General features: G+C 42.8%; 4 protein-coding genes across 4 annotated transcripts; 2 read left to right on the plus strand and 2 right to left on the minus strand.

The window, feature by feature from the left end:
• The first annotated feature begins 9,703 nt into the window (after window positions 1-9,703).
• On the plus strand, window positions 9,704-20,724 carry PRR22 (proline rich 22). Its single transcript, XM_085637010.1, has 5 exons — window positions 9,704-9,782; window positions 10,131-11,318; window positions 12,761-12,810; window positions 17,095-17,144; window positions 20,520-20,724. The coding sequence occupies exons 1-5, from the start codon at window positions 9,704-9,706 to the stop codon at window positions 20,722-20,724; spliced, it is 1,572 nt and encodes a 523-aa protein (XP_085493136.1).
• Window positions 20,725-27,670: 6,946 nt separating this feature from the next.
• Window positions 27,671-44,667, minus strand: LOC146772533 (la-related protein 6-like). The gene is made up of 4 exons (XM_085638093.1): window positions 44,597-44,667; window positions 34,608-34,797; window positions 33,289-33,499; window positions 27,671-29,728 (listed from the first exon to the last, which is right to left on the minus strand). Exons 2-4 carry the CDS (start codon window positions 34,787-34,789, stop codon window positions 28,661-28,663), a joined length of 1,461 nt encoding a protein of 486 aa, XP_085494219.1. The 5' UTR covers window positions 34,790-34,797; window positions 44,597-44,667; the 3' UTR covers window positions 27,671-28,660.
• A 10,727-nt stretch (window positions 44,668-55,394) lies between these two features.
• LONP1 (lon peptidase 1, mitochondrial) lies at window positions 55,395-94,090 on the plus strand. Its single transcript, XM_085640003.1, has 18 exons — window positions 55,395-55,845; window positions 62,876-62,964; window positions 63,900-64,019; window positions 64,661-64,895; window positions 65,410-65,471; window positions 65,959-66,088; window positions 73,737-73,820; window positions 75,262-75,482; window positions 76,628-76,766; window positions 78,393-78,571; window positions 79,337-79,424; window positions 83,307-83,429; window positions 85,219-85,335; window positions 87,738-87,878; window positions 88,665-88,830; window positions 90,320-90,528; window positions 90,801-90,965; window positions 93,660-94,090. Exons 1-18 carry the CDS (start codon window positions 55,474-55,476, stop codon window positions 93,822-93,824), a joined length of 2,805 nt encoding a protein of 934 aa, XP_085496129.1. The 5' UTR covers window positions 55,395-55,473; the 3' UTR covers window positions 93,825-94,090.
• An 18,697-nt stretch (window positions 94,091-112,787) lies between these two features.
• RPL36 (ribosomal protein L36) lies at window positions 112,788-119,199 on the minus strand. Its single transcript, XM_085637498.1, has 4 exons — window positions 119,065-119,199; window positions 116,177-116,271; window positions 114,895-115,029; window positions 112,788-112,917 (listed from the first exon to the last, which is right to left on the minus strand). Exons 2-4 carry the CDS (start codon window positions 116,267-116,269, stop codon window positions 112,828-112,830), a joined length of 318 nt encoding a protein of 105 aa, XP_085493624.1. The 5' UTR covers window positions 116,270-116,271; window positions 119,065-119,199; the 3' UTR covers window positions 112,788-112,827.
• Window positions 119,200-144,179: the final 24,980 nt, after the last annotated feature.

Consider the following 144,179-nt stretch of genomic DNA (forward strand, 5'->3'; position numbering starts at 1 on the left):
ACATCCATCGTGTCTACATATTGATAAAGAAGTTTAGTAAATACATTTAATGACAAATCACTATTTGATTTGTCATGATAATACCTGCTTTTATCCATTTGTTCCAAATCTGTAGTAGTAGTTCTTTCAGTAACCGCATTCATTCTTTCACTAATATTTGTGTTATCTTGATTATTAGTCACCATTAATACAGGTATCACGACTGTTAGTAATAACCACATCAACATTAGTACTATAATACTACATACACAACATTTAACACATCTCCGTTTTAAGCTAGATTTCGGATGTTCAGTCACTTTTACTTCCACCATTTTAGTATCTAAAATGTATTTCTAAAATGTATTCTCTCTCTAAAAAAAAAAAAGTAAAAAGGTAAAATCTTTGTGTGATCCCACACTTCAAAGGTTTTCAGCTTTTAATCAGTTCCTCTTCCTTTTCGATCTTTTCTTATTTTTGCTTCATAATTTCTCAATAAATTCCCTTTCATCAGCTCCTTCAACAATGCGCCTTTCTGATTCTCCATTTAGATCAAGATTTCCAAAACCTCAAGGATAATACAAGTCCACTCTGGAGCCTTATATTTTCTACTTGGTACTCTTCCTCTTCGTGACAACTTCAATGATCTTCTTCTTGATTGTTCTTGTTCTACCTGACTTGACACTTCTTTTATTTACCTGTGCTAATTCATTTCCTGTTATTCTTCTCAGAATGTATCTCAGTCTTTTCACTCCACTCGGCCAGTGATCACCCTTTCTGACCCTCTTTGACTGTACTGCTTTTTCACCCTCTTTACCTATTTCAAGTGCCCTTTTATTTTCTCTTCCTCTTGGTTGGTCTTTTTCTGAATTTCCTACTTTTTCTTCTTCTGTTTTTTTTTTCTTGGCTCTCTGGTCCTCTCTTTTCTTCTTCTGCCTGAGTTTGATCTAAATTTTCTGCAATTGATTCTTTCCCTTTTTCTAAATGAGCTGGATCTGAATTTTCTGCAATGGGTTCTTTTTCCTCTTCTTCTTCTTCTAACTGAATTCTTCTTCTAACTTTATTCTTCTTCTAAGGCTCATCAATACAAGGGGCAAAGCATCAGGCCATTTCAGTGAAGTGGATGCACACACTTTCCCTAACCTGGATTTTATTGTGCCATTTAGCTGCTCAACCACTCCAGAAGCTCCTGGTCGATAGGCACAATGTAATTTCTGCTCAGTTTTGAAAGCTGTACAAATTAATTTGATTATCTCATTATTAAAATAAGGTCCTCTATCTGATTCCAAAGTGACTGGAAATCCAAATCGTGGAATGAGCTCTCTCAACAGTAGTTGGTAACTGTGAGACTGTCATTCCTTCTCGTAGGATATGCTTCCACCCATCGAGAAAACAGAGACACAATGACAAGGACATACTCCAAACCATTGCAACTCAATGAAGTCTAGTTGCAATCTGGTGAATGGTCCCTCTGCCTTTCCAATTTTCCCCCAACTGACCACTGTCTTTCTCCCTGGGTTTTGTAGTTGGCAGGTTAAACATCTTTGGCAGAGACTCTCTGCAACAACCCTAAACTTGGGATTAAACCAGGTCTGTCTGAAATGTGTAACCATGGCATCCCTCCAAATGTGTGTGGTTCCATGATATACCCTAGCCATTTGTGACAACAAGCTATCTGGCATTATTGTTCTACCATCTGGACACACCCATACTTCATCGTCCGCTCTTCTTGTGCAACCTGTTTTGATCCAGTGTGCCTTCTCTTTTGTGTCTGCCTCATCCTGTAACTGTCTAACTTCATCCCATGTTTCAATAGCAGAGAAAAATATTAGTTGGAAATTAGTAACTTCTTTTTCTATCCATCTGTTCAAAGACATTGTATTTCTAGCACAAAATTGTGCTACTTGGTCTGTGTACCGATTACCCAGTGTCACAAACCCATTTCCTGACTTCTGTGCGGCACATTTGACCACTGCAATTTCTTTTGGCAACTGCAATGCTTCCAATAGTTCTTTAACATCTTTGCCATTCCTTATGGGAGACCCCAAAGAAGTCAGAAATCCTCTCTGTATCCACAATTGGCCAAAGTCATGCACAACCCCGAAACCATATTGACTGTCCGTAAATATGGTTACTCTCAATTTCTTCCCAATTTTGCAGGCTTTAGTTAAAGCGAACAATCCAGCTATTTGTGCAGACTTGACTCCTCTTAGACAGGAAGCTTCTATGATGCCCGACACAGTACATACAGCATATCCAGACATCAATTCTCCATTCTCCCTTCTCAAACATGACCCATCAACAAACAGTACAAAGTCTGACTCTTCCAGTGGAACATCAAGGAGGTCAGGCCTTGGCTTTGTACACATGTCTGTCACATCCAAACAATCATGATCAACTTCCTCTTTTACTTCTTCACAATAGGAATCGGGCAACAAGGTTGCTGGATTCATCATGGTGCATCTTGTCACACTTACATTTTCAGCACCCAAAATTACTCTTTCATATTTAGTCAGCCGACTAGGGGTCAAATGTTGAGTACGAGTCCTTGTTAAAAGGATCTCAACTGAATGTGGTACATACACCTTTACAGGATGTCCAATCACAATTGAGTCACTCTGTTGCAGAGTTACACAAGTAGCAGCTACTGCTTTTAACCCCTTCCATGCCCATGACGGAACGGTTCCGTCATGAGCATCGGTTGCGCTGTGCTCATGACGGAACCGTTCCGTCATGGCCCCGCCCGCGCTCGAACCCTTCAGCACCGCGGGGGAATTCCCGCCGCGCTGAAGGGGTTAAGCAGCCAGGTAATGCCGCAGCCACTGGATCCAGAGTGGCAGAAAAATATGCTACTGGACGTCGAGACAATCCATATTTCTGTGTTAACACTGGAAGTACACAACCTTCCCTTTCACAACAGAACAAAGCAAACTCTTTTGTATAGTCTGGCATTCCCACTGCTGGTACTTGGCACAAACAACTTCTCAGTTTTACCAATGCTTCTTCACTTTCATCATCCCACTCAATTGGATCCATCACCTCTTTACGTGTCAACCTGATTAATGGTTTTGCAAGCAGTGAAAATCCACTTATCCATTAACGACAGTATCCAGCCACTCCCAAAAACATTCGCACTTCCTTTTTAGTTTTGGGCAAGCTCATTTGTCGGATCACTTTTATTCTTTCTGGTGTCACCTTTCTGACTCCCCGCTCTATCTTATATCCTAGATATTAAACTGCTTGTTTGCAAAACTGTAATTTTTCTGGCTACACCTTGTGTCCTCCCTCTGCCAAATGGTTCAGTAAAGCTATTGTGTCAGTGACTCAGGCTTCTCGTGTTTTTGATGCCACCAATAGGTCCTCAATGTACTGAACCAAGACTGAATTTCCGGGCATAACCAAATTTTCTAAACATTTTTTCAAAATCTGATTGAAAATCGAAGGGCTCTCTGTGTACCCCTGAGGAACTCGGCACCATGCCAAAACACGGTCTCCGAACTGGAAAGCAAAAAGATATTGGCTATCCGGATGCAATGGAATCGAAAAGAATGCTTGGCACAAATCAATCCCAGTATACCAATGGGCATCCCATGGTATCTGATAAAGAATCATTGCAGGGCTTGGTACTACAGGACAACAGTGTACTGCTAATGTATTAATTTTCCTCAAGTCTTGCACTATTCTATATTTTCCACAAGGCTTTTTAAGTCCCAGGATTGGCAAATTACAAGGACTGCTCAATATTTCTTTTAGGATACCTTGTTCAATCATTTGATCAATTACTGGGGCAACTCCTGCTTTTACTTCAGGACTCATTCTGTATTGTGGTGGGTTTGGATATATCGCACCTTCTTTTACCATAATTTTAACTGGGTCAATCTTTGCCATAAGACCAATTTCTTTTCCGGAAAAATCCCACACATCTGACCTCACTGTGGTTCTTAATTCATCAGGCAAATCACTCTCAGTAAGAAGTGAATACATTTCATCCACTTCTGTTCCCCGTTTCGCTAGCCTCACCTTGTAAGCACGTCTTCAGTAGGAGTTTGGAAGGCCACACCATCAGGTGTACAAAAGATGGTGCAGTTCATCTTTCACAATAAGTCCCTACCTAATAGATTTACTGGACTCGAGTCGCATACCACAAACTGATGCATGTCTCTAAAATTTCCAATATTCACTTCTATTGGTTTTGTGAATGGGGTCCTAATCTGTTTATTTGAGAATCCTACAACTTGGATAGTTCCTCCTGAGAGGGGTAGGTTTGGAATTTCTGCTGTTCTCACAGTAGAATGGGTAGTGCCAGTACCCTCTAGGAAAGTGATATCATTTCCTTCAACCTTTCCATCAACAAAAGGACCTGACTGATCTAGCGCCAAGGATGCGCCAAGCACGTACTCTTCCTCCCCCCTCAGGCACCATCATTGTGACATCCCAGAATCACTCGCATCACTTTGCATCCAATATTGTTGAACGGTCTGTGTATTCTTACCACTTTCTCCATGGAATGCGGTCTTCACACTGTACCGCTGCACCCAAGCGTTCACACTGTTGGGCAAAGGGGCTTGTGGACCCTGCAACTGAGGAGTAGCTACCTGTTGCTGTTGTTGCTGGTTCACAACCATCTCATTCTGCATCTGCGGATTTAAAATTTGATTTATCCCTTTACTCTGTTGAATATTTCTACACTCATTCTTCCAATGTACAAGCTTTCCGCATCCGTGACAAGGATATTTCTTTTTCGCTTCAACTCTATTCATTCGAACTCTTCCTTTACTTCCATGCAATACTCAACTATTCTGATTCTGCACATTCGTCTGGTTGTCATTTTGAGAACCAGAAACTGCCTCTTGGTGTTCGGCCAACTTCACTTGTGCTCACATCATTTTCTCTTGTAACTTTTTAGGTTTTGCATCAATGTCATCACTACAGTACTTTGTGTACTTTGGAATGCCATTGATCGGCTTGCTTTGCCAACAAAGCATACACTGTTGAATCATCTGACTAATTTCTCATCTTAGCCCATATACAAACCTATATACAAAATGTCCCATATCTTTATCACCAATGTTCTCAAATCCACTATACTGCTTAAACACCTGTAGCAACCTTTCATAGTATGTATGTACTGACTCTTTATGTTCTTGAGTTGTTCTGTCTATCTTAACCCAATCTGTTTCTTTAGGGGTAATCTTTCCTTTTAGAAAGGTAATCACTTGATTATATTTCTTCATTACGTCCTTTGAAGGTGCACCTGTTTTCGCGTCTCTAGGATACTCTTCAGTTGGCCAATCAACTGTAATTTTCCATTCTGTCCATAAATCCGTGGGTATCACTATATCAAACAAGCCATCCAAATCCTTCAACAAAACCTTTGAAACCTTAACAAACCTCTCTACCTGCTTGTACCATTCAATTGGTTTCTCTCTCAATCGAGGGAAGTCATTTGTAAAGGATAAAATATCCTGTCTACTCCATGGAACATGAACATATCCACCACCAGGGACTTCTTTCATCGAACACATCCTTTCCACCTTTTCTACCTCCCTCAACGGAAATGTAGATACTTCCTTTGTAGCTGCTTCCTCTCTTTTCTTTGTTCATCTACTTCTCCATCAATCTACATCTCCCCATTTCTTCAAAATGTGCATTAATTCCTTTATTTGCAATCTCCTTCCTGACGCATTCAAGCTTTCCAAGTCCTTTTCAGTAAATTCTGATCTATAGGGTTTTTGTAATATTTTTGACTTTTCTATATCTATTCCAAATTTTAAAGCTACTTCTGCTATCTCCTCATAAAGATTATTTGTCCTCCCAAGTTATACTTTTGCACAGAAACAACAACTCTTCATCTCCATATGAACCTAATCTGTCAAGACTTATCATACCAATGATAATTTCTTCTAAATCCACCCTCAACTTGCTTACATCTCTAGCTTTTGGTGGCGGTTTCTGTTTTTCTAATCCTTTTGCCTATTCCTCCAGATCTTCAGGAGAAAATCCAGTAGAGTTTCCTGCCACTGGAGTGACAGTTGATACTTTCCTCCTTGCATCTTGGGGTGAAAATCTCTTTGGGGTTTCTGTCCCAGTCTCAATATTTGGGAGATCTAATAATGAAACATTCAAATCACTCTCACAAGTTTGATTTTCTAGCATGACGATCTCCTTTGTAGCACTATTCTGTGTGACTACCTCATTTTGCGATTTCGGTGAACCTCCTTTTGCACCATACAATGGAATAACAGGACCAATAGTTACTGGTACTGTTAGTGCTTCGGCATGTAAACCTAACTGATTTATTTTCTGAATTATCTCTTCTTTGGTTTTATTCAATGCATCCATTTCCTTTTCTTGTGATGCTCGGATAGCTGTTGGATCATATAGAACTTGTGGAACCAATGGAGTTCCCATCATGGGGTCACTCTGAGTTGTATCTCTCGCACTTTCTTGATAAGGCAGGGGTCTTTTTACTAGAATATCTTCTGACAACTCATCATCAGAGTCATCACACCCTATTCCCGTCATACCCATGTGTTTCGTTTTTTCCTTACTTTTACTCCCTTCTTTGTCTTCAGCCATCAATACTGGATACAAACCCTCCGATACCACAGCCCTTCTCCATCTTTACATCTGATCTACCAGAGTGTCAAATGGGTATCTGTGTATAAATCCACTATTGATTCTTCTACCTCCTCTGTACTTCTCCCGTTCATATGCCTCAGTTTCCCAGTCTTCCAAAGCCTCATACTGTGTTAACCTAGGTTTCGGTTCTAATGAATTCATCCTGTTTCTCACATTCTGAAGAATCCTCCCATTAAATGTACCATGTTCTGGGAAAGCTAGAACACCATCACCTCTTGTATACACCACCCAATTCTCCAACCATACACATGTATGATATCCACTTTCCATCATCATAAAGGAAGCAGGTGTGTTAGGAGGTGGCATAAGAACTCCCTCCCTAGTCACTACTTTTTGTCCTTTTTAAAGAAATTCTTAATCTTATTAATCAGTTTCATTCTTCAGATTCTTGTAACCTAACTAAAAATCCCCAAATTCTTCCGTATTTTCACAGACCCTGTTCATGAACACTCAACCTATACCTTTTCCTATACCAGCGCGACTCACACCAACTGTCCAATCAGGGCTCACTACATATTCCTCTCTTCAATCAATACCAGCACACTACCTGCTTACTGACTAATCAGAGCTTACAACACACCCACTCGTCTGACCAATGCCAGCGCGGCTCTTGGGATGTCAGTATTACTCCTTCTACTGATCATTCCTTTACAATCTGCAGTTTTCTTGCACCCACTGCTTCAACCACTACCAGCGCGTCACTCAGTGACATCAGTATGGCTCCTACTACTGACCCTCCCGTAACAAGGTAATACAACAATGTCTTTTCTAACTTTTCTTTATTAAATTCTTGTTAGTAACAACATAAAAACAGTGCTACTCGGTCTGCTCCACTAAACCAAAGATAGTTTCTTCACTCGCTTCAAAGAGAAAATTCCTTCTTGTCACTACGAGTAAAAACCCACTGTTTACCCTTCACTTAAGCTTGGGGAGGGCCTGTTACTCCTCTAGGGATACTCCTCCTTTGGGTAAAGCCAAAGTTTCACAGGCGGGCCCTCTGCTATCACTCACACTCTACTCTTATACAATATAGTCCCTAATATAATACTGTCAGCCCTGCGTAGCTTCTCAGTACTATGACAACAGACGAGTAACCTTCTGCAGTGTGATTTCCTTACCACACTCTTCTAAATTCTGTTCCAGGGAATCCCAGATATCTCTGTACCTGTGCTTCCAGACAACATAAAACGCGACACTAACTCTTAGTGTTAAACATATAGTCAATAATCAAAATTAATAATTAATAATCAATAATCACCAAACTAATCAATAATAACCATTGCTCTGCTACCAGAAAAACTGATCCAGCAGAAGGCCAGGGATTAACACTTCACAGTCAACAAAAAATTCAAATGGACCCATATACACATTCAAGTTTCCTGGCTGTTCCACCGAGGGTCAAGTTTTATTTTCACTTTGATCTTGATTAATCAATATCTAACTAATCTTCACAGATCAACACTTCCTTTGGTCAATGGACCACTAGTCAAACAGTTGATGGTGATATTAACAATTAACTAACTAACTTACAGATCTTCATGAAATAACCACAGACTCTGTGTAAGATTCATTGAATTTTATCTAAATCTCAGTCAAAAGTGAACGCTCATTTGTACAGATTGACAGTGCAAACTCCATCAACTTTCATGGGAGAGAACAATTAATTTATCAAATACATTCAATTCACAGACTCATTCAACAATTCAATGCATTAGGAGTGGATAGATGAAGAGACAAAAGGCATAATAAATCCTTCATTTGCAAAAGATATCCAAATTCAAAGGCAGAATAATAATTACCTAATAGTGAAGCAGGAAAAACAACCCCCTGGCCAAAGGACTGGTGGAGGTCTCCCGATTAAGAATCAGGAGACAAAGACAATAGGACAGGATCAGGACAGGGTAATACTTACTAAACTTCTCTACACCCCCGATGCACCGGAACGCATCCCTCTCTTACGCTCTCTCCCTCCTCGATATTCTTCCGGAATCTTCAATCTAATCGAGCTGTCTTTCAGGAATGAATCTTCCCAGTCTGTTCTCTTCTTTTTCAGCAGCAGCTCTCGCCCACTCCTTTCTCAGCAAAAAGCAGCCCTCTCCAGCAGCGCGCACTTAATCCTTTGGTCACCCTAATTATATTCTTCATTTCTGCATGTCCCACCCTTAAAAGTTGCAAAAATCAGTGGATCTTGGACTGTGATTGGGCAGGGGAGTTGTCATCACCTCATGCTGTCATGCTCAATTCCTTAACTAATTCTTTTGTTTAACAAACCCTTCCCCTTTAGCTCATTTATTATTCTGCCTTCTTATTTTCTCAAGCGTCTGGTGTATCAATTTAAACAATTTTTCAATAGGATTCTACAGTCGATGAACGTGTTCACACAGCGACTTGTCCTTGGCTTTTGGCAGCCTGTCAATGATACGGTCAGCGGGTCACCTCTTTATCACACTGCGCATGTCCTAGCTGGCATCCATCTTCACCGCCATCTTTTTCATTGGCTGATCACATTAGGCCCAAACGTACACTATTAATAAAGGAATCATAAACAGATGTTAATTTCTCAAATGTTTGATTGTCACTGTTCACCACCCACTTCTACTCTATCCCATGTTAAATTATCTTTCCTTAAGCAAAAGCATTAGCAGCAATATATAAAGTTCAGGCAAGCATATGCCAGGCCCGCGGTGCCTCAAGACCCAAGGTTAGTGACTCTTGCGCATGCATGAGAGCTTTCCCTTTCAAATGGGTTAGTCACGTGGTTATCTATGTAGTGCTAGTTTGCACATGCGCAAAATCGTTTTTTCGGTTTTAAACGGAATTCGGTTGCGTTGCAAATTATTCTTTGTTATTTAAGCATTCTTAAAGCTATTTTCCCCATATGTGAATGTTTTTCCACTTCTTTTCTATTTCTAGTAGTACTTGTTAATGAGAAATTAATCCGAGCAAGTTGCATTTTCTTGAATCCTTGCTCCATCAGCACCACCAAGCATATTGCAGCCTCAGGACCGCCACGCCAGTGCCGGGGATCGTGGATCCCTGGTGGGTGCAGCGGTACCCTCACTTTCCAACCACCGCACTGGTAATGCGGCAGTCAGCCCATTGCTGCAGCGGTTCACGACGACCAGCGCACCCCACAGTGGATTTGGCGGACCAGGCCCTAAGTAAATTAGTTTTTATACAAAAAGGAAATTTGTTTTGCCTTGTTTGTTGCAGTCAAAGATCACTTGCATAATCTAGCTTTGCATTTAAAGCCAGTTTTAGGCTGCCAACTTCATAGTAACAGGTTAAATAGTGAAGCCACATCATTTATCATTTGTGTGGGGAGGAGGCATGGTAAGGTACAGGAAGGAGAGAACAAAAAGCAAAGGAGTAAGGCACAGAGTGGAATGGATGACAGGATATCAACAAATTGTAGAGCGCAATAGTAGAGAAATTAAAGATTGGCTGGTAGTGAAGACCAACCACAACATAACTACATTGTCAATACTAATGTACATTTTCTTTTTTAGGTCTTCAAATGGCTCCATGCGGGTGTTTTTTTGATCCAAGAATATATCATATAGAATGGATTACAAACGAGTTCCCTCATGCACCGGTTTACAAACTTCTGGAAGCACCAAGACTGCAAAATGCACTGAATACCAACCCGCCAGAAAACCAGCGACTGGTCAAGGATCCAGTTCAATCTTTTAAATATAGACATAACCAACAACTCCCAAAAAGTAACCAGTCCAGTTTATCCCTCTACAATCGGGAAGATCCTATTCATTTGACGAGGCAAGACAATGCGACGGAGCAACAGAGAGAAACGCCACAAGCTAAAATTCAGAACCCCCAAAAACAAGGATCAACACATCGGAAGGAAGTCAAATTACCTCCGCTGGTTATCACAGTCCCTGGTCTAAAGCAGGATGGAAATAGTCTCCCAACTAGTGCCTACACATGCCTGAAAGAAAGGTTTTCACCTGAGGACCAGCTCCGACTGTCCGGGCATGACAAGTGTCAACAAGAGTTTCAGATGTATGACAACTATCTTGACAAGGAAACGGAGTCTCCCGATTATAGCCTATTGGACTCGCTCGTTCTAGATCCTGCGGTCATGAACATATGCATTGGGAATGGGATGTCCCCCATCAGTGGTCCTTATGAGTCACATAATGGTACACAACTAAGTGATGCTCAGCCCAGTATCAAGCATCATCTAGCCGAAAGAAAAGCACTAAACGTGCCAGCCTCTCGCAGTTTGCCAGAGGAAGTTCTGCTCGAAGACGCGATGAAGATGTTCGATTGCATCCCAGGAAATGTAGACGTGAATTCGCTCACTGGGGAGTCCAGGGTTGAGAGAACACGATGCCGAGGTCATAAACCCCACGTAGAAGAAGTTGACGTATCTATTGCGGGTAGCATATCGCCATGTAAGGACTCCTTGAGTGATATCAGTTCACTTAATCTGCCAGATGAATTACTTTCTCCAGATTATAGCGTCCCAGAGATTTCTGACACAGTGGGCAGCATGGATTATTTTTATAACCTCAAAGAACTAGATGAGGACATTCAATCAGAGGATGAAATGGACCCTGATCTTGTAGAAAATCAATTAACTAAACAAAACCTTCCGTTTGTTAAGAAGATGAAAGTTAGTATAGTTAAGACCTCAGCTCAGCCTTGCAGTGGCCTGAAGCCAACCGTATCCCCAAGTAGGTGTCATACAGGACTTCAGGACTGTCCAGAAGAAATGGAGGGCTAAAAATAAAATAGGTTACAGTAAAGAAAGACAGGGTTTATAGATGTTTTTGTAGAAAAAAGCAAAATAATCATTGGTATGAGTAGATATTTTTGTTGCGGCACGCTGGAATTATTTGTCGGAAGCATACTTTGGAAATAGTTTTATGAATTCCGTTATGCTTCACTGTATTGCTTCTTGCATCAATAAAGGCATTTCTCTAAAATACCTGGTGGCCTTTAAAATATTAATAGTTATCAATGTGTGCATTTACAATCACAAATAAAATGGATTTTATTTTGTCATGAGAACAATTCATTTGATTTTATTCATAACACATAGAAAACAGCTCATAAAATCAATAATAGATCAGTATCTTTTCACTGGCCAGTAATTAAAATGATAGCAATGAAATAGAATGGAAACATAAGGAGGAAAATAAGAATGTAATATAAAGTGACAAAAAGATCCCTCTTTTGAAGAAATTAAAATACAATTAATCTTGGGTTTACATCATGTATTAAAACCAAATTCAGTTTAAACTTAATCAATCCAGGAAACCTTTCACATCTTAGAGATGAAGCCCTGGCTAGATGGCCCAGACCAAAATCTTCTACCCGAAAAAAGCCACACATTTTCCCATGAAACTCAAAAAACTCCCCCAACAAATGTAAGGTTTGACTCTTGGGCATACATTAATTGTCTCATTACACCTGTAAACCCCTGCCTTGTTAAAGCGGGTTACTCTAAATAATGAGTGCCAAAAGTGTCAATGTGTCCTTGCCTAACCTACGAGGCAGAAAATGATCTTCCCACTCGTGGAATTCCGCGGAGTTACATAAAATCTCCATCATCCTCCACTAACGGGCAGAAAATATGCACATTGCGCTGTTTGTGTTGCAATTTAACACCGGTAGCACGCTTATCGCTGAGAAATCAGCGCGAACGGCACCATGCAGTGTGCAGGAGCCTGCGATCTGATTTTGTTGCTGTTCAAGTAGAAAATCTACTTGAGATGCAGCAAATGTACTCAAGAAGCAGCAAATTTACTCGAAACAGCAAATCTACTCGAGCAGCAGTAAATCTACTCGAGAAGGAGCAAATCTACTCGAGCAGCAGCAAATGTACTCGAGAAGCAGACCTCTGACCGCCCACGAGCATCAGCGCTAGAAAATCACGCTAGGGGATTCAAAATCTTTCTGGCGCTCGATGAGAGAAAAAAATTCTGTCATGCAGCAATTTGCGAAATTGGACTGAAACTCCGCAAAACAACACTAATGTGGAGTCACCAATGCTGCGGGCGAAATGAAACATCCCGACCACCCCTACCACTGACTTTCCAGGCATGTCTGATTCACCAAAATCAGACAAAAAGAATCTTGATCTTATGAATTGCTTTCTGATTGTGTCTGACAGTGGATCATGTAAATTTAACAGATGACCACCACAGCTTAGAATTCCAGAAGGTAAGTCGAAAACATTCTCCTTTGCAAATTAAAGCTGGCCACCTTCACAAGGTCCTTAAGTTCAATTAAACTGCATCCTGCAGACTCTTATAACATCACAGAGTATGCCAACATCCTGAACACTTCCATTCCAATAGATGTTGGTTAAAGAAAGAGGCCAGACACCGGGCCATCCTCAGGGCCCCACTTTACCAGCGTGAGTCGGGGTGTCCACCTGGCACCTCTGGTTAACAGGAAGCATTTAGCTTTCTGTTTATTGCTTTCTTTACTCTGACAAGAGACTGCTAGTCTTCTGAATATAAATACTACTGTGGAGAGGTGGGATGATGGGGCTGTGGGGTAAGGCACAAGACGGCTAGGAAGAAAGGAAAAGAAGGATAGGTGAAAGGAGGGATTTGAAAATGGATGAAGAGGTGGATAGATGGAGGCAGGGATGGATGGAGAGTACATGTTTGATGGAAGGAGAGAAGGATGGATGATACATAAAGAGAATGAATGGAGAGAAGGATGAATGATGAAGAGGCTGGGAGTGGAAGGATTTAATGATGGATGGCTGGATGGATGGATGGATGGATGAGTGAGTGGGTGGGTGGATGGATGGATGGATGGATGGATGGGTGAGTAGGTGGATGGATGAGTGGGTGGATGGGTGGGATAGCAGAGTGAGTGGGTGGGTGGCTGGAAAGTTGTGTTCATGGATGAGAAAGATTGAAAAAAATAGACGGATAGCAAGAACAATGAATGGATGACAGAAAAAAGGATAGAAAGAATTATGGTTAAAAAAAAGAAAGAATAAGACAGAAATAAAGCTCAAGAGAAAGTGGGAAGAAAAAAAAGACTGAATGAAGGATGGAGGGCAGGTCGGACAATTGAGAATTCCCTCAACAGGGTGGGGCTCTCCCCTGAAAGCCTGTAGAGTATGCTGACCCCACTCATTTATTGTCATTTTGAATTTGGTTTAGGTTGGGGTATTATATTTTTCTGGTTACTCAGGGTGTTCGACTAAGTTGGAGCTCAAATCCTACCAAAAACATTTCTTCAAACCCTCACCCTCTCCTCATCGAATGTTAAATCAAGCCTTGGCAACGCTAGCCCCCAAAGCCAAACCATTGCTAATAATATAACATTTGACAACTGTATAAAAATGGCAAGATTTATGAAGCCCAATGATGATCCATATGAAGGCCGGATCCATGCCAAATTTTCAGAATATCAATGTAGGGCAATTATGTATATCATAGAAATGAAATTTCCCTCCATAACATTTTGGAGCAGTTTTACTTATAACACACTAACTCTTCCTATATAGACAGGGTTACTCGAATTAGGCGATTGTGCATCCATGGGTTTTTTCCGCATAAATATACATTTGCCACACAATCCATCATCTGCTGCACAATCTGCAGGTTTTAACAACAATAAATGGATTCTGGCTCAAACGGTTCAAAAGTTACTAAAACCTAGAGACACATATTGCAGCACAGTGGAAGGGCCTTTGTAAAGCTTGACTGATCACCATTCTGTTGCTTATTGCTGTATTTTTGTGTTAAACTGGTGCTGAGGTGCAACCAATGCCCAGAAAGTTTAAGTGCAAAAATGACACTATAATGAATACTATCACAAAATGTGCCGCATTCAGATGCATAATTTGCTTTTTCTTGCTACATAATCTACTCAACCTTGCTGCATAATTTGGCCCTTCCCTGCCACATAATTCCAGTGGCCCAGATAATAGGATTTTCAGAATAACCACAAACCTGGCTATGTAAATGATTCCCACTTTAATTAATATATGTAAATTGAAAGGCCATCCCATATATTTTTATAAATACCCCCCAGGCCCTGGGACTTCAGGATCATCCTATATTGGTTATTTACCATACAACAGGATGACTGGCTCTCACTTATAAGAACCCACAGAAGGGGCACGTTCAGTGCTTAATTTGAGCCGGAGGTTTCCGGTACTGGCAGTTAATTGCCTGAACCTGCACTTATGACAGCTGCCACATGGTGGCGCGGTTTGTGTCATTTTAACAGAAACTGAAAACTGTTGTATGTTAAGTCAATATACATTAAAAACAACTAATACCTGCCACCCAAGCCATTCTTAAAGCTTGGTCGGCCTCGAACAGTCTTAATTATCACACTTCAGTGTGATGGTTAGTAGTTGTGTTAGTACAGTGGCTATGTGTGGTGCAAACTTCGGTGGCCTCCTGACGAGGGCCCCGGCACTTTTTTTTACAAATTAAGCACTGGCATTTGTTTTGAGTGTTTTTTTATGTAAATGATTCCCACTTTAATATATATATATAACTTGTGCTATCCTAAACGCCAATCAATGGCCCAGTTTTCCTAGACCAATGCTGAACACACCCTGCTCGCTTGGAGCTGGTGTTCACCGATCATGAGCATCAGGACTCATTTTAAAGGGCCAAGATGACATAAGTTGGTACCACGTGAATGGTGCATTTGGCCACTAATATGGTTTGCACTTTACCTGTGAGCAAACAAGCACTTGCTGCTGGTACAAATAATGTGAGTGGTGAGCTAACTACACTTGCCCTCCACGGGCTTCCCTAAGGGGCCACAAACCCAAAGATGTCAGAGAGATCAGTCCAGCATGGTCACTCTCCTTCCTTGGTCTCAAGGTTGGATGGGCTTTGTACTACTACAGCACATCCGTACGTCCATCATCACAGCATCTTTGTCAACCATACTACAGGCACACTAAGGCCTACCCTTTGGAGAGCCGGGATTTCAGGGGGTTCAATATGATTTGCTGTGGATCTTAAGGGAAATAGCATCAGCCCTCTGAGTGGAGGGCCAATCCAGGGCGTAGCAGCCATTGGTGCATCTGGTACAGTGGCACCAGGGACCATAACTCCGAGGGGCCCATTGAACCCAGATAATTGCTATATTTTATAAACCTTACACGGGTGCAAAGATCATTCCCTTGCTTGCACCAGAGCCCATTACATCCTTGCTACGCTACTGGTTGAAACTCTAATTCTGGCGGCTGCTGGTCACCCTGCCTTACTTCTCATCAGGCCGCGTCCTCACTGCATCAATCATAATTTCCAAATCTCCTATTCCAAGCATGCAGATTCCTCCCTCTCAAACTATCCGAGCTTGAGAGCTCTGTTGGTGCCAGGGTGAGGTTTCCCTGCCCACGGCCCTCCCAGTGGGCTCTGTTATCTCCTCACCGCCCTCGGTGCCACAATGGCTCTGACAGAGCATGCGGCGGCGGCAGGCCTCCCCTCCGGCCCAATCCATATTCGGTCAAGGTGAGGCGATATGGTCACTGTGGGCCGCCTCAGCTTTCCTGCGCTTAGTTCCCCATCTTGGATCTGCTTGGGTGATGGTGGACAACTCGTTCTCGATAGTGAAGGTGCCTCCGACACCCCTGGAGCAGCACAGTTTAGACTCCACTCTCACACGTCACAGAAATGCAATTTATGTACTCGCATTTAATAACATTCACTGTGTGCCTTAACGTTATTAATGTGTGTGATAACATTTAAACGTGTTAATGAAATATATTCACTGTAGTGACTAAAGATATATACACACGTGTGCACTAATGTGCAGTTGAAAGATGCTTGCATGTATTCTCTATTCACGTTTTACACTTACACTTCAAGTCGTATTTGCATATGTAAACATGTATTCTTTTACTCCTGTTTTAAATGTATTCCTAAAGATGCACGTGCACATGCATAACAATATATTCGAAGTGCATCCCATATGCTTAACTGAAGTTAGCGTAACAGGCCTTCGTTGAAATGTATTTTGATTTGCCAGCATGTTCTCTTTGCAGGTTTATTATCATGATTTTCATTAGTTAGAGGAAGGCTTATGGTCTGTATTAGACTGCTGAAAGGGAGGCCTGGAGAGAAAACGTGGTAGTGAATGTGGAGAAACAATGGTCAAAAGAGGCCTTCTGTTCATCATGTACCGGGATGGCAAGATGTTCAAGGATGAGAACCGCAGTCTCAGTTCAATGCGCTGAGGCACTGAAGGGATGTTGCAGATGCATACAAGTAGGGACTTGATTGGCTCCTGGTGGTGTGAAAGGAGATAAGGATGTTTCTGAATCTCCCATTACTTTTAAATTGGTATTCACCCAGCTAGTGTCACCTGAGATTCCTTAGACTTCAAGGGTTATAGACCTCTCTGCTTGGCCTATTCTTGCAAGTGTGAAGCTTTATGCTAATCACTTATGTTCTTTTTCCAAGACTTCTAGTGAAATTTCATCATGGGACAACTTCTATGCTCCATAATTAGAGACCCTTGATGGATGAACCTATATTTGATCTATATTTAGAAAAGAGAAGGTAAGTCTCTCTATGGAACACGTTTGCTTTAATCTGTATCTATACATTTGTGGTTATCGCAATTCGATACGTCATTCTATTGTGCTTTAACCTACTGAGATATTTCAGCTTACCTATTGTATTGCTACATTTATTGAACTTACTTTTGTCTTGCATAGATACTGGATTGATTGGAAATCCCAAATAAAACCCTTTAACTATATTCAGCGATTCCTGTTCCTTATTGTGGAGTCACATTGGCTTCACAAGTTAGAATGTACTGTTGAGGTCTCCTCCCTTTCAATGCTTCATGTCAGCGAACAAAGGTCCATTCGACCAATGAGGAAAAATCTTTGCCGACTTGACTAAAAGACTACGTTGCAAGGCCCAGTGCTCTTTCACACCCCCATAGCTAGACTCTTAGAAGTGCCGGACTCTCCTCGGACTCATTCTGCTCTGTCTGAACCATGCTCGCACCCAAAAGCAAGAAGAGCTAAGGGAGGGGTTCCAGGAAGCATATTCCAGGGGTAGCTGAAAAAAGTTAGACGGGCAGCTGCATCTTGAAAGGCATACCAACACATGAGTGGCATAAGAGGATGTGAGAGAGTGGTAGGTCTGGGGGAATTAGGTATCCACAGGAAACTGGAGGTATTTTAGATGGACTAAATTGGGAGAACTACACGGATGGATATATATATATATATATATATATATATATATATCTCAGACATTTTTCAATCCAATGATAGTTCATGTCCAAGACCCATGGCAGCCCCTGTAGCCATATAGCAACTGTGACACTTGTTCAGTCTTGGCTTTTTTAGCCTACAGTATTGTATACATGGAGTGTTAGAAGACAAAGTTCACAAGGGAAAAACAGACTACATATCCCAGCATGAAAAGCGACTGACAAATCCGTAAAAAACGAGAAGTCTTTTGGATTTTCACCCTTAATACCTTTCACAAAGGATTAAACAGTGAATTACCCTGGGAAAACGCCATTCTCTTCAACAGATTCTAACCCTTTATAGCCATTTGGCCTCTCCTATTTGTTCATATTCTAGCTCATTGTTTTGCTTTTCATGTTTCATATATGGGGCATGCTTTGTAGGCTTCACACTTGCCTTTTATCTATATTTTAGATTTCATTTTCTGTATTGTCCGTATTTTTGGGCTAATTTGCTTCTTTTTCTACTATACATAGATGATATTCATCTTGGTTTCATCTCCTTAGTATTTTTGCATTATCTTATCAGTCCCTCTCTCTTTTATTACATTATCCCACAGAGCTTTCTGTCCGCTCTCTAGCCTGCTCGCCGTTTGGAGCCTGCCCCCCTGGCATGATGTTATTTCACGTACTTTTCTACACTGCTTCATTCCATAGAGCTCTTTGTCCGTTCTCCAGTTTGCCAGCTGTTTGGAGCCCGCCTCCGTGACATCATTACGCTCCATGTATTTCCTGAATTGAGGCCCCGGGTCTATCATTGTCAGTCTTCCATGCTTACTAGTTTTATATTTTTTGTTCTCTTCCGCGACACATTTTTGTCCGCTCTCTAGCTGCTCAGAGCCCATCCTTTTGACATCATGTGACCTCACGTAACCCCTTAAATCAGGTGTTCAAATCTGTTTGTTCACCCTTGCCTGTGGTCCACATCCGCCGATACAGCTGATCCGTATTCTCTTTCAAGTAAGTCAGCTCTCGATCTGTTGTACATGCTACATCTCTATTTATTCTTATTTGTTTTTACCGCTGTGTATGTTATATCCAGTCCCTCTCTTTCTTCTTTTTTCTTTTGTACATTTTCTAGTGGTTAACGCTCTATGACCAAGATATGCCTTGACTTGCTTTTGAAGCCGTGAGCTTTGCCTTGCTTCGGTTGGGTTGCATTCGAAATATTCCCTACTGCTTGAATTCTTACTTCATCATACATATCCTTTGGAATTGCATTGTAGGTATTTTATGGCATTTTTTCTTTGGCTGCGCTAGGCGCTAATTCAATGTTATCACTCCTTTTTCCATTTTCTCATTAAGTTTCTCTGGTTCTTTATCTTCCTGGTAACTCGCAGGACGCATTGTGAATTTTATTGCCTGTATTGGACCACTTGGCATTCTTTCCTGTACTTCTCTGACTACCACGGCTCATTATACATGTAAGCAGCGATTTCATTTATTTTATTTTGTTCACCCGTTAGGACCTTTGTCTTATTATCATGCCATATTACTACGTGTTACTTCTTATCTTTGTATTTCCCGTATCACATTATTTCATTCTTGTTTCTGTTCGGGTTGTTCTTATCTATACAGGAAGTACTTCTTATGCTTGTATGACCTGTTTGGACCTTACTCATCTATTTATCGCATTGAAGAATTACTAAGTCAGTATTATTAATATTCTTCTTTCTTTTTTCTTTTCCTTTTTTCCCCTTCTTTTCATTGTTAAGCTATTAAGTATATCATTAATCACTCGCTTCTTTATTCGCTACACACTACCACAATTCTTTCACTGTTTCTCCATTCCACACTCACCGATTGTTATTTTTACTTGGGTTATCATAACACCTTCTCTTTCTTTCTCTTTTCTCTCTTCACTCTACTTATACCTACACATATCGTTTGGGTTTTTGTCTTTCCTCAAGCCTGGGTCTTTTATTAAAGGTTGGTTTGACAGCACTTTTCTGTTATTAGTCAAATAATAGGTGAAGGAGCACAGTGTTTTTTAAGAAAAAAATCATTGTTATAAAAACAAATCTCCTGTGTTATATTGTTTTGTTTTACATGATATTTTTGCACATTTATAGGACCAAAGATATTGTGGCTCTCCTGATGAAGACGCTTTGCAAGCGTCGAAACGCGCGTTGAGAACATCTCGGCCTCAGCCACTTCTGTCTGTCTATATTTGTATCCTGTGATTTTCTGTATTGTATGGTTGATTCAGCTCATTATTTGACATGTATTGTCTATATTGTTTGACATCTCTTGAACTGTATCCCTAAATATTGAATTGTCCATTATCAACTTATTATCATTATTGTGCAATTTATACATAATAAATTTCGTATTTGGTTTTATTAATATCATGTACATTGTGTTTCCTTCTACAATATTGGTGTTTTCTTATTGTACAATTGAGTTGCTTAAATTTAGACTGCCTAGGCGTTTGAATTCATAATACCAACACATGAGTGGCATAAGAGGATGTGAGAGAGTGGTAGGTCTGGGGGAATTAGGTATCCACAGGAAACTGGAGGTATTTTAGATGGACTAAATTGGGAGAACTACACGGATGGATATATCTCAGACATTTTTCAATCCAATGATAGTTCATGTCCAAGACCCATGGCAGCCCCTGTAGCCATATAGCAACTGTGACACTTGTTCAGTCTTGGCTTTTTTAGCCTACAGTATTGTATACATGGAGTGTTAGAAGACAAAGTTCACAAGGGAAAAACAGACTACATATCCCAGCATGAAAAGCGACTGACTGAAGGCATCATGCATGACATGGTGTTAACTGCCAGCTATGCTTTAATAGTTACTGTTACCACAACTGCCTGGCCGGGATGGACCATGGTGACAAGTAATGAGATAATATTGGAATAAAAAAATTTGACTCCCAATCAATATTCCTGCCATCTTATAGAATATTCCCTTTTCATTGTACTCCTGAAGACAGAGCCTCTATGCTATGCCACTACATAAAATGCATTCACCTTTCCATTGCAAAAAATGTCAAATTCATTCTGTTGAGACAGAATGACGTTATTACCCCTCCTTAGTACATTGAAAATGTTCCCACGACGTCCAAATAAGGAGACAGTGCCTTTATCAAAGACAAAGTATTCTCCAGCCAATATAATAATCAAGAAGTGTAAATTACAGTTAATTTCGCCTACACATTAGATTAATCTCTAAATGTTGCGCGACTCAAGCTTGAATAACACTTCAACTGTTTGTACGGCCTCTTCTTCCAGATGTTATGTGTGTTTGTATAGCACACAACTCACCCAAGAGGGTATCCAGGCGCTGAAGTAGGAGCAAGGTCTTTCGTTTCTTGCACAATGCGAGGTAGCGAGGTAGGCTAAGGCACGCTCACCAGATCTAGTTCTGCATATGCAGGGTGTGCGTGCGAGTAAGAGTCAGTCTGAGTGGAGTCATCCAGTAGGTTTGTGGAGGTTTATGCCATTGTTGAGGTACATGCACCCAGTGTTGTATAAGGCTTCATGTGTGTGCTTGAGTTTGAAGAGTTCCTGTTTGTGGATTGGGAGACAGTGGAGCTCTTTGCGGTGCGCAGTGATCTGGTTGAGGCGCGCAGTGATCTGGTTGAGGCGCGCAGTGATCTGGTTGAGGCGCGCAGTGATCTGGTTGAGGCGCGCAGTGATCTGGTTGAGGCGCGCAGTGATCTGGTTGTTGTGTTTTGCATGCTCTGGAGTCTTCTGGTCCATTGGGCGTTGATTCTGGGATAGCGTAGGTTACCACAGTCTAACTTGCTGCTGATGAGGGGTGGGGTGACTTCCGCGCATGCTGGTGGGAAGAACGGATGATTCTCTGGAGTGTGTGTTACTGCTCGTCTCTGGTCTCGCTGGAAGGCTGCAGGCCTCAAGGCTGTCTATAATGTATGTTGCAAGAGAGTTCTGAACTTCCTGGATTGTGTGTTGCTGCAGCCCTTATAAGCCTGGAATGTGTACCGTTTTAGACCTCTGGGCTATCTGGAGTATGCCATGCTGCAGGCCTCCGGGGAGTCCTGAATTTATATTGTTACAAGCCGCAGGGCAATCTGGAATTTGTCGTTAGACTGAGCGGTCTGGGAAGTGAATTGCTCCAGTTTTCTACGAATGCGAGGTATCGCATGCGACATGCATCACTTCAGAATTTAGGAATGTGGCTGACACGCAGCAGCTACGACCATTGGTGTGACAGGTGCAGTGGCACCATGGCTCATTGAACCTTGATATGCAATGGACCTGCTTGGTGTATCCGACCCACACTCCATCGTGGCTGGCCTGAAAATATGCTGAAGCCCCTAGTCTGCCATTCTCAGACTCTTTAGCATTTTTCACCATTTCCACTTAAATGTTTAAAATTGACATCTCCGACTCTCATTATATTTTTAATATTATGGTGTAATTTTGTTTAAAGTTTATTCGGTTTGGGATTTTACTACTAGTTTGGTACAGCATAAATACTTTACACATTGCCCTAAGTTAAGCCTGTCTGCTCTATGCTGTAACTACCAGAGGATTCAGCTCTGGTTAATTTAGTGACTTTGGGGTTCACCCCGACAGGTTGTCATCATTATTCCTTCAGAAGGGAGACCGCATATCCCGAATAGTCCCCTTTTTTAAAGTAATTATTTCGCACTCGTTTCGGTCTGAATTGATTTGGTTTCCTAACGCTATTAGATGTTTTATGGCTAACAGATTAATACCATTAATATTTGCACACATCAGCTGTTGTAAAGCACCCTGACCCTTTCTGGGCCTTCTTAGCACTATATATACGGTGGGAAGCATCAGTATTCGACTTTCTTCAGGATGCAACATGCTTCTGCTAAATGCAATATCAGACCACTTTACCTCATCAGCTGGTTTGTGGGTATACAGGTCTTTTCTTGGTTCCTTTAAAAAATGGGGTGTGTTCAAGTTTGCACCCTACATTTCTGAAATTCAGATTTTTTTGGGGTGGGGGGGAAATTGGGACTTTCCCAGATATTCCACAAAATGTTGTTCTCCCATTTTTATTGCAAATCCCCTGATTTAATTGCTCAGACAGCAAAAAAGTTGTGAGAAGATTTGCTTCTTCTTATACATAAAACATGTTTTGTAAACTTCCCCCAGGAAGAATCAAGATGTTAAGATATTGAGTTCATGTCCCTCAAAACACTTCCCAAAAACCAGAGCGTTTCCATAAAAGTACCCGCCATATGTGTGCAGCCTAGTCCATCCTCTGGAGAGCAGTCAATGTTCAAAACAAGGTAGACTCCCAATCACTGTTAGTTGAATTAGTGGTTATTCCCTATTCATCACTGTATCATCTTTGAGTCTTTCCATGCTAACCCTATGGTTGTGCCAGCGATCCGCAATGCTATATAGATAAAATGTAGATGTGTTGCATACAACACATTATGGACCATGTGTCTGACTTTTGGCGCAATCACTCTAGCTACAAAGGATGCTTCTGAGGAGCTAAAAATATGTTCTGTTTTTAGCAAAACCTATCTTAAAATAATGTTCACCACACAAGGTAAAAAAAAAAAGAATTTAAAAAAAAGGGAGCAGACCGTTCTCGCAACCTTCCTCCAAGCCATCAAGTTTCGGTGTTGAGCTGCTATATCTTCAGGAGCATCCTTCAGGACTTGTTCTAGTAGGCACGTTTGACCCTTACCTCGTTGAAGGACACACCGATGAAAAGCAGCCCCAGTGTGGGATCAATTCAATAATGTTGGACTAGGGGATAATGGAGGGAAGATCACTTAAAAAAAGCAGGGGGGGGCAAAAACTTTATGGCACAACAGTCATCCACATCTAGTGTACTTCTATGGTCTCCCAAAATTAGAACCAGTCTACTGTTGGAAGAAAACAGTCAGTGCTGGCATATAGGGAGATCCGGACAGATCTCCGATCCAGGAGGTATTATTGAGCCAGATCAAACATCGAAGCAGAGCTACTGCAACTTCTACTGTGTACCGGTGCTCTACCGAGATAAGCGGCAGCGCCTTTAGGGGTAAGCGAGCACTGTCCTATTTGTCTCTACGGCCGAGCTTGAGGCACATAGACGGCACTCAGCAGCTCCCGCTGTTCTGCAGGGCTGGGATCACAGCTAGAACTTACTCCTTGATGCAAAACTCAGACCCATCAGAGCTAGACCAAAAGCAAAAATGACATGCAGCTTCACAAGTTCTGAAAGGAAACTAAAATATGGAAGCCATTTTGCCACTCTGAAGCTCTGTGTGTTAGACGTTATTACACCACGTGAGAGGTATCGGTATGTGAAATCCCACTAATACTCTTATATTTGGTTACATGTTTATAATCACCCACATAAAATAATTTTAACCAACCCAAAATAAGATTGAGGCCTGGCAGGCTACCTGCAGCTCATTGATGGAAATACAGCGTGCGTCACAGAAGTAAAACATTTGGACTGTACCTCATGACCGGCAGGCAACAAAAACATCTCTGCAACAGAAGTGTTAACCCACTGAGCTAAAATAGCAGTGAGGAAGAGACTGAGTCAGGGTAGAGGTAGGCAGAGAGAGGTTTAAAGAGAGAACAATAGTAAAGGGATAGGTCAAAAGAGAGAGAATGTTCACTTTCACTTGCAAGGTGGGACCCCGGGCACTTGCCCACTTTGTCCATGTCTAAAACATCTCTGAGCAAGTGTGTTAAAGTAAGTTAACTGCTACTCCTTTACCCTGAAACTTGCTGGATAAACAGATCCCAGCAGCAGGTGTCTGAACCCCATTGCTTCATGAGGGGGGCCCCCACCTACCTTTCAACTGGCCCCACCCTTCATGGCATCATTTTGGACATCTTGGTTCAGAAGCAGACTGCTTGAGCCCACCATTGCCACTGCTTAAAGATGGTGATGACCAGATGGGACGCAAGCGACATCCTGAATGACACTCTGGCAGACTAAGCATGTTCGGGTGACCTGTATAAGCATGTGGTTCGAAAGGTCAACTCCAGGTTAGTAGAATCAACCAATAAAAGCAAGTTATCACGAGGTAGGGGATTAGCCCCAAAGTGAAGAGGACTCATTTGGTCTGAACAAGTTAACACCAAAGGACAATGATCAACTAACGGCACTCTTACGAGCGAATGATTCAGCCCTACTCAAGGGTTGCGGTGGCCATATTTGCATACAAACCCCACCCATAAGGGAATTACTGAAGAAGGGGTGTGGTCATTTATCCCCTCATCTTCTTTTTTACCCCTCGGTGATGATATAGTCATCTACTATAATGCTTGTTTTCCGAAACCACTCTACAATGTATGAAGGCGACAATGTTTCTAATGTTTTGATTGCCTGAGTGCCAGTTATACTAGAATTGAAACGAATGGCAATTTTGTTTCAGACTACTTGACACTTACTGCTTTGTTAGTACAACTTGGTTTCTATAAAATTAAAAAAATGCTTCAAAAAATAAATAAAAATAAAGGAGCTTTGGTTTGAAGAGGGACCAAGGAAGTGGGATGCAAACTTGAAATTTGCAGGAAAGAAAATGTACCAATGATTCACAGATCCGGCATACTTTGATGTTAAAGGTTAAATCATCGTCAAGATTAAGGGTATTGACCGTACTGTTGGAGACGCCTTAAGGGTGGTAGGGTTCAAGTCATCTTGTGCCAAAAATATATCGACTGAAAGCAAACTAATATACTCAGTTATTAAAGGCACTGCCTTACGCCCCAGTCATCAGCAATTTCAGAACACTTCTGTCGGGGTCTGACCAGTTTAAGAAAAGACCCCCAATCTTATGCTAATTTTTTACCCACAAGGTTCAGGGTTTTCTAGGCAAAAATAGCCAAGCGTCTGACTGCACACTGGCTCTGCAGAGCCAAGCAGACATTTTCCACCATGAAAGGAAAACCCTAGGGGTCCCCCACCAACGAGAAGATGGTCTTCACTCACAGTTCTATCTTCAATAGGAGTACGTGGCATCTTTAACTCATTTCTATCATATTTTAGAGGAATCTTGTTTGTGAATTTCTAAACCCCAGGTAAGCGGCACCTTTGTTGTGGTTATTAAGGTGGGTGGCTGCAATATGGATTCCACTACACACATGCACTTAAACCAGGAATTTCCAACACCTCTTCATCGCTGCATGTTGCGTCCCTCTCGGTCAAGTCATGGTTTTCAGTTGCAACGCAGGCACCCTCACACTGTAGCAATGGTCATCCCATTTCAATGGATGGCAAGTTTATTTTAAATCCTGAATGTGAAATCAAACAAGTTTCTCTGACTTGTCAAATGCAGTGTTAATTTGCATTGGGAACCATGGTTATTGGCAGTGGGACAATTGGGCGGCCGTGTAAGAGTCCTATGAGTTTGTGAATCGCAATTCGATGCACAAATGCTTTGCAGCTATTTCTGCAGTCGCAAAGCATGGCATGGCATGATTAAAGTCTCCCATGGGCTGATGGTAACTATTTGCAAACTCCAAGCCGCTTGTAAAAGATGCATACAATGGAACGTTCCGGCGCTGATCCTACAGACAAATGCAAAACTCCTTGCGGCCATGCAGGAAACTTCTAATCCTAGGGTTGCTACTGGCTAAACGTAGAATTGTGATCGGTGGCTATCCCCAAGGGCCCGAAAGGGGAAGACTGGCTGAATGGATAACTGCTGAGGGCTGTCATATGAAATTAACACGCAGGGATGAGAAGCTAGTACATATGCACTAATCTCATTGCAAGATGGTATGGATACTGTTAACTGCACCCACTATGTGACCTGAGCTGGGGAAGGTGGGGGGGGGGGGTAGGAAAGAGGATTGATTTCCACAATGTCTTCATGAGATACGATCATGTATTTGGCTCTAGATCATTGAATGTTGTATTGCTCATTGAACTTCTAATATAAATTATACTTTACACAAAAAAATACAACAAAAAACACTCCTTGAGGCCACATTCTCAATGTGTCAGTGTATCACCGTGAACCTTTAAGGAGAAGGAGTTCATAATTTAGTAATCCAGTTCGTCTCAACATAAGTAATCTAGTGGACTGCTGATTTTAGTAAAATAATCCCTTTTACCGCACAGTCACTTTCTTTCTGCTTTTTTTTTTTGTAAAATCGTTTTATTGAACGGTTTTACAAAATAATCACAAGTGACGTTATATTTCTCACATATATCAAGTATAAAGACAACAAAAAAAGATGATTGCAGCTCCCATCAGGGACCAAATAGATGAATAGTGTTCCTAATAAACTGTGACACAGCATTTTCACGGAACAGCAGTTTCACGTTAATTACATCAATCCACTCTGGCATCCACAGTCAGCCAGAGGCTCACACAAGCCTCCCCTGTATTCATTCGAACCTCCCCACATTTTGTTCTATTTATTCGGGCAGCCCCTCCCCACACATACGGCTTTCTTTGCCAGTATGCACCAGTCCATGTCTTTCTTCCAATCCTCCAAACTTGGACTCACATCCATCCTCCACATGCGGGCTATATTTCGCTTAGCAACCATTAGTCCAAAGGTGACCCAAATCCGTTTCAGAAGGGTAAGATCTGATTCCTCCCACACATTAAGTAGGCATAGTTTAGCAGACAATGTCAGATCACCTACTACCACCTCGCAAAGACAATCACTTGTGCAGTCACTTTCAAGCATTCCTCGCCTCTCCCAGAGAGGATGTGGTAACACAGCCTCTTCTGTGCACGAGGACCCTCTGGATCTTTTCAGCCTCATGCACAGATGTAAGAAAATGAAACTAGCCTCTTGCAATTCATGCTTTTGGGTGAAATGAAAGAAATCCACATTAAAATGTGTCTGTACGAATATACCTTCAACAAACAAGTCACCATCAACATAAATCATTCACAAACGTTTATTTCAAACAGTTAATTTGTTTCCAACCTACATTTTATGATAAATTTCACACTAACTGCACAGAGTACCTTCTGAACCCAATACTCGGATATCAGTAGGGGTATTAGAAAGGGTCTTGGAAGAGGATCCATTAATGTTATCTGCTGAACTAACACCAAGATGGCACCATGGAGTATCAGATTTGGTCTTAAAAAGATCCACTAAGGGATTAGCAGGATTTTTATCTTATCAAGTGTATAAAGACGAATATACAAACAATTGCATCACAGGACATAGAACCTGATAGACACAGATTAATGTTACATTTGATACCCGACATATGTATTGGATTAGTTAAAGTCAAATCCCTACTCATCTACTACTACTTAACCAGATGATTTCCTTTATAAGTGCTTCAGTGAAATTAGCACCGCAATTTAACAGTCACAATTTCTATCAATTGCAAAATTCTAACAATTCCAGTGTGAGTGGACGAACACAGCCGAAAAAAAGTACTGTGTCAAACAGTGTCCATTTATATACAGATTGATTCTTTACTTAAAATGAACCTACGAAGAAGTGCGTATTGCTAGTCCAAACAAGCGTCTTTCAGGGCATGGGATCTGTGCTTTAATAAGGTCTGAACGTCCTCTTTGATGAATGGCACCCGACAGAAGAGATCTGGCTGTCATCTGTATGGATCCTCAAACAAACAGAAAGCATGCCTGAGCCTTTGCAACTATAGATCCCCCATGCCTGCAATCACCAGGTTTAAGAAGGCAAGTTAAACAGGAGCACCCATACACTCTTCTCAAGCTTAGAATCCATTACAAGCAAGCCAAAAACCCAACGTAAGCCTGGATCGGACCATGAGAAAAGTTGCTACAATCTTGCATGGCTCTCCGTTGGGTCATACACGGACATCTTACAAACTGTTCCTTGGATAATCTTGATCGGTATTTAAGTGCTATTGGGTGATTACAGAATATAAAAATTCAGTGTCGTAGCACTAATTTGCCTCTTCCAATACTGTTGTGGAAACCCTTGGAGCCATCTGGTCCATGCGGTAGACGAATTACTCCAGAGGGAAGAAAGGATGAAGCACCTCCTGAAGGTTTGAAGGGCATTTGCTTATTTTCCATGAGCTTGCTATACGCAGCGGCTTTTCGTTGTTTAACCCACGGGCTTCCAGAACTTATCCCACTATCGGAGGAGTAGTCTGTGAACTTTTGCATTTCAGGGCTTGTGCCATGGGTGGAACATCCTTTGTTTACTTGCTCCACAGCCAAGGGAGAAGGGTAGTGGGAATGGGCAAAGAACTTGCGGGTCAAGAGGGGACTTGAACGGGGGCTGCTGAATGAAACTGGTTTAAATATGGCTGGACTGCAAACAATACCATTAGTGAAGGCCGAAGCGGATAAGCATCTACTCGTGAAAACAGGAGAAGCCGGTGCACTGTCTGACTCCGAAGAACTGTAGAGTGAAAGATCTTCGACAGCATGCTGCAGTTGGTCGGCAACTCTGGTCTGCTTCTTTGTAGGTTTCTTATCCACAAACCCAGCATCTTCAAGTTCTTCCTTTTCCTCCCCATTTTTCTTTCGGGCACCTCTTTCGTTGAGAAGCACAACTTTGATACTGGCGCCATTGGTTGAACATTGATTTCGACTTAGTTCTTCGTGAGCTTTTATGGCACTTTCAAGGCTTTCATATTCAATCAGAGCACAGCTCTTGATGTTCAGCTCTGGGAACTTCGATAAATATTTTTTCACGTAAGAAGGAACCTCTTTACCGGGTTTCAAGACACGTATAGAAACAATGATACCATAAGGAGAGAATATCTTAGTGACTATTTCTATGGTAGTGTTGTGAACAAGACTGTTCGGAGCATGATCTTGCAGAACAAAATCCCAGGCTAGGAGAAGCTTGGTTGGAGCTACCCCGAGAAGAGACTCCGGAACTGGAGACTTTCTTCTGACTTTTGTCCCCTCTTCATTAACCTCCAAATTGTCTGAAAAGTTGAGGGCAAACAGAGTTGTCCTCCAGTCGCGAGTCAGGTATTTGACCTAAAAAAGGAAAACAGATCAGTTCAGCACTCAATTCATCATCATCAGATATAAGGCAAATACAGAGTCAAGAACTGATTTTAAAAGCAATTAAACATAGAAATGGTGCAAACCCAGTACACAGAACACTGTATTGTAGTTAAAAACATGAGGAATGCAATAAGGAGCAAGGTTGGACTGGCTGCACCGGGCACCGTGCATTTCCCCAGGAGGCTGGAAGGGTATGCACCTGGTTTTGTTACTGGGAGCTGGTTTTTCAGCAGTGCTACAATATCCACCTCCACTAACAAAATCAGCAGGCCAGCATAATCCACTCAGCACTCACTTTGGTTTCCATCATCCCGGTCTTTTAAAATGTTAGTTTTAAAAGCACCCGCTGCAGAGTCCCTTGTATATTCAGCAGTTTTCAGCAACAATAAAAGTGTCACGATATTTCTAGTGATTAATGTTCCTGCTGGAGAGAGATCAGAGTTTGGTCTACTGGCAGCTTTGCCTCATCTAAGGTAGGGCAGAGGGTTAATATGCCTGCTGATAAGAACTTTTACTATGCAGATCACAGAACAATATTTTATGTGGATTGCTCAGTGAGTTAATGCTTTATCACAGATACTTTTGTTGCTTGTAGTTCATACGTTACAACCCTAATGTAGCACAGTAAGCTTGAACGTCCAAAGAGCTGCATGTAAACTGCATGCTAAAGGTTAGAATGTTAGGTTTTCCCCAGTCTCTCATTATCCTAATGTTGTCAAAAAGGGTTTGTTTGGGTAGAAATCAATTCTTATTAGTGAAGCCAACCCTAAACACGGAGTTACATTTTGAATACTGAATATGTGCTTCTCCAGACCAAGCGCTCTTAAAGGCCTACACCTCGTAGTCCCTTTGGTCTTATGTAACATTTTTTATACACTGATTGACACACATTATTCCTTGTCTCTAGGAGTGTGATGTAAAGTTCTGACACCCTACACTGGCATGAGAGGTGCTAAATGAAATGCATGTGAGACAGGGGGCTATGGAGAGAGGAGGGGCACTGTTGGAGGGTGATGGTGAGGGAATCATAGAAAGGCCCCAACAAAGATGGTCGTATCCTGGTGCACTGTAAAGTCACCATTTACTATGCCTTAAAAGCCAATACTATTGACTATATAATGAAAAATTTGTTGTAGAATGCACCATTTTTTCCCCAAAGTTTCTTGGTAGGGGGGGGGGGGGGGGGGGGAACTCCTCTAAACCCCTCTTGTTGTGATTAGGCTCGCTGTGCAACATACTCGGGTTAGTCGGACACTGCCAGGGTTGCTTTGGGTCACCAGTGCGGATCGATAAGGAGAGCGTATTCCAAAGAATCACAGGGACAACACAAAATGTTTAATAACTCTTCCCTATTGGAACATAAAGAACCAGCCTCCAGTTTACAGACCAAGAGTTTGACACAAAACATCTACCTACATGCCAATACCTCAGATTGAACTCAAATGGAAAACTTATCAAGTAAGCAGATTCATGCGAATCCCTACCAGGTTAACTAGATCAACACCCGGTACAAACCCAAAACCCAGTCATAGGCAGCAACAAAGACTTCTTAACAAGTGCAAACTTCAAAACGACAAACACCGCTAGAGTCAGTTGAGAACAATCACTCACTTCCCCTTTTATACAGTAACATACTATAGTAACTTCTGAGCACCTTTGATTGGGTCTGGCTGATATAATAGTTATAAGCCCTCTCTCTATGCCACTCCCAGACAGATATGTGCCACGATCATGAATTGCCTCAAAGATCACAAATGATCCAATTGTTAGTGGAACTTTGGTCAAACTAGCCGGAGTACCGAAAAGCCCTAAAATATGTACCAGTTCAGTACCTCAAGGATAAGCACTATGAACTTCTTCTCAGACTGGCCCTCCTCAAGGAGAATGAAGTCCATCCAGCCCTTCGTCACCTCGGCTACTTTTATGCTTGTATACATTTCAAACAGGCAATAAATATCTTTAATGATCTCATTATGTGACCCTTTGTAACCACAAAGGCCCAGCTATTCCTAGAGAAAGAAACATGCCGACCAATCCTGCACGTACAGCAGAAAACTGCATCACTCGCCCACCTTCATTCGTATATAGCCCCAGAGAAGATACTTTAAGTTTACCTTGCTGATGCCCTTGCTTCCAATATTTATCTAAGCAAATTAACATCATGCACTTTTCACTTTTAGCTGCCCAACCTCTAAATCACTGGGAAAATCGTGTAAGAATTCAATGTCAAAATAGAATTAACTTGTGCCCTCCTTATCGGAACGGATCGATACATCTAGTGCCCTCAATATGCCTCTCTAGATGCCTTCAAATCCTCCCACCGGTCTTCGAACCAATAGGTAAATATGATTTTTCAAAACAAGCACAAAAATCAATCATAAGCTTGTCGCAATATCCCACACCAATAGGAACAGGAATCAATCCTGTTGATTGGGAGTTTGTGATGGATAATATAATCATTATTCTTTGTACTGGAAGCTAGTATCTTAACCACCAAACAACTTAATCAAGTTTTTGATACCATTTTCATTTTACTAAAACAATTCCCTTGATTTTTATGTAAAGCGTGAGCAGCTCATGTGCTGCTCTACGAGGTATGCTGTTTTAAGGTTGGGACATGAAGCTCCGCCCACATTTCTCATTTGCTTGTGTCATTGTCCACTGTAAACTGTGGCTGTTCATTCGTCAATAGGCTTAGCAGTCCCTCCTTAGTACGGCCTGGTCTCATTTTGTAACCTTCCATGGAGACACCCCGTTACGTGTGTTGTTACTCGGTAGGCTTTAATTACAGCCTCCGAACACTGTTTTCTAAAATAGCTTTGTCCTGTCTGCTTCTGCAGGCGGAACATACTCTCTAATGTTTTTTTTAATTTAAATTTGTATAGCACGTGCGCCGCACACATTTGCAATACAATAGGTCTCGCATCTGCAGAGTTTAAGCTATTGGCATTGTAAATGACATTGCCTTTTATGTATCTGTTTTATAAACAACACAAATTAAAGGCAGTCATTTACATAGCCAATAGCTCAAACTCTCGTAAATGCAAGACCTCTTGCATTGCAAATGCTTGATTTGGTTTAACTCCAGTTACAACTTTACTGTGAATAAATAGATCAGCATAGAACGCTATACTTGGACGGCGGCCATGAAAAGTACATTCAAATAAATTGAAATACCGAGGAGACAGACACCAAACACAACAAGATCTTTAAGAATCGGAAAACTACTAGTCAACTAAAAACTAGAAGTAAATCAAAGATTAGAATCAAAGGAATCGTGTTATTTTCCTACTGATATACAGCAATAATGTCCACTGCTGGTAGAACTGCTTCCCTCAACCCGACACAGGCACCAACCTTTGAACCACTGTCTATGAATGAGAGTCTCCCAAACAATCATTAACGCTTGACAGATGTATACATAACCTCAACTCCCCTTTCATGTTCTTCGTCATTTTTTGTGGCCGCCTGACATGTTCACTAACCCACACATACTTTTTTTTTTTAAGATATCCATTATCATTACTTACCTTCTTAAAGGAAGTTAAAAGCTTGATGCTGACAAATCCCATTTTGTTTTTCTGTACGTGCTTCAGAAGGAAGGCATCTCTTGCTAAATTTTCATCAGAAAGGTAGAACTCCACTTGGGAAACCAACTTTTTAATCAGATTTGAGTCAGGTAACCCACAGTCAATCTCCAGGGAGTCCTCGTCAAAGGTTTCGCTGAGGTCACAAAAACTCCTATAGAATGATAAACAAGAATTAACTGGACTGCGGGGTCAAGGAGGGCTTATAAGGACGGTTTAGATAGGCATTGATCGCCAAATTTATTCCCAGTTGGTATTAAACATTGATCCAAGCATTTCAGTAAAGCAGGTGTATTCTCAGCATGTTGTCCCAGGTAAGAGGGGTCTATTTACAAATTGCTAAGACTCGCAGTAACTAAGGAATCTTTCCGCCACGGTCCATGAGGCCCAATACCACTGCAACACATCTCATTTTGGTTCCCTTTTGTAATTCCAGGGTGAAAATAGATCAAACTGAATCCTTAGATAAATTTACATGGTTAAGGATTAGTTCAAGTATTTCCAACCCTTCTTTGGTTGCCACAATGACTTAACATTGATTTGTAAACAATAAAATATGCCAAGTACTGCATGTTTTTTTACACTATTTAAAGATTCTAAAATTAGACCTAGCGATAGATTTTACTTAATGCACTTCCCCCTGTAATCTAAATTATGGACCAAAATAAATATTTAAATGTACCTTTGTTGAAGGACAATGCGAGAAGGAAAAACAGGTTACTGTGAAGGGCTAGACAGAGTAGGATGAAAAATAGAGAGGAAACAGATGATGAGGGGGGCAAGTGTATGACCGATGAATGAGTGCATTGGGTAAAGAGTGGGGGTGAGACTGGTATAGAAGAGCCAACCTCACATTAAGGGTAGAAAAGAGTAAGAAAAGAAGATCCGATCCTTCTGAAGAAAGGAGGAGCAAGGTGAGAAAGAGGAGGTATCCAGTTATGAATGGACCGATAGATTGAGAAGAGGCGTAGAAAGATGAACATATGGACATGTTCAGGACGGTGGCCAGGCCTTGCCTTGAAAAATGCCAAGTCAGGGTGACATAGGAGAGAGTATATTATAAATAAAGGGTAAAGTAGAGAAGCGGATAAGACAAAATGGAAATAAAGAATGGGCAGTGTAAAAAGGAGCAAAGAAGTTTGTTACAATTGTTAGTTCTAGACTGAATCACAGTAGAAACTTACAGATTGGCATCTTCTGAAAATTATGGCGACATGTTGGGTTCATTTTACAGCAATAGATACAAGTAAAGCATGACCTACCCCTCAAAACTGCTGCCATGGCTGTCCTGTGCCAGATGGAATGAAGGCGGGTTCCTTTCTCCAAAATGGTGGCCCTGATGGGTGTCTGTTCCGTAGTAGAGTCTCGTCTGAACTTGAACTGGAGTGCTGCGCACACTCTTGTGGGAGCCCAGCCTTAGAGGCAAGGACTCCACTGAGGACATGATGGCCCCTGACGACAAGAAGGGAAGGTTACATTTAAAAAAAGAACCTTGTTCAAGTGACGAAGCGCTGTATGGTCGGTAATAGAGAAAACTGCAATGAAAAGACTGTAAAATGTGTGTGAACACAAAAAACGTATGGAACTTTGGCACAATGTGAAGAGTTTCAGAAGATTGGGTAGGAGAGCCTGGGCGAGTCGGAGTGGGTGGAGGTGCACAACCAGAGGAGCCAGGGCGGGTTGGGCCCTACAGCCAGAGGAGCCTTGGAGGGGTGGGGTGGGGTGGGTGCACAGCCAGAGGTGGCGGGGTGGGTTGGGCCCCACAGCCAGAGGAGCCTGGTTGTGGTGGGTTGGGCCCCACAGCCAGAGTAGGAAGGCCCACACCACAAGGTGCCTAGGCAGGGAGGGTCCTGGGGGGGGGGGGGGGGGTCAACAGTGCAACGAGTCTCGGTAGGGTGCGTAAGTGGGCCACAGCACAGGAAGACTAGGCAGAAAGGGTCTTGGGTGGGACCCACAGCGCAAAAAGGCCGGGCGGAGTGTATGGCAGGGGTCTACAGGACAAGGAGCCCACAGATTGGTGCCTTGGCCGGAGTGGTCCAGGGCCGCCCCAGCCAGAGGACCCTGGGCGTGGTGGGCTCCTAGCAAGAGGACCCTGGGCGGGATTGGTCATGTGGTGGATACATATCCAGAGGAGCCTTGGCAGAATGGTAGTAGTACATCTTTATTGCTTGATTATCAAAAATCATTGCAAGTAAAACGTTTTAAACTAATACAAAAGAAAACAACACTGTTCCAAATTCATTTAACAATGGATACCAATTACAAATAGATGTAATAATCTCTCTATCCATCTTAAATCTAAAACCTGCAACCAGTCCGACTGATGGAGTATCTACAAAATAAAATCACATTACACGGACAGGGCTGTACAATCCATAAGGTGTAGAAAAACTGTAAAAGAACAACTGACTTTTTAACACTCACAGTTGGGACTAATTGCCAGAACAGCAAAATTAACACCCATTATTAAAAAATGCCCAGTTCATTGATCCTATACCAAATAAATTCCATTGTGCAAATAGGCAAAAGAAAAGTCCAGTTTCAGGAAATCGCTTAAAGCAGAAAACCACAGCAGCATAAACACTAATTCATCTACAATATCCTCATTGTGCAAATAAGCTATAGACATGCATCAAAGCTTTCAAAATAACTTAAGCTATAAAATACTTTTGAACGCCACCTGTGTAAAAAAAAAAAAAAAAAAAAAAAAAAAAACAGCAAGATACAGGTTAAGCAAGCTGAGGTATATACTAAAGACCAATTGTCTAAGGCTAACTCATTTCAAAAGATTTATACAGAATGAAATCCATTGTATAAACAAACTATGATATCCATACTGTGCAGCTAACATAGAAAAAAAAAAAAAACAGGGTTTTCACAATCGCATTTGAATCGGATTGCCATAGCGGCAACATTGACACTGTATCATACAGAAAGTACCTTGCAAACGCCCTTGTTGATACTTAATTCTTTAAGGCGCCCCCTAGACTGCCAACCCCAACTGTTTTTCCGCAATGGCCAAAAACGTTATAAATTGGCAAAGCAGGGGAATCGAGTGGCTGGATAGGCATAAGATCAAAGCCCGACAAGCCGATCTTACCCCGGCTTTAAGAAACAAGGGTTTTAAAAAAAATGCTTAGTATGTTGAGCAGTATAGGACACGCACACACTATGTGCAATAAAGTTTCATGTGACCATCCACACAATCTACCATTAGTGCTTGGCCATTGCTATAATGGGTCAGGTGGGGGCTCAGAGCCGTCTGGGTGTGGGGGGCCCACAGCTAGAGGAGTGATGAGAAGGATCTGTGGTTTTGGGGGGGGGGGGGGGGGTGCCCAGAGCACAAGGAGTTTGGGCAGGGGGGGTCTGGTGGCCCAGAGTCTAGGAACATAGGCGGTGAGGGTCTGAGGGCCACAGAGCAGGACGGTGGGCCGACATCACAGAGGGCGGTTGGGGAGGGGGATCCACAGCGAGAAAAGCAAGACTGGAGAGGGTGGAGTCAGGAGGGGGGGGGGGGGTCTACAGCATAAGAAACTTGGGCAGGAGGGGTCAGCAGCGTGATGAGCTGAAGCAGGGGGTCCCACAACGCGAGTAACCTGGGCAGGGTCAGAGGGCGGGCTATGGCACAAGGATTTTGGGCACGATATAGGGGACAGACAGTGGCCGAAGTGCATAAAAAAAAAAAAAAGCATGGGAACTGTGATCCTAAGCACAATGGGGGCAGATCAGGGAGCGCAGCGTCAGGTTTGAACACATAACTAAAAAGAACAAAATATTTATTAACTATATTGTAAGACTTTCACCTAAAGGGACCAGTGTATAATATATTATGTTTTTTGGTTTTTTTTAAGTTTAAAACATTATTGCTTTTGTGATTGTATTTGGTCTCCTCTGTGTTTTCAAATGTCTTATTCACTGTACTGTAAGTTCATGTCGATACAAGTTAATAAAAAGAAGTAAAAAAAAATTAAAAAGTTTTAAAATACATGCACCTTCAATGTAAAACAAAAAGCAAGTTAAACTAATCTTCGCAGTGCTGGAGACCCCCCTCCTTTATTTTGAATTAACTCAAGAGCATCATTGACCAAACAGGAATGGTTGGTCTTTGACAAGAAGTATGGGAACCGTTTTAATAAAATTAAAAAAGCTTGGGAACTTTGTTCCCAATAGTTCCTGCTCACTTCAGCCTCTATGCACAGCACAAGAAACCTGGTCAGGGTGGCCGGAGGGCCCACAGGGGCCTCCAACCTTTTCTGTACTGAGAGTTACTTATGTTCAATGAAACACATGGAGAGCTACTTACATTATTATTATGGTCAGTATCTGGGAATGGGAGCTACAGGTGCTGAAATCTGGGTTTGCACGCGAGGTAATATGCAAAAGCGATTTCTCAATTGTGTTGTCGGGTACTGGAACATGCTTAAATGCCACTGCTTGACAGTCTCTCGTAAAAGGGTGTAAGCAAGCACTTTGGGTTGCTTTTTGGGGGGTGGGGGTGGGGGGGGGGGGGAATGCACGTGTTTGGCACCTCATGAAAGTTGAAGTGTGGTCTCTAGAAAGACTGTTGTATCAGGACACGAAGCCACATGCCTTTACAGTACAATTTAAAAAGGTGTTTCTGTTTACAGGTTTATATCCACAGACTGCGTGCTGTGCAAAAGTCTCCCTGCTATGTTTTCAAAACCCTGCATAAAAAAAAATAAAAAAAATAGCCTGGACGTAAACTTTTTTTTTTTCCTATGCCCCTTCTACATGAGAAAGTATAATCTATATATATAGCCATTTAAAGTCAGATCTACATTCACACCAATTAATCCAAGAGATTTGATTGATGTTTTCAATGAACACCTAATTGGGGAGATCAAGAAACTACATCGTAAGGTGCAGAATGAGAAGAATAAATACAACAAAAAATCCATGGAGTACCATAAACTCACGTAAAGACTCAAACGATTTCTCCATAGTCATCAGAAACGCAGACAAGGGGGGCAATATGGTCACCTGGAAGAAGACTGAATATCTAAAAGAAGCCCCGTCACAGCTCAACAATACTGAACGTTATACAAGGGTAAACGGAGCAGATCTAAAAAGAATACATAAACTTTACTATACAAAACTATCGTCCTGGAAAACTAAAAGTTTAATAACTAAAGATGAATACAATTTCTTGAAAAATGACTTTCCTATCACACCATCAATGTATTTTATTCCTAAAATACATAAGGACAAGAATAAACCACCTGGTAGGCCAATTATATCGGCTCGGAGAAGTTTGTTGGAGCATACCTCACAATATGTGGATTTTTATTTACTAAGCCATGTGCAAGGTCTAGCCTCATATGTAAGGGACACAAGTGACTTTCTATACAAACTAAAAGATGTGGAATGGCAGGAGGACTACATGATGATGGCACTGGATGTCACATCACTCTATACGAGTATCAAACACAATGATGGTCTAGAAGCCCTGAGATATTATTTAAGATCTGACATATCAGAATTAACAGAGCACAGCAATATGCTAATAGATATGGTTGAATTCTGCCTGACTAATAATGTTTATGTTTAACAACTTGCATTTTCAGCAAACAATGGGAGTAGCTATGGGAGCCAGCTTCTCCCCCAGCTATGCCTGTCTGCATATGGGTAGGTGGGAGGAGCTGGTTCTAGCTAAAGAATTCAAGGAAATTATGAAAAACAACATTATTATCTGGTTACGCTTCATTGACGACCTTATTATATGGAGGGGTACGGAACAGGAGGCACATAATTTCTTAAACCAGATCAACATTAACAACTTGAATTTACATTTTACAGGCACTATCAATAACATATCCGTAAACGTTCTTGATACCAGCATCTATATAGACAAAAAGAAAATTCAGACTAAATTATATCGCAAAAAGACAGCGGGAAACTCCACACTACATAGCTCAAGTGCCCATCCCCGACATCTGATTAACAGTATCCCCTACGGGGAAATGTTTAGACTCAGGAGAATAAACAGTAATGAGAGTACCCTCAAACAAGCACAAGACCAAGCAAAGAATAGATTCCTGGCTAGGGGTTATTCACGCAAGACAATAGAAGGAGCCATTGATAAATCCATGAACAAGGATAGATCTGATTTAATTAAACCCAAACCAAAAGACCAACCGTCATCATCAGTAAATCATATTGATGACAATACTAAAAATGAATTCAGGATTAGCATTGACTACAACAAACATAAAGAATTGTGCAACATCATTAAGAGCAACTGGCCTCTAATACTAAGCGACTCAATTTTAGGCCAGTCACTACCTAGAAAGGTATCCATTACATACAAAAGAGCTACATCAATGAGGGATAAACTAGTATCAACTACTCCTGAGGTTATTGAAACTTGCGGGTGGCTAAAAACACATAATGGATTCTTTAACCTGTTCGACGCTTGTGACGGAGCGGTTCCGTCACGTGCGTCGGTTGCGCTGTGCGCATGACGGAACCGCTCCGTCATGGCCCCGCCCGCGCACGGAATCTTCAGCGCGGCGCGGAAGTCCGCGCCGCGCTGAAGGGGTTAAGTGCAAAACTTGCAAGTTGGGGGTAAACAAAAAGTCATACATAACACCTTTTAATAAGGAGGAAATCAAAATAAAAAAATTCCTCACTTGCAAGACAGAATATGTTCTAATATGTCCTTGTGAGCTACAATACGTTGGTAGCACCAAACTTCAAGCTCACAAACGGATTTTACAGCACATTAGAGCTATCAACCACCATGACAATACATATCCTGTAGCGAGACATTTTCGTGAGCATCATAATTCCAACAGTCAGGTCTTAAAATTCTTTCTAAATGACTCAGTACCTCCAAGTAGACGCGGAGGTAACAGGGAAGCAAAGCTGAGAAGATTGGAAACACAATATATATTGGAATTAGACACTAAGACCCTAGGTGGCCTGAATGCTACGGAAGATTTCTACACTTGCATTTAATATATTGTTTACACTAACTGACATGGCTCTTGATATCAGCAATATATTTTAAGAATTTTTTAAATATCTGAAGTTCTAGCAAACAAACTTTTAATGAGTAGATATATCTCTTTTATGTATGTATATATATATATATATATATATATATATATATATATATATCTCAAGGCATTTGTTTTGCACAACATATTTGAGATGTATGCTCCTCTCAAAAAAAACCCTTTGGAATAACTTTTGAACAATACAAACCTTTTACCTCAATTTACCAATATTAATTGTGACATATACCGATGAATGAAAAATCATGGGAATTACAGAGACCGATAAAGTCATTGGTATCTTGCAGTAACTTTAGTCAGGTACACGTTAAGAATAATGTCTCAACAATTACAACATATACATCGACTTAAGAAAACTATAAAAGCATTAGTTTTATTTATTATTTTTTTACTTTAACTCCAGCACTTGCATTTTTGCACGGAATTAGCACATTTTGCACAATAAATGTATTAGACATACATTCCCAAGTCCCTAATATCAGCCCATATCATGCTCACAGGGGCAAGGATGAACAATACAATATGAATTAATACTGTTCTGTTTTTTATCGCATTCAAGCGAACAACTGAAACTTTATTTATAATGAATAATTAATAAAATAATTTCTACTTCAGGGCAATGTGGGACAAGAAAATTAAAATTTGCACTATGACAACATGAATTACAATATAATCGCAGGTTCACGAAAGACAATAGACAAAATAAGGGTGAAAAGAATTGTTATTTTATACTTAAGATTCATTGACATTGAATCTAAGTACTTTGCACTTATGTATAACCCAAGCACTATGCCAAATTTTGGCTACCATACATACTTTACCTGCATACTGAGGGTAAGATGAAAGATATTTAGAACAAATTGCATTTATGCATGTATTCATTGGTGCACAACATTGTCATAGAAGCAAAGAATGTTTTAACCTCTAGGTCTGCTTCACAATCCGCATTTATGCGAGAAATCAGTTTAACGTGAACAAAAAAGATACTATACATCTACTACGAATATATCGAAATGCGAGTAGAATTGACAATGAAATTTTGCATTTACGCATTTTATTCCTGCGCAAGAAATTGTTATCTAAAAAATTGTATAAACACTTTTTTACTGGGAATGTTTTTACTATGTCTATGATCACGTGCAATGAATGAACCCATCACTAAGCACTATATCACTTTAAAAATGCATTGGCTGTAAAAAAACGACACCATGAGATCAAGACTCGAAGGAGTTGAAACGCGTTATGGCGGCATCAATGAAATAAAGAAATTGGCATCAAGTTTGTGGTCCGTGACCGTGTGTAGCAAACAAGGCAGAGACGCTGCGGATTCGTATGTATATATATATATATATATATATACACACACACACATTTTTTTCCCCCTCTACCAAATAAACGAATATCCCGGCTAAAGTGGCTCGTCTCTGCACGAACATGGTTTTTCATCGGAATATAAAAACCATATCCCTGCAACCTAACAATAGCTATTCATGTTATCAAGTTTCTCACATACTCCCCTCTAATGATCACAGCTACGTCATTAACCTCTTGAGTGCCCATGACGAGCTGGTCTCGTCATGGGCCGCGGTTACGCTGTGCCCATGACGAGACCAGCTCGTCATAAACCCCGCCCGCTAATGAAACGCCCGGCACAGGGCGGGGAAAGGGGCGGGCACTCAAGGGGTTAATGTACAACAAAGAAGCTAGAGTAAACGCATGGAGTATTTTCTTTGATAGAACAAGATTAATTCCAATACCAAGGGATTGACTGCTAACATTAGGCTCCCAAGTAGCGTGCTGCTTGCCGTAAAGTGCTGCAATGCCTCGTCAGGGGTAGTAAGTGATATATAAAATGCCATTTCAATACAGTACAGCACAGAAATCTGGGTCTGGAACAGGCTGATATGGTCAGAGTCTAAGCTGCCTGGTGGTGCAGATATGGCCCCTCAGTGCAAGTAGGGGAGCAGAGCTTAACTTGAGCCGGTGGTTTCCGGTGCCTAGCACCGGCAATTAACTGTCAACACTGCCAGTTATCATAGCTGCCACATGGTGGTGCTGTTTGTGTGATTTAGAGAGAAGTAGAACAGTTGTTTTATTAATTCAATGCACATTAAAAACAACCAATACCGGCCGCCCAAGCCATTCTTCCAGCATTGGGGGCCTTGAACAGTCTGAATTGTCACACTTGTAGCAGCGTGATGATTAGAAGTTGTGTAGTAGGTACTGTGATGACAGCACTGACAGGGGCAATGGACGGTGCAAGCTGCAGTGGCCCCCTGACGAGGGCCCTGGCACTTATTTCTTTACAAATTAAGCACTGGTAGGGAGGGGCCCACAAGGAGAGGAGCAGAGCAGGGCCACAAATTGAAAAGCCTTGGCAGGAGGGGCTGGCACCGGCAGACTGCGCAGGCAACCTGGGCAGAAGAGTGCCAAAGTGCGCAGACAACGCAGTGCCCAGTCAATGCCACATAGGCCAACAGCCTGAGGAGCCTAGCGGGTGAGGAGCCTTCTGAGGGGGTTGTGGGGGGGGGGGGGGCTAGTTTGGCAACAGCACAATGAGTCTGGGGGCTGGAGGGGGGCTGCATGGGCAGAAAGCACAGGAAAGATAGAGCAGCACATGGGCTGACAACTTGATGGATGCTTTCGCGTAGAAACAGATGGTGTGACGCATTATGGGCACCGACCCACCCAGGGAGTGAAGCTTACAGAATTTGGAAATACTGAGTGGAGTGTGGCACAGGTACAGACCCTCTTAGCCTTTGGAGACTTTGTCCCCAATGACTGTAGTCTCAGAAAAGGGAGAGATTTATTGCACCCCATATATTCCGACAATGCATGGATTACAACTGGTCATGTGTGATAGGCTGCACCTAGCTGCAATGTCCGACATCAATATGTTTATAACAGATTTTTGTGTTACCACAACCCGCATTTTACATTATTTAACAGACTTTTCTTCCACCAGCAAGTCTCTGTATATTTTACATGCGCCACCTGGTCCTATTTTTACTTAGCATTGACATTCAGAAAGCTGTTAAAATAGTAAACATTTATTTACATTAACTTAAGGCAAAGAAGGTGTCCCGACCCACTCACCTTTAGAAAAACCTCTATTTTAAAGACATTATGCAACAAACGTAAAAATATGGTAAAAGCTCTTAAGAATTTAAAAAAAGTTTATTTCATTAACTTACTGAAATGTGTGCACCTTAGTACACCAGGTTGTACAACTGCGCTGAAAGGCATGTTGATAAAGTAATACTTCTCAAACATGAATTTGGATACATTCATCCCTTCCCCACCCTGTCAACAATGCCATTGGTGAACTCAGTTGTCATGTCAAGCCACTCTCTAGCCTTGCTTACTAATATACATGTTAATAAACCAAACACGAGGTTTGTACAACGCGCATTCCGAGCTCATATTTCAAGGTGCAATTATATATCATAATACAGGAAGTCGAGGCGAAATAGAACAGTTGCCTAGGATCACACAGTTTGGTCAAGTAGGGAAGCCGGGACTGTCGTCTACACCCAGACCATGCTTTTTGGCCCATTGCTAAGTGTTTGCGATTACCTCTCAATAGTTTCTTTCAAGAGGAGGTCGCACATAGCGCTGGCTCGGATTTTAAATTTACCCGGGACTTTCAGCGTGTGAGGAAAAACAAACGAAAATGTTTATACACCAAGCATGAAAAACACTACTGCAAATACAGTTGTCTGCACTGCCCCAACATATCAGTTTTTTTCCAAAACGAAATTCCGAAAGAAATAAAACGCCTTCAGTAACACGTACGAATAACGCTTCATAGAAAAAAGTTTTTGAGCCATTTTTTGTATCAGTGTTTGAACGATGCCGGGCGAGGGAGTTTGAACTGAAATGGAGGCCTTGGGAGTTTTTCAGCGTCAACAAGACCCCTCACCGGTGCTAAATCAACAAGCATTGCCCTTAGGGGCCTGCTCCGTGCATACTATATGAAAATATGTTCTGTTATTACAAATTAAAATGTACTCTTTCCTACAGTAAAGCACGGGACACCTTGGTGAAAAAACTTTCATTAATAAATAAGTGAGACTTTTATATGCAATATGTTAAAGAACACTTTCCTATTGGACGGCTTCCAATGTCAGGTGATGTTGGCTACAACTGTTTACAGATTTAAAAACATGAGCTTTTTAAGTAGACGATAAAAGTTGCCACAGACTGTCACTTACTCAGTAAAGTTACATCCCCGGCTGCCCTTCAAACCTTGACACACTGACCGGAAATACACGTTTGAAGCAGAAACATTCCCTTTCTATTAAGAGTTCACCTTATTTGCATAATTGATTGAGGACAGCTGCAGCAGGCGCGCTCCCAGGCTCTGGGCATGGAGGGGTCCACGGAAAAGCAATGTTCCTGCAGGCCTCAAACATTACAAGTATCTTTAAGTTGACCGCTGCCTCTTGCGTCAAGGGGGACTTGGAGCCAGGGCTGGGTTTTCAGACAAAGTATTAAGCACCATTGGCGCATATGTACAGTGAGAAAGGCCAAACTACAATTCCCGGCATGCATTACATTGTTTGTGGGGGAAAAAAACATGTCGGACTGAAAGCCCTTTTGACAGCTATGCTGACAACTATTTTGACGCGACCTATAAGCAGAGGTTAAAGGTGATTCCTGATTAGACAAAATGAAAAGAGCCTTTGTAGCTGCCTACAGTCAGCAGAGCTTCCACTTTGCTCGGTCCCTGTGTGTGAAGTTGGGCCAGTCCATTTTTTTCAATGCATTCTGGGACTTGTGGTCCTGGTTTCACAGTAGTATATTAAACAGGTCGACTTAATAAATGGACTAGGAGAACTTCGCATGGTCCTGTAAAGCGAGACAGCTCTCGGTATATTTTCAGTTTAAACCAAAATGAAAATGCAAAGTGTTTTAGCACCTGCACTCTTGAATATACAAATCTTACACTTCCCACGGGCACACGTGCTGTCTTGAACTATGTATGCTGTGACTTGTAGGCCCGTACTTAAAACCAGAAGAGAGAAACTACAAGTCCCAGAAAGCTTCTGGCTGGTGAATGAAAGACCTGGACTGGCTGAAAAACCATTTTTAACATGGATCTAGTTGAAAGCCACGTTGGACTGCTTTCTGGGAATACTCGGGAACCCTGTGTCAGCCGTTCCAGCTCTGACAGGACAGAGCGATGTCATCTCTCATCTGGTGTTTTATTCAGACCGCAAGTTGGCCGTGTGATTTGTGAGATCTTCATCCAGCCCTTGTGTCTTAACTCGTGTTTTTGCATGTGTATATACATACATGGGTAAACGTTTCAGTGAAACACGATGAATGGAGGAATTAAAATATTGGTGAATGGGTGAGTGAAATGATGTATGGGAGGGTGAAAGGATGGATGGGCGGATAGATGGATGGATGAACAGATGGATGGTTGGATGGATGAATAGTTGGATGGATGGACTGACAGATGGATAGACAAACAGATGGACGGATGGATGGATGGATGGATGGATGGATGAATGGATAGATAGATGGACAGACAGACGGACGGATGGACGGGTGGAGGGATGGACGGATAGACAGACAGACGGCTGAATGGATAGATGGACTGACAGACGGACGGAGGGATGCATGGTGGATTAATAAATGTGCATATGAAGAAAGTGTGGTTGACTGATGGAACCATAGAACCCAGACCATCAAGCCTTATGTACAGTAGTCCATGAAATACTTTGTATTAAATTCTTGACAGGCGTAACATAGATACCCTCTAATAGTAGTTGTGTGGCGGACCAGGAGTGTCGACTGGAGATCATGGCCGCCACTGAGATTGATTGATGTAGGTCATTTCATTCTCTTTACTTTAAATCAAGACCTTTTTTAACGTATAGGTTTGCATTTATTTGTTTTATTTTATTTTAAAAGTTTTATATAGCGCTAGCTTGACCCGTAGGTATCAGAGCGCTTTACATACATACTGTGAAGAAAAACAGACGGAAATTGCATTACATAGTAGGCAGTAAGGAAGCAAAACCAGGGATAAAAAAAAATACAGCATGGAAGATAAGGTGGTTAACACAGTCAGGTAGCCAACTATCCTTGGATGTCAAGAGAGAGGAGTAAACTCGGATATCAAAGTCTAGGTTAGTTGACGTTGGTCAGGAAAGTATTTGTTAAGGAGATGGATTGTCAGGTCCCTTTTGAAAGAGGAGAAGGAGGGGTTGCATCTGAGGACTATAGGGAGAGCATTCCACATCCTGGGAGCGTTGCCAGAGAACGATCGGTATTGTGTGGTTTTCTTTTTCAGTTTCGGATGAATAAGAAGGAGTGAGTTGGAGCTTCTCGGCGATCTGGATTCACCTGCTCTTACCAGTTTGTTGTTCAGGTAGTTAGGGGCCGGAGAGTGAAGGGTTTTGTGTGTGATGCAGGCCAGTTTGTAAATACACCTCCCTTCCATGGGAAGCCAGTTGAGGGAGTTGAGAGCTGGAGTAATGTGATCAAATCTTTTTACTCCAGATACGAGTCGAGCGGCCATGTTCAACACTGCCTTTAGAGGGGCTAGGTGAGCTTTTGGAATCCCTGTTAGGATGGCGTTCCCGTAGTCGATTTTAGAGAGAACTAGGGATTGGACTACTGTCTTGAGGTCATCATGGGGAAGAAAAGGTTTCAATTTCTTGAGGTGTTTTAGAGAGAAAAGAGCACTTTTTGCAGAGTTTTTGATGTGGGCTTCCAAAGATAAGTTCTTGTCAAGGGTGATGCCTAGAGACTTAACTGAGTCGGATAGGACGATGGGGCAGTTTAGGGCGACCAGATTCTTGAGCCACTCTTGGATTGGACGATGGTTGCTTTTTGGAGAGAATAGGATTAGTTCTGTTTTATCTGGATTGAGTTTTAAGTGGTTAGCGTTGAACCAAGTTTGGATCTCCGTTAGAGTAGCATTGAGGTGTTGGATGTCGCTGGGAGACTTGATTTTGAAATAGATTTGGGTGTCATCAGCGTAAATGTGGTAATTCATTCCAGCTTTTTTCAAGATGATTGTGAGAGGCTCCATGAAAAGATTGAAGAGGGCCGGGGAGAGGATCGAGCCTTGCGGGACCCCAAGTGTGACTTTTGTTGGCTTCGAGAGACAGAAGTTGATTTTAATTTGTTGCGAGCGGTGTTGAAGGAAGGAGGTGAACCATTTTAGTACTGTGCCATTGATGCCGGAGTGCTTCGACATAGTCTCCAGAAGCGCTGGATGATTTACTGTGTCGAATGCTGCAGATAGGTCAATAAGGATGAGTAGGCAGGCATCACCTTCATCTAAAGCCTTGTGAATATCGTCCGAGACGTTGAGCATAGCTGTTTCCGTGCTACAGCCTTTCTTGAATCCTGATTGAAATGTGTCGAGGAGGTTGAACTCATCAATGTGTTTGTTGAGTTGGTGGAGAACGCATTTCTCCAATGCTTTTGCAAGGAATGGGAGGTAGAGATAGGTCTGAGGTTGTTGAAATCATTAGGGTCGGCCCCTGGTTTTTTGAGAATGGGTGTGATTTGACCAAGTTGAAGGGAGTATGGGACACAGCCTGAGGTGAGAGAGGCGTTGATGATTTTAGTCCAGAAAGGGGAAATGGTGTGGTTAAGTTCTTTCATGAGTGTGGATGGGATGGGGTCCATAGTGTGGGAGGAAGGTTTTAGGTTCGAAATTATACTAAAAACCTCATTATCCGACACTAGCTCAAAGTCGGACCAATGTGCATTGTTTTTTAGCTGGAGGCAGACCTGATTGTCCTTGGTAAGGACTCTTTCTGAATGATCAGGGGTGGTTAGAGAGGGACAGGTTAAGAGGGAAGGAGGGTTAGAGGTTTGGATGAAGGATTGATCAATTTTCGAGACTTAGTTCCAAATGTACTACCACCTGCTGAAGTACCCTTTAACTGCTGTTAGAGAGGGCAGAGGAGCAAAGGGAGTACCCTAACAATCCACTGTCTTGCAGTGGCACCCAAGACACTGCCACAACAGTGGTACACTACTACACACACCATAGCTGACCCTGAACTGGGAGAAAAGGTCTCACACCTGATGTGCTGTAGGATCCTGTCCCATAGATAACCATGTAAAGAAATAGGGCTCTCTCTGGTGTATATGAGGAAGTGGTTTGAAATTTGGTTACAGCCATATCCTGCAAGGAAGACTCATTGACGATCCATTCTCTATAAGGTCAGCATACATAAAAAACATAACGTGTATTTGTAAAGCACACGTTCACCCAGAAGGGTATCTTGGCGCTGAATAATAGATGTGTGTTATTACCCAACGGTACTCATTTTATTGACCTCAGATGGTTGAAAAGCTGAGTGGACCTGCTGGGATTTGAAATTGTGACCATGAGGTTGAACACAGGCCCCTGAAGTGGATGCATTAGTCCACTGCGACACCTGACCCTGCTTACCTGTAGCCAGCCTTTCCTATGCATGTGTCCCTAGACATGCCATATATTAAGGATGGGGCTAGGACAAGATGACTTGCACTGAAAGCCAGGAGCCTAGCTATCAATGGCGCAGTGGCACCAAAGGCCAGAGGACCGAGGAGCGCACTGAAGCATAAGTATTGCTGTAATTCAATACCCAAACTACAGTCAGGGCTGCATTACCACCAGGCGTGGGCGTAAAATGCGTAATTCACTCTTGCATAATTATACAAAAATACAGCAAGATTATGAGGAATTATGTAAGGAGCGTAACCCAGCCTTTAGCGCTATTTTCTTCGCGCAAAATGTACCCTTCATGCAAAATGGTTCCAAGGACGCATTTAGCGCTAAGGAAAGACACAAAATACAACAGAACACAAACAGCAGCAGATGCTCACACTTGGTAACTTTGTTGTTCCTGTGCTCCTGCAGTAGGATTTTTATGCCAAATTACGCATAATTACACAAATGGACATAATCGCATAATTTTCAGTAATTTTGCATCAAAAGAGTAACACGGAATTACTAAATTTACTCTTGCGCAGTTAACATTTCTTCCAGGCCTAATTATAATGTCTTGCACGAGGGCTAGTGATGCCTACGCTAACCAACTGGGGAGAGCTGAGAAGTGGAGGTGCACTGTGCGAGGCTTCTACCCTGCATTTCAATCCTGGCTTTTACAGCCTAATTACAAATGAATAACATTGTATTGATCATACAAACAATGATCTTTGTATTAAAAAATGATGTTTGCTGACTATCCAATGATAGTGTCTATTGAGATGATTTAGAGTTATGTTTTTGTGCTCAATTTTGTGTGTGGTGGCAACAAAAATGTGGAGATATATGTGCAAACAGATTTTGCTCCTTCTTTTAATATGTTAATTAATTCACTGTTTATGTGTTTTTGGAAATAGTCAAGAAAGGATGCCGCAATTCCTGGCCAGGCGCAGGAAAACAAATAGACCAGCAGAGTCATGGAGACTGGCTCAGTGGTGACTGGTAGCCCCTAGCAGCCAATTGGTCCCTGTAACACTTGTACCAAGCCAATAAGAGGCCAGGAAGATGGGGCCTCTGTATCTGGCACTGCCTCAAGTACATGTTGTTCACCATCAGTGGTCTAAGCTGAAACTTTCGGCCAGGAATCAAGTCAATGAAGGAGCCATTTGGAGGCCACCAATGTACTGCATAGTGGATGACAGCCAGCAGGGCAGGGACCCAGTTAGAGGTGATGGAAGACATGAGAGGCCCCTTGTGACAGGACAGTGCCCAAGATGGCAGAAGAGCTACAGAAAGAAATTAAGATGAAATGAAAGACTGCATTGAGAGCGCCTTTGAAATCTGATTGCCAACTGCCAGGTGCGAGTTTAAAGTATTCAAGTGTTTTGATCTGCATGGAAATAATGTACCACTGGTTACTTTGATAGGAACACAGGGGTTATATGCGACATTACCATGCTGATTTAGCATATCGGTTTGGTAGGCTTCATTTTCTTACCAGGCAGGCAAAATAACACGAGCATATCCGCCATTTTGTGCTTGTTGACCAAGTATTTGTCTTAAATGTTCATACTTTCAAGGACTACGGATCACTTGGAGAGAGGAATGCATTTACTGTCTGTAAAGCTGAAACACATTTCTGTGCAGTGCTACAGTGTCGTTAAAATTAATACAAGTAAACCAACTCCTAGGCCATAAGTGTGTGTGAGTGGGGGTGAGGGAGGAGAGGGCCACTCACACTCTTGGGCACCATTGTTACTGCACATGCTGCACTAATGAGACCTCTGCCACTGACTTGTTGGTACGTTATACCATGCTTAACTGAACTCTAGGATTGGAGTTTGCCGTCAACCAGATTTATTTTTAGGTCTCGCCTGACCCAGTGCATGCGCTGGTCTGGCAAGACTTATTGAGAGGGCTCCAAAAAGTGCTACCAGGCCAGCCTAGAGCTACAGTGCATGTGCGCAGGCGCGCGCGCCTCACTTTCGCGGCCGCACGGCTGCTTTGATGTTTGATCGCGATGACGATCACTTTCAGTTTCTTCACGGCCACTTGGCATAGCCAATAGGTCTCGCTTTTGGGACCTTATAAGTATTTAGTTATGCAACTGTTGCATGGCTAAACACTTATAAGGTCCCAAAGGCGAGACCTATTGGCTATGCCAATGCTTGTTTATAAAGCTGCTGAGATGTTGTGCTTTTTAAAGCATTTACTAACTGCACAATGTGTATGAAATCAGTTCAATAATTACCTGTGCACAGCGGTCGAAGATTTGGGTTGGGGACTAAAACTAAGTGTTGCAAGGTAACACCAGGTGCCTTTAATATGTTTGCCGACTTCCATCTCAATACGAAGTTTGGTTTCAAGCCCGACTGGCTAAGATGAAGCAGATCATTTATTTCAAGATACTGAGAGAGCTGCTGATTTACAAATGTTTCCAGTACTCTCGAAAGGGCTGGCAGTAAGGATATTGGCCTATAGTTTGATTGTTCACTAGGGTCCGCCAAGGGTTGTTCTTTAACAGGGGCAGAATTTTTGCTTGCTTCCACGAGACCCGGACTATTGCTGTAGACACCGATGTTAACCAATGGGTTAATGGTGATTGCCCACAATGCTAGCGGTTTCGGAGGACAAGGATCAGATGGAGAATTTCCTCACAATGGTGCCTGACCCTAAAATGGAGTTCTCTGAAAGACGAAGAGGCACTGTTTTTTCCCCATTGACAACAAGCGCTGCAACGCTGGCATGTTAACACCTATATTACCACAGCGCATGCTTCAACTGGGAAGAGATTTAGAGTTTGCTAAATTTCGTTTCCTGGCAACAACTCTGCGCTGCTCTTTTCGAGATGAAGCCTGACCTTTAAATGGCGGCGGCGAACTCGAAAGGGGGAGCCAGGATCTGAATACAGTGTGGATGTGAAGGAAAGCCTGTGCATGTGTGATACCGCTGCTATCGTGGCCTATGTTTGATTTAGATACAATTTTTTTATGTATATTCATGTAAAAAAGACACTTTTTATGTTTCACTGTACACATACATAAGAACTGAAGAAGCCCTTCTTAAATTCAAATTATGTGGAAATTGATTTTAAAAAGTACTAATCAATTTGTCTAGAGGAGCGAGTTGTTTTCCTCATAGTACTTGTTGTTAGGGTTTTCTTATAAAATGGAATGCTTCTATAAAAAAGTGTGAGCATCCACAATCACTAGCAGGGAAATAAGGAATAGAGGTTATATTCCTCCTTTGTATTGTTTTGTTGTTTATAATTTCTTTAGATTTATTATTTTTTGTATGTATGTGTACAGTGAAACATAAAAAGTGTCTTTTTTACATGAATATACATTAAAAAACATTGTATCTAAATCAAACTTGTTTTCTATCAATAGTGTTGATCGATTTATGATTGAATCTAGAGAGTGTACCTCATTGTGAAGGAATAATTCAAGTGTTTCTTCCATATACTGTTGACACAGATCTATTCCAACGCATTATTTGTTTTTTTCATATGTTTCTTCACCCAGATGCGGTTGGATTATAGGGTGGCCTCCCTTCTTTTACATATCGTGGCCTATGTGCAGCGTTTCCTGCAGAGACCGACGTCAGCTACTTGGCAAACTTACTAAAGAATGGTGCCTGTCAACTTTAAGCCAATTGTAATGTATTGTAATTGCAATGTAACCTCAAAATGGCACCCGCCAGGGACATATCACCACAGAGAGACGATGACCCTGCATCCGGGTCCTGCCGTACCATCTGAAAAGAGGCTTAACAGAGAATCAGTACTCACAGTGGCAAATCCAGCCTAGAGTCACCGGGATCTACAGATTCCTATAATCAGCGCATCTCTTTTCCCCTTCTACAGTGAGTGCCTTTCTCTACCAGCCTGACTCCCTAAAATGGCCCCATAAGTATGCCCTTGTACAAAGCACTCCTACTCCCCTTGTTGGGGATGGATCCAGCATTTTTGCCCTGGAGTCTCAGAGACCCTTCTGAGAGAGTCCACAGTGACAAGGGAGTCACACATAGTAGAGGACTGGTATTGATCCCCTTACCCCTGGGAACCATCTCCTACCCTTGCCTGACGTCGGACACTGTTTTCATGCTGGGTTTTCTACCCTCTCCCCCACCTCTTCCCTCCTTCATTCCTCTGAGTGTGCCCATGACCAAAGCACTCCTCTCCCCTTGTTGGGGAGGGATCCAGCATCTATGCCCTGGAGTCTCAGTGACCTCGCTGAGAGAGTCCACCGCGACAAGGGATTCACACTTAATGGAGGACTGGGAATGATCCCTTTACCACGGGAACCGTCTCCCACCCAGCTGGACGTCAGACACAGTTATTTCCTCGTCTCCACGCTGTGTCTCCTACCCCCTCCCCCACCTCTTCCCTCCTTCATTCTTTGCCTACCTCCCCTATTCTTTTCCTCTCTCCCCTGAATGCCTCTCCTACTGCCTGCTTTGTTTATCCCTATGCCCAGTGCTTTAAAAGGGCTAAAATAAGTGCAGGTACTCATTAAAGTAGAGGTGTGGCAAGTGGGAGAGGTTATGGGTGGGGCCAAGGGCAAAATATTGTCATACATAAAGACTTCTGTACCAGTTGCAGCACATATTAAAACACATGAGAAATGTGTTTATGTCAAAAAAACATATTAACTCTGCGCACCTTATTGACAGTACAGGGTCTGTCTAGAAACCCTGTCCTGTTAATCACAGCGTGACACAATCCCTTTCACCCCCCTACAGTTTGGGGATATTCAAATGGGCGCTGCTGGAATCTTCACCAGCAACTCTGCAAAAGTCTTCTTCAGCCTAGTCAATTACAAGCTCCTCCGAAGCAGAGTGGCCTCTGCCCTGCACTGGAGAAGAAACTTAACCTGAGCCTGCGTGCCGTGGATCAGGGTACCGGTACTCTCCCTGGCTACAGAGAAGTGCCGGTACTGCCGGCAAAAAAAATCGGAAGTGCCGGTACTCAGTACCGGTGAGTACCTGCCCATTTAAAGCACTGCCTATGCCTCTGCTCCGCTTAATCTTCCTCCCCGTTACCTGTTTACATTACCCCCTTACCCTTCTTCACGTCATAAACCAACGGATGTAACTTGTAATTGATGTACCTTCTGTAACAACGTGTACCTTGTAACCTATGTAACTCTCCTAATGTAACGCACTCTGATACCTCTGGGTTTAGCCAGCGCTATATAAAACTCAAGTAAATAAAAAGTAAACAACACCAGAGGCGTAACGTTAGCCCCTGCAGCCCCTGCGGTTTGGGGGCACCCAAGCTCCAAGGAGCCCCCTCTGGCACGGTGCACAGGTGGCAGGCCCCTTGCTTCTAGCTCTGAACCGGGTCCCGAATGTGGCGGGCAATCTCCATGTACTTTGCAGGGTGGCCCCCTCAAGTTTCGTTAAGCCACTGGGTAAAACTGTGTCAATGCCACATTGATTAAAGCCCTGGATTCTTATTTATCAAGGTATTGCATGCTTGCACTTGTAGTATTGGTTCACATCAAATTATTATAATTGAGCTGGTCACACCTTTATGCAGTTGGACCATTAACTATCTGAGGTGTCTTACTGTCTTTATTTTCTGATCGTTTTCTGCGATTTGATTTGGCTCATGTCACGAGTGAAGCCATTTCAAATGATGCCTCTGTCATGTTAAATGTTATACAATGTCATTTATTGTAATATCATTACTTTGTTAGCCCTCGAAAGAGCCTACCTCTTTTTAATTATAGAACGTTGGTTAGTTAGTATGCATTGTTTGAAGTATTGAAATGAGAGAAAGGCAGGAATAAACTAGATTTAAAAAAATCTTTAACTGCTTCTGTTTTTTAGGGTTACTCATATTATTGTTTTATTCTGACGTTCTTCTCGTTGCGGTGGCAAAAACCTAATTCGTCAAACATTGGTCAATTGAAAACTGAGACATGCCAACTCAAAGGGGTGCCAACTTCCATTACTTATTCACGAGTTGGTAAACATTTAGACTGCAAATGGATGTATTTAGAGAAACTGTAACAGCAAGTGTCTTGTTGGACGTGTTCTGTTGATACTCTCACTTCTTTGCACCAGAATATACCTTGCGGTGAACACTTGATCCAAGAAAACGTCTTTTTCGGAGATGGTAATTTTAGTAGCATGACAACTCCAAGATGGCGGCAATATTTTAGTTCACCTTGTGCGGATCGACACAGTGTGTGACAGTAAGTAAACGGCGAGTGCCTATGACGACCCCTGAATTCCAGACTTCCAGGCAGCCATCTTGAAATATCACTTTCGTGTTCACTGTAATACGACTTCAATAAAAGAAGTCAAGATTACCCTGATTCTTTGAGTTGCGTATCAGAACTACCGCAGTGCTCTTGTATTGTTTCCCTAAACTTGCGATTTTAATTTTTCATTTTTTTTCTTTTATAAATATTTCTATTGGTTTTCTGAAACAAGTTGTGTGTGTATGATTAAAATATTAAACGATATGTTTTCTTGTTGAAAATCATGATAACACACTCCGGTGTTGTGTGTACATTCCTGAAGCGCATCCCTTGACCTTAGCAATGGGTGAAGCTCCTGGAGGTGTCCCTTGCGCGCGCAGGGCTGTTGGCTCAGTAGTGTGCGCCGCCTCCCTGATGACAGTAGACGCACAGCATGGCTGGATACCTGCGGCTCTGGAGCTCTTGTAGGGCGAGGGCTAGAGTGGGGCTCCGTGCCCTCGCCGCCTGCCCTGTTCCACCACCCCTGGCCTTCCCGCGCAGGGCATGGGGGCTCCCTGTCCCCGGAGGCCGGGGACCCTTCCAGACCCAGCGAAGGCACCTGCAGACCTCCTGGGCTCACCTCAGCTCGCTGGCCGGAGGGGACGGAGGGTCTGAGAGCAGCGGAGGGGAGGAAGGGGGTGAAGCCGACACCCCGCCGGTCATGACTGCCCTCGCCCCGCTTATGATCCCGGAGGTCTTCCCCAATTTGCCGCTCATCGCCGTCACCAGGAATCCGGTGTTCCCCCGGTTCATCAAGATCATCGAGGTGAGGTGGGGTACCTAATGGAGATGGGGGCGGGTACTTCAGGCTGGATGACAAGGGGTTCAGAAGATGTGCCCTGAGGTGGGGGTGATCTTGTTAGGCTGGATCCCAAGGAGCTCTAGATGTGCTGAGGTGGGCGACGTGCAGGTAAGAACTCCTTACTTTTGAGTAGGGATGTGCTAAGGTCAGTGCATTAAATGCACTCAGCTGCACTTCTTTACTTTGAAAAGGAGAATGCCAGCACTACTCAGAATTGTGCAATAGTTTTATTGAGCACCGCTGCTCCTCACAGCAAACAGGCACCCTAACATAGTGAGTACTTGCACTTTTATAATTCCATCAATGGATTTCAGTCACTGGCAGTTGCAAAACTATATGCATGCTGATATATGGAGGGCTCATGGGGTTAGAAGCTTAGTGCATAGTTCTCAAATTCTTACCTTCCAGTGAGGTCCGAGATTAACATTTAAAATCCTATCAACATTAATTGATGGCATTTAAAGATGTTGCAAAGAAATTCCCTTGCTCAAGCAATTGTGTCACGAACAGGACTTAAACAGATAACACAATCATTTTGACTGCATCATTCGTTTGATGTTTAAAGCTTTTAGTTTATCAATCTAAGTATATGGAGTATTCCACAAAGAGAAGGACGATGCTTTGTTATACCCAATTAATATTGCAATTAGCCAATTCTGTTTTGAAATAATGCAAAACAGAATTGGCTACTTGCAGTATTAATTGGACATAACAAATCTACAAGTAGGTAAAATCACATTCCATTCCTACCTAGATATCTTTTCCTGAGACGACTCTGTCCCTTTTCAGGCACAAGTGAAAAAAGAACCATCTACCTGGATATCTTTTCCTGAGACGACTCTGCCCCTTTTCAGGCATAAGTAAAAAAAAAAAAAAAGAACTATTTACCTGGTGTGTAGTTTTGTAAATGTGCAGAAATTCTCTTAATGCAGACTTGCTATCGTGGGCTGTAAGAAATTAGTCTTTTATTCCTCCCTGTTAAGCTGATTGCATCCACATTCCGTAGAGGCCTGCGTTCCCTATTGTTAGTCTAGTGCGGTGAGTGATACACCATCATGAATATTTTGTGATCACAACCCAACTATCCATCAGGCATAGTGTTGATACTGTAAATATGTTGTTATCCTCAGAGCCAGCGAGGCGACTTGTTTGGCATTCTCCTTAACAGGTGATATATTGAATACAATTATATCCTGCACTTAGTCATTGGACATGTTTAGGGTTCTTGAACCCAAGAAAGAACCAGATAGAGTTGCTGATGTGTATATGAAGGAAAGGCTGGTCTGAGCCTGAGAAGGCCTCACTGTATGTCATACCAAGATGGCGATCCTGATCCCTGTTTGTGGGCATAGTGGACAGCACCTGTACACGTGTTCATCTAATAATTTTTGGTCCTCCGTTGCATCCCAAAAGAGTGGGCTATGATGTTTGGAAGCTGAAATGTGAGCCTACACCAGAAACTAAAGTATTGACTGCTTGTACAAGGACATGAAAGAAGTGGCATATAGACAAAGGGTAGGGGATGCATTCAGGAAGTGTCAAAGCTTTTGTCTCTGTTCCTCGGTTTCCCCAGTCTCTGTTCCACAGTTTCCCCAGCACTAAAAGCAATTAAACAATAGTGTCTAACACTCGGGTGGCAAGCAAGTTATTCCTCAAACACAAAATGCAGGATTTCTGCAAGCGAGGAAAGTGGCCACACACGACATTGTAACAAAAGTAAGAGTCAGGCTTTGGTGTAGGGACAGTGAAACGAGCAGGTGCCCAGTAGAGGTGATTCTGGGAAAAAAGGAACTCTAGCTCTTAATAAACATTATTGAGTCTCTGCTTATGTATGTGGGAACCTACACCACAAGGAGTATCTTGCACAATTAAAGCTATAGAAACAAGTAATATGAAATAATATACATTCAAACAATAAGATAGATAGATATAGCCAGTAACCTTATTCAAACAATACTTGTAACACAGATTATTGTGGTGTCACGCAAGCTAATCCAAAAGTCTACCTTGGCCTGTAGGCCACTATTGAAAGAATGCGAGATTGCTTCATGCAATTTGTTTTACAAAAAGAAAACAGCTTTTTTTCAGTGCAGCATTTACATTGGCGCTGCAGGGATGACCTTACAGATCTGTGTGCAGCATCTTGCACAATCTCTGCCCACGTAATTCTGGGCTGTGGTGGAGAGACAGACCTGTTTTAACTGGGTGTTTCTGACTCTTTTCAAGGGCACTGCCCTGCTGTCACCCCTGCTTAATCAATTCGAAGTAGGACATTTTATAGCTAGCAGACGTCTTACATTAGTGGTGAGGAAATCAAGGTCATTGTGTGGGCCGGCATGACATATGCGAAAAATATATTATGGGAAACATATTTTGTGACACTGCATGACAAAACTGACCTTGTTTAATAATAGAATGAACAAGCAGTTTGAAAACGTTAAAAAAACAAGCTGGCATCCTTAAGTGTCGAAATCTTCTTCTTTTTTCAGGACCTTTTTTAAATTCTTTTATCTGTTAATATATTTTTAAATTAGACAGTTCTGTGTATAGTTTTATGCTGACGCTATTGTTCGCTATTGTTGTCACTGGAGTCCTTAGTGTACACATGGCCTCTATACTGATGATGAGGTGGTGGTCCGTTTGCATGTAATATATGGATGTAGTTGATTAAGTGCAAAATAATCCTGACTTTGTGTCAAGCTTGTAAGGTGGGGGTTCCAGTGATTTCACCTCTGACAAATGGGAAGTGGACTACTGAATATGTCAGCCAGTTTACTGTAAGCATCAGTTACCTTTTGTATCTGACTGTGCTTGGTGCTAGTCAACGGTTAGTGTGTGTTGGTGTTGTGTGTGTGTGTGTGTGTGTGTGTATATATAACTAGGATATTTGGAAAGCACCCAAAACCTTCTCAGCCTTTGATGAGTTGGATGCTTAATTGCATAAAATAATACACTTATTTTAATAAAAGCATTTTCTAAAGATCTGATAAAAGCCATATAGTTGTTGACTGGTCTTAGTCCCAAAGGATGTTGATTCAGAAAAGTTTACATTACTTTTAATTTGAAAAGTTCATGAAGCCCAAAGTTATATTATTTGTTAAGCTAATTTCCGGAAGCACATAGGCTTCCAAGAGCTTTGTCTTCCTAGTTTTCTGAACCTATCTAGTTTCTAGAATGGCAACACGGTTTGAAGAAGCTTTGCAGACTGCTGTATTCTCATGGTCAAGGATTGCTTCTTCAGACTCCTTTCACGCTCGTATAACAAACAGCACCTCCTTTTAGTCCGATTTTTACGAAAGTCCTGTTCTTGCTGGGATTCAGTTGTTCGTGTCGTTTTGATGCATCCCAAAGCGTCTCTTGGAGTGTACTAGGAAGACGGAGCCAATCTACCTTATCCACAAAACTCACTTTAGATAAATGTGGGTGTGTTTTAGAAAAACAGGGAGACAAACATTGTCATGTTTTTACTGCAGTTATTAGTTGACTCCTTGGGGCATAAAGCTCTTTCTAAGCCCAACTAAAATTGCACAAGTCATACATAAATACCATTATCAAAAAAATCAAGCCGCTGTGTCTGATTTACAAAACTAGAAATATGTTTACCTCAGTCCGTAAAGAGGAAAATTGACCAGACCAATGGAGAAACCCTCAGTTAATTTAGAACAGACACTAGAATAACTTCGTTGTAAAGACTCCACATTCAATTAGTAAAAAAAAGAAAAACGCCAAAAATTACTTGCAAAAGAGGATAAATCCCAGATGCAGTTCCCAAATAGCTCCTTTAAACCTTCTGCTCTAATTCCCCACCAGGTTTTGGATCCATGTCTCCTACCCTAGAAATCGGAATATATATATCGATATGTGACAGTATTAATATAATGTTGATCTATTTTGATGCCAACACATGAATTGAAATGTAACTAATTTTTAGTTCTGTTTACACTTCTGAGATTAAAAAATGTTTCATGAGTAACGTATTTAAACACACACATGAGAATGTATGCTAAGTTTTAGAAAGCACTACAAATGACTAACGTGAAGTTGTATACATGTAGAAATGATAGAACAGGACTTGTAAAATGGACTCTGTTGAATGCTTGGCAGGAGAGCACCAAATCTATGATGCATTACACAAAAGGACTATGTAACGGAATCAAAAAATGTTGCTAGGCGAAAAGATTGGCAAATTTATATCCTCAGTTCTTATATTGTTTGAGGTTCAAAAACCAACAAAAGAAAAAAAAAACACTGTTTGATAAGTGATGCCGATAATTGATAAATGAGTCGTGGTGGAGCTGACCTTGGCTACAGGGAGTCTGAAACTAACATGGTCAATGTTTTACATTAAATACAACGCTTTATACATGATGATGGTGAGTGACAATAATACGCACTACCCCAAACATACATTATATTCTGAGATAGGATGAGCATAGGCCACCCAAATGGTAGCCATCTTCAATAACTCTTGGCTCCAAGAAGAGTGTAGATAAACGGGCAAAATTAAATTTTGTAATTGAGAATCACTGCTGTTAATACACAGGTTTGATTGATGTAAATGGTAAAACATGCTCTATATTGACTGGGGAGTGTTCCTGTATGTTTTGGATGTTGTGTTGCATTCACCTGTCTGAACACAAGTTGCTTTTCCTTTTTGATTTAAAATGTAAGATCTACAAACTTATGGCAATGGTGCATGATCTGTCCAGTCTCTATTTTGTGTCAAGGGGCACATATTGAAAGTAGAATAGAGAAACAAATATTAACACAAAAACACAGTTTGGAGGATATTCACTGGCTACCCCTAGCAGCGAAGATAAAAGTAATGATCTACTGTCTTGCATGCAAAACCTTCCACAATGGCAGATCGTGCTCTCTTGTCAATATCTTGAACATTCCTGGGTGCTAAACTCTTTTACGAAGCAAATTTCAAACCAATCTTTTTCTGGTTCTTCAGCTTACTCCTGGAACCCTCTTCCTCCACATTTAAGATCATTATTAAACATTCTTTCTGTAAAAGTGTGAAGACTCCCCTTTTCAAGACTATCCTTGGTGACTTGGACTTAAATACAAACCCTTGCTATTAGGTACTTGTTGTTTTCAAGGACTACTGTCTGTAAACATGACACTCGCAACTATTCTCCTTTCTCACCAAATTCACTGTTGAATCAAAAGTTGTCTACTCTTTTTTTTCCTTTTGTCCCTCCTCACAATACCCAACCTTGCCTCATACCCAGCATTCGTATAGTCGTTTCACTCTTGAACAGGTCAGTGTTAGGTTTACACTTCATTGAAGTGATGTTTATTCAGATAGGTTGTGCTGTGCCTCGCTTGTCTTAAAAATGTTCTATTACTGGTTGGTGCACAGTACTATATAAAACAATCTTAATAAATAATGCCAGAAGCATGCAGTGTTGAGTATGTCTGGAGTGAGGTGTTGCTTAAAGAAGTTGCCATCTTCTTTGTTTTGAGGCTTCTGGAGAAGTCTTTCCTCTAGAGAAGAACCTATGTGCAGGTGAATTTGGGTCTTAGTATATGCTGTCCTTGATCAGCAGTTTTTTGTGATACAGGAGATTAATATATATTGCAAATAATATTCAGCCTTTTCATTCGGGTAGAGTTAAGTTTGAGCCACACAAGTTGATTTCTTGTCCTGAAAATGGGTGCCCGATGCTTCGCCTCCCATATGTAGCTTTTAAAGAAAGAGAGAGATCATGTGATATTGCTTTAAAAAAACACCAAAACTACATCTCTTTCACTCCCTTTCAAATTGGTTAAATGTGGATGTTGCTCTGAAAGATCTGACGAATCACAGTGTCACTATCTTGTTTGGGTCTAGGAAATGCTATATTTTGTGTGTTTTAAGTCCACAACCTGAATGATTGCCTCTTTAGACAGCTCGAGGAGTTTTGTCACTTTTAATGATGGGCAGCATGGTACATTCAGGAGTACAAAGAGCAGGGTATTACTGGCGATTGCATCATGTTTGCTAGCAGTGAATCACTGCTCAAGGATGCGATGTACTGCCCTTGCTTTCCCCAAGCTTGTGTACGAAGAGTTTTGTCTCCTTCAGTGCTGGACCCATTGAAGAATCACAGATGTGGTTTTAAATGTAATTTCAAACAAACTCCAAATGCTTTTGTCTCAGTTTACAGTTCAGTGCATTCATTAAGAGTGATTGCCAGCTCCCTTGGTGAATGTGTGAATTGATGCTATGGTAGTACATTTTACAGTTTGGAAGTTAGGGGTGGAATACACTCATTTTGTTTGATCCCGGGGCAGAAGTATCTAATTATATGATGAAATTGGGGACATGTGGCCTAGTAACTGCTATGTTGCTAATACTACTATCTGGAGAGCTCAGTTATATTCCGAACTATGGCTCTTGACAAAGAATATCATTTGATTTTGGGCACATCAGTTTATTTTGTGATGAGCATTCTGTACTTCTATTTAAAAAAAAATCTACTATACACTGTTTGGTTCAATTTTAGCCAGTTTTGCATGTCACCAGTGTACCTTTCACATCCTGCCTCGCCTTCTGTTATCTGGTTGCGGCTAAAGTGGACACCTCGCTGTGATCCGAAGTTCAAATCCTCTTGTTTGAAACTCTGCCCCTGCAGAATCAAATTAAGATCTTTTTGGCATTTAAAATTATAATGTAAGATGTTAAAAATCCATTGAATGAGAATGGCCCTGAAATAGAGACGCTTAAATGACAATATGCCATCATTGCAATGAAACGCTGTGCAACTTATCACCTCAGCTATTTTCCTCCAGATTTGCCCACTGCAATAACGGTTCCATTTAAAGCACGCAACTACTCCTTGAAGCTGTGTTGGCGCTGTTTTAAGTACCTGAAACGGAAAGACTCACTCGGATGTGTTATGGTCCAGAGTTGCATTATTATTATTTACTCGTGATTTTGTTTTTTCTGTGTTTGCATCATTAAAAAAAGAGATTAGTGTTTTAAATATTTTGAATATTTTTTTAGGTAAAAAATAAGAAGCTGGTTGAGCTGCTGCGACGGAAGGTTCGTCTTGCGCAGCCGTATGCTGGTGTTTTCCTCAAGAAGGATGACAAGTAAGTGGTTTTGAAGCTGCACATCCTTTGAATGCTTTCAGGTGAGTTCCCATTCTTGAAGTGCTTGAGTAGATTCTAAGAGTTATGCTCATCCATATCAATGCTTTCCACGAATTATATGTCTGATTTTCGGGTGCACATTACTACTCTTTCCAGGCTTTCGGGGTTGTGCAAATATGTAGTATTGTTTCATCTAATTCCAGAAAAATTATGATAAATTACACTAAATTTGGTTTACCGCTATCTGAAGAGGATATTTCAGTCAAATGACATAAAAAAAACCTATGCAAGTTTCCAGCAGGCCACTAGCTCGAGCATGTAATCTCTCAAGCAAGACGTTTTCTGTGTGAACCAATCTCCCACTGTAGAAAATTTCACAATGCACATAAGATTTAAGGGCATTCTGCAAAATTGAAGTTCCACGAAATTTTCTAAATTCACCAGTATAATTAATGTTTTGCCAAGGGCTACTCCACCTCCCTGTTTTTTGCTCTACTGTTTCCCCATAAATAACTTTATTACCGCTTTAGCCTGGCTCTCCAACATTCACTGCCTCATCTTAGTGCAAGGAGTAGGATTGCAACCTCAGTAACAAACTGTTCTTCATGGTTTTGGTACCGGTGAATCTCATCTTGCATACTTTCAAGTATATTGTTCCTCTTTAATGAGCCGACTCTTCTTGCTAATTTTGACCTTAGGAGGACATGTGTGAGGACATTTTATTATTAAAAAATAACTTGTAGGAGGCCCTCACCTTAAGCTTTGGCTCCTTTTGCTGTTTTTTTTTTACAGATACACACTGTACAGAGCTTTGAGGGTTAATCCATAAACATGTTTCCACCATTGGAGCTTGACCAAAAAGATGGTTTAGGTGTTAGGTGTAGCCATAGTCTCGGTCACCCAAGCATTTCAGGTTTTTTAAATTTCTTTTACAGCAATGAATCGGATGTGGTGGAAAACCTGAATGACATCTACCGAACGGGGACATTTGTTCAGATTCACGAGATGCAGGATCTCGGAGACAAGCTTCGCATGATTGTCATGGGACATCGGAGGTAACTTGTGGGTTTGTGCTGAAGTTAGAGGGAGTGGTGACCGGAAGAGGAGGCGCTCTAATGGAGCTATGTCACAAGAAATATAGGTTCGTTTTCTGTAGCTGCACTCATGAGCATCTTTTGGAGCACTATAAATGGTGTAAAATGTCAAGTTGCTAGTTACTAGCGTGGCATAAAAATCAACATTTGTCATGCATGAAAGCCAAGTAGCACCCTTACTCAAACTTGAAGAATTACATTTCTGAGCAGCATCTTGACTTCCCCCTATGATTAAAATGTACGTTTTATTTAATCCTACCCCCAGCAAAAGAGAGAAGGTACACAAGAGTACCAGAGTTTTAATTCGGAGCGTGCACCACGAGGGCCCATAGTGTGAATATCCTCATTCATCCATAATCGGCTCGCAAGCACTCATTCGGTAGCGCTTCTAAGGGCGCAGTGTGAGAGTCAAGTTGATCATGACAGTTTTCACGAAAGTCCTCGTTTGCTAGTATACCATGAATGGATGTGTTTGTGTACACTTCAAGACCCACGGGCAGCTATATTTAAATTGATTTTGAGATGAGATGAAAGTTCCTTTCATCTAGACCTACTCGGCTGATTCATTAAGCAATTAAGAAGGGTTTTGTCTCCTTGGACAGGATTAGTGTCAATAAGGAGCTAGAGGTTGAACCAGAAGTGTCTGAAGATGAGAACAAAAACAAGGTGCGAAGGAAGACCAAGCGATCCAGGAAAGAGCCAGAAGACAACCAAGGAGCCACGGAGCAAGAGGTGGAGTTAGTAGTTGAACCCGCTTCGGACTCCCCTCGGGAAATTCTTATGGTCGAAGTTGAAAATGTGGTACATGAGGATTTTCAGGTCAACGAAGAAGTTAAGGTCAGTTGCAAGAACCAAAACTATCTTTTGAGTTGTTTTCTATGTTTATTTAGAAGTTACACCGTTGAAAAATGAATACTAGCTACACAAATGTTATTTCTTACTATAAATGAGCAACATTGCTGAAGATCAGACCATGTGCTGGGGATACGAGGCATATAAGCTACGATCCAAAAATAGCCAGCCTGTGATTTTGTTGTTCAGAGGTTTTATCGGCACAGGGAGGACGGGCTTACATATTGGGCCAAAGTCTGGCAGACAAGCTTTTATTTGAATTATAGGAATCATGCAGTATGTATGTCTTTGAAATATTTCCAGCTTAGATGAATAGTTCTATCTGCAGTGCACCAAAAATATAATTGTGTCTATAGTTGAGAATCCATAAATTCTTAATGTAGATGAAGGCACCTAATAGGAAAAAGTGTGGTGTCTGATTAAAGGAAAGCAATAAAATAATGATTGCTAGCCAAGCCTTATGAAAATTCCTTACCTTGCTGCTATTGATGCTTCACAGGCACTTACGGCTGAGATTGTCAAGACAATCCGAGACATAATTGCTTTAAACCCGCTGTACAGGTAAGTGATGTAAACAATTACAGATACATTTATCAATTTCAGTTTATTGGTCGTTATAAGTGCTGTAATTGAGGCTGGTGTCGCCCACCCTGAAGCAGGAATTGATCTGTAGACGATAGACGGCTGTGATGTTGTCCGCCCTTTCATATCTTTGAAAGCAAATGTGTGATTGTAAGGCTGGAGAAACCTCAGCAGAGGGTTGTCTAGTAAGTGTGGGATCAAGGAGACCAACATTAGCAGGTTTAGTCACATATTCATCTTCTTAACTAAAACTGAGCTACAGAATACGGCTGTCATTGTGCCGCAGAATAGTCCTTGTGGCGGAAAATAAGCATACCTTGCTTAGCATATTTGGGGTTGGGTTCAAGAAGAGACTGTCAAACCTGGTCCACACAAGTGAAAACAGCCAGCCCTTATTTGCACCTTATTCCTGGGCTTGAGTTTGAAGTTCCACTGTGGTCATTCTGCTCATTTTGTTACCTTCCAGGGAGTCTGTGCTGCAAATGATGCAAGCAGGCCAGAGGGTGGTGGATAACCCTATCTATCTGAGTGATATGGGAGCAGCGTTAACTGGTGCAGAGTCCCAAGAGTTGCAGGAGGTGCTGGAAGAGACAAATGTAAGTAGACCAAGCTTGATTTAAATCTAGTGTATCAGTGGCTATTACTGGGGAACTCCCAACATGTCTCAGCTTGTATTAGTATCTGGTTAGTGTAATTTTATATTGGAAGATGGTGGTATTGTGTGTTGTTGGTATTTCACAAAGCGTATGAGCTATTATATTTGGACCGTGTGTGTTATACTGGTGTGTATGCAGTTATCACCCATATACATACAATACAAAGGAGGGTAGCATACAGATAGTATGTAATATGCAGATAAAGTTTAGAAATTCATTTACAAACAATGGCTCACAGAAACCTAAATATTAGTTCACAACTGTTATTGATCTGTTGATGTCGATCAAATGTACAGACCAGAAACCATACTCAATGTTGGAATAACTTGCCTCTTCATCTACGCCTAATTCAGTCAGATCTCGAGTTCCACAAATCCCTTAAAACCTGGTTATTTAGCCAAATCGACTAGACTTACTTCCTCTGCTCTCTGTCTGCTATTGCGCCGGGACACCCCGTTGGGGGTAGCTATGCGCTTAATAAAATTCCTTTATTATTATTATTATAATATGAAAATTAATTGATCTCCAATATTTACTTGTCTGTGTAGAAGCCAAACAGCCACCACCTTTACTGTCCAGATGGATAGAATCTTCTCAAGATGGAGACATGTTTAGTATTTTGACACACTTATTTTGGAGCAGTAGGCCCTTAATAATCGATTAAATTTAGAACAGAACAATATATATCCAATTATTCGATAGGTCTGTTTTTTAGGCAGTATTGAAGGCGTGCCCATGATAGAGGGATGTCTAGATCCTATTTGGATAGTTGAAAACAATGTGTGTATGAGGCCCATAAAACAGTCTAGTGGATATCTGGGAGATTTAGTATTTGAGCATTGTAAAAGCGAATATCTCAAAGTAAGTTACAAAACTCAGGAAGTTACTTTATCTTTTATCATGTATGTAGGTTGGCCATCACGTCTGTTTGGCTCTGTTATGACAAAAAAATATGAGACAAATGTATTTACCTACATTTTTTACATAGTAATATTGGTGTGCTAACCAACTTTGTATAGCTTTTGATATGTACATTTTAGAAATGTTGTTCATATTTTTCCAATCAGATCATGACTCGAGGCTGTAAATCTGAGGAATGTTGAGGACACCCAAAGTGCAACTCTTTACCTTCATTTAGTAGCTTATTATTGGTGTTGGTTTTGCTTGATGCTCACATATGCGCGCCGATGAAAGATGACTGAATCCGCTGTAGGTAACGTCTTTACAGGGATTTCTGGAGCTAGAGGAAGGTGGGAGCGCTTAGGAGAGGCTGCAACGTTGATTGTGACTGGATTATTGGCACAGCAAATTTTGCTTGTTGTTGAACATGTGATTTTTCACGATTGTCTGGATTGTTTTCTTGGTAGGAACTTTGAAATGAACTTTTGTGAAAGTGCCCTAGTTAAGGCATCGCTACAATAGTCTTGACAGTTATCAGTCAATATCAAGCGATTATCAGGTCATTAGTAGTTCGGGGGGGGGGGGTGGTGTAGGAAGGAAGCAGAGTTATATTTGGAGGATATTAACATGCAATACTTGCTGTAAGAGGAAGTATTTCACAGGAAGTCACCATTTGGTTGTCAGTGGAAAAATATCTGATTATACAACATTTTCAAGTGTATTCTCATTAGAATTGAAGAGGATGACATGGTGAATAGGACACAGGTTAAGATTATCGAAATGTATATTCCAGGGAAAATATATTTTGCCTGAATTTAGGGTTGTCTCTAAATATCAAATTTAAGGTAGAACTGGTCTAATGTCGTCTATAGTCCCCAAGAGTTTGTTGACTGCTAAGTAGCTCTCTCTAACCACCAGGAATAGTTATCTGGCCTGTAAGAGCTATATTGTTTATGAAGGAGTCTAATTGTATTTCTAGTGTGAATAGTGTACTTGGGCATGTGGCCCTATTAGTAAATGGCAATGAAAAAGGTAAAGTGGGACAGAATGGAAAGCATAATTTTTTGGAACGAGGAGGTCGAGAGGTAGTAAGGGTCATGTGGGAAGTGCTACGTCCTGTGCAATGTCGATATTCCATGCGTTCATGTGTAAAGACCTTTCCCAAAAGTTTATAAACCACATTGTGAAAATTAGTCTGCTTAATGTTGACAGTCGTGTAGATGCTGTAATGCTCTGTGTTTTTGGTGAAAGTTTGTCTCCAACATAATCTCACAGACGTGTATGGTCAGGCATATTAGTGAGGGTGTGCATTACACGTACACATGTTTCTGAGGTACACAGCATGAACGTCTCCAAATAATTTGCAATTGGTGATCCATTGTATGTCTAGGAGGCCTGGATCCTGGCCTCATATTTAGAAGAACCACACATCGTGCAAACGACATTTTTTGTTGTAAAATGTCTAATAAAATAATATCCTTAACCTCTTTTAATGGATTCTGTTACAAGAGATCTGAATGGATCCAGGCTGTTAAGTATTAAAAGTGTTGGGTCAGTAGGCGGCCAGTGGGACCTGGTTGAACTAAAAGGCGGCTCCTCCGGAGCTGAAGTTACTCCTTGCGGCGCTGGAGATGCACCTGAATAATAAACTGACTCTACATCGTTGAATGTAATACGAGAACGTGCATTCCAGGGAGGGGTAACATGATTGCTTCGTATGGAGTAGCCACTATCCTGGGATCTCAAAAACCTGGTGCAACTTTGTGCAGTAAGGGGGGGGGAACCTCAGGCGGCCGGAGTTGGCTCTAGCCCACTTCCCCACGTCACCGTTGACTAGTTACTAGGGCGATAGGCACTCTGCTATTTGGGGATGTGGGCAGTTTCAAACCTACGTGGCAGGGTAGCAGGGAGGGGGGGTGGAACAGGAGAGAACGGAAGGTTACAGGTTTTAAAACGTTTCTTTGTTGGTTGTGGGGGGGGGAGGAAAGGGGGGTGGTTCCGTGGTGGTCATGCAATTTACAGTATTTAGAGAGTGGGTTGTGTCACAGGCGTTGTGGGTTGTTCAGAGAAGTCCACTGTCGTAATTGGTATGCATTGGGATAAAAGTCTGAAACTCACGAGTTGTAACGTCAATGGGTTGGGTGACAAAATAAAAAGGAGTATAGTGCTATAACAACTTAAGAGACACATGCCGGATGCAGCACTGCTCCAGGAGACACACCTAATTGGAAACTCCTGTAAAGCACTTAATAGATGGGGTTACACAATGGTGGCACACGCCGGTTTCACATCAGGGTCCCGAGGGGTAGGTATCCTTCTCAGGCGCACCCTTCCCTTCAGTATACAGCACACTTGGGCTGACCCACTAGGACACCTTGTGGCGGTCTCGGGGAGATGGGAGGGACGCACACTCACACTAGTGGCAGTTTACATCCCACCAGGTCTCCAAACGCAATCCTATAAGGATCTTGGTACGCTTTTGCTCTCCCTGCGGGAGGGGCACCTTGTGATTGTGGGAGATTTTAATTCGGTCGCCTCCGGATTGATGTACAGACACCCACCGCGAGATGTCGGTGCGGGGCAACAATGGCTCCCCAATTTTCTTGAGGCGTTTGGCCTCACTGACCTTTGGAGGCGGCGCCACCCCAATCTGCAGGAATACACGTTTTTCTCGGGATCACACCTAACCCTCTCGAGGATTGACTACGTTCTTGTGCCCCTTCAAGATGACGTAACCACGCGGGAAATTAAGCACCTAGCGCGGAGTATCTCAGATCACTCCCCTATATGGGTCCACCTTACCATAGGAGAGAAGAGGGTGGGCTGTGTCGTGCCGATAAATCCCTGGTACCTAAATGACAACAATACCAAAACCACTCTTGTACGAGCCATTGACCAATACTTCTTAGACAACGAAGGTACAGTGGACTCCCTCACCACTCTGTGGGAAGCGTTGAAAACGGTTCTAAGGGGGCACGCCCTCTCAGCTATAGCGGGAGTGCGCAAAGAAAAAGGAAAGCAACTGGTTAAGATTGAGCGCGACCTCCTCCATCTTGAGGAGAGGGCGGGAAACGGTGCGGACCAAGCCATATCTCACCAAATGCAAATAAAAGCGGCCGAATACAAAGCAATTGCAACTGACGCTGCGAAAGCCCTCGCGAGAGACGGACGGCTATACGACCAGGGTGACAAAGCGGGTAAAATGATAGCCTGGTTGGATAAAAAAGAGAGGGCGCAAAGAGCAGTATAGGAGCTGAAAAGCAGTACAGGGGAGTTCTCACTGAGCCACACGACATAGCCAGAGAGTTTGCGGCGCATTTCGAGCGGGTGTACCAGAGGGGTTCGGAACTCTCTGAAGAAGACTCTTCTAACTTATTATCAGATATCCGTCTGCCTGTCCTCTCTGACCCTGATCGGGAAGCGTTGGAGAACGCGCTCACAAACGACGAATTGGCCCAGGCGATAAGAGACCTCCGCCCGGGCAAAGGCGCTGGGCCCCAATGGCCTACCCATTGAACTCTACAAGCTTAAACCAGACAGAGTGGCGCCCTACCTTAAAAGTATGTATGATGACAGAAGGAAAATGAGGCAACTGCCAAGAGACCAACGTATCGCCACGCTGGTGACCATTCCTAAGGAAGGGAAGCCGAAAGACGACTGCGCTTCGTATAGACAGATTTCCCTGTTAAACTCAGAACCCAAGATACTCGCCAAGCTCTTGGCCAATAGACTTCGGCCAATAATAGCTAAGCTGGTATATCCGGACCAATCGGGCTTTATGCCGCATCGAAATACGGTCTTTAACCTACGGCGTCTCCATGGAGTGCTGGGGCGCTGCTCCAGTGTCCAGGAAGATGTGATAGTGGTCTCATTGGACGCAACTATGGCGTTCGACACCTTGGAATGGGCATACCTCATGGCGGTTCTCAAAAAGATGGGCTTCGGCCCTAATTTTGTAGGGTGGGTGCAGCTTCTATATGTGGAACCCTTGGCCCAAGTGGCAGTTAACAATAAAATCTTGGACGTGTTCACACTCGGAAGGGGGACAAGACAGGGGTGTCCACTCGCCACTTCTATTCGCACTCTCCCTAGAACCACTTGCAGCCTGGATACGAAGGGATACTTCTATCCGGGGACTTAGATGGGCAGAGGGATGGGAGGACCGGATTTCCTTATATGCTGACGACATTCTTCTTTATCTGGCTTCCCCTTAGCGATCACTGAGGGTGGTGTTAGATATCTTTACCAGCTTTGGAAGGAACTCTGGCTATAAAATTAACTGGAGCAAGTTGTTGCTATATGTCCTCCATGGGGAGCCCCCCTCCCTGCCCGAGGAATGTTCAATTCAGATAACTACAGAAGGATTCAAATACCTTGGCGTATTCGTCACCACGGATGCCAGGGCCCGATACGAGCGGAACCTCCCCCCGCCCCTGCAGAGGCTCAGACGGGACACTAGCATGTGGAAAACACTCCCCCTGTCGCTCCTTGGACGGGCAGCACTTTTCAAAAGGATGGCACTGCCCCGCTATCTTTATGCCCTCCAAAACTACCCGGACCCAGTCCCACACGCATTTTTCAGAGATGTTGAAGCTCTACAAAGGGACCTATTATGGGACGGAAAACCGCGCATAGCACTCCAAAAGTTAACTCTTGGATGGTACGACGGGGGTATTGCCCTTCCTGACATCAAAAAGTACTACTGGGCAGCACACTTATCCGCCATAAACCAATGTATGTACGGAAACAGTGACGACCCAGCATTCTGTATGGACAGGTGGCTGCTCCCGGGTAGAGATTTTACGAGAGCACTCTACTCTAGGCCGTCTAGGTTTCCTCTTACAGGACCTACCAGACACTCGGTACAACTATGGCATGTGGTCAACCGTAACCTGGGATGCGCCAACAGACTCGCGCTCGCAACTCCACTCTGGGACTCTGAACAGCTGGGCACATTAAGGCGGACTAAAGGGTTCGACAAGTGGGATCTCATAGGTATCTCTCATATAAGGGACCTCTGGTAGCAGAGTGGGGTGGTGTCCTTCACTTCACTACAACAGACGCACAAGATGGCTGACTCAGAATATTTTAGATACGCACAAGTCAGACACTCCCTTCAGGCCAACATTCCAGTTGGAACGTCACTCCCAGAATCCTCCCCTCTTGAGGAAATGTTACTTGACGGCCACCTGCCAGAAAGAAGCATATCCCTCACGTACAAAAAATGTATTCATCATACTCCAGACCCTTTACTAGCACTTTGGGAGAAATGGGGGAGGGACGGTTTGGAAATAGATGATGAGGAATGTCAAGAAGCACTCTCCTCCCCTAGAGAAGTCGCCATTTCGGTGAAACTGAGACTGATGCAGCTAAAAATTCTACACAGGGTTTACCTCTCGGGACGGCAACTAGTGCTCATGGGTAGAAGTGAAGATGGGATGTGTATGAGGCAGTGTGGACTGGAGGGTACCTTCCTACACACACTCTGGGAGTGTCCGCTGATTCAAAACTACTGGGAAAAAGTCCTTGAGTGCATGAGTGTAGTCTGGGGAGTTACTCTTCGGCTTGAGGTTAAAAGATGTCTCTTGAATATCTGGGAGCCCACAGATCTGAATGTAAAAGGCAGGCTCTGGGTGACCCTTGGACAGATGGTCGCCAAGCGAAAGGTAGCTCGACTTTGGGGGGCTGCAGCACCACCGACAGTCAAAGCGTGGAAAGAGGACATGGATTGGTGCATGACACGGGAGAAAACAGTTTATATGGCCCGTGGGTGCCCTCGGAAATGGATAGCAATCTGGACTAAATGGAAAGTGTATCGGGGAGGGGTGTGTGATCCCCCTATTGTTCCTTCCCTTGACGAACAATTAATGATCTGAAACCAATTACATGTGACATTGTAGTAAAGTACGATAGCATGATACGCAATACCACCGCTTGTAAATGACACTGTACCCTGTAATGTGAAAATGATTACTCGTATAACATGACCTTTCTTTTTGATGTTCAATAAAAAGAATTATTAAAAAAAAAAAGTGTTGGGACAAAAGAGGAATCTTGAGCACAGAGTAAACTTCTGGACAGCGATCTCTTGCATTACCAGAAAGGAAAGCACAGTTGGTTTTTATGAGAGATTTTTATGAAAGAGCTGGCAAGAAGACTATTATAGATGGAAATATGGAAATAAATACCACAAAGCCGTAATACCTTGTTTTTCATAGCCTGGAGGTTAATAGAGATTGAATTATTGAACATGTGGCTTCTGACTTATTTACAGTGTTATGCGTTATTATGGTTATAGGTGTATGATTGGTAAAATGTCACTGTGGGACTGGATAAGGCCTTATGTTTCAGTTGGAATAAACTTATTGTCCTTCATTTGTGAGTGTCGCTTTTTTCCCACGGATGTCTCAGTTATGTCTCCACAGTATCTGAGGTTTTCCCAGACTGGGCACTTGGTTCCTCTTTGACAACTTAAGTCTTCATTGAACCTTAAGTTATTTCTGCCTATTTGTCTGCTCGGCCTTTTTGCTGATGTCACACCATTAAACAAAAGTAATAGTATTTGTGATTTGCGTTTGGGAAGAAGACTGTTGGGTACTTTTCAACTCTTGATACTTCTGTTTCTAGTTGTTTAGTCCAACTTATAACAGTTATGAAAATTTTAAAATATTTTTCTTCCATTTGCTAGATTCCAAAACGTCTCTACAAAGCACTCTCCTTGCTGAAGAAGGAATACGAATTGAGTAAACTCCAGCAACGGCTTGGACGTGAGGTGAGGCGGTTGAGAATTTCTTTTTGCATCAATGACTGTTCCAGTCTTTGAAAGGAGGATTATGTAGGGCAGGGTTATTTTTTTTATATTTTTGCAGAATGTAAACAGAAAAAATCATATGAATTAGAGTCTTTTGCTGTTATCACTTCCTACCTTAGTTACCAAGCGAATTTCTTTTTGGAAAATAGAATTCTTCTTGTGGGGTAGTTTTCAGATTGGAATGCAGTTTACCCAAAAACGTCTGAAATTTGCAAAAAGATCTTTTCACAGGAGACCACATTCAGAAATCATTATAAATTCACTCTGCACTCAAATTTCTCCAACTTATATGGTTCAGGTTTCCCCTGAATGTTTTGCCAACTGCCAATTAAGCGAACTGTGGGGTAAAGTATCCGCGGACATTTACCGTTCCATCATTGGAAAAAAATGTGAAATTCATTCTGCATAATATTTATTTTTGCAAAATTAGAATACTGTATTATAACACACTATTAGCAATTAAGAACAGTGTTACTCTAATAACAGTTCTTTGTGTGGAGCCTAAGAATTATGTGTAATTGATTTTAAAAACACTAAGGGCTATCGGTGTTTTAAAGTGCGCTAAAGCTTGCACATACACCTCCATTTACCTCAAGCAGTTCTTTATAAACCTTGGCGTATGTGTTCTGGATATTGTAAGGCACCAATGAGTTCCCCAAGCATGGATAGCCTTCATAAGGTCATGCAGACATACCATGTGATGTGCAATACTCTTACTGAGGGCACCAGTAGGTAAGATCTGTATAGGGAACAAATAGCGATGGCATATGAGCTTCCCTATCCACATGGTCAGTGGACAACATACCACAAGGTGGAAGTGGATTATACTAGCCTCTCTGTGTAAAAAGCATAGGCCTTGCTTCTACTCATGTTGCAGCAGTTAATTTGCTTAAATCAGGGGCCTAACATTAAAGTCAATTCCTGAGACATGCCTCCTGGGTTCAGATGTGACTGGAGGATTGCACAGGTGGAGGGTGACATGGGTCAAGCCCTGCCACAATTTACGTTGTTGTGGTCGTACTCTTGGTGTACTGGGTATTTGCCTCTCCATAAAAAAGTTTGTGCGCAAACAAGAGACTGTGAAATATGGCTAAGAGTGTGAGACACAAAATCCCTCAAAGTTGCAGTGCCCTCCGGGGGTGTTGTGTGAGGGATGGAATAGTGCCGACAAGCAGTAGTGGGAAAACTAACACAAATTGGATCAAGATCCAAACAGTTGGACTACATATCATCATGGATAGTGTCGCTGTAGTTGTTCTTGTGGTAAATAGTCTGTGGTATATTTCCTTGCAATAAAATTGTGTATGGGTTTGAAAGGTGAAAAAAAGTATTTAATTGGGAGGCCTGCAGCAGATGGGAGTTGCATTTAAGAAGGGAAATTTTAATTGGTGAACTCTTTTAGGTGGAGGAGAAAATTAAGCAGACCCATCGCAAGTACCTTCTTCAGGAGCAATTGAAGATCATAAAGAAAGAGCTTGGTTTGGAGAAGGAGGACAAGGACGCCATCGAGGAGAAGTTCAGGGAGCGTTTAAACTGCTTGGTGGTTCCGAAGCACGTCATGGAGGTCATCGACGAGGAGCTGAACAAACTCGGGCTCTTGGACAATCACTCGTCGGAGTTCAGGTATTTGCATGAGAGCCTTGAAAAAGTGAGTGTGTATTTCATTGTGAATGTTTTCTTCAGGTCACATTTTCTAACTCCCCTTGCAACATGCATTAGTACTACCTCCTACCACGATGATAATAAGTGCACAATGTTGTCTCCTCACCAAAAGAGGAAATTAAAAGAATATTCAAGAGATTGTACCTCTGGATGATAAGCAATTAGTGCATGTCCATAGTTTTCCTTTTCCACATAAGTATTTTGCTAAACAATTTGGAGGCAAACGTATGCAAATGGATTGAGTACTAATATATACTTCTGAAACAACAGTTTCCTGTATTCGAGCTGTGAAACTAATGATTTGATATATATTTACGTATTTAGTTATTTTTAATTGGTTGCTTTCCCACTTGTCACTGAATCCGTGCTCTAAATCTTCAATAACTGTTTGGGAAGTAAGTGTTGGCATGACTAAATTGAGAATAAAACAAGCGTTTAAATTATATATTTTGGAAAGGACAGAGGATAACCGCAGTAGGTACGTTTTTCACTTTCACTGTGCATGCTATCCCAAATTTAATAATGCACGTAATTCGACTTATTTAATTTTTCATATGGCTGCCTGCAAATACGTTTGTTTATTCTTTTTCACCACTGAGGAATCAAAAAATCGGGTAACATATGGACATTACCAATTAATGGTTTCCTATGGAAAGGAGGGGCTCTGTTGGTAACAGAACTGGAAGGATTGGATACTATATATGGCAGTAGGTGAAAACTCAGGCTTTGATCTGCTGCCATGGAGCTTATGTAGTGCAAACATCTGCTTGTTATCAGATATTCCACCTATTATCAGTCAGGCAGCGATGTGTAGGCCCTTGCAAGATATCCAGGCATTGGTGGTTAAGGCGCTAATTGTGCATTAGGGACTCTTGGAATTTGCAATTAGGTTGTCTCTTCCCTGATCAATGCAAGATCCTTCTAAAGAAAGGTATTATTTCAATATTGTGAATCGGTGGAAAGAGCTGTTCTCAGGAAGGTAACACCACAGTTGAGCCAGCAACAGATATTGCAGATTGTTACCATATTGCGAGGGGGCGGGGTGTTTCAAGATCACTCAACAGTACAAACCAATCATGGTCTTTTTGTTGTTTTCTTTCCTTCAGTGTGACTCGGAATTATCTAGATTGGTTAACATCCATTCCATGGGGTAAATACAGCCAGGAGAATCTGGACCTTGCAAGAGCGCAGGAAGTCTTGGAGGAGGACCATTATGGAATGGATGACGTCAAAAAGCGAATTCTGGTAAAAGACAAATCACTTTTTAAATTTAATTAAGGTTACTTTGCAGCTGCCTGTTGCCCTTCTCTCCTTAAATATGGACTTCAAGACATCACTATATGAAAAATGGCTGCCAGTACTATAAAGAAGCAAGTTTTCTACATTCACCAGTCAGTCACACCCAAATACTCCAAAATTTTAACGGAGTCACCGTGCTGTTCTATGATAAATCTGGATGTGGCATACGTGTATCAGAGGACTGACTTCTGTGGGGTGCTGCAGGCCAAGAGATTGTCCCTTTGCTGATGAAAATAAAACTCCCTCTTCCACAGCACCGATCTTACACTTAATAAAGACATGGCCTTGTTCAGTGCCTTCCTTTGAAATTCTAAGCAGTATTAAAGGACCTCTCTCTTGGGGGAGATGCTTTCCAGCGGGTATATGAGGAGAAGTCTGGGCACCTCAGCAAAAATAAAATCACTCTGTTCCAGTAGTCTTTCTCTGTCCATGACCAGAAATCTATTTAATTGTTGGCAACACAGCTTGACGATCGCTCCTGGATACGGCTAATTTATAATTTTTTCCCCTTAATGTTGGAGTTCTTTTGCCAATATAAATCCATTTTGGTTTGGAGAGGCAGCAAGAAAAGTATTAAAATGGAAGATGTGCTTTTACCAACTTTAACAAGTCCTGATGCTCAAATACTCAGAAGTGTTAGTCTCACAGCACATACTGCAGAAAAGTATACTGCTGCATGTTGCATTTTTATCCTTTTAAATTTTACTGTGCAGTGATGTCACTAGTTGATGATCTTGCTAAGTAAAAATTGAATCTAATTATCTGTACCCACCCCTAACCAATCAGTCCACTATCCACAATTGCCGTTACCAACATCCCAAATCACTGTCACATCCATGCTGCACTTATATGCAGACCCCTTATGACTCTTGTATAACAAAACAATGGTGGCGTCTCGCTCCTGTGCCTTACAATTTATAGCTCATTTGCGCTCAATCCCAACATGGAGCTCATCTAGAGGTGTAACCAAAATACACATATTTATGTAACTATAACTATAGTTTAGCTTTGGATCTGTGAAACTCATTTGTGCAACTCTTGATGTCTGTACAATATACTATAATTTTTCCTGTGCTATGGTTTCCAGGACACACGTTTATCCATTTTACACTGTAACTGTACACAACTGGGCACCACCAAGACTTCTAACATTTGACCATGATAGGTCTCTGTGCTTATGCATCTAATGCAGAGATTTATGTTTAACCAGTAGGTGGACTGATTCAACTATTTATGTAACTGAAGTTGATACAGGAGTATTATTGAATTGGGTAATAGTAACACTTATTATTTAATATGCTGTGAAGCTCTATTATGGGAGAGAAATCGCTATATTTAAAGTAAATTGTACACATCCTGCTGGTTATTGTCTTAGTAGCTCTTCTTCTCTCTGAACCAGTATGGGCCTTCTTCCAAAGTTACCTCTCAGCCCAAACATGGACAGTACACTGTGGGCATTCCAGTTACTGTGTATAAAAACACATGTGATCTTTCATGTCTGGATTTGTGTTTAGATTTCCAAAAGCTGAACTCTTGACCATCCCACCATCAAGTTACTATTCTTTATTTCAGGAATTCATAGCTGTAAGCCAGCTACGGGGGACGACTCAAGGAAAGATCCTTTGTTTTTACGGCCCTCCTGGGGTTGGCAAGACAAGCATTGCCCGCTCCATTGCCAGGGCCTTAAACCGTGAATACTTTCGGTTCAGTGTTGGAGGAATGACGGATGTCGCTGAAATCAAAGGGCACAGGTAAGCACCATACCTGCAATGATAAAGATCGAAAGGATTATTACCAGCCCATGCATGGTCACTAATATTAGTATTATATATCAATCCAATGAAATTGTTTTGATGATCTATTAAAGCAGTGGATCCTTTTAGTACAAGAGGATGGTCTAAGTACGAGAAGATGATCTAGGTTAATATTCTCAGCAGATCACCCTAGGATTGTGAGGGCATATTATAGTACTAATTTGCAGCCTCTTCCATTCCAACTTCAACAGCTGACATTGTGGAGAGGACCATGGTTAGATCTTCAATCTGCCAACCCACCAGCAAATGGCTCAAATGACTATCTTCAGTTAACTTCAATGACTTCTGTAGGAAGAAATTATCATTATACATCTATATGCGGGCGAGATATATGGAATAGATATTTGACACATCTGAATGTCATGACCCCTCTGTTAACTCGTAGGTGTTTTTTTTCAAATGTTGATTTAGACTGAACTTTATGTAATGTTCTTCATTGTTTGTTATGAAATGTTAGTCAACACATTTTATACATATAAAATAAATGTGGCCCAAATAAGTGTTACTTGGAGCATATGTACTGAGAAACACAGATTCTGACTTTTATTATGAGAAACAAATGTCAAATCCCAACTTTTGTTTTAATTAGGCAGAGAATGAATGAAAATATGAATGTGTTTAATGTAAATACATTAGAGATGAGTTTTCAGAATTGTATACCTTTAGTAGATAACTTGTTTTATAATTTCTTCCCTAAACCAGGAGAACTTATGTTGGTGCAATGCCTGGAAAAATTATTCAGTGTCTAAAGAAAACCAAAACTGAAAACCCACTAGTTCTTATTGACGAGGTACAATATTTATTTTATTTTTTGATTGTTACTTTGTACCCGAGCTAGCGTTAGAAGTGTTGGTGCTTTTTGCAAGCCAGCTTGAAAAGTCAAGGAAGAGAGCATGAATGAAGTGGGTTCCTACAGCACGGTGGCTTGGGTCATCCACTGCATCTTTGAAAAGAGAAGATGACCACTGCAAGCAAGCTGTTCACCAGAGCAGCTTAGGGTGACAATGGTGAATTTGATCACGGTGAGACTAAGTTGACACTTAGTACCTCTGGCCGGCAGTAAGTGGCTTGTAGAGGAAACCATGAGTTCCGCGGAGGCTTACTAACCACCAACAGTTTACAACCATAAAGAGTCTAACGGGTCTTGGAAGAACAGAGCATGGAATCTGGGTGAATGGGAAGGACGAGACACCTGTCTCAGAACTCCCCAGTCCGGCAGTAAATCCAGATGCAAATTTAGTCTCAAAGAAAAATCTTGGTAAAGTCCAGTTGCACCCTTAACCCCTTGAATTCCATGTAACTGAGGAGGGGTTTAAATGAAGGGTAATGTTTTCAAAGCTATTTTAACAAGTATAGAAGGGGTAATGGAACTTGCCTCCTATTGAAGCATTGCTAGCGCGTTTTCCTTGTGCATTGATTCTTTTGGGTCTATTGGCATTAGTTTTGTAAGCATTACTCATTCAGTGCTGTTGCTTCAATCTGTTCCTTGTCTATTTCTAAAACTTGAGAAGGGAAAGGGTTAAGCTTGTGATGTCCCACCATGTGGTCAGTGCAAAGGGGCATTCGAGCAGGGTGCAGCTCAGGGAGACAGTCTGTACTTTTGGATATAACCGTGCATCAGGATATCAAAAGGCAGCTGCTCATAATCGCAGCGGGATCCATAAGGGCATATAGGCTTGATAAGGCATAGAGAGGGCAGTCCCCGGTACTGGGAAAGGGACAGTGAATGACCTCAGCCTGCCTGCTTCATCCATCCTTATAATTTCCATACCAGATTCTGCTTCCCATGAAAGCACCTCCTGCCACACACATATAAAACCATTTTCCGACCTAGAAAGGGAAAAGAATAATTGTGCTATTAACCTGCTAATTGTTGCAAGACCGATATGAAGAGTTCCAGCAAGAAATAATCCAGGCAACACTGCTCCTTTATATCCTGACCAGATCCCATCTGATAACACTAGAAGCCCAAGAGAAGTTATCTGCATTGAAATTGAGCCCATTGGTGCCCGTTGAACCACAAAGGAACTTGCCAAGACCCTTTCCTTAAAAGTAGTATCAGTTTTATTTTTCCGATATCAGTTATGGGCAAAAAAGATCCCTGGATCTCCAGCAGAAAGACAAATTAGTGACTTTGAAGGCAACCCATGATAGAAGAGGTTGGAGGAATGGTAAGTAAACTCTCCTGTTCAAGACAGAAAGATCAATGTGGAAAAAAGTTCTTCTGACTTACCCAGAGTCCTTTTTGGGTATTTTTGGTAGGTCTTAATCTGTCTGAGCATTTAAATGTATAATCCGGGGGCAAAGTTTGATAAAAACGCTTACTTATTAGGAGGCCACATATAGATGCAAGATACATTGATTTGAAGCCCGTAGAAATAGAGTTAAATGGCCTACTTTAACTCATGACAGTCGGCAAGTGTTGGTCTTTTTAATCAAGTTGGTTTTATTTGAAATATCAGAAAAACATTGTAGGAACTTTGTGAGAGTACCAGGACAGACCGGTGTTACTGGGCTCAGGTTGTGACAAAAGTACCCTTTCACTACTGGTCATATGTGGCTTAACTTTACTCTTGAACCGAAAACTGAGCACCAAGTGCACCCCTTTAGTACTTGACTTTCAGGGTAGTGGAGTTGAGTAGTCTTAAACGTATTCAGTGAGGTGATGAGGGGTCAAATAATACATCAAGGTCTAGCCAGTGCTTTTACTTAGAATAAAAAGTACTTTACTTCCTCACACACAACACAATACTATACATAACTTTCAGAAAGACCCTACATTGGTTATACTGGTGCACTTGGGGACAGAGCTTCTCCGGTTCCTTCTAAGACAGAATTCCTGTGAGCATTATGCAATCTTCTTCAATGGTCCTCCTCGTTGGAGTTTTTCTTGGGGAACGGTTGGGTTCTTCATTGTCTCTCCCACTCCTTGTCCTGGAAACGGGTCAACACCCATCACTTTCAAGAGTTTAATTCAAGCTCAGAGTAGGCAGGTCAAATAATGAAAGTTTCTCCCCTTTTTATTTGTGTGCTCCAAAAAGTATAGTAAATTCAGAATCTCTCAAATGCAATGTAGGGCTGGCCTACATTTCCATCAGTGGTTGGTGAGCTTATTACTCCACGTGGCCCACCGAACCAGGTTGTCCTCTGGTCATTACAACCCAGTCGACATCTTGTGGTGCGCAGTTCTGGCGCATGCCAGTCAAGTGAGTGCAGTAGGCACAGTCTGCACCAGTGATAGACTAGCCGTGTTCAAGCTACGCTGTTCACAGTCTGGTGTCCTTGGCTTGCAGTTTCTTCCTCTTATTTAAAACAAAGCTGGGATCCTACCCTGGCTGCAGGTGGTAGTCTTCACATTACGCTTCATCTTGAACACAGGTCTGTTCATGGCAACCGTTCGACTGTCGGACGTTTTTTGGCACCATGCACTTCTAGGGACATCTTCACCCAGTGGACGTTTCATACAGGAATTGAGAAAGGCCCCCAAACACATGCATTTCAAAAAGGAAACACAAAGGAAGGATACTCTGGAGTCTTAGACCTTTCCTGTTGGGTGTGAGACCCGAGATGTCTCCGAGAAACTTGGCACACTGCTTGAAAGCTGCTGCTACTTTTATATACTAATGTGGCAGACAGTACTTGTGTGTTCCAATAGTTAGACAAGTCATTGCCTTTTGCTTATTCCACTCGGGCTAGTACAGCCAAGGTTTTTGTCATGAGGAAGGTGAGTTAACTTGACAGTCTTTAAGCCGGAGAAATCCAAAGCAAGGGTGCAAAGGCAAGGGTGGCTACCCTACTGAACTACCTGTTAAGAAGGGTAGCCTACTGTTTAGCCCTTCCAGAGACCAGCAGCTGCTAAAGCAAATGGGAAAACTCCCTAATTTCAAAAGGGCCTTCTGTCTCCTTTCCCTAGGACTCCTCAGTCTGATCGCTACAAAGAATTCTTTGGACTGTCCCGAGGATAGGCCTGCTATTCAAGTCTGCGTCTCCCTCCTAACCTCTACCTTCGGTACTACTTGAACATAGCAAGACAAAATGAATCCCAGTGCTGCTCTGACCTCCTGAGTCACACCTGCTCCTTACACCCATCGTCTGCACACTAAACAGTGCAAGTATGGGACTTCAATGTCTGACGTGGAGGGTGAAGGACCCAGTCGCAGGGGAATATAAAACACATTTTAAAAAGCACAGGAGAAGGCTGGTAGACCAGAGACAGGTAAAAATGCCTGTTCTACTAAAATCATATCGCTTCCACCGCTGTCTGTCCTCAAACGCCCTGTGCACCGACAGTAGTCCTTCTTACCGAAGTGAGGTGTGCCCCTCTGACCACAGAGACAGCCCTAGGTCTAACTGCTTGTCACAGACATGCCTTACGTGACACACGTTAGTCCTGTGAGCTGAGGGACCAAAATGCTGCACCTAGACATTGTGAATTTGGGGCAGGAGTGCATGCCACAAAGAGCCAGGACGTGGACTTTTCTCCACTGCAGTAACTGATTTTACCTAAATTTAGTGTTACGCATGACTTGGAGAAGAATGCTTACTTTATAAAAATATTTTATTGGTATCACAGTTGTCTCCTGAATTGCTGCCTATTAACTCTTGCACAAAAATGTCCTATTTTGCATGTACTGAAACTTAAATGTTTTATAAAATCTGTTTTGTGTTGTAGGTGGATAAAATAGGGCGCGGCTTTCAAGGCGATCCATCTTCAGCACTTCTTGAACTTTTGGATCCAGAACAGAATGCAAATTTCTTGGATCATTACCTCGATGTTCCTGTTGATTTGTCTAAGGTACTTCTTGTGTTAATCTCTTTAAGCGAACAAATGACAAGTCTAGGAAGTCTGTTCTCAAAGTATTATACTTATTACTCAAGACACTCCATTAAAGGACTCCTGGATGATCATCAGTGATTTAGAAGTCTGTTATGCTCATGTTTGCTTGGTGGGAACACTGGTTTCAATAACTTTTCCTCGTCACCTTTGTACCATGGGCATAGCTTAGGCCATTGTGGCACAGGTGAGGTCCTTCACATAAGTAGACTACAGTCTGCCTTAAATCTTTTATTTGTCTGTGAAATGCTAAAATATTCGGGTCCTGGCTAATTTTGGTACCCTAACTTTCATTCAAATATGCTTACCAGATAGACAAAAGACGACAAATAGGAAATCAAAACCTTGATGACACTCACCTGTTTATGGCCAATGGAATTCTTATTGCAATTTATGCTTCATAAATCACTGTCTTAACGCTAAGGTATTGTCAGTAGTACATCCTTGTTTAACTTTTTAGAACCTGCTAAAGCTAGTACTACACCAGTACTTTTCTCCTAAGCGCATCAGTCCCTTTTATGCGATGGGTGGGAGTACGTATTGTATGTTCGTTGTGTCGCCTATAATTAAACAATTTCCTCTGATGGGAGAATGTAGTACTTTGCTGCAGACAGCAGAGGCTTCTGTTGTGCTCCATTCTTTTGACTCTGCTTCTGTTTATGACGATCTGACCTTGATCCTCACCCTGTTGCAAGTGGATCTATCTTCTCCTTGCAGCATGTTGTCTTCCTGACATGGGGTATCCAGGAGCAAATGCAAATCTGTCTCTTTTATTGGATAACAATGGGGATGGAGAACATGGACGCTGATTGTCTGACAAAGGGTATTAATTGCAGTGAGCGGCAGGACGTGGATTGTCTGAAAGCTTGATTGGTGCCTCCAGTTCCCTAGATGAATGTTGGTTTGGATTATGTCTGAGGTGACACTAACTGAAATTGGTGTGAGTGCTGGTAAGTTGTCTCTATGCGTTATTTTTCACATGTTTGTGATTGTCACGTGGAGGACAACTTGTTGTGAGAAGGGTGAAATGGGTTTGTTTCTGTGTGTTCTATCAGCACCAACCTAGCAGATTGCGTTTAACAGCGGCTACCTATCATCTGATCCCACCCATTATGAGGTCCATGTGCTGGATATTTCTTTTTCTGGTTTTCTACCATTTGTCTAAAAATCCCAAATGGCTTCGAAGGTACCTCCTCTGCGAGTATCAAACCCTCTCCGCCGTCCCCTTAAATTAGGTTAAGCGTAGCACAATTAACTGTATCAGTGTAGCACAAAATGCAACACACCATCTTTGCTACTGTTGACCAACCTGATCTCTTCAGTCTGCTAAGAGGCCATATCTACTACTGTACTTCTAGCAAGCCCGAGCTCGGAGATTTATTGCCAACAGTCTCTAATTCCTGCGTTTAGACCCAATCTCCTCTGTCCTGCCCAAGCTGGGTATGATTGAAAACAGAAGAACTGATAGCCTGTGCCTAGGAGCTGAGATGCCGGATGTTCCTCTCCTTTGTACAGCCCTATCAATCTTCCTTTCGCTGCTCTTGTGTGAACCTGTCTCTTTGTGTCTGTGCTAGCCAATTCTCCCTCCTGGTATCAACCTACACATGCTGATCAACACCGTGCTAGTGACTGCTGAGGGATCCTACATGACTTACATTAATAGTCTTTTCTCCACTGAGATTGGTGTGCGTGCATTATAGTCATCTCGGTTTGGGTGGTCTTTCCAACGCCATTGATTTGTTTTCTTCAGGTGCTTTTCATTTGTACTGCAAACATGACGGATACCATCCCGGAGCCTCTGAGGGATAGGATGGAGATGATCAACATATCTGGATACGTAGCGCAAGAGAAGCTGGCCATTGCTGAGGTACCAACAGTTTATTCCTTTTATTTGTACTATCCACGCTGGCAGAGATAGGGTACCTGCAACACACGGACCAAACCACAGCACAGGTTTAGTACAATTACCAACAGGGCGCAGAACAGAATGTATGTAAACTGCTGCATGCATCTGCTTCATATGCTAAGTTCTGTCAGATTCATCTGAGACAGGTTGCTTGTTCAAAGGTGTCAGGCTAGTTTTCTGTGCTCTTCAAGACCACCCAAAAAATGGGACAGTCCTTGTGGCATATTCCTTGGACACACAGGACCCGTTTACTACTGCGAGCTCCCTTAATTGCTTGTAGCCTTTAAATTTCTGGGGATAACACAGGCTTACTCTTGGTTGCTGGTGTGAGGTACACTGACACAATCTTTTTTTTAAAGATATAAGGCTTTTAGTGTTGTTTTGAAAAGATACTACACAATATATAATAAGGTGTATGGCTTTTAGATGACTTCTGCATAACACAGGGAACTCGTAATGCGAAGCAAGTCTGGTATGAAAACAGTTTAAAGGAGGGAACCTGGTACCGAGCAGATTGTCCAACCATGGAAGTATAGACTTCTGAGTGCACAAGCATGTTACTGCCACAGGTGCCCATTTCAAATGCAGCAGAGGTAGTCTTTGTCACCAGCTTATTGGTGGGAAGAAACGCAGGACCTGTGTCTGCACTGCACGGTTGTGCAGCAGTCTGCCAAGGCTTCGGGGTTTTGGGCGACCTTATTAATGAATGCAGCCTCTGTAACTTGTGCTGTTGACGTCTAACCCCAGTGGGAATGTGGATGCAGAGTTTTGTTTTCCGATGTTGCTCTGGCCACGACAACGACTGCTTGCACTCTGGTGGGACATGTCACATTTGTTTGGAAGGGTTAAGGAGATCATGCATAGTGGCAGGTTGCTAGCTTGGGCTAACTCATGTTGGCCTCATTCATACTCTGGTTGTAGGAGCTTACAAGCTTACAACAGTGACTCACTACCAACAAGGGGCTGTCGCAGAGTCATAAATGCTGGCATCTTGCCTTTCAGATTTTTATTCTGCACACACCATTCAAGACACTGCTTCTTTGTGTCAGACTTGACAGTGATTAGGCGCCTCCTGTCTCGCTCCAACTTAGCAGAGCTTTGATACGACGCCTCCTGTCTTGGTCCAGCTTAGCCGAGCTCAGCATGCTGCAGCAGCAGAGGCATAATGAAATCTGTTCGTCTGGCATGCATGGCAAGTTCTCAGCACTCTAAACAGTCTGCAGCAGCACAGATCTTCTGCTCAGTCTCGCGGGAATTGTCTTTAAGCTTCAGAGGCAAACTGCCAAGGATTTCTGCCTTTGGCCCTCACCTTCCTCTTCAAGTGCATGCAACTGTTCATCATTTGAAATGTGAACATTGGATATGCTTGAGAGGTCGCTTTAAATCTAGTACTGGGGCATTTGACAAATTCTACTGTCTGGTGAAATTCAAAGTTAGTCTCAACTTTTGGGGGAACCAACCAGGTGAAAGTACATTTTCCTTTCAATGCCATATCTTAGTCACAGTGAGTGGTCTCTCCCCATTTTTGTCTTGCTTCCTGACAACTCTTCTTCAGCAACATAAATCATCGGTTTGATGGATGGGCAGGATGCCCAGTGCATGAATGGCAATGAAGGAAGGTTGGTCCAGCATCTCGAACACAGTTCAGTCCCAGTCGAGAAGTCATTTCAAACAGCAGTGACTGGTGTCGGCCATGTTTCTTTGTTTTTGATTGCTGACATTTACTCTATTTTTGTTAAAAGCTTGGATTTTTTTAAAGATACAATACAAACATCACACAAAAAACATCTCTTTGCAGATTTAAACAAGGGCAGTCTGGTGCCCTCAGAATCATGAAAAAAGTTACCGCCCAATAATCAGTACCCAGCAAACTATGTTCCCTACAATTGTTATCTCTGGTGGTGATAAGTGTGAGAGTTGAAACTATTGCTTCTATTGTGATCGCCCTGGAGGAGGAGAAGCTGTGTATCACACCAATTAAAATCTGATACCACAGGACTTAAGCACTGATTCCAGTCTACCACTGGCTCATTCAAGGATCTCATATGTTTCAAGTATGGAGACGCTTACTATAGTTGAATAAGATTGCTTATTCATATGCAATTTAGAAAATAGAGCTTATTTATTTTGGTGGGGAAATTAATTTGGATTGTTATGTGGTGTACCCAGACAACGTCAATCTTGTTGCATCAAACTTTGAAGAGTCACTGGCTAACTATTTGTAGTAGTCATGGATGTATAATATTCATTTTGCAACATTTTTTAAAATCACTTTAGATGTTCTTTGATGCCTTTGTTAATAAGCTCCTGTTTGAATTAATGCTTCTCTTTCTTGGTAAAAAGTAATTGCCAATTTCTTGCAGAGGTACTTGGTCCCACAAGCACGTGTTTTATGTGGTCTGGATGAGGTGAAGACCAAGATTACGTCAGAGGCACTTACTGTTCTTATAAAGCAATACTGTCGTGAGAGTGGAGTCCGCAATCTTCAGAAGCAGGTGGAAAAGGTAAGGTAAAGGCTTCGATGTGGCTCGGTTCTTTTCATACGCTAGTTGGCTGCTGCACAGCTTTTGTGAATTCTACCACCACATCTGCAGTGGCTAAAAAGTACCGTTGAAGATCTTGAGTTTTTTTCAGAATTGAGCTTAAAGGATCGCATGGTCAGCTAGTGCTGTATATTATTTAGGCACCAGAAATCCAGGCTGAAGGAGACGGGGGGAATAAGGGAATAAGAAGAATATTTCAGTAACATTCATGTAAAAATATTAGGATAAACCAAAAGAAAAGATGATCATGGATAAAGAGTTGTGGAGCGAGAATAAGAGAGGGTTAATTATAGAGCCTTCAGGGAACCAGAAAAGTTAAAAACTATTTGTGATGTCTCGGAGAACCACAAGGTGCAGGAGTGTTAGGGAAGGCTGAAATGAGTGTGTGGTGAAGCTTATAACCTTTGTTGCATGGAAGAACAAATTGTGATACTCAAGAACAAGGAGACTGTCACAGCAGTTGATTCTGCCCACTACAAAGCTATCAAAAGCAAACCAATCCAGATTGGGATCCCTGTTTCAGCATGAACAAAAAAAGTGAAGAACACTTGACACATTATTTACTTCATCAAGATATTACCTCTCAATCCAATTTGGCACAAAACCAAAGTGTTTAATGAATTTATTGTTTGATTTAATGTTTGACTTGCAAGCCATTGAATTTGTGGCAGCTGGAAAGACATCTTTTCCCATTGGGCAAAAACTATCATCCACGCTCAGAGTTAAACTTGGTAACTATTTTCCCAGGTTTTGCGGAAGTCTGCCTACAAGATTGTCAAAGGAGAAGCAGAGAGTGTGGAGGTGACCGCGAATAACCTACAAGACTTTGTTGGGAAGCCCATCTTTACTGTGGATCGGATGTATGACATCACGCCTCCAGGAGTGGTCATGGGACTGGCGTGGACAGCGATGGGTAAATTAGCCTTTTTTTAAAAATGTTTTGCCAGCCTGTCATCCTTTGGCCGTAGTGTGTTTTATAAACAAATAGCAACAGGATATATGTTTAAAAAACTATTCAATGCATTACTATTGATTAATAAATGATTCAGTGTAACAAAAATGTGAGTGTATGTGGCTGTTGAAGCCTCCTTATCCATCTTGGCCAGAAGAAGCCTTTAATACTATCCAACCATGGAGGATTCATTGCGAAAGAAAGAGGCAAACAGCTTAGCTTTCTCTGACAAGTAAATATGTGTTTTGCAGTATTCACAGAGCGGATTATGCTGGCCCTACAGAAATTGAAAAGCTGTGTATTGAGGGATACGTAATGGTCTACAACCTTTGGTACAGAAGAAGCTAGGGAAAGTTATCCCTTTGGTAGCACCACTGTTAGATCCTCAATTCCTACTGTTAATTCAGCATATTTCTCCGTGAGTCATCTCCAAGGCTGAGTTTGGTATCTTAGTCAATCTCTACTGGCTTACATTTTTTTTTTTTTTTTTAAAGAGTCTGCATACTTGATTCCTTTGTGTTCTATCAGTTACAGAAAGCCTGGGTGTATTGCATTAATCTGCTGTTGTTGAGCAATCGTGCCTTCAAAAAGAGGCCTCTTGTTGCAAATTCAGGTGTGCGAAGCACTGAAGACTTTAGGAACAAGGCAGTGTTTAAGTTAAACATGAGTATAGCTGTTTTAGTTACAGTAGTAGATTGTTCCCACATTTAGGTGCCATTCCCATTAGGGTGTTTTACACACAGATTGCAAGAGGTTGCGTATCTCCATGTCTGAGGCAATAAAACCTCCACCCAAAAAGGTAAAAGTCGAGTGCTTTAAAGTCTATATGATCATGCAGCAAGTGAGAGCAGAGAGCTAAGAACTACAGAGTGTGGTCGAAATGCCTCATAGGGGAGTTATGCTGCAGCATTCTGCACTCTCTGCATTGGTCTAATCTGACACCTTTTAGGTGTGAAGAGAAACTGCTGCTGCTGCATTCCAAGCGTGGAAGAAGTGTGGAAACAATGGCTGACCCTTGTGTAGAAACGAAATAGTGGAAAAATCAGCTTAAAAGATTTATGTTGAAATAATCCACGCAATGATAGCTTAATACGGTTAGGGGAAAAAGGCTCAAGAAGCATCATTCACTACATCTATTTTTACAGTCTTGGAAAAAAACAATTGTTTCAAATATGGCTGCTGGCTATCAGAAGGAATTCAATTTCAATTTAACAAAAAAGAACAAAAGCTATTTGTCAGGCACATTTTTACAAAATAGAAATATTTTCTACTATGCTGTAGACAGTGTTTATGATTAATTTTGAGGTAATTGATCATGCAGGGAATTCTGGCATCAATGAACTTTAATTTGTGTGTGTAAGCTTTCTGTCCTTCTAAAAAGGGATCCCAGTAATGGCTGACGTGTCTATTTTGTTCTCTTAAGTCTTCTTTTTTTTCGCACGTCTCTTAGGTGGCTCCACTCTGTTCATTGAGACCTCCTTGCGACGGCTGCGGGATAAGGATAGCAAGGACGGCTCCCTTGAAGTAACTGGTCAGCTCGGTGATGTGATGAAGGAAAGTTGCAAAATTGCTTACACCTTTGCTCGTGCTTTCTTGATGAAGAAAGAGCCTTCCAATGAGTTCCTTTCAAATTCTCACATTCATTTGCACGTGCCAGAGGTAAGCACAATGCCGGAAAACATATCTCTCTGAAAGACAGATTGCAATCAAATACTTTCCGACTCCTAGACATTTTTACAGTAAGTTCAATTGGGATAGGGACAAAAGAGAAATTACTGAGGAAGCTTATCTCTGCTATCTGCCCCTATTACAGTCTTGCGTAACTCCAATCCAAACTCAACTGATACTTACAAATCCAGGTCGTCAGTAGGGACATGACCTCTTTTTTTAACATGATCTTTTTCATAATTTCTTGGTTTATTTCCACTCAGGGAGCAACACCAAAAGATGGGCCGAGCGCCGGTTGTACCATAGTCACTGCCCTTTTGTCCCTGGCTATGAATCGACCCTCGAGACAGAATGTAGCTATGACTGGAGAGGTATCTCTGACCGGGAAAATTCTTCCAGTTGGTGGAATCAAGGAGAAAACCATTGCTGTAAGACTTTTCTTTAAACTTTCCTTTAAATATATAATAAGTAAATGTCTCTATCATGCGCAAGGTGTTTGCAGAAGTCCAAGCTAACGTTAAAAGCAAATAGCAGGTTCCTGATCTCCAGCCTAATCGTATGCGCCTAAAGACCTGGCACATCGTCACTTAAAGATAAAGCTGCCTGCTGCTTTCTTCAGTGTCTATTTTACTGCTTCAGCACTAAATTTTCTGGTTTAATATAACTTGTATTTACATCAGCTCTTCTCTTACTCACCTATCTTAACTTGCCAGCCTGACCAATTGTTGATTGCTCTCTCCGAGGTGTTAGTACTACCTAGACCTAACCATCTTTCAGAGTGCATAAGAAGTTGTTTTGCTGGTAGCCGGAAATATTCAGAGCATTTGCTTCCAGGGAGTTATTTAGGGACTTCTTACATCTACCTAGTGCTCATGTCTCATTAAGTTCCATAAGCTTCTGCAGAAGGCATGTTTCTGAGTTTTTTGAACTCCCTGGAGTCTGCTTCTTCGTGTGCATGTTTTCCAATTGGTAATCCTGTGTAAATGTTCTTTGCCCATCTGCTGTAGTTTCCTTCTAAATTATTTCTAAAGGTCCTGAAAACCTGTTTTTGCCGTGCCTTCTCTCAGAAACATTCCTGATGCCTGTGAAATAGATACTTTTCTAACAAGATTTTCATAGTCCAACAGACCTAGAGGATTTTTTCTATTTATTATAAACTAGGACGTTTTTCTCCTCAGTGGAAGATTCCGCATTGAGTGTCTGTGATAGTTTTTTCATGGTGAAGAAGTCTCAAATGGGAAAGCCAAATGAAGCCTCAAGTTTCAGCGGATGAAAATTGGTGACCTGACTAAGACTGCCTCATTAGAAATGGCCCGTTCCCATTTATTAAAGCCTCCATCCTGGCTCTCATTGATGACCGTATCAGAGCGTAAAATGGATCCAAAATCAGCTTGTGTGTGGACAAGTTTGATCTCCACTCTACCGACTGTCATTGCCATAATAGTCCACGTGATCAAAGATCACCCTTGGGCATTACCTCCTGAGAGAAAGATTAGAAGACTTGAAAAAGGGGACAAGCAAATTATATTCACAGTTAAATTACATTGCCATGTAGACAGGCACATGTGAGTGATGGTATGTCGTTTCTTTATTTGCTTCTTGAATACACAGCAACCAAGGCCATTATGCAGGACCATTGTATTAGCAATCGCCATTATAGACGAGACACTAGCTTCAGACAATAGGCCAGAGGCGTTCTTCTGCCAAGACAGAGCGGAGTAGTTTTTGGAATGAGGTGCAGGAGAAATATTAAATATGTTAGTCGATATCATTACGGTCTTCGGAAATCACAAAAGTGAGGCACTGCTGAATCCATGACCCCTCATTTTTGCAGAGTGCCTATGATTTCCTTCAGTTTCCCTTGTTCCACTCTGCATAATTTTGTTGTTGTACAAATGAACAGCTCAACATCTTTTGTAAAACATATACATGACTCAAAATGAATAGTCTCTTGGCAGGATGCAGGTCCAGCAGGAGATAAAGATGGAGATTTGTAAGTCCTTCCTGAAAGAGATCAGAGGGGGACATCGGTTACAAATACTAAAGGGCCTTTAAAATATTGGCTATGTGTTTTAGTATAACCTTTAAGAATAGTGAGTTTGTTGTGGGTGAATGGACACACGATGCACAGGGGGTGACTTTTCATTACATAAAGTGGTGGCTGTACTAGGGAGACTGCGTGTCGGATGTAGCTGAACTATATTGTATTACAAGCCTCCATGACATTTGTTAGTCCAGCGCCATAAGTTTGCATTTTATTCTACACTCTGAAGCGCTCGTTTTTTAAATCATTCAGTTCCTCATGCCTAACTAAATTAAATGACCAGCCATATTGAAGGAATTGTCCTTCAATGTCACAGAATCGCTGCTTTTTAATGTCCCACTCCATTAGAAATGCTCCCTAACTTTGACTTGCATTAAAGTTTACTTTAGTCCTTACTAGTATCTGTAAACTTTGTCCAATCCTGCCCCTTCCTTGAGCTCTTAAGGCGCGCTCTAGTTGCAAGCCATCCATCTTTGCTCATATCCAGGTCATAGCTAGCTTTGGAAATATAAGTGTAAATATATTTATTGAGCAGTATTAAAAGCATTACATGTCCGCTTTTAAAACCTATGCATGCAAATTACGCAGAACAGAGGAGGGAGTATTACATTGCAACACAGATGCAAATCTTATGAGGAAGCAGCTGTGGTGGGATAAGAATTACATTTGACGATCAGAGACAGAGGGGTATCTTACATACTAAAACATATGAGTCAAAAAGAACTTTCCTGTATTGGGAATATACCTACTTGTCCCAGATTTGTTTTTAAAAACACCCAACTAATGAAATAATTATTACATCTACTTTGAGGAAATGGCTCCAACGATGATATGTTTCTGTCAATAGTCTTACATCTAGGACTGTGCAATGTTAAGTGTAACAAGCTTTACTATACGGTTACATTTTTATTACTTTATCTCAAGCAGTCTTTTTTCCTTTGTCATTTAACACGGTTATTCATCTGCTGCCACTTTTTATTTCACTTTTTTTTTATTTTGAGGCTGGCATATGTATCAATATTTGTTTAAAACAATATCTCATAAGTGACTGACTGACCATGTCTTGTGTTTCCTCTAGGCCAAAAGAGCTGGTGTCACATGTATCATTTTCCCCTCAGAGAACAAGAAGGATTACTTTGACCTAGCAGATTACATTACTGAGGGACTGGAGGTGCACTTTGTCGAACAGTACAGTGCAATTTATGACATTGTTTTTCCTACGGAGCCTTCGCATAGTGGATGAAAGAGAAGCATAACTTTCTATCTGGACTCGCCTCGTTGGCCAACAGAATCTAAACTGCTAGGTGCATCGAAGCTGAAGCAGTTTTTAATGTTACACCAGTTCTCAGATATTGCTGCTAAGCAGACAGTGAGATAAACTGACCACGGCTTAATTTACTATTGCCTATTTGTTCAGTGTATATTTCTTAATTTAGTAATGTATTAAATTAATTGAAAAAAATTACTTTTTTTTTTTTTTTTTTTAAGTAAATAAATATTTTCAAATCTTGTTGTGGACTCAGCCTTGGAGTATAGAGGGGGATGGCGAACTTAATGCATATTGTCTCATTTTGATACAACATCTAAATGCAACCATGTCGTGATTAGCCAATTATCCATCCATGGCTCTCATTCAAAAACTTGATGCATTCTTGGAGTTGGAGTTCTTGTCCCATCACTTGGACCAAAGCCCCCTAGATACCACGGACTGGAGGCATCATACCTCCAGTAACATGAAGACATCTGATAGTTGCACGATCAGTTTAAAGTGCCATGTTGGAAAACTACATTAATGGACCTGGTAGGAGAGTGTGCAGTTTTTCCTTGTCAATAGCCGTATTCGACAAATCCTTCAGGAGTTTGTCTCTGGCTTACCAAGAAGCCTTCTGACAGCCATGATAATCTCTCAAATAAACCTGTAAGAAATAGCTCTGAAAGAAACTGTTAGTTAAAAATTCCTTACCTTAGAATTACCTCCAGGCGTCAGACTGGATCCAGCAAGTTTTTCGTCAGCAGTACCCCTGTACGTCAGAAGGTGGAGTCTGTCGACTCAGTGTTCGTCGTTGACGTTGTGGTCGCCGAGATGACGTCGGGGTAGATACATAAACTCCGCCCTCACGTGCTGCAGTCAGTTCTTTCTTTTTCTGCGCCAGTACGCGCAGATCCGTAGAGAGTGGTACCTCCAGGCACTATTTGACTGACTTTTTCTCGACATTGTTTTTTGAGTCCATCGACTCCTGGTGCACGAGGGATGCCCAGCTTCAAGGCTTGCGGTTCCTGTAGCCAACTGATGTCGGTGACGGATCCGCACCGTGTGTGCCTCTCTTGCCTGGACCCGCGAACACAACTACAAGTCATGCTCCGACTGCCGGACCATGAATCTGAAGTCTTTGCGGGAGCAGTCCTGAAAGCTTCTCGACGCCCGGCAGTCGGCTCCGCGCCATTCGAGGTTCCGGTCGCGTAGAAGGTTGAGGAACCGGTCGCAAAGCCATCATCACTCTTCATTCAAGTCTTCGCACTAGGGATCATGCAAGTCGAAGCACAAGAATAAGTCGAAGAAGCATCGTCGCTCTTCGACTTCTCCCTGTCTGTCGGTTGACGCGACGAGGGATGCAGGTGGTGTCTCTCCCCCGGCTCCACGTGCGGAGCCCGAAAGTCCGACTCCGGGCTTCCCTCCCTTCCTGGACCCAGAGCAACCCCTGCCCAGCTTCGTCAATTTTACGAAGCAATGCATGCCATCTTTGGGCAGCCTGACTCTGCTGGCGTGCATTCGGGCCCCGCGGACTCAGCTGGGGGCCCTGGGCCTTCGACACCAGCGGCTCCAGCCTTGGCACCACAGTGTTCCTTAGATCCAGGCCCGGTCGACGTTGTTACGCCTCCCCTGGCGCAAATTCCGCCGACACCATGTCCTCAGCCTGCGTCGGCTGTGTCCCCAACCGACACCAACCCCGGCTTCCACATTGAGGTAGACACTGGGCCGGACCGGCATCGACAGACGCCGGATCCGGCGCTGACGGGTACTTTTGTGCCCCTGTTCCACCCTGGCTCTTTGAGACCAGATTGGCAGCCAGAGGAGAGTGAGGAGGGCTGGAAGGGGTCTGGAGACCCTTTAACCGACCAGTTAGGTTATGAACCAGACTGGAGAGAGGAACTGGGGGAAGCCAGGGGTCTGGATACCTCACCATACCGTGGCATGTTGTCTCCTACCCACTTTTCTCTCTCAACACCCCACCCCTGAGAGCTTGGTGGTCCAAGCCTCTACCTCCAAAGTCGCATTACCTAACTCACCACCTAATAGGGAATCCAAAAAGCTGGACCATCTTGGGAAGAAGATGTTTTCTTCCTCCAGCTTGGGACTGCGGTCTTTAAACACTGCATGTCTGTTGGGCCGTTAAACCCACTCTGTGTGGGACACAGTTGCGCAAGTGCTGCCTCAGTGCCTGAGCCATATTCTCTTGGGCAGTTGCCGAAGGGAGAGACGCAACTAAGTTTACCATCCGATGTGGGCTCGAAACCGCCGACTCACTAGGCAAGATGATTTCCACATCGGTAGCCCTTCGATGCTACGCCTGGTTGAGGTCGACTGGTTTTTCAGGGGATGTGCAATCCACTCTTAAGGACATGCCCTTTGATGGCCGTCGCCAATTCAGCAACAAGGCGCTTGAGCGCTTAAGGGCTCTCGGGCTACGGCCAGGTCGTTGTGGCTCTCCACCACCCGCCCTGTGCAGTCTGCCTTTCGCGGCTACAGAAGAGGTGCCCCGCCACGTCCTGCCCAGAGCCACAGGCCGGCGCAAGCTGTTCAGCCCCAGCACAGCTGGGGACGTGGGAACCACCTCCATGGTTCTGGGGGCCAGCGGGCGGGCCAGTCAGCCACAGCCCCCTCTGCAGCAGCCTCCAAACCTTCCTAGTCCGACCTTTCAGGACCACCTAACGCCAGTGGGTGGCAGGATTCGCCATCACCTCCCCCACTGGCGCACCATCACTTCGGACAGGTGGGTTTTGCAAATAGAAGGGGCTACTCCCTCCCTTTCGAGACTACCCCTCCCGGCATGTTGTCTCATTACCATCACATGTTGGAGGATCATCTGCCCCTTCTCCAACAGGAAGTTTTGGCACTCTTGGCCAAGGGAGCCATCAAGCAAGTTCCTGTCCCAGAAGTAGGTCGTGGTTGCTATTCCCACTACTTTCTGGTGCCCAAGAAGGACAAAGGCCTGCGTCCTATCTTGCATCTCAGGAACAGCAACCGCTTCCTCCGGAAGGAGAAGTTCAAAATGTTTACGCTAGCTCAGGTCCTGTTTGCCCTGGAGACTGGATGGTAGCGTTGGACTTGCAGGACGCTTATTTTCACATCCCCGTCCTGCCGGCTCATCGGCGTTACCTGCGGTTCAAGGTAGGCCGCAAGCACTTTCAGTTTACTGTGCTCCCCTTTGGCCTTACTAGCGCCCCTCGGGTGTTCAGGAAAGTGATAGAGGTGGTCACAGCTCATCTGCGCAGATCAGGGGTTCCAGTCGTCACCTATCTCGATGACTGGCTGTTGAAGGCGGGTTCGCCCCAGGCTGTCGTTTCCCACATCCAGATTACAGCCAACCTCCTGCATTCGCTGGGGTTCTTTATCAAAGTGCCAAAGTCACACCTGACTCCCTCTCAGAAGCGCCTCTTCATCGGAGCGGTTCTAGACACGACGCAATTTTGGGTCTATCCTCCCGAACAGCGAGTCCGGGGTATTCGGGCTATGATTCAGATCTTTTAGCCTCTATCCCGGGTTTGTCAGCATGACCCTCAGGCTACTGGGCCTAATGGCCTCCTGCATTATGCTGGTGGACCATGCCAGATGGCATAAGCGGGCTCTGAAGTTCAAATGGGCACAACATCAGGAGAACCTGTCTAATTGCGTCCAGATCTCGGAGGGCATTGCAAGCCAATTGCAGTGGTGGCTAACAAACCAGGATTGGGTCGACAGCAGATCCTTCTCCCTTCCCCAACCAGAGCTCACAGTGGTTATCGATGCATCACTTCTGGGATGAGGCGGCCACATGGGAGAGGCGGAGATCAGAGGCCTCTGGTCTCCGGCGGAGTACGGGCTCCACATCAACCTTCTGGAGCTTTGGGTGATTCGTCTTGCACTCAAAGCATTCCTTCCTTCCGAGGAAGAGTAGTGCAGGTGTTCATGGACAACACCACCGCCATGTGGTACTGCAACAAACAAGGTGGGTGTGGTCATGGACCCTATGTCAGGAGGCCCTCCGCCTCTGAACATGGCTGGAACATCAGGGCATATCCCTGGTGGTTCAACACCTGGCAGGTTCCCTGAACGCCAGGGCGGACAAACTCAGCTGCATGATGGATCACGAATAGCGTTTTCGCTCGGAGGTGGTGCAAGGTCTCTTTCGACAGTGGTAAGAGCCTTGGTTAGGTCTAACATGAACAAACCCTCGGGGTGTTTTCTAAGTGTGTAGAAGGCGCCTCCCAATTGTACGCTACTTTCGTAAGAACTATCTGTGCGGTGCAGAGGTGAGGGAAACCAACACCCTAAACCCTCAATCGGGGACCCTTGACTAGGTCCACTGTAGACAAAAACAGTAATCCTGAGCACACGCTATTTTCTTTAACAAGTTATGGTGTTATTCTACCACCTTGTATCCTTGTGAACCGGCAGTGACGAACTCAGCTGCAGGTGCATGATGGATCACAAATGGCGTCTTCGCTCGGAGGTGGTGCAAGGTCTCTTTCGACTGTGGAAAGAGCCTTGTTTAGATCTATTCGCCACCGAAGAGAACGTGCATTGTCAGCAATTCTGTGTGTTGGAATTTCCAAGGCGGCACTCGCTTGGTAATGCTTTTCGTCGCGAGTGGAGTTGCGGTCTTCTATACACCTTTCCGCCTATATCACTTCTGCAGAAGATCAAGCGCGACCGGGCCCAAGTCATTCTTGTGGCTCTTGATTGGGCACGAAGAGTCTGGTATCCCGAGCTGCTACACATGGCTATCGATCCTCCGATCAGACTGCCTCTTTGGGAGGATATTCTGCCGCAACAGCAGGGGACGGTCCTCCACCTCCTTGTGTGGAGATTGAGCGGCGGCAGCTGACGTTGTTTGACCTGCCCCCCGAAGTCTGCTATGTTATCTTGGCAGCCAGGTGTCCCTCCACTAAGACTGTGTACGCCTGCAGATGGAACAAATTTGTGGCATGGTGCACAGCAAAGGCTGTGAATCCCCTTTCTTAGGTTCTGTTGTTCCTCCTTTCTTTGGCCCAGCAGGGCTCTGCTCTGGGCACTCTAAAGGGCTGCTTCTCAGCCATTTCAGCCTTCATGATCAGCCTTCTCTTTTCAAGTCCTCTGTTGTAAATCTTTTCCTTAAGGGCATTACTCGTCTTTTTCCTCCTGTTCCCTTTGTAATGCCCCAGTGGGACTTGAACTTGGTTCTTACGTATCTTATATGCGCTCACTTTGAGCCGCTACATAACTGTCCTCTCAGGCTTCTAACTTTGAAAACTGCCTTTCTGGTGGCCATCACCTCTGCATGCAGGGTGAGTGAGCTACAAGTTATTTCTTCCAAGCCTCCTTTTCTGGCTGTTCATCCGGACAAGGTTGTTCTCAGAAATAGACCTTCCTTTCTTCCCAAGTAGGTTACATCTTTCCACATTGGCCAAACCATCACTTTGCCCACCTTTCTTTCCGCCTCCTTCAAAAGAGGAACAGAGGCTCCACTGTCTGGATCCAAAACTTTTGCTTTCCTTCTACTTGGATCGCACCAAACAATTCCGGGTGGACGACCAGCTCTTGGTTGGTTACGTGGGCGCTAAGAAATGTCGGGCTGTGCACAAACAGACCATCTCCATCTGTACATCAAAGCCTGCTATTCTTTGGCAAAGAAGGAGCCGCCAATGGGACTGCATGCCCATTCCACCAGGGGCCACAGTAGCTACTACTGATTTGGGAAGGGGAGTCCCCCTTAATGACATCTGCCAGGCAGCTACGTGGGCATCACTGCACACGTTCACAAAAACACTAGTTCCTGGACAGCCAAGTCTGAAGAGACGGCTTCTTTGGCCGTTCTGTTATCCAGGACTTTCTGGTGTGAACTTAGTTCACATACACACCTCCAGGGTTGGTATTGCTGGGGTATCTATTCTAAGGTAAGGTATCTATGACTAACTGTTTTTTTCAGATGAACAAGTTACTTACCTTCGGTAACAATATATCTGTAGGAAACAGGTTCGTTATAGATTCCTTACTGCCCCACCCATCCTCCCCGTTCTGCGAACTGACTTCTAGGGTTGAGGACTTCCTTTCAGGGCCTTAGTTTTGTGCACCAGTGGTCAGTGTCTGGCATGGCTCTGCGCTTCTGGCATGGAAATTGTGTACAGAACTGACGTCAGCGCGCAAGGGCAGCATCTATTTAGCTACTGCGATGTCATCTCGGCAACCACGCCGCCAACGACGAACGCGGAGTCGACCGACACCACCTTCCGACGTGCAGGCATACTGCTGATGAAAAACTTTCCGGATCCAGTCGGACACCTGGGGGTAATTCTAAGGTAAGCAATCTATAACTGACCTATGTTTCTTACGGATATATCGTTACCAAAGGTAAGTAACTTGTTTGTCTCTGCATAGAAGGCTTAACTCATGCAACATAAAAAACCATCTACAATGACCATGACCTCCAGTATCAGAAGAGAATGCTCAGAGGTTGACCATCAGCAGGGAACTGAAATAGGGATCACCTCAAAGGCCTGGGGAGCAAACGGGGGGGGGGGGGGGGGGGGGGGGGTGATGAACGTATCAAAAAAGACATCGGCTGCGTTGCAATGCACAGAAGAGCTGCTTTGACCCCCCTTAAATAAGGCTGTACGTGGAATGGGAACTGGATATGTGACGGCCATCCTAAATTAGTTTCTGAAACAACAACAACAAGCATTTACAATGCAATGGTCTCGGCAATATTATAGGTAGAGCTATTGGTATTGCTCATTATTTTTTTATCATTTTTGTATCCCTAAATAAATGGCATTGTCATTTCTATTGGCATTAGCTTTTTTTTGCATATGTGATACCTATTACATTAGCAGAGAGAGAGTGAGGTAGTGAGATAGAGAGAGTGAGGTATTGAAATAGAGAGTGAGGTAGTGAGAGAGAGTGAGGTAGATAGAGAGTGAGGTAGTGAGATAGAGAGTGAGGTGGATAGTTACCTGCATTACCTATAAGATTGTGTACAAATGTGTGGGGAAAGGAAAGTCGGGATAGGGTGTGGGAATAATAAGAAAGAAAAGCAAGTAAAAGGGTGGAAAGGAGGAAGAAAATGGAGTTTGTAAAGACAAAAGCAAAGAGAATGAAGTGCAATGGCGTAGAAGGGTGCCAGTGCCTTACTGCAAGCAAAGAAAAGGGATCCCCAGTACTATGGTTGGGAATTAAAAAGGAGCCATTACTATGGAGCAAGGGGCCCCCGTCACTCCTGGGCCCCGGGGCCAGTTTACAGTCTGCACCAATGATTTCCGATTACCGATGTATTGGTAAAGCAGAGAAGGTAGCGTGAAAACTGTGTGAGGGGACGTCAGTGACAGCAAAGTGAACGAGCATCGAGGTGTGTGGGGGAGGAGAGAGAGGAAAGAAATGTTGTATTGCGAGGTGCAGGAAAGGGGTTGAGTATGGGTAGTGTGAGGGGAAGGACGGAAGGTAGTGAGGGAAATGCGTTAAGAAGAAATGTGTTAGGAAAAAGTAGAGGGGAGGGAGACGGAGAAGTAAAGAAAAAAAGAGAGTGTGAGGTGTATGCGGGGCAAAATGAGATGAGGACAGAGGGAGAAGCGTGTCGGGAAATCAGGCCATTTCGAGATCTTAACAGCCATAAATAACCTACCCATATAGGGGCCCTTACGATGAAGAGAGGCCATGAGAAAGGCACGAGGCAGAACACGTTCATCACACACACCCCCACACACCTTCCCCGAAAAAGTGTGGGCCCGAGAGAGGCGCGAGACTCCTTTAACACAACACTAGGAGGCAACGGAGAGCGGGTGAAACGGACCAGCTCGGACAAGAGAGGCGCCCCGCTCTCTGACCAGAAGAGCCGAGGAGGACAAACAGAAGAAAAGAACCCCCATATCCCACCCGCAAAGTGCCCCATGAGCACCAAGAGATATGATAGGCACCAGGCATGATACTTCCATGACCAGATAGATACAGACTGGTATACGGCCCCTAGGCAGGAAACGGACCCAACACCCCTCCAACAGAGAGAAAGAGAGCAGTAAATCGGCGCGAAGCCCCCCTCCCCCACGGACAGAGTCGCTGGAAGTAGGGGCGCGGCTGGGGCTGCAGCACCCCTAGACTTGGGAACATTTCATAAAGATAATGGAAAACAGCAAAGCCATTCACTGCTCACGTCAGGCAGCACGAGCCGTTTGTTCAAATACACTGACAGTTAAATGGCAACAAGAGCTCTGCGAACCCCCGATACCGCTGCCCACCCCCTGCCATGTATGTCCACGTTCATGTTATTTGTCTTCAAATAAATAGCATTTGTTAAAAAGGTATTATCACTCTTGTGATCGGGTCAAGAGTGACGCAGTGAAAGGCGCCAACGTAAACAAATAAATCCCACTTAATTAAGGTTTACCAATATTGTAAATGTGCTTCTTTTGGCTGTTTTTATTGCAGATTGTGGTGGCAGGCAAGTTTCGAAATAGGAAAAAACACACACTCTCACAGAGAGCTGAAAAAAGAACAAGATGGCTTACCTTACTCGTGCACAACAGCAAGAAGATCCTCACGGCCAGACGATACATAAAAAATGGCGGATAGAAGCTTCCAAACTTTTTCTGATTCGGGGGCGTGTTCCTGCTGTTCGAAAAAGGGCGTGGCTAAAAAGTGGAAAGAACAGCAAGAAACACGCCCCCGAATCTGAAAAAGACGGAGCCTATTTGGAGGGACGGCTCTCTCCTCCAATGGCTGGCCTCCGTTTAGGAAGCCAGCCAATGGAGGAGAAGCAAAAAGAGAGGCGGGCTAAATAGCCACTCTAGGAAACATTAAATCTCGACTTCCGGTTCTGCCTTCGGCAGACCGGTAGTCCTCGACCTAAAAATAGTAAAAGGCATGCAAGATAGAATGGACTCATGGAAAGGAATATCTGGGATAAAATCAGAATTCGAGTCAATGTTCCATCATAAAACCCTGTAATTCCAAGAATGGCCCGGGGAAGCTCACATTTTACCACAGCCATTGCACGCCCAGGAATGCGGCGCTGCAAAGATTGCTGCAGTCCAGCGCTAAGTCAAGGGAGATTTAGAACTTATCCAGAGAGGAGGAACCGTACAGGGACACATGCATATGTGGAACTCTGGGAAGCACCTGCTCACAACCGTGCACTGAATCTTCCAGCAAGGCTGGTCGGCTGCCTGGCTTCAGTTACTACATAGTTGAAGGTGTGAAGAGGAAAACACCTGTCCTCCACTGTGCCTGTTGGACATTATGGTATGCAAAAGACATGGTAGAGACCATCTGTCCAATGCTGACAGCCCAGAGTTAGGACTAAGTTAGAACAAGACTTTGGAAGGAGCGCTGCAGATTGCTAAAGTAAACTATCATACTGTTTTGATGGGTGTTGTACAGTACTAAATGGTTACCTTTTTTCAAGAATGGGTAGTGATTTAATTGATCATTCTGCAATTTTTAGATATGTGGCACAAATTAAAGAAGGAAACTAGATATCCTAAAATTAACATCTCACTGCGATATTTAAGTATTAAGGTCTAAGATTTGTGACTAAAGAAAACCATGGAGGTGTACACCAAATTGTGGCATCCATCGCAAAGTTGGAAAGGAGTCTGTACCAAGTCTTAAATATTTTATAATGGGATAACACATAGGTGCTCTTTAACATTGCCTCTTCCCTGAAGTACGCAATATTTCTAGGATGTGACTTGTTTGACAAAAGGTGCTTTAATTGATCCAAGTATGTATATTAACTTTTTTTATATTTACCTTCAGCATGTAATTCTGCTGTTTCTGAGCTCTGCAAATAACAGGCGTTACTATTACCTAATTTAATGTTCCTAAAACTACTGGCCTTCACAAGGATGAAAGGCTCTGTCGGCCTTGCTGAGATTCAAACATGTGATTTGCCAATCACGTATACCTCACCGGGCCAGGCCCTCCACCTGCCTCCTTATAGCATTTATTCTGTCTATCAGGCTCTTTGGGCAATGGCCAGTCAAACGGTTTTGTTTAAATTGAAAAGTGCTATATAGGAACACTGCATTTTCATAATTGGTAAATGTAATATATGTAAACTTAAAAGGAAATTGAGGGGGAAAAAAATGTAATGTTTATAAAATTCAGTCAAGTACGAAGTAGATTTTTATGGATTGGTAGCGAATTTCACTGGCCATATATTACCACAGATTGATTCTTAATCGACCGCCAACAAGACTTCGATCCTGCTGGACTATTCAAATAGTCATCCTATAATCTTAGATTACGTATGTCACATGTAGAATAAGGGAGACACCTACTTCTCTCCCAATATTGATACAGATTTGTAGTCGGGGTGTTCAGTTATTGAATTGCCTCGTGGAGCATTTGGTTGCACCTAGTTCAGAACATTGGAAAGATTTGATGTGCCTCCTCCAGCCTGAGCCCCTAAAATATAGAATAAAACGTACCCGCTTGCTTCAGGCTATTCCACACTCCGATCACAAAAGATCTGTCTTAACGCTAGAGCCCTATATGGGCTTCCTTGGCCAAATTTTGGAATGAATAGTCTCTTTCCAACCTAACCAGCTTCATATGGAAATCATACATACAGTAAAGGTGCAAAGCTATGCCTGTTTTTCTAGATGTACATTTTTGGACTTGCTCTTAGAACTGCATCTGGAGCCAGAGAGTTAGTTGTTCGGGCCAGTTGGAGCTTCCATGGCCCAGTTTACTGACAACATAGAACGCTGCATAATAGCATACTCCAGATATTCTCAATCTGTGAATTAGTTTCACAAAACTTAAGACCTAGATGGTTTTTTGAGGCACAACTCCCAGAAAAACACAGTGATATTTACTACGTGTGGCACTGGTGCTGTCTAATGTTTGTGTTACGCCTGCAGGCTTTTGTAAAGGAAGTAATTCTATGCAATGCTTTGCACAAGACGTTTCTCAGCTTTACACCAAAGCACAACACACAACTCTTCTTAATGAACTTAAAGCAGGATGTTTCTCCATTTCTCTCCAAAGTGAAAGCCTTTGAATTTTCTTTGGACTTTTCCCTCCATCTTAACCACACATTAACAGTTTAGTCACCATCACTCTCAAGACAAATTAGCAACGTTCACCTTAGAATGGCAGCCAGTGCCCTTGCCACACCTCCACGATGCCTTCTCGGTAGGTAAGCCTCAGTCAAGGGATATGCTGATCTACAACCAGACACTGTTTCAGCCAGAGTTTGACCAATTCATTCCACTACAACTTACACTGGCTACCCAAAGAGGAAATAATTTCATTAAAATGGATTTTCTAACTTACAAACGACTACAGCAGAACAAACTGTTTACAACCCCAGCATGGCAATAAGCATTCAGGATCAAGAGTTCCTTGTGTTTGGCAGTACTGAGATTAAGGACAGCTATAGCACAAAACCACTATTTCATTTGGAGTGCTTCCCTCCTGCCCTTCAGGTGACATTCAAAAGGTCATCTTGTCCACCTATTCTAAGTTATGCTGGGTGTCAATGACCTTCCCTTCAAAACTCCTTAATTCCATGATCACAATTTACCAGTCATGATAAATGTAAGGGGTCCGAATACTATAATTTGTGGAAAGTACAATAAAAACTTCATAATAATCAAGAGGTTGGTAGAAGGGATAGCTTGGATGGATTGGACTAGAGTAGATCCATAATCTTTTCAGCTCAAGCTGGCATCCCATGCAAAACCAGTGCTTGCTTAACACCTTCCTATGCTGCATTGGTTTCTTAGTCATCCAACTCATTGCTACTGAGATCCCCATGCATGTCTCGGAACAATGTCTGCACAGAAACCAAAGTCCCTTCTTCCCACATCCAGTCTTTTTGTTGCAACAATGGAAACTTAATTCCAACACAATGCTCTTAAGGGCCCAATTGGCACACTGCACCCTTACTGGTTATTGTGGATAGCAAACCTTAACACAGACTTTCTGTGCAGAATTTCGATTCCTGCTGTTGTCGGCATGTGTAGCATAACTTGGTGAAGTTAAGACGTGGAAGGATCACGACTCAAGGTGGATAAGAATGGAGCGTGAGAACGTGATACAGGTTGAACCAAACACAAAATGATGGGCACTGTTCCACCAAGGACACATCCCCTAAGTATGGATTATTCTAACTTTCTTCAGAACCTTTTCCTTCAGTGACATTGGCGGTTAGCTGGGCAAGGCTCCTAGGCATAGTACCCTTACCAACCCACATCTGTATTTGTTAACTGTGAATGGGTTGCTTTATATAGCATGAACATGATGCCATGGGGAAACTGAGCACTCTGCAAAGGTATTACAAGAACAATTGAAAGAAAAAAAAATCCAGACAACTAAGAGCATGGCATCAATCTATAATGGCTCTATACAAAGACGAACAGAGACTTTGGCAGTGGTGCAAGAATTGTGGTGAGGACAAAGTGATTTACACAGCAAGGCAAAGCAACAATTATAAAAACAAGCACTGGCAACGTCAATAGGTCTCAGCAATCAGAGCTATCAATGTTGTCAATGTCTTAGCAACGATGAACAGCAGCACGGCTGAAAGTTATGTAAACAAGCATTGGCATAGCCAATAGGTCTCGCCTTTGGGACCGTATAAGTGTTTAGCTTTGCAACAGTTGATGTTGCACCAAGGCTATTGTGCTGGAAAACTAAACACTTATATGGTCCCAAAGGCGAGACCTATTGGCTATGCCAATGCTTGTTTAAATTTCTTACATCCAAACTTTTTTTTGAAAGTGCAATGAAACTGTTCTTTGCCAGTGAATTATACATTTGAGGTTATTTATTTACTGTGAAGTAATTATAAAAAAAAAAACAGTTGGCCCCTGTGTAATCCCCATCAGAATCTGTTTTATTATTAACGCCATGAAAATGAGACGCTCGGCATAAATTCATCTCAAAAGTGACAGGTCTAGATCGTGCATTTAAATTACTAAATAAACCTGAAATATATACTCTTTTTCTGTTGATTTAGAACATTCAATATGAAAAAAATTCAATAGCGTTATGTAAGTCGTTGAAATGCAAGAACATCGCTCATTAAATTTCAAGACCTGTTTTCAATATTGTCACTTAAAATCACATCAACTCAGGCGTATTTTTGAAGGCCTTGGTAATGTATGCTTTCTTTGTTCGCTCGCTAGTCTCACTGTTAAAATAAATAAGCGCGCGCGACGGCAAAAGTAGGCTGGCGAGTGGGCAGGAAAGGAATTTTAAGAAGCGCGCACGCCGCACGAGTGGTGCGCGCGCACAACAGCAAAAGTAGGCTGGCGAGTGGTGTGCGATGCGGTACGCGCGGCAAAGGAAAGCGATGGGGCTTAAAGCCGGCGGATGCTCGCGTGAACAAGCGTTAGGCCAGCCAGCAGCACTTTGAAAACTCACCTACAAAGTGTCTCTCCAAGCAGCGCATGCGCGCGGACTCAGCAAGACCTAAAAAGTATGATGGCCCAGCATGAGCTGCATAATGTAAATAGAAAGGGATGAGATTTCGTTTTCAGACGCTAGAGACCCACCACACTAAAAGCTCAAATTGAAATCACTGAGCGGCATAATGAAACTTCATGCACGTTTAAAATTATATATGGACATTTCAAGCCAAAAAAACTTTGAGAACTATCTTTGCGCAAAGTCTTTTTGAATTGATCAACAGCACAGTGTTTAATTGTTCCTCCCTTTTTAAATGCAGCCTTTGTGCTCAAAATCCTAATAACGGTTTTGTTCTAAATGCAGTCCAGGTGGGAGGAGACAGAGCTTGTAAAAACACGAGCATTCGTGTGGAGTGCTCAAACACAAAGCAAACTAGCATTAAAAATGCAATAGGTCTTGCTTTTGATCAAGGTAAAGCATTTGCTTTGCTATACTATACCATTAGCAAAGCAAATGGCTTTAACTTAATAAAAGGCGAGACCCACTGCATTTAAATGCTTGTTATTAAAGGCCTTTCCCTCTAATCGAATATTTTCTCTTTTGTGCTGCTTCACTGCTCGGTGTTCAACACATCATGCAATACATTCCTTTCCCCTCACACCACCCCTTCCGTAATGATCAGAGCAGGCACACCCCAAACACCGCCTTGAAGTACAAATTAGAGCCTCCGGCGGGGTCTTCCTGCCTTGCCTATTCACACCACAGCCCCCCACCCCTCACCTTTAATAGTGAAAGATCTAGATGCTAGAGAGGAGGGAGCCCGCAAAGCTGGTGCAGACCCCCTAGGGCAGGGGTTATGAAAGAAATGCAACGATGGCCGGTCTCGGGGACCACATACTAAACATCTCTAAGAAGAATTTGAAGCATTCAATCGCGGGAGGATGATGGTCTCAGCAAGCCGTTTTCAGCAATAGAGTGGTTATAGCGGTTTGCTGGGGGCCTAAGGTGGTGCTTGCTTTCACTTTAGGAGCTTCAAATGTCCCATCTTTGTAGCAAACAGAAAAGGTAATTCTCATGAATAATCATAACCTCTTTTATGTTGAGCAGCCTCGGATTCCCTAGCAATACTTTGGAGAGAAAAAAATATCTGTGCACAAAAAACCGAGGGGAGAGGGATTGAAGTTGTGTGGCCGGCGTGGGGAAATCACACATACGAGTTATGAATTCTAGGGGCACAAACAATTGCACAGGATAGTGATCAGTACGAGTGCGGGAGAGTTCAGGGGGAGCAAAAACAAACTGCGAACAGTAAAGTGGAGCCCTAATGCAGAGAAGCACACGTATAGCATGGTGGAGAGAAGCATACAAGGGAGGCCACTGCAATACACGCAACATTCTCTAGGCAAATCATGCATCTCCCCATGCCTAAAATAAAATGTAAACTTCACGTTTGTCACATAAAAGCGATACCTCTTTAAGAAGCCATCACCCCAAAAAAAAAAAGAAAAGTTGTGAGCATAAATCCACGTAAGTTAATGAATGTGGAAACCCACAACATGTAGCTGGGGCAGTATAGGCGGGAAGAATTAAACATACTGAGGAAACAGAAGCATGCATTTATAAAAGGCACAAACCGAAACAAATGAAAACAAGCAAAACAACGAAGGATGAGGGGCTGAAGCAGGAGAGGCGGTCTGAGCGGCCATTACGAGTGTGTGGACGGCGCTGCATATGAAAAGAAAAGTGCTTACTGTCCTTTAAAGGAAAGCGTGTAAATCCGCCTGTAAAAGATCCAGTCCCGTCGGGCGGGGCCATAAGTGGACAGGGTGGTAACCAGGTGGGACTAAAAAGCCTCGTGGACAATTAGCACACCCAGTTTAGCATAATTGGTGACGTCAAATGACGCACACCGATGAAAATTGCGTCCGGAACCGAAAGTCAACTTACCAAACCAGATTGATTCCAAGAAGCCTCGCATGGCGAGAACAGCGCATCCTCGCTGCGAACGCCAGGCAAGACCTAAAAATAGCTCCTAAAACAGGAGCAGTGGATGGACACAAGTCCATGCTCTGGGGGAGGGCTAAACATAAACAGACACACATGCCATGGACAAATGGGAACAAAAGATAGAAGTGCAATGGAGCGCGTAAATGGTAAGCCTATGGACGGGCTGAAGCCTGCAGATTGAAAACATGCATCTTCGAGATAACGGATGCACTGTCCAGCCAAAACTTAAAATGATTAGAACAGGGTTGTTGGTTAGATTGTACCCCTTGCAGTTAAAACGAATATTGGTGGGAAGTCATGTCTGATAAGGGGAAATAACTCTAAAGAGAAAGATAGTTAGGTCTCTTTTGGAGGACTCTTGTGACGGATAAGTGCTGATGGCAGTACAATGGGATCCTAGTTGGAGCATTCCGAAACGGGTTCTGGTTATTCTGAAAGCATGAGTTTCTAGTCAGTCTCTGGGTAAAGCGCGATTGCTTTGCTAACATGGCCAGTTTGTGTGCCAAAGCCCTTCTGCATAGCTTAAGAGACTGAAACTTGGCGCATTAAGAGCGATACATTTTGTGAGGTCAAGTGGACATACGCTGATGGTTCAAGTAAGTTACACAATACTTGGAATGCAGTTCTTCCACAGGGCGCCAATGCACTTGTTTCAGGGCAGTGGGAATGTAGATGATTAGTATTCCAGGCTCACCACTCAGAAGGTGGTGTCCCGGCGCTAACTGCAGATTACCAAACATGAAAGAGGGGAGAAGCTACAGGAGGCTAAAGAGCCAGGTTTTTAGTGGTTTCCTAAATGCCAGGTCAGACTATCAGCCGAAGATGGGTAGGCAGAGTTCCAGGGTGACGCCGTTCTCACCAAGAAAGCCCGGCCGCCCATCCTGCCTTTAGAGAAGCGGGCATTCTAAGCAGTTTCAGGTGATTGGATCTCAGAACCCTATCATGATAATTTTGGAGTCTTAGTTTTAGGTAATGCAGGCCCCACTCTCTAGAGGCTCTGCAGGCAAAGGTGAGTGCCTTATATTCAATCCTCCTTTTGACTGGCAGCCAGTGGAGACTCCACAGATAAGGGGATATATGGCGGCGGAACTGCACCTTTCTTACGAGTCGGGCTGCAGCATTTTGAACAGTTTGCAACCGGCGGATCAAATATGCTGGTACTCCGATGTAAAGGCTATTGGAGTCCAGCAGGGACATGACCAATGCATGGACCAGTCTCCCTGCAATCCATTGGGAAGAGATAGAGGAATCTCCTCAAGGCTCCGTTTCCAGAAGCAGGATGAGGAGACCTGGTAGATCTGGGCTTTGCAGGAGAGGTCAGAGTCAAATTTAAACCCCAGGTTTCTAGCTGAATCTACTGGCATTGGTGGGGGTGTCTAACGGCCACCAGAGCTCCGGTAGCAAGGGGAAGATTAAATAAAGAGTAAAACCGGTTTTCTCAGTGTCCAGTTTCAAGCAGCTTTCCGACATCCAGGCCGCAATGTTATTCAAACAGTTTGAAGTTGGCAAAGACATCCTCAGAGTGCTCTCTGAAAGAACACCAGCAGAGTATCATCAGCATAGAATACCACTTTCACTCCCCATTGCGCAGCAACGGTTGCAGAGGGGGGGGGGGGGGGTAGGTAAGATAAGACATTGAATAGTAATGGACGCAAAGCCGAGCCCTGGTGAACACCACAAACAAGGGGTTTCTGTGAGGATGCGTGGGGGCGTAGGAATACCCGCTGAGAGCGGTCCTCTAGAAATGAGTAGAACCAGGCCAGCGCGGTTCCCCCCACTCCCAAGTGCTCAAATCTCTCCAAGAGAATTCGATGTGACAGTGTTGAATGCCACGGAGCTCCAATAGCACCAACATTGCAGAGTTGCCTATTCATTCTTCTACGCAGGAATGAATAATTGGCAATTCGGATGCCTCTGCTTTTTTAGTGATCAAAAAATTGTTCGCTCACAAGTGGAAAGAAATTAAGGGAAGTACTGAAGCAAAGTGAGGAGATAGGTCTCAAATAGTCTGTTACCAGTTATCGATTTTGAAGAAGTTTTGTATACCTTTCCGAAATTCTGGGATTTTATTTGCATTGTTCAATGGTTTCTCTCAATTTGAGCACTCTGAATGGATTATGTGCCTTCAACAAGTTAACAGGATTTAAAGGCCTGTTTACAGAAAGCGAGCACTAGTGGAAGGAGAATGCAGTAAAGAGGTTATGCTCCACAGTAGGGACGTACTTAAACTTGATAACCTAAAACAAATAAAGCAGCAAATAGAAAGCAGACAAATGCGAGTTACAAAACGCCAAGCCAATGGTAAGCAATGAACTGCATCATTCATAGGACACGAGACAAAATAGGTTTACTGACGGCCCATTATAGAGTGGCCCACAAAAATACACAGCACTGTTTTAAGTAAGTTTGACCTGTTTCCTAGGAGCCTAATAAATATTTCCCTTCGTCGCAGATTGATGGACCCCAGAGATAAAGCTATGCGGGTGGGCCAGCAGCTCAGTTTGAAAATAACAAGCAACAGGGCCTGAAAATGGGCGGCAGCAACAGGCAGGGGAAGAAGTAAGCAAAAAGAACAAGGACAGGTGAGTGTGGGCACACGGGCGAGGGAGGAACACGGAGGAGTGCACACAAGGGAGCCAGCTGAGAATACAAGGAAAACAAGCAGTAAAGCAGCGATGAGGGGATGGGAGCACGGAGAAGGGGCCCTCTAAAAACAGCACCGGACATTTGATCTCGATCTTGGGATGCTCAGCAAACGTGACAAAATGAGATTTACAGAAGAGACAGCGCAAGCGCTGTCCAGCCGAAACCTGTTTACATTTTGGGCTCTTTGGACTGCTCTATGGCACTTCCCTATATGGAATTTGAAATCATATTTGTTTCACGGGCCGTTTGATTACTTCTCACTGGTAGACTAATTTGCCTTCTGAGAAGAACCAGATCTAGCCAGTATCTGGTTTTTAAATTTGCTGTTTGCCATATGGGCTGTTTCTAAGGCCACGCAGTATTTAGCAATAACTCATGGTCCCAGCTCGAAGCTGAAAGATTGGTGACAAATTCCTGAAAGTGCTGCATTATTTTCTCGAAGAGTACGGAGGGATCTTTGAAAGGCATGAGATAACAGGTGCAGAGTACAGAAATGACTGAATTGTCAAACCTCAGTTGTAGTTGGACAATTAGAAGTAGGTTCAAATCAGATTGCGAATGAAAGGGGAGTTTGGAATGGTTTAGATGTGAGCCATTAAGCGTTCAGATGAGGAACGGGTTGTTCCTTTTAGGGTTTCACCTTAAAAGTGGGATTAGTCACAGCTATGCGGACCACTTTGCCCACTGTATGTCCTTTTGATGGTTTTTGCAAGCTGGGATGGAATCTCAAATGCAAGGAAATCTGGTGTGAACCAGGTCTCATGGCATAAGAGCAATTGAGTTTGAACATTCCCGTACTCCAAGTATTATAACTCATTCAATAATAGTGGAAAAATAAAAATGGACCTGGGCAGAGAGCTAACGGGCCGATTTGCCGCCTGCATGTCCAGTAAAACAGTCCAGTAAATGAGAGCAATCCCACCACATGCAACACTGTCATGAAAGAAAGACAACATTGACTATTCGTTTTCTGTTTAACTTTTTATTGTTCAGAATTTTGTACAGCTTAATCCTTCTTGGCAGCAGCCTTTCTCATTGCTGATAGGACGTTGCTGAGCTCTTCCCTCTTTCGCTTGGCACGAATGTGAGTACCAACCTGCATTAAAACAAACCGTCAACAAATGTTATTTGCCTATTAGCAGATAGAAATAAAATCTTGCTAACAAAGCATCTGAACAGTTAAATATCCCAAAATGTTGGTTTTGAAATAACGGGTACATGGACATAGGAGTCGAAGACAACAGTTGAGCTGTAGCGAGTCACTTTAAACATACCCAGTTGTGAAAAATACTACTCACTTCTGAAAGAACAGGTCTACATGCACCTGCTGAATTGCCAGATTACCTATATACGAGTTGTGTGGGCACAATCCCCTTCATGCACTTAACTGAGCACCAGAGATGGGATCATGATGCAGATGACCATATACTGGTTGTGGTTTAATATGTTGAATGGAATCAATCGGCCATTGGAAAGTCTGGACAAAGGTGCTAAATTTTCTAAAAACCTCCGTTTACCAAACTGATTTGACTATATATTGGAAATTTTCCAGGCCTTACAGTCTAGTCATATTTTTCAATTGCACGTATGGTTAGGAATTATTTTTACGGTCAACTTTAAGATATCTTAACCTAGGAAAAGCTCTGGTATAGCAAGTCAATGGTAACAGTTGAAAAAGTTCACTAAAACACATAAAAAGATAACATAAAACCAATGTAATCCATACGCCTACACAACAGGGTATGTATGTACTATGTTTCTGTTGGCATGCACGTCTTTAGAGCCCTACCTAAACTCTTCTTGTATTCAACAATGGGTCACTAGATTTTTATAACAGTGGTTGGTGACAATAAAAAAAAACTTCGGAAGGGCAGAATTCTCTCCTGTAGCAAGAATGAAATGCAAGACTAGTGTCCATCAGATGAAGGCAGGTCCACACTTCAAAAGAATCTTTGTTGACCTAGGAACACCTACGGCTCCATTCACCAGATGTGTTTTTTTGAGTAATTACCGTAGGTTGTTGCTTATTTGTATACTAAGCACTGTATCAATTGTCTCAGACATTGTTTTAGGAGGCATGCACATCTAACCTCAGTGCTTTCTACGAATTTAAGCCCTCTAAGTAAGGGCCACATTACCGCATTCTCTATTTGATGAGCTCACAGTGACACTTAACAGGGTTGGTACTTTTCAATTCCTTCTTCTTTTCAAATAAATTCTAGAAATAAAACACCTAACAAAACTGGATAAGCACCAAACCTGACCCACACCTACCTTCTGCAACCATACTAGTATCTGTATCTCATGCAGCACCAGGTGCAATACATTTGTAACTTCCGAAACCAATTACTTCACACGACCACTTCTAGATGCTAAGTGGATCAGTAATTCTAAATTTTCTTCTTTGGGATATTACCAGGCAAATCCCCAATCACCAGGTTATTTTATAGGCTCAATTTTCACCAGGCTTTGTATGGTTACAATGTATCCTCAGAATGTCCTGGTTGAGATCAAACGGTGTGTTGAATTACCACAATGATAGATTTCGGAGATGTGCTTTTTACCATCCGAATGGTTAATAAACTTAGCAAATGGGACTTTTGTAATTCTCAAGTGGTAAAACAGGTCAACTGTTTACCAAGCTAAATGGTAGATTACTTTTGTCTATGGTGTACAAACTACTTTTAGCAACGGACTAAGAAAACGTATAAAAAAAATCTGAAATAAATTTTTTAAAATGATCAGCCTTCATTATAACAGATATCCCATCACCAAAATAAAATACACATGTACACACTTTTCTGCCTAGCTTAAATCGCCACCTTCCTCCGGCTGCTACCCTATCCAATATCCAACATAGTTATCGCCATAGGTTTGTTACAAAGAAGTATACCTATACATCAGAATGGTGCGTTTTAAACACTTGATTCAAGCACATGGTGATTTACACCACCTGAAGTCTGAAACTGCAAATACTGTGACTCACTATCCCAAACGAGAAACACGTCTTTAATGCAAAGATAAGTTATCATTTGAAATAAGCAATACAAATTACACACAGAAAAACACCTACCCTTTTCTTGATAAATTTAAGAGCACGCTTGTCCTTTGACACTTTGAGCAACTCCATGGCACGCCTCTCATAGGGAGCGAAGCCGCACACTTCACGAATCATGTCTCGAACAAATTTGGTGTGTTTGGTCAAACGCTAGTTGAGAGGAAAAAAATGTAGAAGGTTTAAATCGGCTTGTATACAGTGCACAAAACACGTGGAGCATTATTTTGACCCAGAAGCAACATAAAGTGAAATTAGGCAATAAGATGTTTCAACAATACAAGCAAAAAGTCACATAGAAAATAAATGGTGTATTCAAAGTGTCCCCTCTGTGAAAGGCCAACTCTGAATGTTAAACTCAAGTCAATTCTAGAATCCTTTTCCCATGATATCGGACTAAATAGCAAGACACAAATTTTAAAATACATTTGGAGTCAAATGTGTATCTGCCTTTAGTTTGAGATATATAGTTGGCCCTAAAAACACCACCTCCTCTTTCTTGAAGTTGAACAGTGTACACAAAACAAAACAGCATTGCACACCCCTAAAAAAAAAAAAAAAAATACAGTATGCCAACTACTAACCCACGGAGCCTCTTTACCAGCAGAATCTTCCATTATAAAGGACCACTTAATATGTTACACGTTCATATGCACTGCCACACAACAAAGTTTTGAAATGCAAGCCAATGGTATATTTACCTAGCAGACAAAGCATCACTGAAGAAACAGATTCAAAAATGTGTGAGAGAAGGTAGAAGACTTACCACATCGGAGCATTAGGGCAACTTGCTAAATTAAAATCCCCAAAACTAGACACTAGGCAGTTTTAATTCATGTGTTCATACCACTCAAGATGCTGTTCAAAGTGCCACTGACTAACCAGTCAATACTACATTCAAACACGCTGCTACTCCGTTTGTATAGCGACCAACTCTTCAAATGGAGAAAAATTCAGTATACAAGAAGTCTACCTGTATGGGTGCATTGGGCAAAAATGGGTAGGACCCGAATCCAGTAAAACAGTTATGCATGGGATGGATTTTAGTCAATAAGATATACCTCAAGGTCTATTAGCACACTGTGTGTAGCTACATATACCATAATAGTTTGCAAAAAAAAAAAAAAAAGTGGCATAGAACAATGACTTACCATACCAAAACAGAATATTGTATATATGGAAATCGGATACTAGAAAACCATTACTTTAAATAAAAAACTCTTGGGCAATTTCTATTGCACCCCTAGTATAAAGGGAAAATTACACTTTTATAAGTGCCAGTACTAAAAGTTGTACTCACCCCTCTCCTGCGGCACTGCCTGGGCTTGGACACATTCTTGGTAACTTGGTGGCCTTTGTTAAGGCCAACGGCCATAGGATAACGGATCGCCATAGCTACAACAAAACAACAACTACATTAACATTGAACATTAATACAGGGAAAGTGTCCATAGCTTTTATTTTGTAATACCAAGTTAAAACAACATTTAAGAAGCTAGAAAGTACATGTCAGCTACTACTTCCTACAACTAGCTCTTCACTAATTTAGGGACAGGCTTTACTTCAGCAGACACAACATGACCCGATGAACATCTATAATTCCAGCATCCCCGGTATATATAGCCCATGATACACTGCAGCTCACCAAAATAAATGATGCCTAAATGATACTATAAAAGTCTCACCGGGGACCAAATATATTCCTCCAAACACATTTATTCCAGGGACATTAAAAACGTATCCAATCAACAAGAGGTGATTGGGGGGGTCCTATTTGAACGAGCACCAGTTGGGAAAGTTACTGTGATCAAACACCGCCCATCACAGTGCCGCACACAAGAGAAATAACAGATATTGTCCAGCAGGCAATTTGAAATATATAAAATTAGACTTCTGCACACCGGTGACACTGAATAAAACTCATACTTGAACTGAACTCTGGAATATGGGAGACAAGAGTCTTAGGGAGAAGGTAAGTACAATCGATTTCGAACCAGACAGGAGCAGCTTCTAGCTTTTTATTTGGAGTTCCAAGTGTAATCTTAATGACACTGTAAAAGGAGTTCTGGAGACAAAAATCAGAGCCCGCAGGCACTAAAACTATTCAATAACTAAATTAGTAATATGATTAAAAGGTAGTGCACCACCATTTTTCAGTTGTTGAAGATGATCACCACATGGGTCATGAACAGTAAGCTGCACTGCTTGGAGGATATTTAGTCAGTTTCTTATATTGATTTGAATGCTTCACAGATATTGCGAATGTCAGTGGTGCATAGAAATCGGTCGGAAAGTATAGCCAGTATTTGGTGAAGAAATCAGTAGCATGCCTGAAGTGTGCAATCTACTAGTTGGGAATATGAGCTAATTGGCAGCTATCGTAGGGTCAGCTTCTGCTTAACTGATTACTTAAGGAGAAGCTGTTCAAATGAAGAGGCCCCAAGAGCAGGAAGCCCAAAAATATGGAGGTAGAGGAATGCAAGAGATAATAAACACAGTATACGTGGCGAAAACATGATAGGCGGCAGGCTGGGATGTAGTACAGTGTATAGCAATCTTCTGGATGTCCTTCAGTGGCGAGGAGTCTGGAAACAGAGTATATAGTGTGGATGTTCAAAAAGAGGCAGGCAAGGTGCAGAGTAGGCTGCTGTAGTATTTTCAGCTTTCTGATCAACAGTGCATTGATCACCGACACCTTATATTAGCAGATGAAATTGTGGCATGCTCCAGACTAGAAAAGAAATGCAAACCACCTGGACTGTTTCCTCAATTGAATTTTATTTTGGCGTTTGCCCATAACTTTGCTGTGCGTGTGGTATCAGATTGTGGGCTGCATGCAAGTCACTAACAAAAGTTTTATTTTATGTACAACTCTAACCTCCTTTAAGAAACATATGTGATTACATTTTTTGGGGCTGAGGGAACACATGCAGGGCAGCCACCAGTCATGTGACGTATTGGAATAGGCAATTACCCCTTTTTGCAAGTCTACACTCAATCACAGCACAGAATGACTAGCAATGTCTGAGGCAGGAACTTTGTACACATTTAACTACTGAAATATTATTGAGCTGCTGTGTTTCTTCCTTCCAACGGGTAATCGATTCCCTCACACAGCCTACGTTGACCAACTAGTTACAGCATACGTAGGTTTGCTTTTCAATACATTTATAGCGGTCTGGCATAACCTATTTGTGTATGGACTGCGCACAAAGCAACAAGCGTCAGCAGTGGCAAAATTTTAAACTAAACCTAAGACACGTTATTGTGGGGCCGTAATTTATTTCCTCCAACATCCATGTGGCAGATCTAAGCACGATCTGGAATAGATTGATGAGTGTAATAAATACAACTGGGGGACCACAAACCCCTCTCGAGTTCTCAAGAAAACGGGAGACTCAATATCGTGCATTATTGAAGAGGTACTCAAATATCAGACAGCTTGTAACGGTTGATGTAGCAGAACCCAGGGTTTTCAACACTACACTGAAAAAGTTTACTGTACACGTTAACTATTTGCATTGCTTGCAGTGTACTGCAAGGTCCACATAAAATGCAACTCCGGCTGTATCTTAAAACTGTTTTGTGACAACCTACAAAGGTAAGGGGGTACATTAGCTAGAGATGCAGCTATCACTGGACTGGCCTCCTCGTTACCAGCCACATTTCTCAGCTCAGTGTGCGCACACATCATGAAAGCACAAAGTGACTCAATGGTGCCTTCGCACTCAAGAGGCTCACTTCGGAGATTGTTTTCGCAGTTAAACAATAATCTAGGTTTTGGTTCACAGTGTTCCAGATCGTAATCCGGCGAGTGAAGCTACCACCGATTGCTTAAAGTTACAGCGTAACCCTTCTCGGTGCTCTAAATATCCTATTATCCATTCAAATCGATAGCCAGTTTCAGGGGCAGTGGCCCAAATCCTGCTGCTCTCGCAGGCTTTATTTCAACAAATAATATCGCTCATGACAGCCTAGTTATAGCCGCGCTGGTAACCGAAAAGAGCCGCAAGGAGCCCTGCCTTTCCTAAAGCCTGATGTCCGGTTCAGAGCCTCCCCCTGACAACCTTCGGCTGCCTCGACGGGCACTGATTTCAGCCCGCCGCCCCTAGCACTTCAGATCGTAGGGCTAGGGAAAGATGACACTGGATTGCATTTAGGGATTTACAGTCACCATCGGTTCCTTACCTGCACTCCGTTATGGCGGACACACCGGAAGGAAAGAGTCGAACCGGAAGTGTAGGTTATCAAACCTCTAGGACTTAGAAACAAAGAAAGGACTTCAGCCATAAATATGGCGGCGGCCATGTTGTTGCAGTGTTGGTATTCTCTGACAGATCAAGTACGAGCAAGAATACTGCATATCTGAAGAAAAATTCGTGGTGTCGGGGTCTCCCAATGACACCGTTAAACCTATTAATTTTTCTTAAAAACGGTCTTATGAAATCTTAAGGATCAATGTAATGCAGATACTGTAGGGTACTACAGGATTTAAAGCCAAATCTTGCTTCTCTTTACTGCTTTTACTCCGACTCTTACCAGTTTCAGCTTTTAATATAGGCTTTACCAGTCTGAGCAAACTGAATCCTCTTTCCGTTCTAAGATAGGTATTTTATACATGCTTTTTGGCAGTCTCCTCTACATTTTTCGAATGATTTAGAAAACACAGTTAACAAAATTGTTTAAGTGGCATACGTCAGTGCTTAATTTGAGCCGGTGGGGCCCACCGGAACACATTTTTGAGCACCAGCCCTTACTTTTCCTCAGCAGATTTCGACCCAGAGCAAAGTTGAGAAAAACATAAAGGTAGGAAGGACTATGGAAAGACTGTGACCAAGAGGGAAAGTGGGGACGAAAAATGGTGGGCATTAGTGAGACAGAGGGGCTGGTGATGGATTAAAGATGCATTAGGTGGAATCAAGCTACGCAGTCTTGTTATTTGACAGCAAGGCGTTCGGCAGCGACGGCGGAAACTTCTGAGCGACAGATTGGGTCCTGGCATTTATTATTTTACAAATTAATCACTGGTAGACGGTGTATTAAAACTGGAATTGCTCATGTACTACACTAACTCCAGTACTAGAATGATAGGGGGAAAGTTTTATAGTACCTTCTCATTCAGGGTTGCCACCTTTCCCCCAAATCAAAATACTTACCATGACTTATTTTAAGAATCTGCAAAGGCATGATACTAAATAGGGCTGTAAACTATAGCATATGCATTCATTTGTAACATGACCGTTATGTCTGTCTTTACATGAATTATTAGTCATGGAACATTAACACAGCTCCAGAACTTATTTAAAAGTGCTTTTTATTTACATTTTCTGTTTGAAATATGTACGGATAAAAACTAAAAATACTGTCTTTAGGTGATTTTGCTTTTTTTGTACCACCTGGAACATCAAAATACCAGTGGTGCTGGTAGAAAAACATGTGGCAGTACTATCCTTATCACAAGCCAAGGCCTCGTGGGTCAGCTAGGCTGATTGAGGGCACACAGGACGCAAACAAAGACTTGCTTAGATTTCAGTATCGGGGCCGGTCACAAGCGATCAGTGCCTGTTTATTTAAACCTTCAGTCGCGCGGCTGCATGGCAGACCACCGACCTCAATAAATGCACAAGGGTGAGGACACTGTCTCAAGGGAGGTGTGCAAAGTATTGCTCACTCCTAAAGGGAAAGAGAGACAAAAAGGGGGAGGGGGAAAGGAGTACTAGGTGTACTAGGCCTTGGGCTCAATAGTGAAAGTGGAAGAACAAGTCTTGTCCCTTGTCGCCCTCACACACCCCGAAGGATGTCATGCTTCATCATCGTCGAAGTTGCTCCTCGTCGGGCCGGCGCTGCAATGCCCTACGGGTCCTCCGAAGGGTCACTTTGTCGGAGATCTTCTGCGAACTGCCCTTTGATGCATGCAGGTTTGCGGGGGGGAGTCCTAAGTGAGGAGTGTGCAGTGTGTGTGCAGTGGTTAAAATTGACTAAGGTTTAATATGGCGGTACCCGTGTCAAAATAAAAAACCCATAGGTCAGGTGTTATCTCCAAAGCGTAATGTGCCTGGGTAACTCAAAAGGTCAACATGTTTCGCGCCTCAAGGGTCCTGTAGGATCCGTGGCGCTTCTTCAGGACCAGGTGTGCGTTGTGTGGTGTAGTGCACGTGGTAAAAAAATGATGCACAAAGCAGAGAAAATATATATCAAGAATTATATATATGTACACAGAGGGTATAGTCGCCCTCTAAGGTAATCAGGGCAGGCCCAAACCTGTGACTACTACCGGTGGGCTACAACTAAATAGTTGAAACTGCTTCCTGATTGACGGCCTAGGGAGAAAGAGAGATAAAAATACAAGGTACGTATATCAGGCAAGAAAGTAGGGTCAATGGCAGAACACTAATGTACGCAGTATCTTAGGGGAAAAGAGAGTCACATAGTAGACATGACAAGCTATTCAGGGCGGGAGTTGAAGTTGCACGTCCCGGTATGGTCATTAGGTCAAAAGCGGTCAGTGGGAGGCGCGCAGCCCAGAGCCACACAGGAGGTGGATAAGGCGCACTGGACCACCAACCCCCCAGAATGTACCACTACCTGAACTGTGCTGTGATAAGGGGGCCTGCGGTAATGCCAAGGCCCAGGGGCACTGTGGGACGTCTGGTGCACTAGGGCACACAGGCACCCAACACGCTGTGCTTAGAAATAGCATGTCTAAGGAGCACTGTCACCCTAAACGATGCCAAAATGCCCTGCGCCACGAAGGGGACCCAGAGTGCACGAGGCATGTCACCGTAGGAACTCAAGGGCATAGTAATAGAGCAAAAATGCGGTGTGCAGTGAAGCCCTTACCTAGAGGGAGAAGTACTAAAAAGGCTAGGGACGTGGGCTGCCCACACCTTACCGGGCTGGGGGGTGGGGGGCAGTGAAAAACACAGGGCATAGTGCATTAGTATCCTTAAAAGCATACAACCAGCCGTACAATGACTTACTGTTTGTTGGTCCTTAGCTAGAGCCTCGTAGTATATTTCTTACAAATAAATTCGGGTGCCGGCTCGTCTGCACCTACCCGTACCTCACGTCTGCCTGGTAGTGAGTGGAAATGCAGGCGAATCATCAGATATAGTAGGTGTTAATCGGTCACCGGGCGGCAACCTCTTCCGGTATGCCTAGTCATGCCCGGTGTTGGGCTGTGCATGCGTGAGGGCAAGTGTCTGTGGTGCGCATGCATGTAGGAATGCCACTAGTCTGGGTGGTACTGCACATGTGTGGTGAATAGTGTTCAGCTGTCTCAAGTGGATGCAGTTTTAAAAGTAAGAAATAAGAGATCAGGGGACGTGAAAAAAGATCCTGATAACTGGTTCAAAGAGTGTTCGGCTGACCAGATAGGATGTCAGAGGGGGATGTATGCTTACCGGAATGGTATATTGAAAAGGCAGTGGGGGCACATGTTAATGACCGTATACGATCCCCATGTAGTATGGAATGTCGACCTAAGGGGCAAAACGTAGTGGTGCTAGAGTTGCGTTGCCACTCTTGTTTGTCCACCTATGGTGAGGTAGAGGGGTGGGGAGTAAGGGGGGTCACCCCTGTGTGTGTCTATGTAAGTGCCAGGTCAGTAGTATCATGAGAACAGAGTTGGTGTTCTCAGCTCCTACAAGGTGGGGATGAGTAGTCGCAGAGTTTGAAGACCCACAGTTTTGGCTCATTGTTAAAATACCCCCTGTTAGGCAGGCTACATGAACATGTACGTCTAAATGTTTCTTTATATAGGGGGGGTTTGTTTGGGACCCCCTTGGGTAAGGCAGAGCACCTAGGGGCAAACCTCCCCAACTTTGATTAAAGCTGAACCCAGTAGAGTCAACTGTTTGGCTCTGAATATCCCTTTGAACACTATACATAATTAAGTCTCTGAATTGGCATAGAATGTGGGAGTAGGGTATATCTCAAGCTTTTTAGGGGGTATTTTCTCATTATGCTACTCCAATGGTGGACTCCTTTTTAGGTCGAGCCTAGTACAGTGCGAATGCGCTGCTCTAGGAGATGACCTTTAGAAATCGGTCTGCACTTTTCAAGCACTCGTGCTTGTGGTGGCATCCACCTTGCGGGAGCGAGCACCGGCACGCAGGGGCCATCTGTTTGTAATTAACGTGGCCGCGCACGCTCTTTTACATTTATTTAATTTCCCTTCCACTTCCTGCCTCACCCTCGCCCTCCCTTGTCAACCGGTTCCTTTTAAACAACTTTGTGACTTTTTGATCTCTGCCAATTACTGTGCTACATATCTAGCAGCTGTACTTAAAAAAATCGTACTTTGTTAAAAGTATCTGCTAGCATGTATTTTTGTATAATACATTAAAATAGGGGCTGCTCTCTACACATACCATATAAACAAGTGCTCTCTCCTAGAACATACTGCCTCTCTTCTCAAGTTATAGGATGGATGAAACTTAGAGTCAGCCCTGCTTTAATTTGAACTTGTGGCTGCTGTGTGCGCACAGATTTCTGGGCCCATCTGTTTTTGTGGCTTGTTGATCTCTGCCAATAACTGTGCTACATATCTAGCAGCTGCTCTAAAAATAATCATATTTTGTCAAAAGTATCTGTTAGCATCTTTTTTAGTATAATACATTAAAACAGACTGCTCTCTACACTCACCATATAAACAAGCGCTCTCTCTTAGCACATGCTGCTTCTCTTCTCAAGTTATAGGAAGTATGAAACTTGGAGTCAGCCCTGCTTTCATTTGAACCTGTGGCTGCTGCATGTGCACAGATTTCTGGGGCCATCTACAATAACAACACAAGTGCACAATACTGAAACATATCAATCTATGGATATTAGCAATGAATTTCTAATGAACTGGTGTATGATCAATACAGATGTGGAAGACTTATCCGATGCACTTATGCCATATTTAACGCAGACATGTGAAGTAATATTTTGCAATGGCATTATTACAAAAATATTAAAAGATATTGCAACAGAATGAATATATTTATAAAACATGTATAAATGTACATCAGAATTTTTTTTCCCACTCAACTTACTTTAAAGTACTAAAAATGTTAACTAAAAATTCTTGCAATAACATTTAAACTAACCAACATTTGTCAGTTATTCCTATACAAATAAGGTGCTAACAAACAACATATATTAGCAATGCCAATAGCTCAAAAATAAAATCCAAACTACCAAGCTCTAATTGGGTGTTTTATGTATGCTATAAAAATATTACTGCACATTGCTCAGAAGGTACATTTTGTATTTTTAGCCTTCAGGCTACTTTAGCATTAAAACTAATTGTAAAGCTGTTCCATATTTGCTTTTTAAGCAAAAAAGCTAGAACATGATTTTTCAGTAGCACACAGTTCATTACTTTGTAGTAGTGTTTAGAAACATAGTTATGCTATAAAAACATTGCCATAGCCAATACGTCTCGCCTTTCAGAACATACAAGTAATTAGTTATGCAGCACAATATCCTTGGTGCAACAACATCAACTGTTGCATGGCTAAACATTTATAAGGTCCCAAAGGCGAGACCTATTGGCTATGCCTATGCTTGTTCTCTCTTTGTGGTGGCGATGGCATACATGCCAACAATTCGAAAAAACAAAGAGGGAATGAATGGAACTTTTATTTCAGAAGAATCTATTTTCACCATTGACTATCAGTGACTTTTTAGGCTGGAGACAACTAAAATAAAGCAATTTTAGGCTTTAAAAATCTTGAGTCTTCCACCTGAATTGGGTCTGTTGGCATATATTGGGTGGTTGGTGGCAATCAAACTCCTCTTCCCTTCAATTCACCCACCCAGGGAGCTCTGCTGGGGGGGTCCCTTTAAAGCCTGAAAATGTTGTTCTTTTTAAATAGTGAGGTGTTCTGAATTAAAGTCTCTGAACTTCTTTGAGTAGTAATGCTGGTGCTCTTCACTGCAATGATTACTCACTGGCTCCTTCTGTATGGAGCTCAATATTTCAACCCAGAGTACTAATCCCCGATGAGGACTGAGTCCCGCCCACCAGGATGGTATGGACTATCTTCTATAGATGGCATGATTGCTGATGGTTTCCGGCCTTTCCTAACATGCTTCTGCATCCAGCTGGGAGATAGCCCACTGTGGTGCAGACATGTTGAATTCTTTGAGGGATCTCTGAAACAGCAGTGCCAATTGTACACACAGAGTGGTGTAGTGAGGAGTTTGGTGTATACTCGGAGGAAGTTGTATATTAATCACCACATGTCCTCTTGTTGTTCCATATCCATTCACAAGGCCTTGTTTTGAGTTCTCATGAACCACTCAACCTTTGCATTGGCTTGAGGCCAGCAGGTGTTACTTCCCGAATCGAGATCCCAAGGTTATGAAGAGGTTTTTGATGCTCCTTGCCCTGGATACGTTGCCTACTGTCTGTGAGGTTGTCACATGACCAGTATTTAACCAGCATACCGGTATTTCCATGTGGAGACATAAAAAAATTGAAAATCACCAAAATAAAAAAAATTGATAATCACCAAATGAATCAAATACAAATTTGTCAAATACAAGATGAAAAAATGTCAGAAGTAGTTTAGCACTGCATTGGAAAATCCCACATTTGTAAAGCAGTTAGAGGTGAAATGGGCTTGTGAAAAAAACGTTGCAGATAAAACCAAGACTGTTATTTACGTACCATCTTCAGGCCATACCCAAACGTGTGTGCTGTATCTCAATACCTTATCCCTTTCCTCATTGTCCCTGGGTTTCTAATTGAATTATTCACAGATGATACTGTGTTGGTACATACACCTTGAATTCCGGATAATTACACACTGCAGTGACTGCGGATGCAAATCCTGTTGATCCAGGAGGCATATTGGCTCGGCATGTGGCTCATCCAGACTCACCCTGACGTATCCTAATATATTGCACATCATATCATGAAATACAGAGAAACCAAATATCCTTTTAGAAAGCTGTTAAGTAAGAGCAAAACAATATTCCACATAATTATTTGATAGCTGAATTAATTATAGTTCTCAAAATGAATCATTTTAATGAATGCTGAACAACTGTAGAGGGTATGCAGCTTTGTTCTGTATCCAGTTTTAGAGTAATATATGACTGAAAAATTGTGTACTACAATTTGAGAACTTGAAGGTGTTCATTACATTGCTTAACAAGAACATTTGTGTCAACATTCCTTATCAAGGGTGTAGGCAGTGGAGTAATCAGAGGGTATGTGGAGGGCAAACTGAATCATAAATATAGTTTACAAGTAACACTAGTACGAGTGTTAAGAGCTGATACTTTTTGCAGATATTGAATATTACAGACTAAAAATCCGTCAACTTTAGGATCAACAACTTTACAACCCCATAAGCCTGAAATCGTCATCCTCTTTTAGAGTGGGCGCTGATGCCAATTAAGGGTTGGCACCATGAACAATGAAACCCATAATACTAATGACATTTATAAAGCACATAGCTACTTCCTTCAAAGTGTCCAAGCGCTAGGATCCTGACTCGCAAGAAACAGATCACCCAACATACTGAACCAATTATCATCCGGGCCCAAAAAGCCAGGTCTTTAATTTTCTCCTGAAAAGAGTTTCAGATGAAGGCTGCCGGATAGCAAGAGGAAGAGAGTTCCAAATTTTTGGCACAAGGTAGATAAAAACAGCCACTGAAAAAATAGGTGTGGCGAATACTAACAACCAAATAAATGCGAATAAAGTGCACAGCATAAAATGTTGCAGTGCTGATGTCCACTCGAACTTTGTAAATGTACAGTTATCAATTTTCTCGTCACTAACTGGGACAGTGTTGTGGCTGACACTTCTGTTTGCAGTGTTGTGTTAAATCAGAATTTTGCTGGGGAAATCTTGCAAAGAACACAACTTTTAAACTTTACTACGTTTCAAAATGTATTTGACTGAAGTCCTCCTATTAATAACGTTTCTAATATAAACACACTAACTTTCTTAACTCCATGAACTCATTAATTTCTAGTGTTTTAAAAATGTGTATGAAATTGAAGTGGGCGCCGTTCAGAAAACAGCAGCGGAACTTTCGTGGCTACAGTTGATGTTATTTCAATTCGTAATAAAATACATGGGGGGAGGGTTGTTATCGTTGTTGTATTCTGCCTTACAGCCACTAGAGAGCGGTGTTGCATTGGGTTAAGGCAGAGGTTCTGATTAAAAGTATTCTACTGTATTTGCCTATTTTCTTACAGATCTGTGTTTGTAAAGCTGTTGTCTCCTAGTGCCATTGCTATGAATCAACTGCACAGCACCTCCACCCATTCATAAGCGAGATTACTCGTGTTACACCGCTCACCAGTGCGGTAATGAATGATCCAATTCAGAAATGTCAAAGTTTCTGCAACAAATCTCTTTACCCTTTCCAAAAGCAGAAGCAAAAGAAAGAAAATGACATTTGAAAATTAATATGTCTACAGACGAGTTGAGTTTATCAAATTGGAATTTATTAGTACCGGGGCACAACTAGACCCAAACTTCGGGGGGGGGGGGGGGGGGGGGGGTTGGGGCTAACTCTCCCACCCAGGCCCCTAGCACTGGTCGCACATGGTTCAACTGTCTTTTTTGGTGCCCCCCTCTCCCATTTCCTCCTTCTCCATGAATCCCTCCACTACCACTCACCAACAATGCACCTCATCTCTCTATAGCACATTTCTGACAAAAATGTCATTTTTTTATAGCACTACTCATTGTTTACTCACACTCAATCTCTGATCTGCATGGTACACGTTCCACGTTCTTTGTAGCAGGCACATTAACCCTCTGCGCTGTGTGGGTGGCAGGAGTGCCCATGTGAGTGCATGGTGAGCAATGTGACAATGTGAGAGTAGGGTAAGAGGAGTGACTGCAGGGTGAGTGAGGTGACTATATGAATTTGGGTGTGGATGTAAGTGCAGAGTGGGACGAATGAATGCATGGTTAGTGATGGGCTTGTTTGAGTGAGATTGAAGATTGAGCAGTGAGGGGGACAGGTGAGTGAAGTGTCACATGAGTGCAGGCTGAGTAGTGTGCTCCTGTGACTGCAGGGTGAGGTACAGGGTGAACAGTGAAAGTGCATTGTAAGTGCAGGGTGAGTGAGCGGGTGAATGGTGTGAGTGCATGGTGATCAGTGTGAGTGCATTTTGATCGCTGTGAGTGCAGGGTGAGCGTGAAAGTGAAGGCCAAGAATGAGAAGTGAGTTGTCTGAATGCAGGGTGCATTCCCAGACACTTGAAGTAACACAGCATATTATTGACGGCGGCGTAGGGTTTTAGTTACAAGTTAAACTATTGCTATTATGGCATGAATCAGGGATCGAGGCTGGAGGAAATAAATAATGTGCTAATCATGCAACAAACTTCCAGTTTTATGGGGTTGCCAGCTCATTATTTTGATGTACCAGACAGTACAAAACTAAGCAGTCACCTAAAGCCGTGTTTTCAGCACTTATCTGTGCTTACTTCGAACAGCAAGTATAAATAGAAAGCACTTTTAATTGTGTTCTAGGGCTGCCTGAATGATCCATGACTGATTATTAAAGAAGGGAACAAAGACAGAAAAGTCACATTACAAATTAATACATGCTTTTTCATTTATAACCCTATTTAGTATCAAGAGGAGGTCTTTGCAGACTCTTTAAACAACACATGGCAGGCATTTTTCTTTTGGCAGCCCTACTTAATATTCCTTTTCATGAAATGCCCTCTCACACCGCGACAGTAAATGTAAAATACAAATGTAACGAATAGCCAGAGTGGGGGCCAGGGGGTACGGCAACCAGAAAAAAAACGAAGCCTCGGTAACCAGTTTACAATGGTATGTGAATATGTAAATGATCTTTAAAGACCTGTTAAAAAACTCGTGCCGGAGATAAGACTCCAGACACTGCCCAGCCGAGCCCACAGCAGCTCGAGCTGCAGCAGCCCGGGGTGAGACACACGACTGGGGGGGTGGGGGGAGGGGCTGAAGACCTTTTAGCCCTATGGGTGTTGCGTGCCTAATTAGTACCAATGTGGCTCAGATCCAAGGGTAGCACAATGAAGGCAGAAAAAACTTTGGCCCACTTTACTGATGACCAGGGCTACTGGAATTATGCAGCAGGAGAGGGCAAAATTATGTAGCTGGGTTGAGAAAATGATGTGACAAGAAAAGGCAGATTATGCCGCACAATGCAGTGCCATTTTGTAATAGTATTACTGAATTTTTTCATCATTTTTAAACTTGGTAAAACTGTCTGGGCATTGGTTGCACCTCAGTAGTACCAGTTTAACACCCAAATATACCAATAAGCAACAAAAAGGTGATCACTCCAGCTTTGCAGAGGGCCGTCCACAGATGGGCCAGCAGCCATGCGTTGTGGGTACAGACATACTCCATGGGCTACACCCAAGTCCACTGCCCAGTAGCCATCTATGGGGCAGTGACAACATGAAGCATGGGTCACAGACGAAACACGCAATCCTAGAGCAAAAAAGATCAAAGACTCATAACCTTGGCTTTTTTTATATTAAGACTTTGCCAAACATCTACTGACACTCACCAATATTTTTGCCTCCTGCATCTTCATGAACCTTCCTCAATCCCTGAACAAGGCCTTGCCGTCCGAAATGTGATTGGCTGGTGACAAACATTGATAGCATTATAGACATTAGAGGCAAAGTTTTGTGGTGTTTATAAAATCATATGATAGCACTGCAAGAAATGGTAACTAGCCACTGAATGATCACAGCACAGAACAGCACAACATGGTAATGTTTTAGTAAAGTTACTGAAATATGATTTGTTTATAGCTCTATAAGCACCTCTCAGACATATTTGTAGTTCTGTATCCTACCAGAATCTATTGAGTGTAATATGCTATTTATTACAATTGTTGAGTGTGAGGGGGAACATGACTCACCGGAGGCAAAGCATCTAGTTGGTGATAACACCACTCTGCCTCCACCACCATTATAACAAATATTATAATACATTTTGCACATCTGAATATACAGTTTATTCCATGGCATTTTGGCATGAGTAATTGTTCTACATCTTGCATGTAAGAAAAACCAGGAAGCAAGGAATTGCATTTTAGCTGTAAGGCAAAATCACATGGAAGAGACCTCAGGACTATTAGGAAAAGTGTTTGCCTGCGTAAAGCCATCGTAACAAGGAACATGCATCCATTGAGGAAGTAAACATTGCTTTTCTCAAATCAGTCAGTCAGTCAATAAGTCTTAATTTGGCTAGATATCCTGGTACGTTGTATATGTACGACTAGACATTCAATAAAAATTTTTTTTTTAAAGTCTTTATTCAGCTATAGATAGCCATAAAAGAGCAAAGTTAAACAGTTACACATATACATACCATCATCTTTACCATATATATAATAAAATAAATTAATGAGGGTCAAATAGCTTTTTTTTTTCGATAATCAAGTATCATAAAAGCAATTTCATTCGTACAAGCCAAGTATAAAAAGATAAAAATTGTCATAAAAACAGTAATAAAAACAAGTTTATACATTAGATCAGGGGACAATTTACAAAAAGTTAATCGTCTTGTTAATAAGATAACAGTTGTGCTAGTGCCCGATCCAAATAATTTCATTTGTATACTCAATAATTTTTAAACACTATATAATAGGTGACTTTGATTTTCAAAAAAAAATGGAAGAAAGATACTTCTTAATCAGCTATTTGGTATCATTCAAAGGCTAAAAAATGAGGGAAGCCAACATAGGGTGGTACGTTCACATCTCCCTTTGTTTTTTCTTTACACATCCCTACGCAGAAATTTAGATCTAATAATCCAGGCGCAGCCGAGGTACTTTGCCACATCACATACAAAGAGGGCTCTAGAGTCTGAACTCAAGATCCACAAAGCACTAGTATGAGCTGTGGTGCCCAGTTGTCTGCAAATTGGTTTAAGCCACTTGGATCTGGCCCTTAGGTATACTGGGCATACAAACATGAGGTGGGCCACACTCTCCTTTGGTGCCTCACAACAGGGGCAATCGGCGATTGTCTGATGCGGAGGACTCCATTTTGCAGTAAGCTCGCATACCAAAAGGGAGCCAACTCTAAACTGAATGTAGAGTGCCCTATCTCTAGGGAAATAAATTAATACATTTATATTAAAGCAATAAAAATGTATCAATTTACCTAAATCAATCAAAAATACAAGAAGAATGTTCATCAATATTGAAAGGCCCCAATCTTAGCTGCAATGTTTTCTAGTAAATACTCATTATAGGAACTATACGCCTGATTCATACCACTTCCTTAGTATAATTGCTCGTCTAATAAAATGTAAAACTGCATAACAAACATCAGACGGTTCTAATCTCTGTAGAAAAGGCATTGCTAACTTATAATTTCTAATATTTGCCAGGGGAAAAATAGATTTGATATCAATGACGTGGAGCTGAATATAATGTGCAAAAGAGCATAAAATGACGCGTGCTTTGAATGGAACTTTCATCACAGGGACAGAGCAGTAGAGCCCTGAAAAAAGAGCCTTGCAAAGGAAAAGCAACAATAAAGTGCACTGTGCCCAGTCTTAATCGAGTTAAATTAAAGCGATTCATAGAATTCATTATAAGCAATAGGTAAGGTTCCGTCCCTGGAGACGTACTGATAACAGAATACCCGGTAATGCTAAATATAGTGGCAGTACAAACCATCCTTTGCTCCATGCGATATTCCTGATACACTGCTTATTTGTTTTACTTTGCTCAGCAAATTTATATCCTCTGGATTATTAAACAGTTCTGGGGCCCCCAGCTGAGAAAACATTTTCTTAACATATGCAAGCCCTGGTATGTGCTTTAAATTATCAAGTAGCAAACAATCCCAAAGCAAATCCCTCACCAGTCCTGCTTCTTGTTTGGCCCAACAATTAATCCATAAAATCAGGGGGGCAGGCCAATCATATCTTCTAAGCAGGATAAACCTACTTTTTCATGACAGATACTAGCTGCAGTGCTTCTTGGAGCACACAGTAATCTGAAGATAAACCTATCTTCGGTACATTGTAGGATGCCCATGATACTGTAGCCCCCAAATGCCTGCCCCATATGTCCCAACTGGGATGCACCGTCTCTTGTAAATGTGAACTAACTCTTTGACTGGCTTCTGACGTAATCTATGCGCAAAATTAAACATGCCTCGCTAGTTTTATTAAGTTAATTCCTCAGAGTTAGCAAAGGGTTCTATGTTAAGTGTTGTATTAATTAAATTCCCCAGGTAGTTAAAAGTCCTGGTCCTACCTAACTGAATGCCACCCCAGCATGTGGGACTTAAGTTTTGTCTTTGAGCAAATGATTTAGTAAAAGTGACCTTTAAGCAGATCCGGGTGCTACGACCTGTGTGGCTTCTCTGGGTACTGACCTGAGGGTACATTGTGTTTAGCAATATCGTAAGATTTAAAAGCACCAGCTTCAGAGTTCCTTGTGCGTCCAGCTTTCAGGCAGCAATGAAAATGTCAAGATCCTTCGTGTGGTTAATGTTCCTGCTAGAGAGAGTTTTGAGTTTTGTCTAGTGACAGTTTTGACTCGGCATATAGTAGCGCAGAGGGTTAATATGCCTGCTGCAAAGAACAGATCTGTATTTAAAGTGGACAGCTGAGTGGATTGATAAAGCCAGCCTTCACCAGTGCTTTATAACAAATTAAATGTATGTGAGAGAGAGGCTATGGATAGACGAGGGGCACGGGCATTTTTGCAGGGTGGTAGTGCGCGAATCCGAGAAGGAGGTAATGGGAAGGGCGGGGCACCCAAAAATGTTTGTTGCATCAGGTGCCACCAGCACTAAAGCCGGCCCTGCCTTCAAGTCCGGGTCCTCCATAAAAAAAAGAATCCTGAAAAATTTGTAGACTATTTGCCGTTCTAGAGATAAGAACAGCATCATCAGCATACAATAAGATGGGGAGTAAACTATTTCCCATTTTAGGCATATCTTTGTGCTTCATTATCAGAAATCTGCTAAATATATATATATATATTAGGTAAAAGTATTGTATTCATACAATAGGGTATTGATGTTCCCCTGAAACAGTACCAGACTGTTGTTTACACTGACCAGCTGAAATTGTACAGGTATGATTTTCTGCACCCAAATAGGGAGATTCATTATCTTGGTTTAAAACTTGGGTGATAGGCATTGATAAAGATGAAGACGTTTCCCCATGATCGATTCAGCTATAGCCCTCTTTGTTATTTAAAGCAGACGTGTGTCCCCTGGCCAATATATCTCCATCCATACCTGTTATTTTGCAATCAATTCTTTAACAAAAATTGATAAGCATTTGTTCAACCTTCAATAAAAAATCAGAACATGATTCAGTTCTTGTTTATGAATATCCTTTAAAATCCCAGACAGATAGCTTTATTGTCAATGAGGCCCTTAGCTCTCCCTTCAATTCTCCTGTTTAGATTTCTTAGTGAGGTGGCAGTCATAGCATGAATTGGGCACTCTTGCAGGGCTTCAAAGGGTCTTATTCTCATTTCCTTTCCTCCTTTTCTTATTCGGAGGTGGAGTAAATAGGTCGCCGGACTATCCCAGCTTCAATTTCTATATCATGGGTATCATTTGAGCCTAGCAAGATCAATGAGTTCTCTTGTAAATGGAAGTTCTGTCTTAATTAGCTGGATTTATAACTGAATCAGGGTTTTAGACAAGTGTATGAATATATCTAACGGAATTATCAATTATGACTAGCTTCTAATGGTGGAGGATGTGTTTGACGCTGGGCTTCACGATTCTTTCTTCAACTGACACAATTTCTGAAGTTAACATGCCCATGACAAAGTTCAAATAATTAGCGATGGAAGCTGTTGATCTAAACCCTTCCACTCGGAAGGGTTTAGATCCTCTTCCCCATTTTTAGGACACAAAATTAAAGGATGTCGTACCTTATTACTGGTAATGAGATTGCAACAGATTCCCTGCAAAGGCGGATTTCTCAAGAGGTTATTGGCTCTTCCCCATTCTTGTTTGAATTACAATTGCCATATCGAAGTAGGTTCACCATATGTGTTGGATAGTATGAGGCTTGCCCCCATCCTACTATGGCACTCGATCCGGAGGAGGGATACTGTCAATCTAACTCAAACGATAATAAAAGATTGTTTATCTCTGGATAACGCACATAGGATTGTATGGCTGTACTATGTAAAGTCCATATTGACTTCTCTAGGTCTGGCCGAGTAGTATACTAACCTTAGTTGCTGCTTAAAATTCCCTAAAATGAGATTAAAAGGCAATTTTTGCATTAAAGGCAGAATATGAGAGAAAAGAAGAAAACTATTTTAAATCTTCTGTAAGGTTATATCAAATGACTCCACCCACTATGGAGGGGGACTATTCGTATTTAGACAGGGTGGATAATTTACAACGTAGATTCATCTTGGTGAGGTTCTGACTTAATCTAATCCCCCTGATGATGGATGTCCCACCAAAGAGGTATTCGCTTAGTGATTTAACAGCATGTCCTTGTAATGGTATTTCTGAGCAGTCTAATCTTCATTTAATCTTCTTTTGTTGGTTTTATTAAGAACAAAGGTGGAGGTACTTCCTGCCTCTTTTGCGTCTATATAATTGTAGCCAATGTCGCCCAGCACTTTATTTCTTTAAAAAACATAATGACCCACGTGTATGTTTTGTGTTAGCTTCATTCCTGCATGAAATGGAGGAGAGCTTGCTTAGCTTGGGAACCATTTATTTCCAGGTTTCTAGGGGTGCAATTGCTTTTAATGCATTTTAAACTGATTGTAATATTGTTTTATTAATGTAATTAATTGCAGATTGTTTTACTTTATATGCAGTAGAAATACTGCGAAATAAGGATAATTGACTGATTGAGATTGCCAGGACAGGATGGGTGGCACAGCCCAGTCTCCTCTGTGCTTTGACGGGCGCAGACGGGCCCACTCTTGGCCTGGTCATCGCCCGGGCACAGCGCAGGCACGTCATGCACTACAGGTAATGTCCTTGCGCTAAAAGCGCTTCGGCAGCCCCTCCTCTAGGAGTGAATACTATACTTATACATTTCTGAATATATATTTATGTGTATGGGTATGTATATGGTGGGGATACATAATGGGTAATCTTGTATAATGGTTCAATATTATCATTGAGCGGGACTGATGAAATCCTAAATCACGAGGTGAAGGAAGAGTGGTTTGTAAATAGCACCACAACTCTGAGATGGAAATATACGTCGAAATGACATGTTTCCTGGTATGTATTTTTTATATTACTTGTTTATTTCAACGTACTTTAATTGCGTGTCATGGCCTTTCCTTACATATTTTCAAAATATTACATACATCACAGACCTTGCTGTACCTTAACATGGTTACAGTTTGTGGATTGGTTCGATTGGAGTGTGTGATGAAAGTTTAAGGCCTAGGAAATAGGTCTGCTTATTTCCAAAAGCCATTTAAATTGTGCAATTAATAAAATATTTGTGTCCCACTTAGGCTCAAGTTACCAGTCCAGAGAAGGCAGCATTTTGTTCTCTGAAGCTCTTTTATAAATTCAGATGGTAAAATGTGGGTAATGAGAGACAATCTTTCAGGTTAAGCTTCTGTGTATTTCTATATTTTGAACTAAAGTATTGTATTTTCTATACACAGTGTAACAAAATAGGAATCAAGCATTAGCTGTCCCTCCTGGTTGCATAGAGCCCTATGCAGGGACGGCTTTAGGGCAGTGCGACTGGTGCGACCGCACTGGGCACTGACTTGTGGAGGGGCGCTGACCTGGGTGAGCTGAGTGGATGGCATTGTGTTTAGCAATAACTTATGATTGGAGAGATGAGGGGCACTTTTGCCTGGTGGTACTGACAGAATCCGAGGACGCGGTCATGGGGTGTGGGGGCGCCAAAAATGATTTTCCCATCGGGCGCCATCAGAGCTAAAGCCGGTCTTGGCCCTATGCACAAGAAAAGTATATTTTGGACCCTTGTTTGAGGTCGCTGTTTGACACACAGACCTGTTGCTTGAATGATGCTGGAATATATAGGCCTTACTTCAGTCCTTAGGAAATCTACCAGCTGTTCCAGTGAAGACTGGAGCCACAACAATAAGTCACACTCAATTTTTATTTTTTATTTTTTGATAACCACATTTTTATTGATTTTAGTTTAGGAATAAACATAACAGACTGTACAGCACAACTGGACAGGTACATTAGTAATATACACGACACGCAGCATATTATCTCACAGGTCATTCCATTTCCTCCAGATGTTTTATGTTTATGGGGACATGCGCTTGACACACAAGTTGATTCTTCTGTTTTTGCACGTGAATCCATTTCTTTAGGCCAGGCCGCAATGGGGGAAGTCACACACAGACATTTAACTCAAGATACCCAGAGGTATTTTGTAATCCAACTCAGTACCAGGAAGGCTATCGTCTTCTCCAAGTTAAGTTTGTTAAGCATTTTATAGTTAGTACAAACAATATGGATATATGTTTTTTTAATTTCTATGTTTTCTTTTTTTAAATGGCAGGTAAAGTGGAAAAAGTAGAAATAGAGACAGTGAATTGTCCTGAAAATGTGCTCCTGTCCTTACTGTTTATCTGGCAGCAAGGGGATTCCTGTTCTTTGAGGGACAAATTACACTGGTGACGAAGTTGACCCCATATATACCAATGAGGTATTCTGCTCATAGGTAGTCGTATAGATTTATTGACGTGCCATTGACTTACATTGAACACATGATCTTGTTTGAATGGAGATTTCCCACATGTGACACAGACAATATAATTGGGACCTTTTGCAGTGCCAGACAAGAGGTAGGCCGCATGAGCTCCATACTCACTTCTCCCACAGTGGTCAATTATTGACAAAGGTGACCTTTTTGAAATAACTTTCTTTGGCTGGGCTTTGCTCCGCTGCCCCCCCCCTGTGTGACCCTCCTTTTGGCCGGGCTTTGCTCCGCTGCACGGCGAGATCAGGACTTCATCCCCCAGCAGCCCCGCTATCAACGAGGACGCCGCCGACGCTGCTAACGGGCGCCAGGAGGAGCATAAAGGTGTGGGCGGAACCTCATCCCGCGGGACGCGCGCGGGGCACGCCGGGAGAAGCCCGGGACAAGGGTGGGACCGTCTGTGGCCGTCAGGGGCCGAGGGAGGCCGGGCAGGGCCACGTCTCTTGATTTTGTGCTCAGGTCCCAGGGCCTATTGGTGACCCCAGGTTGTACTGGCTAGACTTTGGGATACTTATAGACTGTCTTGTAGCCCCTGTAAAAGAAAAGCTGATACAATAGGGAAGATTAACACTTAAAGTATTTTCCTTGCTGTTTACCCAAATGTGAGTGTTCCCCTACATCTAGTTCCTGTTGACGGGGATTATAACTTCTAAGCCACTAAGCCCTCATAGTTTGCGGGGTTCATAGCAGGGGTAGCTATTGTTGTGCAGCTCTCTGTATTTTGGATTGACTATGGTCAAATCTAAAAATACCCAGTCCAGGGTGGGGGGAGGGGTAAAGGGCACCCTGGACGCTTTTATCACAAGAGCGGAGTCCTTGCTCACGCACGAGATACAGTTGACCGAGGAGAGATTGTCACTAGACTCCCTCATAGCACGAAAACGCTCATCTTTGGGCAAAATAGCGTCATGCCCCACGCCTCGAGGAGAAATTCTACCAGCCCAAGGCAATTTAGTACACACTACACAGCCCGGCCCCACTGACACACAAGCACCTATTAACACAATACCTCATGGGGACCTTGAGACAGTTAACCCATTTAGGCTGGCTAACACCAGTCTAAACTCAGAAGAGCAAGTCTCAAGCAGAGATGAAGGTCCGGAGGTTACTATGCATGGAATAGTGAAAATGGGTGGTCGGGGTGTGGGGTCTAGTGCCCAACTAATAGAGACTGAACTAGACCCCGCACGGAGTACGGGTAGGGAAGTAGTTACACGCTCTAAAACACGGGTACACATAGTACAGCCCGCGGGCCGCCAGCGGCCCGGCATGCCTTCCCTGGCGGCCCGCGGACCTTGCAGACATCGTACCTGTGCAAGCACCGCCGGTTGCAGCAGCGCGGAGCGGGCGGGCGATTCTTTTAAAAGCCAAGTCACTTGTTAATGAGGCTTTGTTGTATTTCACCTCTTCTTAGCGCCCCTGCATCTCCCCTCTGAATGAGCTGAATGAGGGGAGATGCAGGGGCGCTAAGAAGAGATGAAATTCAACAAAGCCTCATTAACAAGTGACTTGGCCTTTAAAAGACCTGTGAAGTACTTGGGCGCGGCGGCGGTTTGGATTCCAGGGAAGCTGACTCAGCGCGCCGTAGAACTGCTGTGATATCTGAGACCGACTATCACACAGCGATTGTCAGACTTACATGAGCACCAGCCCCTCCCTGGCTTTGGGATCTGGGCACGCTGCCTCTGCCAGTATGTGAGATCTGTAGGTGTGTGCAAACAACCCCTTCCAAAATGTGAAATCTATGTACACAGCATGCAAGCCCTGAGATCTGTGACTGGCTGTGAGATGTATGTCGCCAGTCCCTATCAGACTCTTAGATTTATGTACACTACACACCCTTACCAGATTCTGCGAACTGTGCCTGACCGTGAGTTGTGTGCACACAGTCCCACCTATGCTTTGAGATCTGTGCCTGGCTGTGAGATGTGTGCACACATCCAGCAATGCGCTGAGATATGTTCCTGACTCTGAGGCATGTGTATGCAGCCCAGCCATGCGGTGAAATCTGTGCCTGGCTGTGAAGCCCGTGTATGCAGCCCCAGCCATGCGGGGGCATCCGTGCCTGACTGTGAGATGTGTGCACAAAGCCCCAGGAATGCGCTGATATCTGTGCCTGACTGTGAGATGTTTGCACACAGCCCAGGAATTCGCTGATATCTGTGCCTGGCTGTGAGATGTGTGCACACACCCCCAGGAATGTTCTGATATCTGTGCCTGCCTGTGAGATGTGTGCACACAGCCCCAGCAACGCGCTGATATCTGTGCCTGACTGAGATGTGTGCACACAGCCCAAGTAATGCGCTGAGATCTGTGCCTGGCTGTGAGGCCCGTGCATGCAGCCCCTGCCAGGTGCTGCCAGTCTGCAGATTCCTGTGTACCTAAAAGTGACACTACCTACTGAAGGAGGAGGGGCGCTAGGATGAGGGAGTCTGTAATGCTCAGATTGTGGTCATTAAAGCAGTGTCATAGCCAGTGTATCATGACCCCTATTGCAAGGAAGGCGGTGGGCCCCCTATGTTCTCTGTTTGAACTGTAAAATACAGCAATATTCATGGTTCCGTCGACCTTTGAAGCTGGTGCGGCTGAACCTGCTGCACAAATGGAAGCTCCACCCCTGAATTAAAGAAGGATGCTTCTGAGAGTACCAGTAGATTACCGAAGGGATAGGCACAACACAATTTGTGGCGTGAACTGCAGTGGCGGCGGCCACCTATCGAAAGTGGTAGGGCCGTCACAGGGGGGGAAGGGCCAGGCGATGGGGAGGGGGGAGAAATAATATAAAAGTAAAAAAATAAAAAACATACCTGCCACTCCACTCGCTTCCGCTGACAGACGGCTCGCTGCTCCTCTCTTTGGGCTGGAAGGGGATGGGCCCTCGGAGCATAGGCTCCACACCCAATCCAGACGCTGCTCTCAGAGCATGAGAGCAGCACCAAGATTGGTCTTAGCGGCCTCGTTTGCTGCTCAGACAGTGAATTGGAGCCTGTGGCTTTTCTCCCAACAGCTGTATAACACAGCTCGGTTGGAGAAACATAAGTGCGCATGTGTGTTTGGCCGGCCTAGGACTGTCGGCCAAACACACATGCGCATTTATAAGCCCACTACTTCTGCTCCGGAACATGCCTGGCCCGCCCTATACTTATTGCGGGGCTCAGACAGCAAGCACCTATTACCACGATTTACACCATAAACATATACTTTTCACTCCCCCATGCCTCGCTTCAAGGTCTCACGGGGTCCACACGTTAGTAGATAAACTCGCCAAGCTGCGTTACTTCAGAGATGGTCGCAGCATTCAAAGAGCTGTCTCTGGGTGATGAGCTGCACATGCATGGACTCTGAATCCTGGGGGCACAGGATGGACATGAACCTGGCAAGGGTCAGTGTCATGAAACACGGAAAGCATAAACACACAGTTAAGGCATGAAAAGAAGAAGAAAATGCATAGCTAGCAGAAAGAGAGTGGCGTGAGAGGTAAGATGGTGGAGAAAGGGAGAGGGGAAAGGAGAGGCAAAGAAGAGGATAAGGAGAGCGGAAGATGGAGAAACACAATTGGGATGGGCTGAGGAAGGTTTTGGGAGGAGATATGATATAACAAGCATTTGCAAGGCAATAGGTCTCGCATTTACGCAAGTTTGAGCTATTGACATTGCAAATAACAAAGCCTTTTATTTTTGTTTTAGTTTTTAAAACAGAAATAAAAGGCATTGTCGTTTACAGTGCCAATAGCTTAAACTCTCGTAAATGCGAGACCTATTGCATTGCGAAGGCGTCTGCTGCAGGGGCCTGTGTTCAACCTCATGGTCACAGTTTTTTTTTTGCTCTAGCCCCGCCCCCTCCCCCACTGACCCCGCCCCCACCGGTGCGGCCCTCTGCCACAAACCACACTGTAAATTTGGCCCCCGAGAGAAAGTTTGTGAGTACCCCTGCTCTAAAAGGTCCTTATTGGCGTTAGCTACTCTCCCCTTAGCCATTCCACCCGAAATCAATTGCGCCAGGGATAGGGGGCTTTCAGCTACTTGCGGGTCGCATATAATAAGTCCTGCCACTAAACCTAACCGTAGAGGGCTTACTAAACCTAATACAGTAGTAAGGAAGAAAGCCGAGAGCATAGTGTGTCAAAACTGCCAAAAAGGGAGCGGGGAGGACGGGCTCCAGGGAATTATCAAGGCGCTAGAGACAAAAATGGAACAGCTCCTACTCCAAGACCTGGGGCCGGTAATGGAAGAATTTAATAGATTGGAAGGGAGAATAAGTAGGCTGCTAGATCAAGACAGGGGGCAGTTACCGGTGAACACTCGACAAGGGATGGAGGAGGGGACAGTAGGAGCCAAAAATGGGTCAGAGGCTGAAATTACTAAAGATCTTAGGCCTATGGACCAGACAGGGATAACCTCGGACGGATTAAGGGGTAGCAATAGGAGTTCGTGTTGCAAGGGCCCCAGTACAACGTTGGCCCCCCCTAATCTCCCGGACCACCGTGTAGAAAGTAAGGAGTCTGCGAAGGCCTGTATCAGTAACAGCAATGATTGTGCTCAGAGCACACCGGGCCTTCAGACATTGGACTTACCGCCTGCATCCTGTCCTTACACGGTGGTGCTAGTAGGTGTCCCTGCACTAAGTCATGACAGGGAAGAATCAACTAGAACCCTGATCAATAAGGCCTCACATTGGATATACAAAAACACGAAAGTAAGGAGTTTTCAGCATAGACACATCCTTATAGCCAGGAGGGTGGCTTGGATTGGCGACAGCAAGAGAAAGTTTGCTGGTGACTGTGTTATTGTTAATCTTAGGCATCCAGAGTTGGTAAGAGACCTGCTCGACACCCGTCATGGGGATATGGCAAGTGGGTCTTGCATAAGAATGCTGCCCCTGTACTTTTTTTTATAGGGACAAAGTTAACGAGACAGGCCTGGTTACCCAGCGGCGCCGGGAATCCGAAAAAGGCTGGGAGGACAGGCCTGGCCTAGTAACAAACAGATTTGCCCCACTCTCCAGCCCATCCGCTTTGGATGAATTGGACTGACTGGATAGGGCAGGGGGAGGGGAGAATGAGAGTGAACAGGAGAGTCATCCTAAACCTGAAGACATAAGTCAGCTAGGGGAATTCGATCACAGTATTGCCCCCTGCACGTCAGTGCGGCATGAGAGGGGTGGGAAATGTATGACCACAGCAGTAAGAAGATCAGAAACGTTTTCCCCCCTAGGGAAGATTAGTGGAGAAAAAAGTGGGTCCGAACTAGCTCCCATGGAGACCAGAGTGGTCTCCTGGAACATTGCACGGATCGCAGCCAAAATTCAAAATAAGGAATGGCTAGATTTCATTAGACAATATCACATCATTTGTATCCAGGAAACCTGGGAAACCAACATTAGTGCTCTACATTTAGAGGGCTACAAAATGTTTGTCGTCCCGGCCTGTAAAACCAATATGGGCCGTGCGAAGGGAGGCCTAATAATCTATGTGACCCTGACAATTCAAGGGACCTGGGAGGAGCTGGGGTGGGGCTCGGACTGTCTCCAGGGCATTAGATATTGCAAGAAGGGTTTAAAACTCATTTTTATTAACTTCTATAATGCGGGACAATCCATGTTGAGATTGGCCGAGCTTGAAGAGAGATTGGCTCGATTACAAGACGCAGGGGATATAAGTACCCAGTTGGTTTTAATGGGGGATTTTAACTGTCATGAGTGCCCTTACCTGAAATGGGGAAGGGGAAAATGGGATTCATGCCCTTCTACCAAGGATTGGCATCTAGAGCACTCTAGAGAGGGCAGGGAATTAAGTAAGATTCTGGGCACCCACAACCTAACTCATACGATGGATCTGATTTATAGTGGGGTGTCTGATATAATCAACCCTTCCTTTAAGGGCAGGGGAAGAGACTCGATTATTGATTTTATTTTTGTAACAAATACGCTTAAATGTAGGGTTACAAATTTTAGTATAATGGTTAGTGCCTTCAGTGATCATAACCCCCTGGTATTGTCTATGAGGGATGATAATTTTACTGCTAAGTCGGGTAAAAGGCCCATCTTGGGCCTATTTAAAGCCACGGATCAGGGCAGGAGAATCAGATGGAGTAACATTGATGGGGATGCACTTCATAGAGCGCTTCTCGTCAATACTGAAAGTCAGACATGGAGGTGCCTAGACCCAACAGTGGAGGGGAGGGATCTGATTAGAGCCTTTGAGGGCACCGCCCAGAATATAGACAGTCTTTTGAGGGGCAAAAAGAAGACGCAGGCTGACCCACATCCCAGATGGTTTGATCGAGAATGCTCAAGGGCTCATAGGGACCTGAAGCTGGCACTTAAATCGATCCCTAAGGATAGGGGCATGGTTGTTGCCTGTAGGACCCGTTATAAAAGGGCCATCAAACAGAGAAAACCCCCCCTACAAATTCAGGCATGGGAGACATTGAGAGAGGCGGCCGAGTGCAGGGACATGAACAGTTTTTGGAGGGTAATTAATCACCGCTGCTTTCAGACAACAAATAAACCGAAAGTGGCGTGTCATATCATGCCGGAAGCCTGGGTGTCCCATTTTAAAAGCTTATACAACCATGGCGGCTTGGAGGATCAATTAATTCCAGTTACAGGATTCCCAGCTAGCTCATGGATGTGTTTCACGGTAGCTGAGATTAAGCTAGGAATAGATGGCCTGGCAATAAAAAAGGCTCCAGGCCCAGACGAGTTCCCACCAGACCTATTTAAAAATCAGGAAGACCTATGGGCCCCTATACTCACCAGAGTTTTTAATACAGTCACAGAAGTAGGTATGCCCAGATCATGGTCCACGGCCGCTATCGTACCCGTGTTTAAAAAGGGAAACAGGAATGACCCGCAGTGCTATCGTCCGATATCACTTATTGATCTAACGGCGAAAGTCTTGGGTAGGGTCATCCTAAACCGCCTAATGGTCTGGGCAGACGAAAATGACATCATTACAGATATACAGTGTGGGTTTCGTAATGGTCGTTCTACGACAGATCAGTGCCTTAACCTCTACCATTTGGTGGCCAAGTATACCCAGGCTCGGGAGGGCACGGTGTACTAGGCATTTATGGACCTCTCAGCAGCATTTGACCGAGTAAACAGAAGGAAATTGTGGGAAATTCTAGGGCTTATGGGCGTTGACCCAGGGCTGATATATATTTTAAGAATGCTTCACCAGAATACAACGGCACAGGTTAGGTTTAACGATGAGGGGGATTTATCTGAAGACTTCCCGTGCTCTGGCGGTGTGAGGCAAGGATGCATCCTGGCGCCCTTTCTATTTACGCTATATATAAACGGCTTAGATAAGGCCCTTGGATCCTTGGGGGAAGACTGCCCATGCATTGGGAGGAGAAGTATACCTGTCCTCCTATATGCTGACGACGCGGTCCTTCTGGCGCGCACAGGAAGGGGTCTACAGGCTCTTATTAATGGATTTGTTAGTTTTATGGCGGACTTAGACCTATTACCTAACCTCTCTAAATCATATGTTATGGAAGCAGGTAAAAGCCCTATTAAGAATTTTTTTTTTACAATTGGGGCGCATAAATTAGAAAAAGTCAAAGTTTTTAACTACCTAGGGATTTTATTTGATAAGCATCTT

The sequence above is a fragment of the Triturus cristatus genome, chromosome 12 (genome assembly GCF_964204655.1).
Source record: "Triturus cristatus chromosome 12, aTriCri1.1, whole genome shotgun sequence".
Taxonomy (NCBI): Eukaryota; Metazoa; Chordata; class Amphibia; order Caudata; family Salamandridae; genus Triturus; species Triturus cristatus.

Excerpts from the sequence above, each read along its gene's own strand:
- LOC146772533 (XM_085638093.1), bottom strand. The coding sequence starts at position 34,789 with ATGTCCTCAGTGGAGTCCTTGCCTCTAAGGCTGGGCTCCCACAAGAGT. Across the intron at positions 33,500-34,607 it reads CATGGCAGCAGTTTTGAGGG|GAGTTTTTGTGACCTCAGCG; the intron begins GTAGGTCATGCT and ends ATCATTCTATAG. Across the intron at positions 29,729-33,288 it reads TTTTAACTTCCTTTAAGAAG|GTCAAATACCTGACTCGCGA; the intron begins GTAAGTAATGAT and ends TTCCTTTTTTAG.
- RPL36 (XM_085637498.1), bottom strand. The coding sequence starts at position 116,269 with ATGGCGATCCGTTATCCTATGGCCGTTGGCCTTAACAAAGGCCACCAA. Across the intron at positions 115,030-116,176 it reads GGCAGTGCCGCAGGAGAGGG|CGTTTGACCAAACACACCAA; the intron begins GTGAGTACAACT and ends CCTCTCAACTAG. Across the intron at positions 112,918-114,894 it reads TTAAATTTATCAAGAAAAGG|GTTGGTACTCACATTCGTGC; the intron begins GTAGGTGTTTTT and ends GTTTTAATGCAG.
- PRR22 (XM_085637010.1), top strand. The coding sequence starts at position 9,704 with ATGCGGCAGTCAGCCCATTGCTGCAGCGGTTCACGACGACCAGCGCAC. Across the intron at positions 11,319-12,760 it reads GAAGCCAACCGTATCCCCAA|TGGATCATGTAAATTTAACA; the intron begins GTAGGTGTCATA and ends TGTGTCTGACAG. Across the intron at positions 12,811-17,094 it reads ACAGCTTAGAATTCCAGAAG|AGACCCTTGATGGATGAACC; the intron begins GTAAGTCGAAAA and ends CTCCATAATTAG.
- LONP1 (XM_085640003.1), top strand. The coding sequence starts at position 55,474 with ATGGCTGGATACCTGCGGCTCTGGAGCTCTTGTAGGGCGAGGGCTAGA. Across the intron at positions 64,896-65,409 it reads AGGTCAACGAAGAAGTTAAG|GCACTTACGGCTGAGATTGT; the intron begins GTCAGTTGCAAG and ends GATGCTTCACAG. Across the intron at positions 88,831-90,319 it reads ACTGGCGTGGACAGCGATGG|GTGGCTCCACTCTGTTCATT; the intron begins GTAAATTAGCCT and ends CACGTCTCTTAG.